Source organism: Numenius arquata, chromosome 8 (assembly GCF_964106895.1).
Source record: "Numenius arquata chromosome 8, bNumArq3.hap1.1, whole genome shotgun sequence".
Classification (NCBI taxonomy): Eukaryota; Metazoa; Chordata; class Aves; order Charadriiformes; family Scolopacidae; genus Numenius; species Numenius arquata.
Genome location: NC_133583.1, coordinates 20,716,638 through 20,860,816, shown reverse-complemented (window position 1 = coordinate 20,860,816; position 144,179 = coordinate 20,716,638). Strand labels below are relative to the sequence as shown.

The following is a 144,179-nucleotide window of genomic DNA, read 5'->3' as shown; positions in this document are numbered from 1 at the left end:
TCAATGATAATGTTTTTTATCAATACTGCTACACAGTAACAACAGTCTTACAATGAGCATAAGACCCAGGAACCGTGTATTGACGTACAAATGGATTTACCTTAGATCTAGACTGAAGGCAATTTGTGTCTTTAAGAAAGCAGAATATTATTCTTAGGCTACAACGTGGCAAATTCATGTTCCATCCAGCCCCAGCCCTAACACAGTGTCATCTCAAAGATACTAGTACTCTATTGAAAAGCCGTCACTGAGTTGGGGAGCGGACTTTATTCCTCTTTGTTTCTGCTGGACTGAATAGAGAAGTCCTAGCTGTTAAAACAATAAATACTTTTCTGCTATTAATATTAAAATGCAAAACACGGACAAAAATCCTGGTGCTCTCAGCTCCCACGGTCAGCACAATAAGGATCAATGGGACTCAGACAAAGAGGAATAAGTTATAGATTCACAAATAACCAGCAAGATGTGAAGTAGAACCTAGCACTCTATCTTAATTTGTACTTGAGCAAAGTTTTAGGACATCCATACTTCTGCATCTTCTAGCGACTGTTCACATAAGAGGCAGTCTCATTTCAGAAGGCAGGAGGTTTCCTTTTTTCAGAAGGTTAGAATCTGCTGCTGCTGTGCATCTCTCATCAACCAGGATTTTTAAGACCCCCCTCCCGCCCTGTAACTGACGGCAGGTACTTGAATACAAGCACAGACAGGGCCTGAGAACTAGACATAGTATCTAAGAGTCGCAGCGATAAGATGACTCTTGCTAGAGCTTCAGCAAAGTGGGCCAAAAGTAAAAGGTTCAGTTTGCATTACTTTGTGGTACCCTGCCAAATGCCATCGCTGGGTGGCTGCCACGCTCCTGACCCAAGACTAGCACTAGGGATTTAAAATTGCCAACATGCCCCTCTACAAGCTGATGTCAGATTGTCTAATTTAGAGTATTCCAAACCAAATAGCCCCAAAGATCCAGTCTAGATTGGCTGTGCAGTAGCAGTGATGTAAGTGGTGTTTGATGGGAAATAGAATGAGGCCATCCACTGATTCCAGATGGGAATCAATTGGTTCCCATGGAAAATGGCTGGCCATCCATGACCTTAAACCTGAGTTACAGACACTGAAGTCGTGATCTGTACACACACAGATTTCAGGGTTCCTCTCCTCAAATTCTGAAAATCATGGCAGGTTTTCCCCTCTGTCTTTGCGCGTGGCTGGGAGTCACGCTGTTATGGAACCCTACACCCAACTTTCGGGAAGGCAGGTGATCTCTCAGGTTACAGCCCAAAGAAATCAACTGGCACACTGTTCCCTTTATTTTCATAACAGAACCAGCTCTCTTTAACAAATCAATTCCAAACAGAACAAGCTGTTTGACAATTATCATTTTGAACAAATATTTCCAGCCACGCGCAAAACACCGTGGCAAAAAAAAAGCAAACTTTCAATAAACAGAAAATAGATGATTGTTCTAAAATGACAGCTTTCGTGCTGTTTATCCCAAAGGATCCTCAGAGCTTATGTAGTATGAAATAAATTTGCCACTGGTTAAAAATGTAAATTCTTTAAATACATAAAACCCTAATGAAAAGGCTTGTAACATTTCCCTTTTCCTGATTCCCACTTTTCTCTTTTCATCTTCCTAGAAGACGATGTTGATTATAATTACAGTGAAGACTAAAATGTATGCTTGATTTTGTGTTAAAAAAAAATTATTTGGAAAGTAAAATGGGCTCTTGGTGGATGCGTGTGTGATTGGGCGTGTATATGTGCTCCTACACATGTGTGCATATGATATGCTTTTAAAGAATTTTGTTTTAGTGCACCAAGTACATTTCATATTTAAATGCATATAACTTGTAGAGAGCACACAAAAGAGACAGTCTATGGAGATGAGAGAGAAAAGCTGCTTTGAGGTTCCATCACCTCTTTAGTGCTTTCAAAATGCAAAATAATGCAAAGCACAGGGACCGACTCTGCCTCCCTCGCCAAGCCGCGAGGACCGCAGGATCAGGGCCACAGCCCGGCACTTTCTGCTCGTGCGTAGCAGGAGCTGTGACTGTCACTGCAGGGTCAGCTGGTGCCAGGTCAGAGAAGGCTACAACTAATGCTCAGCCTCCACTGCCCTCAAGGCACAGAACCCGAGCGCAGGTCTGAAGGAACAACACACCAGATTTTGGGTGCCTTTGGTATTTTTTTTTAACTAGGATTTCCAATTTACCTTATTGCTCTCAGAAGTGAGGAACTAGAGGTGAAACTAATAGAGAAACTAATAGTTTGCCTGAGTGGGAGCTGGGTAAAAAGGCGGCAGTTCGGACTCCTCACATGTCAGTCCTCTGCATTCAAACACAACCAAGACCAACTCCCTACTTTAGTTCACAGATTGTCTACTTCTGCCCAAAGGGAACACACAGGTGCAGTGTGTTGGATTTACAACCACACAAGTCCATCAGAGCCAGAGTGCAAGCACCTGCACGGCATTTAGGCAGAAGCCTGGCGGGACACATCAGCTTCGCTTGCATAGCAGATAACAAATACGTGATCCTGCCCGCTGTGGTAATCCCAATGTTAGGCTTTGCTAGGTACCCTGAGATCATGCCAGCATCTACCCCAACATGGAATCATAGAATCATCTATATTAGAAGGGACGTTTAAGATCATCGAGTCCAACCATCAACCTAACTCTGCCAAAACAGCACTAACCCATGTCCCTCAGCACTATGTCTCCTCATCTTTTAAATACTTCCAGGGATGGTGACTCCACCACTTCCCTGAGCAGCCTGTTCCAGTATTTGATAACCCTTTCTGTGAAGAAGTTTTCCCTAATATCCATCCTAAACCTCCCCTGGCACAACTTGAGGCCGCTTCCTCTTGTGCTAGCACTTGTTCCTTGAGAGAAGAGACCGACCCCCCCTGGCTACACCCTCCTTTCAGGGAGCTGTAGCGAGCAAGAAGGTCTCCCCTCAGCCTCCTTTTCTCCAGGATGAACCCCACCAGCTCCCTCAGCCGCTCCTCACAAGACTTGTGCTCCAGACCCCTCGCATTATGATGCTCTTTAGATGTGTGACCATTAGAACTCCACTGCATAGATCCTTGGATCGGAGAGCAGATGATCTGGGCCCTAGTTCTATCACTCTTCACTTGCTGTATGGCTGCATGAATAGTAGTTTGCATCTCATTCTTCCTCGAGGAAACAAAAACATCCTTCTCGTATACCAAGCTTCCTTTCTCACGCTTACTCAGGGTGCAGTCTCTTGGAACATATCTCAGCAAAGTAACTAAAATGACTAATAGTCTTTTATTTTATTATTTATTTTCCTTTTCTGTTCAGAGGGACTGGAATAACGGGGACTGCTCTGCTGCTGCCTGGGGAAATGCTGTTTGACAGACCAGAGCAGCGGGCACACTGTGTGACATGGGTGCCATGCAGTGGCCTGAAGACTTTTGGGTGTTGGATCGTTTGGGATGAAGTACCCCAAGCAGGGTATGGACTGTGTCCAGACTACTGGAGTAGTTTCTGGAAAGAAATTTCCTATGGTCTGTGCCTGGTTCTCCTTTGGAATGGCAGCACTTAGTTTATAGCACATGGAATCCCAGGAGAAATCTAGGCAAGCACATAATGTTGACAAATCAGCTCTAGGGACCAGAGTTTGTCCTTATTCCTGAAGCTCAGCTCAGACTGCTAATCTGGCCATATGTAAGCGTGGAAGATTAGAAGGAATGATTTCTTTTGGGATCCTTTTCTAGCGGCCAAGTTTCAGGCAGTGACTAGTTAGCTCAGTTACAGCGCAGAAGCTGTAGTCGCACTCAACTCTTGATGCCAATACATAGCCCGATGGTATTCTTGTTCCCACCCTCTTTTGCAATTATTCCCAATTCATACAAGCAAAGGCTAATGATGGGAGAAAATTAGTTATTATCCTTTTCATTTCATAATTAATGCTTTCTACTATCCTCATCAGTAGGTGTCTATTGTGGAATTTCCTATACTTTGCTTTGCCCCGAGCGGAAAGATACTAAATTAGATAAATTACTGTTCAGCTTCAGTATGGACAACCCTACAGTGCTGCATACAGCTAGTTTGAATGCACAATCAGCAGCTGAACCACATCAACACTGGAACAGGTTGCCCAGAGAAGTTGTGGATGCCCCATCCGTGGAAGTGTTCAAGACCAGGCTGGATGGAGCTTTGAGCAACCTGGTCTAGTGGGAGGTGTCCTTGCCCAGGGCAGGGTGGTTGGAACTTGATGATCTTTAAGGTCCCTTCCAACTCTAACCATTCTGTGATTGTATGATCAGAAATTTTCAGTACCTTTTGGATGCCCATCTGAACAGAATGTAATATGGTAAACAGCCATCTGCTCTGGAGTGAGGCAGCTGAGCAAAGAGCCAGGGTCCAAACATCCCTTTGTGGTGGAGGAGCTCAAGTTTTGCTTTTAACTTAGCAACCTGGATCCTTCTCTGCCTTTGTTTTTTTTTTTGTTTGTTTGTTTTTTGTTGGTCTTTTGTTGTTTTTTTTTAGTGAAATAAGCGTAAAAATAACATTGTGTTTTATAGCGATGTCTTACAAACATTTTCTGTCTCCATCTTTTTCTAAAACATTGGTAGTTTTTGCAATCAAATGGACAAGCACCAGCATTACAAACAGGGGAAGAGAAGTATACCGTCACCTTCCTTTAGTTATGACAGACAGCCCATGGCAGGGGGTTGGAACATGATCTTTAAGGTCCCTTCCAACACAAACCATTCTATGATGCATATGAAAGAAGCTCTTAACATTCAAACGGGTTTCAATTCAAAATTGAACTGTGCTTTATATCAACTTTATACATTCTTCATCTTTTATAACTTCATGTGTGAACTTTGACTTACTCGGTTGTCCAGATGTGCTCTGAGCATGCAGTTCACACTGACTCTGAGACCAGCAAATCTAGCAACCAAACTAAAGCCTCAATCAGATCTTGCCCAGGGACAGGGAAAAAATAAAATTATTGAAAATGCAAAACAACAGTCATATTTCATTGCTAGGTATGACTGCATTAATGACAAAGGAATTTGAAAAAGCGTAAAATCATTTGAACAAAACTAGACCATTTGTTGCTCAGTCCATATTTTTATATATCCCATGCGTATTAGAGCTGAACTAGAGGTGGGGAGAACTAACTAGAAGTGATTTATTTATGTACAGAGTAAGAAGGAAAGGTTACTCAGTGGAACACATATCCCCATTCTCCTACTAATACTGTCGCATGGATTGAAACTGGTGGTAAATCAACAGCAAAAGATCTATAGCAAAGATGATAGCAATTCTAGGACTGTGATTTCCAAAGACTTTGCTTCTTTGGTGCTACAAAAGGATTAAAGACTTTGTCACAACTGGAAGTTTTTAATACCTTTCTTCCATGTCGTTTTTCTCATGTCAAAACATGACAGTGCAGCTTTTTGCTCTGTGAGAAAATAGATTAAATTCTGTACGTATAGCATCTTTAATAGGTTGGCTCTTCTCTCCTTGGCTACTTATTTTCCAGAACCTCATAGAAATTTACTGTCTTAAGCCCTTTTTTCCTCTATCATATCTGCTTGAACTTTACTGAGTACAATCATTACTGAGGACATAGTGAGAAAATGCGTGTCAAAACCTCATAAGGTGCATTTTCTTAGGAACCTAAGATGAAAATAAATAAGTATTCGAACATTTTTAGGTAAAACCCTGGTTGGAGAACTTGGGAGGATACAAGTTTGCAGGCTACCTCTGGGCTCAGCTGGGAGCAGTTGATGCAAAGTTTCTCAGGCTCTTTCTCCTCTTCCCACAACTCATTGTTTCTGTGCCAAAATAAAAGAACTAGAAATCTATTTTTATAGTAGCTTGTTCTAGCTAAATACATCCATCATCTTCTGAAGATACTATATGTAGGTGAACCTTCTCTTTTCATTCCAGACCAGGCTGTATTTTGCAAATACAATTTGCAATTCAGGCAGAGCCCAGCAAAGCTGACTCTATTCATCAGCGTGTCAGCTGCACACAAGATACTTAAGAGGTTTTAAGTTGCCTGACTTGCCCCTCCAGTTTCTGTTGTGAATCCACAGAAAAGATGCAGGGGGAACTTTGCACCCTGCTGCTATTACTTGGAAGTCTCTGCATGCTAGATTTGTCCAAGTTATTTCTGTTGAAAGCATCTATAAATAGCTTGCATAACGCCTCGAGTGTGTTATGGAATTATCGGGAGTTTTGCCTGATTAGAAGAAATAAGAAGTAAAAGCTCTGAGAAAGGAGCTCAGGATTTTACATAGTAATAAAGAACAGCAATTGAAGGGCTATGGATCTATTCATGTGCTTAAAATTAAGAACATACTCAAGTGTTTTGCTCAGCTGGAGGTACTTTGCCTGTGAAATAATGTTAGTCCTTATTTTCCCAGGACAAAAATGGACACAAAATGTTTCATCTTACATAGTGTGTGTTAGATCAGAACTTCTTGCTACTATCAAATAATTTATTCACCGGTGTTCTCACAAAAGACTTGTTTATTCAATGTGTTTGGATTCCCTTCCTTTCCTTTCCTTCTCATACCCAAGATCTGGAAGCAATTTCTCAGTAGATGGCTAGAGAAAAAAAGAAAAGGCAATTGTATGCTAGAGAACAGACTACAGCATCCTGGGAGCAAAAGATGTATCAAATTAGGGCTTACAGGTTGTGAACACTTCCGTGCCTACTGCCTGAATGGGCACATCGGAGTTTTGAATAGCGCTACAGGGACAGGTGGTCCTTCTTAGCCATTAAACAGAAGATGCAACTAAACACCTGTCAGTACTAGTTTTTGAAGGGGAAGGAGATAATGGTAGGGAACATCCCTCATGTCATAGGTGAATATATATCCTCTGTAACTGTCCCAGTTAGTTTGAAGTAAAACTGAACCAATTTTCTGTTCTGTAACTTTACATCCTGGCTAGGCCTCCTCTAACTCTCTGAAATTAACGGCAGATTGTGGAGAAAACTGCTCGTTCTCAGAATGATCAGCCCAATGTTTGTGCTCCATGCCAAGGGATGGTGTGCAGGGAGGCCCTTGCTTATACTTATTGCTATAACAACCAAGGGCAGCCAGTTTCGTTATTTGCCCCCTTAGAGGGTCGGAAATGGAAAAAACGTAGAGGGGTCACATCGGTGGGGAGGAGGGGACAGGAGAGGTGACCCAAACCTGACCAACTGGGGTATTCCATCCCACCTGCCCCATGCTCAGTATAAAGGCTGAGGGATCAAAGGGTCAGCCCCTTTCCTGCGATGGCCGACGTCCAGAGAGGACTCTGTCTGTTCATCTGCCTTTGATCCCGATCCGGGTGTTCCTGACTCCAGAGCTGGAATCCAGTTCCCATCCGTCACTGAGTCCAGTCTGGGACTTCCCCAGTGCCTGCCGGTGACATGACTGTCATCCTGGGAGCTTGATATGGTTTTGTATATATTGTATCTATTTCATTATTTTCTTCTTTATTTTTTATTTTAATATTAATTCTTCATTAAAGTAGTTTAGTTCATTCTAAACTTCTGAATCTCCTTATCTCTTTCTCCTCCTCTCTCTTCTTTTGCGGGGGAGAAGGGGAGGGAAGGGCCATCTGTCGGTCTGGTTTTGGTAAATTCGGCCGAAACCATGACAGTAACTAATGCAAGCCAGAATGAATGACAGCTTTATGGAAATTGTTTTCATGTTGAGGTCATGTGCTGAGGAACGCTCTGTGTTTCTTCTGGAGCAGGGAAATAAAGCAATCATCTTGCTCAAGTTAGTTGTGTTCATCCTTCATAATGCTCTCTTATGGATTTATTTTAAAAAATATTTTTCTATCTCTTCGCCCTCAGGTAGCTAACAGCATGCTCTCCTTAGAGCAGTTCGATTGTTTACTTGCACAACTGCAGCCCAAAGAAAATACTGCCCTTACACTGATATCAGTCTATTTCACTTTAGGCCTTGAGAATCAAAGTGCATTCCCCAGTGTGATTTACAGATGAGGCAAGAGGGATATGTCCGCAGCATCTCTAGGCTACCGTATATTCATTTCTAGATGTGGGTCAGTTTATTACAGTAGTAGATAAGTTAGCTTTTCTTCTGGTCTAGCACAAAGCCCTTTATCTCACAGACACATCAAACCTGATGAGATGCCGGCTGAAGTATTTCACTAAATGGGAATAAATAGCTGACTCTGCACTGCAAAGAGTGTATGTACTGCTCTGTGTACGTGATATTTATACGCGGTATTTGTTTTCATGGGATTTGCAATAGGACAACAGGTCTGCAAAACTCAGTTCTGTTTTTCTTCTGAAGCTGTAGGTGGCCAATTGGTTATTTGGTGTACATATGCTTAGGGCTGGACTCATGGCATGTATCTGAAAACCTCTTAGAGTTTCTTTTTACCCAGCACAGAGTTAAAGCGCCTTATATTCCTCCTTTTTCAGCTGTGTCTCATTCAATCATCTGAGTGGTGCTGCAGGATGAGATTTCTGAGATAAAAGGATTAGGTGAATCTCACTCCTTTTCACAAAACCCCATAGTCTTTAATTCTCTCTCTTTAAGTTAGTGCAACAGTAGAAGCTTTTATCACCTTGGGTAGTGAGCTGCTGTTCTATTTGGGATGTAAATTATATTGGGGTTTGTTACCTCCTGGAATAGCTTCAGAAGTTACAGTTTTGCGTTCATATACTACAAAACTAAGAAATTTTCTCAGTTAAAGTTTTCTGCTAAAACCCACAGACTGTCATTACCTCCTGTAAATGAGGGCCCTCAGAGAGAGCTGACCTGATGCCCACTGAAGTCACTGAACAGTACCTGGGTACTATCAAATGGATATTTGATAAGACCAGCAATGGCAGAGGTGTCCTGAACGGATAGAGTGACACCAGCTCAGTCACACTGATGCAGGAAAATGCCATACTGTGCTATTGATGATGGTAGGAGAAATGTGGGGGCTTTTTTTATATGGCCAAAGATGTCCAAATAATAATATGAATTAGTTTAGATTAACTATCAAGCATCAATGACATCCGAAGAATATGATTTCTGGATTTACTCATCATAGGGGATTTTTCTGAGGAAGTGACAATTGTTTAACTATGCCTCAATACACATTTTTCTGAATAAATTTGAACAGCTTAACTACCCATCGACATGGTGAGTAAGAACTCTCATACTTTGCATGACTCAAGGCCAGAGCTGAAGAGCCAGCAAGCAAAGGGCTCACATTCCCAGCCTTCACAACCCTGGCACTGCCAGCTCTGCCTGGCGTCCAAGGCTGGCCAACAGAGAACATAGTACACAACCACCGACTTCTCCTGCAGAAGAATTGCTTCCCTCCCAGGCAAGGAAACACCACGTTTTCCCTGTACAGTTGCTTAGTTTCAACCTGAACAATGCGTTATATACAACATCCTAAACGAGACGCTCAAAACACGTTATATTGATGTACATATAAAACATTTTTTTTTCAGAGCAGTGGATTTTGGCTTTCCTCACTATTAAACCCTGTGGAAAGTCTGTCCAAGGACATGGTACAGAAGTCAGCGGTTTCCTCCAGCCAGACAATCAAGCAGCTTCCAGTGAGAGCTGAACATCTGTTACTTAGCAACTGGGGAGGCAATTTGGGAGCCCACACCACCCTTGCCACACTCTTCTCGCAAACCTGTCACAGACCCAGCTACTCTCTGCAAGTAATCCTTTCCACAAAGGCAGAAGGCTAATGTAAGAAGATTATACATTTCCAGAAATAAAACTTTACTTCAACACTTCTCTAAACTATAGCTAGGGAATGCATAGTGTATAATTTTCTCCCCAACCACTGGATACTTAATGCAACAACGGATCAGTCAAAAGCTGTTTCCAGGTCAGAGGCACAGCTTGGGTGAAACATTTAAGTACAAGTGAATTCACCTCCTGGTCAGCAGTAGGCCTGCTTGCTTTTACAGTTCAGATAGACCACATGTCTGCATGAGATCTTTCTTCTGTTTGAGAAACGGCCAATAATCTAAAAAGCCTTAAGTTATTCATATACACATATTATGTAGGATCTCCATGTTAGATACCGATGGCTTTCATTTAAGGATTGGCTCACTCTGCATCATTCTTTCCAGATACAACAGGTTGTGATGATCTTGTGTTACTTTCTATATTTACTTCTACTGCTTTATTGCTAGTTTCCTTCATCTTTGGTCTCATGTATTTTGAATTGCCTCTCAGTCCTCAACTCATTATTTCTAGCAATGGTTTAGAGTTGCAATTGAAGATCCTACCAAAAAAATCATGACTAACTAGTTTTGTTCTCTTGCAAAATGGGCATGCCATATTTACTTTGCTTTGTGCAATTTTGACATGTTTTCTTCATGGGAGGAGGCACTGTAGATGTTAAGTCATTCAGGTGGACTTTTTGGATCATCATATCAGCTATAACTTTTGTTGTATAGTCTTTTATTCTAATTTTCATGACAGTTATTGTTCCAAAAGCAAAATATATTCATTTTGCGTGGCATATTTAGATGGCATTTTTGAAGCTTTCCTAAGAGTCACATAAGCAGAATGTTTATACACAGACAGGAGAGGTTTAAACCTGGGGTGCATCAGGAAGAGTGTGACCAGCAGGTCGAGGGAGGTTATCCTGCCCCTCTACTCTGCCCTGGTGAGGCCCCATCTGGAGTACTGTGTCCAGTTCTGGACTCCCCAGTTCAAGAAGGACAGGGAACTGCTGGAGACGGTACAGCAGAGGGCTACAAAGATGATGAGGGGCCTGGAGCATCTCTCTTATGAGGAAAGGCTGAGGGACTTGGGTTTTTTTTTAGTCTGGAGAAGAGAAGGCTGAGGGGGGATCTGATCAACACCTATAAATACTTAAAGGGTGGGTGTCAAGAGGAAAGGGCCAGTCTTTCTTCAGTGGTGCCCAGTGACAGGACAAGAGGTAACGGGCACAAACTTGAACATAGGAAGTTCCATCTAAACATGAGGAGGAACTTCTTTCCTGTGAGGGTGGCAGAGCCCTGAAAGAGGCTGCCCAGGGACCTTGTGGAGTCTCCGTCTCTGGAGACATTCAAAACCCCGCCTGGACATGTTCCTGTGCAACGTGCTCTGGGTGGACCTGCTCTGGCAGGGGTGTTGGACTAGATGATCTCCAGAGGTCCCTTCCAACCCCATATCATTCTGTGATTCTGTAAATCTGTTGAGTGTGTTACCAGATGAAGCTTTTTAAAAATAACAACTTTTTAAACAAATTGCTTTGTCATCAATAAGGAACGTGTTTCCTAGGAGTTCTATGATTCCTCACGCTAACAGCTGCTTCCTATGTGACTAACAGCTTGGCACATTCAGACATTTTGTTGTTGACTTGATAGGCAGGACAATTCACAAATTTTCTTTTCCAAGTAGGACATCCAGGTTTAAATACTCAGTCTCTTCTTCCCCCATATCATCATCTACTTGGATAGAGATATTTATGCTCAGTTTCTACGGAAGAAGAAAGTATAATGAAATAAGCAATGGCAGTAAGGAATAGGAAAAAACTCAAATCATTTCCTCAACGATTTCATGAATATTGGCAATAGATTTAGCAACATATCTTATTTCTATTGAAGGCTAATACAAGCAGAGAAACCTACTTTGAAAATGTGTATGTACAGCCTTGAGTAGAGCATTACAAGACTGCATCAAGAGAACAGCCGATTACACAGAAGAAACAATTACTGCATAGGTTATCGTCTTGTAAAGAGAAGAACCAGAGAAACATGCAGCCAACCCGGTAACTTGTATGGTTTTATTATTCTTCTGACTTCATTGCTGTGAAGCTATTCAGACTAAAACTTCAGTTGGATAAGTAGGCTACTAAATCTAGTGCTCTTTTGGCTCTAAATGAGTAAGAATGCAAAATTACTTCCGGTTTAAGTGATGTGTGTAGGTGACCGTATTTGCCCCTGGCACCTGAAGGTGCTGCTACACACCTCCCATTGTTTTTCCAGGTTTCTTGGTGATGGTGTCTGGTGTTTACACCTTCCTTCAGCTGTGTTTCCCAGCTGCAATCGAGAAGTATGGTCCTAGGTTGTGTTTCCTCCAGACTTTGGGCCCAGGTGCTTAGAGTACTTCTGAGACTTCCTATCACTGACAAAACCCTACATTTGCAATCCTACTTCCATGTGTGAATTTGCACTTTTTGTGTTTAGTGTGAGGGAAGAAGAGGTGTCAGTGGTCTACACTCAGTTTAGGTGCAGAAATCTACCTCATTGCAGGGGGCTGATTTTATGTTCGACGTTTGCAGTCCAGCCTCAGTTACTAACTTTATATTCAAGATAATGATCACATCTCCTTCCAGCTGTCTCCAGCAAAGACCTCTGTAGTTAAGGCAGCATGGTTTACTAAAATAACTTTATGTTCTTAAAAATCCAACACACACTCCTAAACGCTTCTATGATACAGGTAGTTGTTCCTATTTTAGTAGCTCAAGATTTAGCCTGTAGGTTACAGTGGAGATGGATCAGCAGAACTATGCACTAGTCAGAAAAGTGCAAATACCACTAAAGAGGTGACATATATTCTTTAACAAATGCTTGCTTTGTTACTTCCGTCTTCAGAAATTAATCACTTGAGTTTTGGAGAAAGAATCCTTCCAACTAAAAAGCTAGTGGTAACAACTGTGGTAAAATGAAAGGAAATGCAGGATTAGAACATTATTTTCTCTTAGTTTTTCCACTGTCACCTTGAATCTTCTTGCATAAATCCTTAAAGCTTGTCCAGCATGTAAATGAATTGGGTGGATGATAGTTCACCATCAGGAATGCTTTGAGTCTTCCAAACACATTATTAATAGTTAATGATTTCTAATTGTGGTTTCTGTAGCAATTAAATTATTGGCATATTTTCAAGTATTAAGTTAGGGCTTTTGCTTCTCTTCTCCACGCTGGCACACATTTGGCATGTTGGTAGGTACCATGAATCCTGCAAGGGTGGCATTTAATACATACAGAATGGCTCCTGTAACAGAGCTGGGATATATTGATGAAATGAAGGTATTTGTTGCCAGAAAGTGATCAGTGTTAGTTTTCTGTAAGACCTGCCACAAAGCAGGTCATTTAATCTGAAGTCAATTGCAATTTTAAATCTCAGTGGTTTGTAAAAAAATAAAAATCAATACTCAAATAGCAAAGAAATCTTATTTGAGAAGGAATTTGAAGAGCTATAAATGCTTCTTCCTATAATTAGATTGTGAGATGTAGCCACAACCATATTACTTTACACTCTAAGAATGTAAGAGAGTAATCAACTGTTAGAATGGCTTAGCAAGGGAAGTAATAAACACATTATCAATGGGGCCTTTAAATCAGCCTCACTATCTTCCTAAAGCATGTATTAGAAGTTATTAGACTTACTGCAGCAATCATTGTATGAAATAGCTGGTTTGTGGTAGGCAGAGGCCAGATGATGACTGCAACTGTCTCTCTATGGGAATCTACTGGAATATTTGCTATAAGAAGGGAAGAAACCCGTCAAGTATTGACAGTGAAAACTGCACGTAACTGCTTGCACAGCAAAGCAGTACTGACACTATCCCAGGTTGAGACCCCCAAGGTTTCTGAAAACTGCTGTAATTTAAGCACCAACATGAATGAGAAGACGTTAGAGAACTGGTAGCACTATGACCAATATGCTGGCTCAGACTAAGAGAAAAAACAAAGTTACTTGGGGTCATTACAGAATCACAGAATCTTCATGGTTGGAAGGGACCTTTGAGATCAAGTCCAACCACAGGAAAAAAAAAACACCAAACCACACACACCACACAAACCAAACACCCACAACCACACACCACACCCACCCACAAACAGACACAACCCAACAATATCAGGCAGTAGAGCATGCCCTGAAGTGCCATGTCTACACGTTTCTTAAATACCTCCAGGGATGACGATTCCACCGCCTCCCTGGGCAGGCTGTTCCAATTCCTGACCACTCTCTCGGTAAAGTAATTCTTCCTGATATCTAATCTAATCCTCCCCTGCCCCAACTTCAGACCATTTCCTCTGGTCCTGTCATTATTCCCTTGGGAGAAGAGGCCAACACCCACCTCTCTACACTCTCCTTTCAGGTAGCTGTAGAGAGCAATGAGGTCCCCCCTCAGCCTCCTCTTCTCCAAACTAAACATGCCCAGTTCCCTCAGCCTCTCCTCATATGACTTGTTCTCTAGGCAAGTCATATGAGGACTTTCATTAGGCAATGTTCATTAGGCAAGTGAGCTTTCATTGATGAGGTATCCTTTTACCCAAGTAAAACTAGCATCTTGCATGTCATCTTACAAAGGAGACTGGCTAAGCTTCTTTTCATATCACTTCATTTTCAACAGTTTTGTGTGCTCAGACATAAAGACATCTAAACAGGTCCACGTGATGAGCTTTAAGGCTTGATTCTCAGGCACTGGGAATAGCCTAAAAGAACTATTGCCTTCAGCAGCAAGATTTAAAGTTACAGGTTCGCATGGGCTTCAGCCAACAAGCAAAAGTAAACTAATGATCTAAATTTTACTGTGATGCACAGTCAATAAAGTTTCTTTTGTAGGTCTTGGAAAAGGAGAAGAGGTGGCTACAATCTGTTTCCTTCTATCGAGAGAAGCAGCTCTAATTTAAAGTGCTACAATACAATACAAACAACACAAAATGCTTTACCAAAACCAATATTTGTGCTCTGGAAGAGCACAGTGTGTTATCTGTGATTGCCAGCCTCTCACTGGTAAGAGCTGCGTGAAATCTTCATCCCAACCAACAAATAACTAGAAACTTGTAATAAAGGAAAATAAAAAACCAGGCTAAATGCTTGCTCTCTGAACTGGTATCGGGCATTAAGGCCTAGACTTGCATGACTTTCAGCTGCATAACCTCATATTTACTGTGCTGTGTCTCCGCACATTTCCCATTTTATTGCATCAGAGTGACAGGACAATTAGATAAGAGGAAACCATTTCAACAAAGCAAGAAACAAACTAAAACCTTCTGCCTATGTTTAGGCTTCTACTGATATTCAGAAAGATCTTAAAAAGACGGTGTATTTTTCCGTAGGTGTACATGGCAAGGATCTAAAAATAGGATATTTCAATTCCTAATGCCTGTCTTTCTGCTTTTTACCAGAAATGGGGTATCTAAACATAGCAGGGCTGTCCTATGTCAGATTTGAACTGACTCAGAAAAGTTCTAGTGAGTTCTTAAAGTGCTTGTGACTTCTGGGCTCACTGACCCTGGGATACTCCAGAGCGCACTCAGAAATCACTCTGGATATGGAGCAGATCTCACCCAAGTGGGAATCATCACTATGAGACCCGGATGCAGGACATATTAAGCTTTTTTTTTTTTTTAAAAAAAAAAAAAAAAAAAAAAAAGAGAAAACAAACAAGAGTAGGAGATGTTTCAGCCTTGGCACCATTAAAGAGAAAGAAAATGAATAGGAAATTACTACATTTCCATGCACACTCACACATACATATACCTCTACATATGCATCCATGTATCTCAGTAAAAATCTCCTTAGGAACTACAGGAACTGCAGCTCAGTCCCCCACATTTTCAAGGACGAAGGAAGTAGACAAAGGAAGAGCTATGGATCTTGTCTATCTAGACTTCTGTAAGGCCTGTCCCCCACAACGTTCTTCTCACTAAATTGGAGAGCTATGGATTTGATGGTCGGACTGTTTGGTAGATGAAGAGTTGGATGGATGGTCACATCCAGAGGGTAGTGGTCAATGCCTCACTGTCCAGGTGGAGATTGGTGACAAGTGGTGTCCCTCAGGAGTCTGTATCGGGACCAGTACTGTTCAATATCTTTGTCAATGACATAGGCAGAAGGATTGAGTGCACCCTCAGCAAGTTTGTGGACGACACCAAGCTCAATGGTGCAGTTGACACTTCTAAGGGACAAGATGCCATCCAGAGGGACCTGGGCCGGCTCAAGATGTGGGCCGATGTGAACCTCATGAGGTTCAACAAGGTCTAGTGCAAGACCCTGCACATGAGTCAGGGCAACCTCCAGCATCATAATAACCTCAGTCCACATGAGCTTAAATTTACACAAAAATTTGATAGCTTTTTAATGACATAAGGCTGAGGACAGTTTGTAGCTTCATCTGTATTGAAAGCTCTCACTTGCAAACATTTCACAATCCACTGCAGATACAAAATTAAACTTAGGCCAGAAGCTTGATCTCACCATTTTGCTTTAAGAACTCTGCTAAATTAAGCAAGAAGATTTTAATAAAATCTCTTAAGCAGATTTTCATGAAGTCAACAGAAACTTTTCATGGAAAGCCCTTCTAGACTACTCACCCTGCAAATTTCTTTTTAGGAGATTTGTTCATCCGGATTTATGGGAGTTATGAAAATACATATATGCATGAGGACAGGTATAGCTATCAGAGTGAGCAAATCCATCACTTAAAGCAGAAAGTAGCCTCATCTTGATAGGAACCTTGGTTCCTTCCTGGCTTTATTTGTAATTCCAGCTCAGGAGGTGTTTATATATGCTAGAAACCTGTTTAGATGGAGCTGAGGTGGCTTTAAGCTACTTGTACAGGCCCAAGGCCCTGGTACCATCCCCAAGCTGATAAAGAAGCTAGATAAAATCTTGGCTGGTGTAATACACACCCCAGAACTCCCAACTGAGCTACCTCCCTTGAGAGCAACCTGATCTAGTTGAAGGTATTCCTGCTCATTGCAGGGGGGTTGGGCTAGATGACCTTTAAAGGTCCCTTCCAACACAAAGTATTCAATGATTCAAAGAGAATATCAGTGACAATCCCCACCAGGTTGCAAAAAGCCCTTTAAATAAGGCCACCTGGTGTGAACGTGAGCTGGAGAAGTCACAGAAGAAGATCCTGTAAACTAGTAAATACTGTTTTGAGGAACAAGTCAGGCTGGATATTAGCATAGACCTGCTTTACTCTTCTGTAGAGCCAAGGTTTCTATTTACACTAGAGATGGAGCAGTTTTCCAATCTAATGGATGCAGCACATTGCGTCACATGCATAGACTAGACCTGAGGAGACCAAGCTTCAGACAAGTCTTCTCTTGTCTTTCTCTTGCATAGTTAGCACTTCAACCAGAGCTATGTCCCACGAATAACACCACATACCCTTTAAAATTTAGCCTGGCAAGAATGACATAATAATGCAAGCAATCCTTAACTGCTAGTAAGGATTTTCGTTACTGCTTCAGGCAGGGAACTTGGTAATAACATTCATGACCACTAGTTTGAGCCATCTGTAGCTTGTAACACTTGCAGTTAAATGCACCAAACAATCAGCCAATATAATCAAGCTTCTAATTGGGAAAGTAACCAAAATACCTTGGAATAGACCACAACTACCTGTTACAAATTAATTTTTATTTTATTACTGTTTTTATCAAACTATGGTGAGGTACAGTAAAAGATAGAACCTTTTTAATGCCCTAGGGAAGTCGCCAAAGTGAGTCGAGGTATTAATATATTTATGTCTAAATGAGGTCAACATTATTTAGTGAATAAAACAGGACACCTCCACGGTGTTTAGACAATCAAGGATCCACTTCAAAAAAGTCACGTACTATGTCACTACTGCCCAACAAGAACTTGTATTTGCCACCACCACCATTACCCCCAACTCCCCAGCAATTACATGTTTGGAGAGTATCATAGAACCCTAAAAGACGCGTTGGTGATATCTGACTCCTTTCAAAGGAGTTTGCCAGCAGCTTTTCATTCTTTCTAAGTTAAAGAGTTGGAATCTCTCCCCACCTGGGACAGAAGAGCACATCACAGAAAAGTCACAAAGCACATTTTTGCTCTGATTTACAGGAGTGTGACATGCAGATCTTGCTGTTCTCAGCATTCCATTCTCAGAATTCCCACATTCACTCACAAACCTAAATTTGAAACTGAGCCTAACATATCCAGTCCTCCTAAATCGGTATCAATGGTCTTTTTGTAGAGACCACCACATCAGTCCGGATAGCTCCTCTAATATTGTCTCAGTGGGAATATTTTCAGAATAGCACCTAAGTCCCATCTTCAGTGACAGCCATTCCCAACGCAATGGGGAGAGATACAAGTTGGGGGTTTTTACTGCTGAGAGAGGTATGTGTCTTGCATTTTGTATTAATGAGGTTTTGGAAACCTGGAAACGTCTGAGAGGACTCTGTTTTTCTGCCCATTTAAATGAGTGATAAAGAGGTACATGGGGAAAATGAAGGCCCCTTCCTGACACTTATGAAAAGGGTTGAGCTATTTATGTGTCATCGGGGAAACACTCATTGATTTCACAGAGATGAGCTGGGTAATGGAATTCAGAGCTTTTCAGTTGTAGCCACTAAGTCAACTGCAGATCATGAATGACAAAAAAGAATCATCCCCTTGCTCTTTGGCAATACACGTGAATCTAGTTTACATCACTAATGCAAATCTCACCGTGACCTCATTTTGTAGTACCTCTTCAAAAAGAGCCCCAAACTACAATTTCTAGGATGGTCCCTCTGAGATTTCTACTGGTTTCAAAATCCATGAGGAGCAACAACCCAAATAAAGCTGTACCAGAAAATACTTTGCTACATGCCAAAGCCATCTAGAGTAGGGCTTGAGTTAGAGGAGAAAAAGTTGTATGACTCAGTCAACTAATTATGTAATTAAAATTTTGTACAGTGCCCTGATGTTCTGTTCTATTGTATGACATGTGAAAATTATCCAGCTTGCTGTATCAAGTACATCTTTCAGTAGTACTTGCTGGGTTTTCTAGCTATCTGTATCTGATATTAGATATATTTTAGAAGAAATTACTAAGTCTATTTAAACTTTAAGCAATGACTGCAGCCTCTGTGCAAACATTTTGATACTCTTTCATACCGAGAGTAAAAGGATGGTGGAACATAGCTGCTGTGCCCCTGCTAAGGTGAAAGAGGTAGGGAGAACTAGTCCAAATCCATGCAAAAGTGAGCATGTCAGTATTTTATGCAGTTTAGCCAGGACATAAAGGATAGTAGAATCATAACCAAAGCGATCAAGATGTCACTGGGCCTCAAGGAAGGATCAGCTGTACCTGGATAATTTGAAATATATTATCCAAGTTATTCTTCCAGCAATGAAGATTCTCTACTGGTATACTTTAGTGCTTCTTTACCCTCCTTAGCATCTTGAGAGGATGCTTGTCTAGCTCTACTAAGAGCACCCACCCTCAATTTATAGCTTTTGCTGGTTTGTGACTTGAGTCCTCCCTGCAGCAACTTAACCCCATTACTTCTTGTTCTGTCCTCAGATGAATCCCTTCTCTACTGAGACATTTTATATGTGAAGCTCATAGTGGCAGCATTCTTGGTCCCTGAGCTAAGTTATCCTTTGCAGATTACTGACCTACAGCTTCTTGCCGCTTTGAAAATGGAAAGTTGAGCAGAGGGTTAGATTCTATTGACTTTTAACTGGACTTCAACACAACTTCCATGCCCTCTGCTGAAATTCTCAAACACGTATGAACATGGGATAGAAAAATAGTCCGAGTTGACATTTGCCTTGCTTCTTAGCCCAACACAGCCCATGCAAAAATGGTTCTAGAAAAGAAATCCTGAAAAAAAATCAAGACGATAGATTCGGTGTTGATTTGTCATCCCTAATGGTTTACTGAAAAAAAAGTGAAACCTAGTTGTCTTTTGCCTGATGTAACACTTAAGATGTCAATGGCTTCCTCATGGGACAGCTAATAAGGCAGCTTCTATATTATTTTGCCCTCCTTTTGCCGAGGAATCTGGAGTTTAATAGGCTGTTCACTGTTTTATAACCGAAGTGTAAAGATTTGTACTGCCAAAGTACTTTGAGCTTTGTTAGAGTGACATCCAGTGGCATATAAAGTTTTCTTGCAGATAAATCTATTTGTGTACTACCAGCTTTAAAACACTTCTTTTCATGATCCTGTAAGTAACTTAGACATTAGAAGGAAATGCATCAGCTGAGGTCTTCAGACTGGGTTGCCTGAAGGAGGATATGTAAACTGATTTTTAGCTTATCTATATGAATGACCTGCCAGCAGTGAGAAAAGCAGAACTCTCCACTTTGTTATGGAATTTGTGGATACCTGAAACTTCTGAAGAACATGGATCTAGTACCCACCTTGTTGATTTCAAAGACTACTTTGAGATAGTCATCTTACAAAAATGTATGTATTTATGAAATAACTAAATATGTTGCTGGGAATTGCAGAATTATAACCTGACAAAAACATTATCTCTGCTGGAACAGCTCTTTTAATCCAGCTGCTGTAACACAAAAGGCATTAGAGCCTCAAAAATAGGCCCCTGTAGACATCTTTTCCCCAAGTCCTGCAAAAAGGAACCTAACAGGGCAAGTCAGGGGGTAAATGAAGGAGGGTTCAATGTCACAGGGAAAAATGATGGTAGTTGCAGACCAAGCTAATATTTCGAAGGCAGCCACCATGTTTTGAGCAGCAAAGAAAGCCCACCTACATTCATTCTTTACTGGTAAAAAAAAAAAAAACCAACATGGAGACCCAAAAACAGTTCAAAAGCACCTCTGCCCTTCTCCACACAGGGCACACAGAAAATATGAAAGGCTCAATTTGAGGTAGAAGTCGCACACCAGAAAGGAGGCTTTAAATCAACTTGGATATATTTTGCCATTCTAATGAGAGCTACAGCCTGTACTACTGCCTACTTCTTCTGCAGGCTTACGTTTAGGATTTAGTCATTGTTTTATTTAGCATATACGAACAGACGTGCCCAATCTCTCAACCAATTTCAACATCAGATCATAGTTTAAACATCCTTCTGTACAGCAGGATGGCAGAACCATGCTCTGCCCAACAAATATTTTTATTTGAAACAAGTTTTGCATCAATATGGAGAATATACTTCCATCCGAGTCCAGACTCTCAGCATAAACTGATAGTCCAAAGAACAGCATAAAAAGGACAAAAAGGGAGTACATGGCTCAGAATGTAAGACTGGCAGAGGTGATCCCGTGTTCATATTTCATATATTGCCAACTTTTCCCATCTTTGTAACTCACTTCTCCTATGGAGAAGGGATGAAATCACAGATGAAACTGCATCCTTCCTCAGCTTATGGGGGACACTTCCCAAATGCTTTAGAAAACATTTTTGCCAGGCAGCAAGAGAAACCAAAATGCTCCTATACTTCAAGCAAGGGACCAGTTTTAAGGTCATGATAGAAAATGAGATGAAACAAATCCAATTGCACCTCGGCAGCAGCTGGAGACTCAGTCTACCATAGCGGAGGACTGATACAGCTGCTGAACTGTGTGGTGCTACTGAGAGCGGGGTCACTGAGGATCCGATTCTTAATGCAATTTCTTCTATAGGGAAGAGAGGAAAAGCGTGCATACGGGGTGAGCCCGAGGCCAGACAAGCATACGTCAGGCAGGAGGAAAGCTGCACATTCTGAGCATCAACTTTTCCAAGAAAGAAGCCGGTGGAGTAGAGAGATGGAGTTTGTAACCAGAACAACTGGCGAGACAAAACCCTGAAAAGTAACACCAGAACAGGCCAATGTATTTCTCTGTCTTCCTCCCTCCTTCCCCACACTGTTCTTGGCAGAATGAGGGTGGAAAAATGTAGAAAAGGTTATCAGGGGCTGCTAGAAGTAGTTAAGGTCCCAATGGTGACAGTTTTACAGAAGTTAAGTCCTGGAGTGCAGTGTTTCCTTTCTCTGGTAAACATGGCTAACAGAGGAAAGGAACTGGAAACAGTGCTTTAGAAGACAAAAATGTTACGCTTATTAACATGTTACTAAGCAAATCGGTTTCAATGAATAAGCTCATTGCTGATAATTCCTCTATTAGTGTACTATTCCTGACTTACAAGTGTTCACATCTCATTCTTCTTGGCACACATTTTCATCATAACATTCGATACATAAAATTACTCGTATGACAGGAGATGGGCTGCAAACAGGCTCTAGCTGTAGACCAGTATCTTCACTCTTACAAAAAAAAAAGAAAAAAATCATAAATGCTATGTAAGCCAAGCTTTTTTGCTAGAAACACCCTGGCTTTCAGCATATTCACAAGCTTCAGCATGCAGGCCTAAGAAAATATATCTTTTTATATGAATTGAAAGAGGCCTTGGTACATCCTAGGTGAAGTACTGCACAGCACACAGCGGTTCAACAATAGTTAAAAGTTTCCTCTGCAAATTGTTTCACTGCAGAAGGAAAAGCACTGCTGTGTACACCCGGCATCACGCAAGGAATATGTAGCAGAAACGGAGACTTAATTTAGTTGTCGCTATATTTTGCATTACATATGCAAAAGTGTAGACATATTAGAGCCTTTTCTGGTATGATTACAATAACATAAGCCTCGCCCCTTCTTTATGCATGCTTGTCTGTATACAACCAATCCAGACCATTCCCAAGTGACAGCAGGATTTATGTTCAGCCTCCGTCAATCTGCACAAGTGCTGTGTTGTATAAGCAGAAAGTATTTCTGGTGGAACAGGTAGAGGATCACATCACCCAGCTGGTGCTTTATACACTCTGCTTTGTCTCCTGCAAGTTCAATGGTGCTGGAGATTCGAACGTACAACGTAACCATAGCTTAACATACAATACAAAATTTGCTTTGAAAGACAAAATTGCTGAAGCAATTTTAAACATTTTCAGAAGCAAATGCTGCTCAGACAGACAAATCTCGTTTTGACATGTGCCCCAAAAATAACCACGTCAGACTCAGAATTTACATCTACATAAAGAAGGTTAATGAACCAGGCAAATTGTACTGCACAGGAAACAAATGCCAAATATTGCTCTTAGCTTTTTCTTGTGAGTCAGTGGCTGCTGTAGGAATGGGGGTTCTAAAATAAATAGTACCACATACTTCGTGCAGTTGGAACATTCCAAAATGCCATGAAGCTGTCAGTCTGCACGTCAGAATCGATGTGCAAGCTTGTCAGGAGAAAGGCAGGGTAAATTTGGAGCTTTAAATAGTCACCATCTTTTACAGTTGTTTATTAGCAGTAATGGAAGGAAGGCCTCCTTATGATTGCGAATCAGGCTCTTTATTCAGAACTGCACTGTAATTACCTTTTCATGTGAAATTCTTAAGGAATACATATTTATTTATGTCTGAAAAAGAAAAATCCTAGTCAGAGGTGATGAAACAATTCAGATTATTTGAAGATGCTCAGGGCTCCAATCCGAGATTAAACTTGCAAGCATTAATAAGGTTTAGGGTTTAAGGGCTGAGAAAGCAGAGAGTTTTAACTGATATTGACAGAACCTTAAGTTCAGCAATGCAGCTACTTTGAAGAATCACAGAATCCCTAGGGCAAACCCCAAGGGTCTAAGCTCAGTTTTTAATCAGCTGTTTCAAAGAACTCTCATAAATTAGTGCTGAAGGACCTTGAGAGACCATCAAAGGTCCAGTTGCAGAGCTGCTTCAATACGAAAGCTCCCACTAACTTCTGTGGTCTCTCAACTGAAACCTCAATGTGGGCTCAACCTTGCTTGACACTTTTTTAGCAATATCCTGCCCAAACTCAGGTGGCATTCCCCCCTGCCCCACCAAACCGGTACTTTTCAGCTCTGTTCACAAAGAACATGTAGAGATACTGAAGGCTTTGCTTTATATGCATACACACACACACAGAGTTAAATCCACGTCTGCACCTTGCTCCAATTTTCCTCTGCCTGCTGCTTAGCAAGTACATCTCATCACCTCACATCTGTATACAAAACTGTGTCTACAGGTACTAATTACACCCTCTCTAATTTAATAGGAGGTAGGAGGTTTGCATCAACTATTAATTCTCTGGTTCCCAGACACTCAGTGAAACATCTAGGAACCGTAGTCATGGTTGAGGATTGGCTGACAGCGGGGACATTTTAGTTGTGTGTATTGAAGACCATATGTCTGAAATGTTCCTAAGAAATATTTGACATGATTCAGACACAGCAAGAATAACTTGAAGACTGAAAAAAGTCAAGTCTGAATTTGACTTTCAAGGTCCGAGTAACTAGATCTGAGCAACAGACCCATACATCTAACTTATGTGACAGGGTGACCTCAGAATGAAACTGGTTTTACTGGGTAAACTGACTGGGGTTTTTTTGCCTTTTTTTTTTTTTTTTTTTTTTTTTTTTTTTTTTCCCTGTTGTGGGTTTTGTCTGTTTGTCTTCAGAAGAAACACTGTCTCACTGATCCATAAGTTTTCTACAAGTCTTCCCAAAGGTCTGAAGCAACTCTAATTTATTTTATTACATTGAAGAATATAACAAACTGGTTAGATGGCACGTTCTACAACCTAATGGTATGGAAACCAAGTCTTTTGATGAATCAAAACTGCATCAAAACAGGGTGCAACAATGGAAAGGACTTGCAAATCTAATTATCTGAATTAGTGCATGTCAAGTACGCGGACTAGGAAAAGCTGATGGTAGAATTGACCTCTACTTGCCTGCTGCGAATGGCACGTGGGCGGGTAGTTTTTATATACAAACGCCTGGGTTCATCAGGTTTAGACCAATTCTAACCAAAAGGTGTCCCCACTGCACCACAGAAATGCTGTTAAAAGGTATGTTTCCGGAGCACCGAACAGCCAAGGAGGCTGCTGTTATCTGGTACCTCAACTCTCCACCCCCATCTAGAAAAGGAAACCTTTCCAGGGGACTCTTCCACACCATTGCATAGCACAGCGCAGAGGCTGCTACAGTGTAAGCAGTTTTCCCCGATTTCGGTTCTAAAATGAAAGTTTCAGCTAGGGGAAATACAGTTTTTAAGTCAGAGGTTTCATTCATTATTTCCATCCTTATAGGAAGAAAGTGTCTCTCTGTTACAGCTAATTGTGTGTAAACGAAGCATGGTAACTGCTGCAAGGAAGCAGCCTTCCGCTGCACAAAGAGCCCTGGCTTCACTGGCTTTAAGTAAGTATTCCTCAGACAGCTCTATTAGTCCATGGAGGTGCCACGGTAGCTCTTACTTAGTAACCAATCCAGAGATGCCCTGTCAAATTTACAATACTACGCCTTCACTCTGTATTATTTCCCAAAACAGAACTAACAATACAGTTCCCGATACAGAACTCTCTATTACAGCAGTTGATACTTTCATACAACCCTCCAAAACTCTACAAAAGTACAGGTAAATTAAAGTCCCTCAGCTGAATAGATAAAAGCTTGTATTTACCCTACCATGATAAACCAACTCAAAGGATACCTAAGCCCACACAGGCTAGTGATGCACAGAAGAATAGGACTACACCAGACTAGGTGTTACAGTTCCCAATGAGAATATTTGCTGAAAAAATCCATTAACTCCAAAAAATTTTTAAACTAGCTGACTTGAATGATCTGAATAATCAGGTTTTTTAACTAGCATCAGCAGTGTAATACATGGAGCAGGCTTACAGCGTGAACTGTGCATGGATGGGAGAGCTAATACTTCCGGAGGTTGAGTTTGGCAAGGGTAGGAATAACCAAGGAACAACTTGCACATTCTGGTAGCCCAAACCCTGCTACAGCTTTGCCAGTTCAGATCACTGGCACACAAAGGCCTCCAATACAACCCAGAAATATACGAAAAACTACAGCCTAATTCCAGAAATTACAATGCTAGAAAATTAGTTGAGACAGAACTCTGTCACCCACCCCACATGTCACAGACCCTACCTGTTGTGTGCCTGAGGAAGGCAGAGCAGAACACAGTCACTGCACACCTGAGACCAGCTCCAGCAGACAGTAGCCACGTAGCACCCAACAACCATCCGCAGCAACACTTCCCTCCTACTTCTTCCTACCTTCTGTCACTTTCCTTCCCCAATCATGGTTGCCGTGTGCTATCAATTACTTTTAATTAATCCAATCAGCTGATTGATAGCCTCTAACACCTCCACTCTCTCCTCCTGCAGAAGCAGAGGCTGTTCTGAGTGGTATTGAAAAGTAAGCGCAGAAGTGTAGAAGGGGAAGGAGAATGAGATTAGTGGTAGCTACAAAATCAGTAGGCCCTAAAACTTTGGGAGGAGGAGGAGGAGGAGGAGTCTGTGCCACAAGAACCCAACAAGTTTTCCATGAAGCTTGAGGCAAAAGCTTGGCAAACAAGCAGAGGCTTTTAAGCGTAACCTGGGCTAGTTTTCTGGAAAGAATCTCTAAAAATAAGCAGTAAAAGTTAAAAACTGATTTAAATGTCACTTGTAATACATCATGCTTTCATCCCTGCAGACAACATGGAGAGATTAGTTGTCCTTGGCTTGTCTTAATAGCCTATTCTTCTCTTGATTTCTGCTTACTGACCTGGTACTGCATTATTTAGCTTGTAATTTTTGCCTGCATCTCAACACAGGCAACAAAACTAATTTCACTGGAAAAGGAAAAAAGAGAAAACACCACCAAAACCAGGCAACCTGATGAAGGCCAAAATAATTCCTGGGCATGTTTCTGTTGAAGTTTCTACATCTGTTCTTCCAAATTAATTTGGGAGCAAGATAAGAGTGGGGCTGGATTAGAAAGAAGAGTGTTTTGGTGTTCCTACTTCACCAGAGCTCAGAGCAAGGTGGTCTCTGCAGCAGCTGCTGATCCACTGCTCCTGCAGCTGCACTGGCTGCTGGTGACAAGCCTGGTGGTGCTGGGGCACAGATGGAAGAATGTAAACACAAGACCATCCCTTACATCTCCTGTCAGATATGAATAAACCACACAATACCTTTTCCAAATGCATACGGCTTTTTGAAGGCACAAGTGGTACACTGTCTTGACTGTGTCCCTTTACTGTGTTTTTTCTTGTCTTGATCAGTTCTACCTCTCACTCTAATCATAGAATGGTTTGGGTTGGAAGGGACCTTAAAAATCGAGTTCCAACCCCCCTGCCATGGGCAGGGACACCTCCCACTAGACCAGGTTGCTCAAAGCCCCATCCAGCCTGGTCTTGAACACCTCTAGGGATGGAGCATCCACAGCTTCTCTGAGCAACCTGGGCCAGGGTCTCACCATCCTGACAGTCAAAAATTTCTTCCTAAGATCTAATCTAAATCTCCCCTCTTCCAGTTTGAAGCCATTGCCCCTCCTCCTATCACCACATGCCCTTGTAAAAGGTCCCTCTCCAGTTTTTTTGTAGGCCCCCTTCAGATACTGGAAGGCCGCTGTGTGAGGTCTCTCCAGAGCCTTCTCTTCTCCAGGCTGAACCCAACCCCCCCCCCCCCCAAGTCTCTCAGCCTGTCCTCACAGCAGAGGTGCTCCAGCCCTCGGAGCATCTCCGTGACCTCCTCTGGACTCACTCCAACAGGTCCATGTCCTTCTGGACCCAGTACGCCAGGTGGGGTCTCACCAGAGTGGAGTGGAGGGGCAGAATCACCTCCCTTGACCTGCTGGCCATGCTTGTTTTGATGCAGTGCATATGGGGGTCAGGGCTTCCTGGTGCCAGTGCCCATCAGAGCACAGCTAAATTCCATGTCACTGGCTGTGCCCAAACTTAGATTTGGCCCTGGAGGTGTCTGCCTGACTAGCTGTAGTGTGTTCTTTTGAGCATGGCATGCCTTGATTGCAGTTCTTAGCCCTTTGGGGAGAGGAGAGGAATGATTCATCTGTGTATAGTGTGATAAATAAGTGAGTGTTTGCATTTAAATAAAAAGAGATTAGCTAGAGCTCTGTTTCTGGTAAGATATTTTACAATAACATCTAAGAAAAGCTGCTGTGCCTCTTATATAGTCCTGGTGTAAGTGCTGGGAACGGATAGTGGAGTTGGCTGATTGACTGTATTAACAGCAAACTGACAGAAAGAGAAAGCATACCCTGATATTTCATCAATAATTTTATATATATATATATATATATAGCAAAGAACTCTTGACTATCTTAGTGTTTCCCTTCTTGTTTAACTGGAATACCACAGTAGCAAGGACCCTCTCCTTTTAAAAGCCATGAACCTCATCACGATGTAAAGGACCCTGACAGTAAGATCTGCGAGGAAGAGGGGCCTGGCTGAGGCTTTTAGCATGCATTATGATAGCACTAGGAACAATTTCTGGCCAGACATTTCTAGGAACGTGCAAAGATTTTTTTTGTTCCTTCCACTTAGAAAATCGTGTGATGCTTGATTTTCTCATTTGGCAGTACCATAGCTCAAGGCTACTCTGTTTGCAGGGCGGGTGAGCATGGGTGGTGATCAAGGCAACTGAGGAGGGCAGATGCAGAAAATCAGCTGGAAAGCGCAAGAGCAGCCTTCTGCAGTCAAGGTGAGCACGGCTGGCCAACAAGGAGGGGGTGGTGGGAATTCAGAACGAATTGAGGGAGGGCAGGACAAAGCCGATCCTTTTAAAACTACAGTATGTAAGAAAAGGGCTGTGTAACTCTTCCCTCAAATTCTCACTTCAAATCAGCACCCAAATCTTGGTCTTTTTTGCTGTATTACATTGTAATGAATAATTTATACTGGAAGAGGAGCTGGAAACTGCCTTGCACTGAAAGCGCTCGCCCCTTAGTGTTCATACAGATCTGGGGAGCCTGAGCAGTTAGTTGTGCATGATGCCTTCTCAACCTTTGCACGCCTTCTCCAAACCTTTTTTAAGAGAATCTCAGAAAATGTTCTCCTTTTTATGTCTGCCTTTGTGCAAATTTTCACATCTTCTTCCAGCCAAATGCTCAACTGTATAGTTCACCAGGAAATTTTGATCTAGTAAAAAAAAAAATAAATTGGTATTTTTAGAAATCTTCACTAGACTTGCTGCTGCACTGTGAATGACCAAGTTCACGGGGAGTCACTATGACCAAATCTGAGGCCAAATTTCCCAACATGTTCAGTTTTACTCAATATTTAGTTGCAGGATGGGGCCAAGACCCCTGTACTGCTGCCCGGCTGGATCCTGGGAATGCCACGGGCTGCTGCAGTGCAAGGACACCAACCCAGGGAAGAGGGTGCACATCATTCCTGTAGGCTCTTTGCTGCTGGATAGTTGGTTCGGACAGAGAGGAATTGAAAGGCTTTGTCAAAATCCATAGCACGTTTTCCTTATTATAGCCATGCTTCATTAATCAAGATGAGAAAGAGCCTTTAAGACCAGAGCTTCATTTCCTATGCAGCAGGCTACTATATAATAGGGTGCCTCAGGGGAGGATATTGGAATTTTTCATCAGCTTGTCATGTACTAAAGCAAGCGTTTTCCCCTGTATGTGGGCCACTGACATGAAAGAAGAGTATAAAAGCATAAAACTGTAGCACAGATCATCAAAGGGACAGAGCGTTGGCCTGTGACTGAGGCCGTGGTTGGAAAGTTATTTTAACCCAGAATAATGTATATAGCAGCAGGAAGATGTAATTCACCTTCCCGTGGCATCTCCTTCAGCACTAGAAGCTGCATGGCCAGGCAATAAACTGGAGTTACTGGGAGCTAACCATGGGCTTTTGCTGGGTGAAATTCAGCCAGAGCTGTTCCCAAGGTGGCTCCCACCAGTGACACAAACACGGCTGTAGCGAAACACGGCCAGAAGCGGGGAGGGATGGAGGGGTCAGGGTTGGGGGGGGAAGGCGGCAGCAGATCTGCACTCTTCTGTGGTGACATGGATTTACGGTAAATGACAGCGGCATGAAATTGTGAGATCAGGAAACTTCAGTTTGTTTCAGCCACAGATTTATCGGGAAAGTTCAAAGAAGTTGCTACATCTTCTCTTGTTCCCAAGTTCCCCATTTAAAATCAGGGGACATATGTCTGCCCTAACAGGGTAGTTGTGATTATTTAATTTGTCATATAAAATACATTAATATAAACTAAAATACACAGAATGGGTTTTGCCCATTTCCTTTAATTTTTGAAAACAAGTAAGTAGACGAAATCTTGTGCCCTTCAAAACCAAACAGAATCTTTCTTTGTGTAAAATGTTAACATAATCCTTAGTGGTTGTTCATTTTTATTGCATTATTTTTAATAATACTGCAGATGATTCAGAAAAGGGCAATATTGTTTCTACCGCATAAAAAAAAAATCATCACAATATAGTTGTTTTTTACATTTTTCCCCCTTCATATTGTTTCAAAAAAACAAAACCAAACCACAAATACTATTAGGAAATTTACCCTCCCACATCCCTCCCCACAAAAGATTTTTTTTTTTTTTAAAATCAGTAAAGTGTTAAACAAGTCAGATATTAAACGCACACATTTACAAGCACAGCACGTTAGTAATACTGTATAATACTTCTGACCATGCCAAACCCTATGTATGTGTATAAAGCTACGGGTGAACTGGTTGATAGCAGCAGAATAGGAAGCATGTTCCATACGTAGTTCCCGTGGAGATATTTGGATGAGTACAACAGTCCAAAGTACCAGGACAAGCTAAAACACACAAGTTGGTTTTTTTCTGCTACAGCAGCGCATGTCATGACTCAAAGGGCAATCATGACTTGGCTGGGATGCTCATGTTGCATCTAATGGACGGCCAGTTGAGTGGTGGGGGGTCCACCTCTTGGCACTCTTCACTGTAAACATTCATGGAGTCCCGATAGCTGAAGATACAACCTCATTGAAATCAAGTGCACCCTAAAAGTGCATCTACATCTGCACACCCTTCACTGATAAAATGTGTCGACATTTACTCTGGGAGGGAACATAATCCATCCCAAGGGCCATATGTGGCTTTGGGACCTCAGTTCTGCAACTCCAGTGGGTGGAGAGAAAGACCAGAAAGGGACACTGGATTAGAAATACTTATGACTCATTAGAACTTCCAAAAACGTTCAGGTTTTGGAGTGGGCATTTTTTCAATGATGTCAACATGTAGCTTTCAGTTGCTTCATTGTATTTTCTGTAATTATACAACTCAACCTGTGGTTTCAATTCTGGGAGCATTTCTCTTCCAGAAGTATCATTTTCCAATGGGACAGTGATTTCCATTGGTAACCTCCAGTTCTGGATGCCCAGCTGAAGGCTCCCGTTCATGAGATGATGGTTCTGTACCTTCGTAAAGGCAAGGACTTAAAATACTTCAAGTAGAATTGTGGTAGAGAAGTTTTCTCTTAGACTTCCACCGTACCACAAAAAAAAAAAAAAAATAAAAAAAATTATGAAGTAAAATTAAACAAAACTGTTGGATTTTAATGATGTGACTTGAGACAAAGGGATTCTATGAAAATGCTTTTTTAAGAGGTAACCATAAAATCTCAAAGAAATGCTGACTACATGTACAGTTCCATGTAATATTAAGATATATTTAGTGACTCCTAGTGAAATGTTTTCCTCTGTAGAAGGCCAGCAGCCACTTCTGTTTCTAATAACTCCAGGTGCTGGTGTCTGAGCTTTGGTGATTTTGGATTGCACAGAAGGCAGCAGATTTTAGGACATTTCTTCAGAGCTGTCTTAGGCTGTTGCTCGTCTCTCCCCATCAAATACTGCGCAGTGCAGTACAACGTTCCTCCACAGGTTTCTCGTACAACCGTTAAATAAAAAAACAGGACAGGAACAAAAATAATTGCCCAGTACAAATAATAGGGTTTGGAATATTGGCAGAAGAAAAAATCAAACCAATAGATAGTCTAGAGAATTTGATACTGGGGCAAGCATTTGCATACCTCAGAGTAACAGTCCAGTTGGATTCACAGACAAAATCTGTGTTCCATCAGAGGGGGTCAGTTCATGCAATGGATAGAATAAAAAGGCCTGATCTCACAGACCCAATAATGCTCCTTTTGTGAAACAGAGAAGTCACAACATCCCCGTCTCAATTCCTTAATCTGCACCATATATAAATTATCTCCTGGAGTTCTCCCCAAGGAAGCGGCGGATTCCCCAACATCGGACACTTCTAAGATTCAGCTGGACAGGGGGCTGGGCCACCTCCTCGAGACTGGCCTTTTGCCAAAGTTGGACCAGAGGATCCTTGAGGTCCCTTCTAACCTGGTGTTCTATGATTCAGTGATTAAGGACCAATTACTCCAGCCTTCTTCCAGGTAGACTCCTATTCTGACTTCAGCGCAACCCCATTCGGGGTAAAGCGATCAGGGCCTAATCTGAGAGTATCTAGAGAGTACCCTGAAGATAAGAAAAGCTCTATATTGTCATTACAGGATCCTTGGTTTCTTCTAAGGGCAATTAATAGATGTACAGGCAGACAGACTTGGCAAACAGATAAAGAAGCAGACAGAGAGGCCGAGGTTTGCAGAGCTCTAAACCCGCTCTTTTTTTCCTCAGAACGTCTCCACTTACATAAAGTAACCTTGATCTCCTGTTGTACAAGCAGAGTCAAACACGTTTCACTTCAGGGGATGGGAAGTGTCAAGTGACACGAAGTACTGGCCACCTAGACACTAAAGAAAATGAAAAAGCTTTAGAGGTCTCCTGAAGCAGTACGCGTCATATAGAGACCATTAACTTACAAGAGCAGCAAAATTCATAGCTCGTAAGGAATGTTCTCTATCCAGGCTCCAGAAAAACAGTGACTCAGAAGTGGGCCCATTCCACCACATTTTTAGACCTGTTGAAGCAAGCGGAGGGTGGAGGGAAGGCGATGAGAGCAACTGAAGGGGTGCTTCCTGTCAGCTTCACAACATTTCTGAAAAAGAGCTTTTTCAGGTGCAAAACTCGGTCTTGCAGCTGCCCTGGCCTCGGGAAAGCTAGCCTGGGCAAAGCCCCCGGCCCCAGCCGGGAAAGGCTCCCTCGGATCTCAGCAGACGTTGGATACAGCCCATGTTCAGAGAGTAACACGCAACAGCAGTTACACCTCATCCCCCCCAGCCCCTCACAATTGCTTCCAGTATAAACAAAAGGACATTCCGGTCCCCTTTATATACATACATTAAAAGCTGAAATGGTCCGAAATGCTTACATATTAGTATGCGTAGATCTATACAACATTACACCTGCCAGAAATCAAAGTAGAAAAGTTTTACAGCACATTATACAGGTCCCTCTAACTTCTAAAAAAAAAAACAAAACCCAAACATTTACTGAAATCACCATATTACAAGAAGTCATCACTAACATATCATATAATACTATTTCTTTTTCTTTTACATAATCATTACTTATATAGTAATTTAAAAAATCACTTTTAAACAAGTATACAATTTTCACTTTAAAATTAACTGGTTAATAAAATTTTGTGCAAAACAAGCCAGCCTCTATAATTAAGTGAATTTATTTATTTATTTATACAAAAAAAAAAACAAAAACAAAAACAAAAAATCATAGTTCTTTCAGAAATGCGTCTCCTTTTCTGTAATGGTTGAAATGGCGCCGTCTCCTTTCAGTTTGGCATCGCAGTCATTTATTGCTGCAATGTAGGCTCCTCCTCCCAGTTTCCCTCTCATTTTCAGGTCGGAGCTCGGTGTAATCAACTTCCTGAATTTCTAGAAAATTTGAGAAAATGGAAATCATTATCTTTTTCTTGGTCACAGACAGATTGATTAGGAAACCCTCTTCTCTTGCGTATCTGCTTCTCATTTCCCTGTTACAGACACATCCGTGAAACCACCTGTCACGCAGTTCCGCACAAATCACACCAGGCCAAGGGCTGGAGAATGAAAGCAAAGACAAAGTGAATTCTCATCCTGGTTTAGAGTAACATTCCCTTCCATGAAGAAATTCAGCACGACGCTCTGGATAAGGCCTGTTATATGGGTACAGTTTGTTTCTCATGGTATAATCAAAGAATGCATACCAAAAAACCCTCCAAAACATGAGACTGCCAAAGCGTTTTAAGCTACAATAAAGAACAAATGAAAAATATATATGTTCAGCTGAGAACTTTCTCTTTTATAGCAATAACATCAGTAACATCGTTGCAGCTTACAGCTTGGGGAGCAGAGACGTTGCAGGAAGTTGGCTTCCTGAGAAGCTTTCAACTATAATTAAAAAAACCCTCTCATTGTTCACGTATGGAAAAGATAATGACCGGTCTGCAGTGCTTCAGACTACAAGGCAACGCAAACCAAGAGTCTATAAACAAAGTCTATTTGCTTGCAGAGACATGGCAAGGTTCATGCATTAAGGAAGTATTTAATGTTAAGAGTTGTGCAAAACTTCCTTTTTTGACGTGCAAAGAAAACTATATTATGGAAAATTCATTTTTTGTTTATATACCCACAGTAAGGATTTTTTAGGTAGTCTTCAGGCCGTATTTAATCATCTTACTGGAGTCATTTCAATATGGACCGCCATCAGCCAGCACAATAAGCTGCACGTTACCTTCTCCAGTCACGAAAGCAGTAACTCTTACACTGAGATATCCTCAGTTATATTCAGAAGCGATAGCTTTGGTTATGAGCGGAGGATAATTTTGAAAGTGTGAGTTTACACTGTGAGACAGATCTTTCAAACACGCTAGAGAAGTGAATGAGCCCCAGGCGCCCTAGACACAGAAATTCTTGTTCTTCATGTTGGCATTATCCTTAGCAAAGAGCAGAAAGAGTGAGAAATCATGAAAGGGACCAAATAAAGTCCCTTCCATGTATGTATTGAGATAGAGGGAGGTGATACTGGGATACCTACTTTTACTGACCAGTATCTAAGGAACTCCAGATGACAGAACCAGGCTTTTCTGGAATATCTGAAAACCCAAACAGCTGAATAAGATTTATATCTTTGTTTCTTCCATTATAGCCATCTCCACTGTCCTTCTTTGGAGAAAAGGTCTTATATATATATAATCTCAACCTCAGGCTAGACCTGAGATAACCTGACACCAAATGTTAGTAAACTGCACTGAATATTTTTTGCCTCTATTTCTTGCTTAGAGAACTGTAATCAGGAAAACCGTCCAGAAGACATATGTGAGTGTTTATTATCAAGTTCCTGGAGGAAAATCCTGGCAGCACAAAGATTAGTTATCAAAATCATGGAAAGAAGGCAGCTGACCTGAATGACTGGCCGGTACAAACCTTCTTGAGGAATTTAGCTGATGTTACAGACATTTTAAGCTACAAATTGAGCAGGAACAGAGCACCTTAAAGTCTTGCCTAGGGAAGTGGTTGAGTCACCATCCCTGGAGGTATTTAAAAGGCATGTAGATGTAGCGCCGAGGGCCATAATTTAGTGGTGAACTTGGCAGTGTTAGGTTTATGGTTGGACTCGATGATCCTAAAGGTCTTTTCCAACCTAAGCAATTCTATGATGCTAAGAAAACAGAGAAAATTCAGATGCCTCTCTACCAGTGACTGAGAGGCATGACCCAAAGTGCCATGGGAAAAAGTATGTGGCATTGCTTTTTCAATTAAACTGTGCTCAGTCTCATACAGGTGAGGTTTCACACTCCCTTCCCCGTTCTTTTTTCAGTATCATTAATCTGAAAATGCATCTTACCTCCATGAAAGTGCCTTCTGTCTTCCACAGCTTAATGCAGATCCACAAAGGGATGCAGATCATGGAAGAGAGCGCCATCATCCAGCCTATGCCATAGCCCCAGTCAGGGTATATATATACATTGTTGTATTTCAAAGGCTTGTATTTCACCAGGAAAAAGATGAAGATTCCCTGAAATAAGCAGACAAACATATTAGCGGCATTTGAGAGAACACTTAAAAAACCACTTGTTAGATATAACAAGAAACTGATTGACTGGGCAAGACCAGTCTCCCTAAAGATGGAAACAGAGGCAAGCTTTGCAGTCAGAGGAAAAAACCAACCAGCAATACCTTCTTTTATGTACAGCTTAAATAACATGTCTCAGTAGCTTCCACAGAAATGAACAACCTTTCAAGTTTAAATCCTATTTACCTCTCGATGACAATAAAACCTGCACTTTGATGGCAAACAGCACCTGGGCAGGGAAGATTAAGTTTTGCTACTGTGAACCAGCTGTGATTAAGTAACACAGGCTGCATTCCCTCCAACCTGTCACGATGAAAAAGGAAAGACAAAATTTTCAAAGTTGCCTTAATCCACTGTCAGTATCTGCAGTTCTGCTCTTTCATCCTCACAAAAGCCCAAATACCTCTGTCTCAATTTGACAGATGTCTAATCAAGCAGTTTGGACCACTTAAATTTATGAAATACAGAAAAGTTACTATAGAATCAGAGAATCTTCTAGGCTGGAAGGGACCTTCAAGATCATCTAGTCCAACCATCAACCTAACTCTGACAAAAAAAAAAAAAAATCAAAACCAAACATCACTAGACCATGTCTCTAAGCTCTGTGTCAACCCGTCTTTTGAACACCTCCAGGGATGATGCCTCAACCCCTTCCCTGGGCAGCCCATTCCAAAGCTTGATAACCTTTTCAGTGTAAAAATTCTTCCTAATATCCAACCTGAACCTCCCCTGGCGCAACTTGAGGCCGTTTCCTCTAGTCCTGTCGCCTGTGACTTGGGAGAAGAGACCGACCCCCCCCTCCCTACACCCTCCCTTCAGGGAGTTGCAGAGAGCAATAAGGTCTCCCCTCAGCCTCCTTTTCTCTAGGCTGAACACCCCCAGTAACCCTATGTACCTTTCTCCAAAGCGGTGAAAAGAGTATACAAGAGCAAGTGATATTAAGTTCATTTCAGAGTTGGTGAAAATGAGTCAGAAATTTTCCCAAATTTGCAAAAACCTGGCAGAGCTCAAGGGAACCTGGATCTCCAGGTGCCCCAGCATCCGTGGGTTTGCAGTTGCTGTAATTTACATTTTGGAGAACCGAAAGATTTTAGTACCTAATCCTCAAGCACTCGTGGATCAAATTTATGGGGAATCTGGTCGTGCTCCCTTTGTGACTTTGCCCCTGTTACGTAGCCACAGCAGATTGGCAGAGCTGGCACCAGTACTGCCAGCTCCTGCTGAGGCACATTCCTTCCCAGTGAGATGTGCTCTTGGCCTCTTCTACTACCTTTACTAGAAGAAAAAAATATCCTGTCTTCTTTGAAAAATGTCTACTCACCCAAAGAGAGGGAAGGAAACAGGCGGCTGGAGCAGCAAGGAAACCAGCACGAGTCTGGAGGAGCCCGAGTTGTGCTGGGTAGACACAAGCTGTACTCGCCGTGCAGGGAAAAAAGCCCCCACTGTATCGGCAAATGTTCATTTAGGGCCCTGAGTTTATTGTTTTTCCTATTATTGTACATGCTAAGATTTCTCACAATTCACAGAATGTTTCACAATTTTTACAGATCCTACAGAGTGTTTTTTAATTCAAACATATGCTACAAATCAGTAAGTGTTTTTCTCAACTGTTGTGAAATATCAGCAGCAGCAAAGTTCTAAAAATATGCACAGAAACCCCTCTTTATGTCTAAAACAAGCTGTTTGGATATTCTGTACTTACTGCGCAAATACCTGGAGTTAAGACCATCCAGCACCATTTAATCAATGAGAGTGGTTTGTACCCAATCATATCTTCAATGTTCTCATAAAAGCGATTGCTCCCTGCCCCAAGAAACACAGATGACAAGCAGATGTAGAACATACATTTAAGAGTCACATGTGTCATCTGAAGTTCATATGTTGTTTTCCCAAGTAAAATTGTCAGTCCCTTGTGTGCAAAAAATGCTTGAGGATGTAACCATGAACAAACCCAGCCTGCGGTGGTTTCCTTAACGTTGCTGACAGACAGAAACAGCAGCGCTGGGGACACTGTGATGTCCCTTTTGTGTTAACGAGGCACGAAATCCGACTTCCCTGGGTTTATCTGCGAGCATCAGAAGTGGAAGGGAACATGCCCTGCACAGACGCTTCGTGACAGAGGGAGGAGTTATTGCCACCCCTACTTTCTAAGGCAGCTAAGGACCTCCTTAGGGAAGGAAGGTGGAGGTCAGTCCTGACAAGGACCAAGGGGATAAAAAAAAAAATAATCTTTGTTATTTAGAGTTGAAAAAAAGGCATTCCTGACTTTTGGTAGGGCACGGAAATGTGGAGGACCCCAGTCGGTAAGAATACAAGGCTTTCATGTTGCTTTTATACAAATAGAAAGCTTTTATAAAAACTCAGAACCACAGCAATTTTCAGCAACTCACCGTAAACCCAGCCTATGCAGACACATTCAAATATGGCAACAAAAAGAAGGCACATGCCACTAGCTGCATAAGAGTCAAATAACTGAAAGACGTACATCCCACCCTGAAAGACAAAAACAGGGAAAAAAAATACGTGTTGGCACCGGTAGGAATATTTCATAGCAAATATGGCTTTAATTACACAGTCAATCTGTTGGTTCCCTGGCAGTCTTCCTGCTAAAGTTGGTTCCTTCTTGAACAAAGAATATTCACTTTTCAGTGACTTGTTATTGTGGAAGATTTTTTTTCTTCCATAGCACTTGAGATTATTCCCTGTGCCACCTGAATACTGTGCATTTGCTTTAAGGTAGTAAATCCTGGAGCAGAGAGAACTACATTTGACTTGTTCCCAAAACAGTGTCCTAAGTTATCACGGCATCCCCACACGAGGCACACCATGCTATCAGTGATCTGTCATTTCCTGCACTCAGTGCTGCCCCAATACCGACCTGTATGGAAAAGGTAAATGTGTTCAACTCAGGCATCCTCACTTATTGTTTGACTATGACTCAACTCAATCATCACATTTGTCAAAGGCATAATTCTTCTCATCTTTTCATGTATTTTTCTCTTGCTTACAACAGTCAGAATCGGTCAGAGAAGTGAGTGGCTTTCTACAGCCTTTGCCTCGAGGCAAGATGAGCAGAAAATCTATGAAGTCCAATAAATAGTATTATGGATAACCTGCCTAGCACAGAGTCTAAGGACTGTGGATCTCTGTAGAGGGAACTGAGGAGACCCCAGCTGAGTTAAGGAAGCCCTGAGAGGCTGCTTCCCTGGGAAACCCTGCCCAAGATCGCTGCACAACAGGGACACGTTGTGGCCCTTCACGGTTAATACAGCCAGGCTTCCCCGGACAAACTCCTCACACATTTAATTCTACAGTTCCTCAGACATGGAACTTTTTCTTTGCCTCGCTCCCTGGTACGGGGAGGCTCCAGTGGCCCAGCAAGCGGAGAGCGTGGGCTCTGCCCGTCGTCTACCTGTTTTGAGAGGGTCACGTGAAGGCGAAGAAGAATGATGATACCACTCACTCCGTAAAGCCAGCACTGAGCCGTGAGGCTAAACTCCTGCCAAGTACCAAAGGATCCCAGAGTCCCTCCCCAAACTGGGTAGCAAACACAGCAGTGCCAGAAATGTTCTATCATGAACTGATAGGATGGACTGACACCCTCAGAATTTGTGGTTTAGAACATCCCGAGGCAAACAATGTGGTTTGCTGGAAATTTCTTTGGGTTTTTTTCAGTCTTACTGAAGCAATTTCTGCTCTGAGATTGGCTGTATTTATTGACCTGGCCTGGTGGTACAAAAATCACAGATGTTTTACTTTTCTATTTTCACCTTACTTCATCTTCTTCATTGATCTGTTCATCCACAACGTAGTTGTTCTCAGACTGGTCTGCCCTGAGTCAGTAAGCAGAAACCACCATCAGTGCATCTGGTTGGCTCGTGCAAAGCAGATGGAATTTCCTTGGCTACGCAACTTTGATTAAAATATTTCCCAAGCTCTACGGAAAAACTGAGGGTATGTTTCCCGTTTCAAATGTTACACATTAGCTGAGAACAGTCTCTCAAGTATTTTGTAGTCATATTCCTCACAGTGAAATTTGTCTACGGCATATGTTCTTGCATTTTACCTGTTATGATTACAAACAGAAGCCCGTTTCCTTTTTTCAGCAGCAGTAGGACAAGGCACCTCTTACCTCAGTTAGCATGATGAGGCCAATGAAGTACGACACAACGGAAAGGCCGAGAATCAACAATTCTCTTCTGTAACCCCTTCGGAAAACCTTTGGGTACATGTCTACAACAGCTGTCACGAGGCTCTCAACACACACAAACTAGAACAAACGATAGGGGAGTACAAATGAATTGTGTGTCTCATCTGCTGTTGGGATGTGGATTTGCTACCAAACACTTCAAATATCCTTATATCCATAGAGAGTGAATGATCCCTGAGGACACCATAAGCGGAAGCTCAAACTGAGAGGAACATCGTTTCAGAATTAAGAAATTCAAAGCTCTGGATTTCCAGTCCACCACCAAATTCAAATAGTTGAATCCACTAATACTATCTCACAATGCATTTGCCTTGTAGCAGATGGATTACATATAAATTAAATCTTTCAAACATGGCTTGAATGGGACTTAAATAACGTACAAACCATTCACAGGAGCGTAGCAGGATTGCGCTCTAAGCACCCTACATTTCTCTCACTCGAAGGAATGAGTCGCAGTGCTGCGCACCTTCAAGCACTGCTACATGAACTGCAGGGGTTTTGGAAAAATTCTCTCCGTTTTACAGAAGAGAGAAGTTCCACAAAGCTATTACGTGCCCAAGCCAAGGACACCTAATGAAAGAGGGAAGGAACATTCTTATTAACTTTAAATATCAGCAGAAAGCAAGAGGCCTGAGCTTCTGACTCAGGGCTCTGGAGCAAGGTTTCTAAAATAGGCACCAAAATTAATGCCCAAAAGTAGACAGTATAAAGCCTACTTCATTGGAACAGTCAAGAGGAGAATTCAAGAATCGCTCATTTTAAAAAAGACTTATAAAAAAATTGTTAGATTGGGAAAAGGAGCAGTTATTAAAACATTAAGTGTAATGATTGGAAATGTCATGCAAAATAAGCACTGAAGAGCTTTATTCTACAGTGTACAATCATAAACCCTCTGAACCAAATCAGGCAGAGAGCTGAGCTGCATGCTAACAATGCCACCTACTTTACATTTTTCATCAAGCAGCTTTCACAATTCCTATGGTCACACAGGAAGGACAACCCCTACGCTGTCACTTTGCCGCAGAATATGACTACGCGTTTCTTGCTATGGTATCTTGAAGTGTAAGTACACCGTAGGAACTTACATTATCACTATCGGGTATTCAGTTTCAAAATTCACTGCAAAGTGCTTTAAAAACAGGAAAAGACAACACACTGGTATTTTAATGAACTGTGAATTTTAATCACCCATATTTAAGTTTAAACTAATTTCTGTGTTAATAATGAAAGCTTTAGTCAGGCTGAATCAGTGTTCACAGTAAATCATAAAGGAATCTCCACTATCGCATAACTAAGATTTAAAATAAGGAACTTAAATCGATGGTTTTAAGCAAGGAATTAAGTTAGGGTTCATTCTTTCATCAGGTTAGATGCTGTTTACATCAAGGATGCTGATATACGCATGCTCGGGAATCTGACAAAATATTTCAATAGTGTGTGTTTCATACCTGACTATCTAATCCAAGGAATATGAGCATCATGAAGAACAGAGTTGCCCACAGGGGAGAGAGAGGCATCATGGTAACAGCTTTAGGGTAAGCAATGAATGCGAGTCCCGGTCCTGAAAAGGAGGAAAAGAAAGGAAATATTTTGTCCTTGTGTGCTGGGTCTGGCTGTGATGGAGTTAACTCTCTCCATAACCGCCTGTGCGGTGCTGGCGTTTGGGTGTGTGGGTAGAACAGCTTTGACACCAACATCATGGCTCGCACAGCAGCGCGTCTTAAACTCTCTCTGCCTGAACCCACGAGTCTCCTCACTTTTTCTCTTCCCGTTCCCTTCCCCCTGCGGCGGGCGAGTGAGCGAGCAGCGGTGCGGGTGCTTAGCTGCTGGCGAGGGGTAACCCACCACGACTTGATTGCTCTTCTTGGCAGATAATTGCTGCTAAATACAAGATTGAAAACCTTGACAAACTCTACATCTCTAATAGTCTAAACATTTGGTGATGAGGCTAATCAGTAAGGAAGACCTGGTTGGCACATCAGCTCTGCCTACATCCTGTCCAAATGTGTGAAGGTCAAGACTTCCGTTAAGACATCACTGTACTTTATGTTCTCTTTCTTCTTCCTGCAGATGTACAGCAAGACTCACATACCTGAGTAAGTAATAGCGTGTGGTCCTGTGGTTGCCTTAGATGACTTATTAACATATTCTGCAATCTTTTTTTTTCCCGTAAGACAAGGGTGTATCTGACATTTTGTGCAAGAACACTGTCAATGGTCAGAGCTGCATCTTGGAAGCCATACATGGTGCTAGCCAAATGTCTACTGGTTTGTTCAGGATCTGCTCTGCATTTCCGAGTGCTGCTGCTGGCACACAACATCAATTCATTGGCTGCTTATTTACAGAAATCTTTAAAATAGAAGATTTTTGGAACAGCACTGGTAACTTCTCAGATCTGCTGAAATACCATCTCACCTTGCTCGTATTTTCCTGTTCTTATTTACCTGTGCCCATTTTTCAGCTGCTGCAAACTCTCATGCACTAACAGCTTTTATTGAAGTTAGCCGGCTTTTACAGCAGGGACACAAAGGCAGTATCACCAGGCTGAGAAAGGACACCCCTGTGCTCCTGCTGCAAGAACTTCAGTGAAGAACTGCCAACACTCTACTGCTTCTTCATTTAAATGCAGTATTTGCAAGCTCCTATAATTTCCAGAATTGCTGTAGTCTTTTAACCTTTTTCTGTAGAGCTTCTGTAATAGTGTAAGCCAGTTGTCTTGGGGGCTTTAGGAAAAGAGGAATATTTTCCATGACAGTATCAGTGAAGCTCTACTTGCTCTGCAGTTTTCCTGCTAACCTTGGCTAACTTCACGAGAGTCATTTCTCCTTCTCAACAGCTCAGCATTCTATCGCTTTTCTTTCTCGGCAGCGCTCCTGTTCTCCTTGTTCTGTTGAGTTTTAAGTGATGCTTAAAGATGTTACATCCGCAAAGACATTAAAAAGCAGTTAACTTTCATTAGATGGCTAACTCCAAGTGATGGTAATAAATGTTAGGTGTTAATTTCTCATAGAGCTGGGCCTTTGTGCCTTTCTGGACTCAAACCAAGAACTTTTAAACTTAATCAACCAGAGTGTCTCAATGTATGTCCCTGGGAGAAAAACTTCCTGAGATTAGGAGACGGCATTAGCCATCTTACTGTTAGAATTCTGTATTTGGACAGTATACATTAAGCAAGACTTCAGAGGACTTCCAGATTTCTCCTACGCAGCTGGTTTCTCATTACTTTAATAGCTGTATCTTTTTTCTTTTTGGGTTTCCCACCTCCTCCCCTCCCAAAAGGAACAAATATTTCTGTGGATTTCGGTGTGTCTCATTTAAAGAAAACTGGATGCTCCTTTCATGAGGATATAACACTCAAGGGGCGTAACTGCGCAATGTATCTCTGCTAAACAACCTCCTGGATGCTCAGCTGGAGTAAGTTTGTGTTACAATAGCTCCTTGGCTTTCTGAATTTGGTGCTATGCACAGTAACATTAATATTTTTTACACGTAAACGTGTGACCATCACAATAGTTAAGAACTCTTCTTCCAGCAGTTATACTAATGAGTCAGGTAATGGGTTTTTAAGAGGAGTTTTGTAAAACTATCTGCAAGACTTATCCATTAGATAATGGCACAGATTAAGTATTCTGACAGCAACCTCTGGGCAGTTTTTATTAACTCAGAAAACTGCTTTTGGAACTTACCTGATTCTGCAACTTCTGCAATGGGCACGCCTTGTTCATAAGCCATAAATCCAAGAACTGAAAAGATAGCAAAACCAGCAACAAAGCTTGTGCCACTGTTCAAGCAGCAGAGCATGATGCAGTCTCTGAAAATATAAATAAAAAACACTGCAGTTGATCTCCAGAGCCTGGGTTTCTTTCACGTCCTGAGCCATAGGACTAACAGAACCCCGAGCTGCAGGAATGGATGTTAAGTTGCTCATTAAGTGGAAGCTCCCAACTGATATTATGCCTGAGAGAAATCAGTCAGGCGTAAGCATTTGCAGGAAGATATCCTCATAATACCTTTGCTTGTGTTTTAACTGGTTGAACTGCAAACCTGTTGCTACTGACTTACTGTTTTTATTGAAAATCTTTAAAATTTTATTGAGAATCTTTATAAAACATGTATAAATACTGTAAGAATGGTGTCAAGAACAATTTTTCTACAGTAGCTGTAATAATGTATTCCAGAGGAACCACATCCTGGGCTGCATCGAAAGAAGTGTGGCCAGCAGGGCAAGGGAGGTGATTCGACCCCTCTACTCTGCGCTCGTGAGACCCCACCTGGAGCACTGCGTCCAGCTTTGGAGTCCTCAATACAGGAAGGACATGGACCTGTTGGAACGGGCCCAGCGGAGGCCATGAAAATGATCAGAGGGATGGAGCACCTCTCATATGAAGACAGGCTGAGAGAGTTGGGGTTGTTCAGCCTGGAGAAGACAAGGCTCCGGGGAGACCTTATAATGGCCTTCCAATATCTGAAGGGGCTACAGGAGAGATGGGGAGGGACTCTTCGTCAGGAAGTGTAGCAATAGAACAAGGGGTAATGTTTTAAATTGGAAGAGGGGAGATTTAGATTAGATATTAGGAAGAAATTCTTTCCTGTGAGGGTGGTGAGACCCTGGCCCAGGTTGCCCAGAGAAGTTGTGGATGCCCCATCCCTGGAAGGGTTCAGGGCCAGGCTGGATGGGGCTTTGAGCAACCTGGTCTGGTGGAGGTGTCCCTGCCCAGGGCAGGAGGGTTGGAACTCGATGATCTTTAAGGTCCCTCCCAACCCAAACCATTCTATGATTCTATAAACTATATAAAAATGGAAGTAATTTGTTTCCTGGAAATCAGATCGTAGCTAATTCTATTGCAGTTACAGCACATTGGCAATATATATCCATACAAAATACAACTCCAGTTTGCCTTATAAACGTTTTTTAGGAAGCTGTGGTAATGAAAACCCCACACATAATCTAAGAAGTGCGTACATGCCTAAAAAAGCACCTAACAAGTAGGCAAAGACAGTGCAGGGACGCTGATCTCTCAAACATCAGTGACAATTACAAGCCAAGGTAAAGAAATATTTCTTTTCCCAGATCAGAAACATCACAATAGTAAATCACTTTAAAAAAAAAGAGAAAATACTCTTGCAGAAAGGTGTGATCTTTCCCCAGAGCTCAGTGACATATCGTTGTTCATCCTGCCTTCAGACAGCACTTCAGGCTTGACAGATGATGAGGTAAGAATGATTTATCATGACAGTCAGTCTTTTAAGACTGTTTGCTACAAGAGACAGCTGTGTACTTAAGACAGCAATAATCTAACCTCGATGCCCGAACGTAAATTAGGATTCTAAAACACAGAAGCACAAGGCAAGCTCTGCCAAGCCCATGCCTTAGGCTGGTATCTATGAGAAGAAATGGCCGTGTAAAATCTCACAGGTTCTGAATCCACATCTTCACTAATGATTCCCATCTTTGTCACAGATTTATAGTGACTTTTTGAGAATCAGAGACAATTCACATTTTTGAAGTCCTGACATATATTCCGGCAAAACATCTTTGGAAAACTCTCTGTCCTGTTGGTTGTTTCCTTTGGTATTTTTACCCTGTAACTTCATCTCATCAATTTATTGAGTTGAAAGAGAGGTGACCAATTCCAGCATCTTATTCCTTAAGTCATGAGCCCAGCGCTGCATCCCACACCTGCTCAAAGCTCTTCCTCTTGCTGACTCTGACTCCCCTTAGTGCCAGGCACACACATTCCCAACGGCAAGAAGCGGGCAGACGCTTGAACTACGGCCATTGGGCCATGGGAGGCTTTGGCTCTCTCTCATCACCTTATCTACAGTTAATTTTAACCACTATTTTGAGAACGTTTTTATCTTTTCATAATCATTTCATAGCAAAAAAAATTCTATATGGCATATCATCTATAAAATGCCCAAATTTGTCCAGAAATTAAAAAGAATGAGTACTGCCATTTGTAGATCAAGACTCAGACATGGAGAAGTCCAGCGATGTTCACACTTCTTTCATGCACGGACTCTAACACTTGTCCATGAGCAGGGGGAAAGAGTTCCTTTAAAATACTTTCTGAAAGTGGTCAACATCCAAACCTGTTATTTACTTGCTTTTCATAGGAAATTGCTTCCTGTAGTTAGGCACAGCCAGGCTAGTTACACACTTGGATGTTTTAAAGCAAAATAGCAATCTAAAAGAAAGCAACCAGAAGCTCAGAGTTCTTTGTGCTTTGCAGAGAAAGAAAAAAAAGAAGACGACCATCTTCCTAACCTTTCCTCTCAGTGTATTTCAGCACGGAGTAGCTCTGGAGAGACTCTCAGTCCAGCCTCTCTCACCTAAGAAACTGGTGAGTTCAGAGCTGAGAAATTAAAACTAAGTGCGATGAAACTCTGTCAATAAGAGATGTCAGAAAGATGTATTTTTTTTTAATCCTTTGAGGGAAAAAAAACAGGTGCTGCTTCAGTGGGATGGATCTGGCTGCTCACCAGTCGGATGATGCTTCCATTTGGAACAGCCTGTTTTCTGCAGATAAGATTTGATTTAGATAATTCCCAGGCTTCAAATGCAGTCCAAACAACAAGGTATTTTTTTCTGGTGAATGGTGTGGCACAGGACATGGTTCCTAACCATGTGAAATCTGGTTGAACTGGAGACACATTGCTCCTTGCACACCTTCAGAGCCCGAGAGTTCCTGCTGCTCCCTCTTGAAGTAAGGTCCTGGGGCAAGGCCCAAGTGGTTTAAGCCGGACAATCCTATATGACTAGATCATATAGAGAGATATAACTATATAACAAGAGGAGCACGGCCATCTCTCCGCTCACAAGGAAAACCCGTGAAACACAGTACCATGGTTACAGGGTAGATACGCGTTTCTCCAAGGAAACAGGCCAAAGTGAACCCAAGGGGATTTCCATCATCTCCAGTTAGTGAGGTACCTGTTCTTGTGACATAACACAGCCACAGCGCCATCATCTTCTTCCCCAGTTACACAATCACAGACTGAACACTCAGTTCTCTGGGGACCTAGCAGTGTTTCCTGTCCTAATAAAAATACAACCTCCAATTTCAATTTCCATCCTTCCTTCATCTTTGCAGGAATTCTACTACCCCCGCAGCCCCTGCTGGTTTGGTTTTTTTTTTTCCCTTAGATACAAGTATGTAACCTGTAATTCAGTCTTCTTTTTTCTGCTATGGGAAGAAAAACTGAGAGGGGGATCTGGATCCATCGATTGTGAAACCAATGAATTTTAAAACACAAATGCCCAAGAACCATTGGAAGGAGAACATGAAGTTTCTCTAATTTTCCATCAATTTTTTATAAGCATCCTTGGTAGGGAGGCATCAGAGCCTGACTGAAACCCAAACTGATTTCACATGAAAGGAAAACTTCAAATTTTTATGAAAAATTCACATTCTTCCAAATGAATGTCTTGCCAATCACCTGAATAATTCAAGACACGCATCCTGTATCTTCTCCCTGCCTGACAGGGAGGATACTGCTGAAAATTGGTTCTGCCTTCCTTCAGGAGCTTCTCTCATTAGAGAGCAGAGCCCACAGAGCCTTTGTGCATCCCTCCAGTTACTTCCTTGCCCTTATGGATCCCCTCAAGACCAATTCCCATCCCTCTTTTCCTCTTAGACAAGAAGCTTGATAAAGGACACATCTTCATTTCCTAAAAGTTTTGTCCATTTGTTGACAGTGTGTGAAATCGCTGATTTATCTTCTGTGCCCCAGCGGCAACATGGCAGCCGACCCCTGATTTGTACATGGGGTTCAGCGTAAAAATTGTCCTTCCGAGGTGCCGCCTCCAGTACAAAGGAGCGGTGCCAAGAAACCAAATGGTGTTTCCCCCAGGGGGGAACTGCAGAGCTTCCGGTTCTGCAAATACAGAGCACACGAAGCAGGAACAAGAACATCTTCCTCTTCTGTCTGCTGAGGTTGTCTGAAGTGAATCCATTCCTTGAGGTCTGAATGGATTAGGAATTCTCAGCTTGCTAAAAACTAGAGGAAATACCAGTACACCTTTCTTTTATTTATATGGGGAAAACATTGCCCACTGATGGTACTGCCGCTACTTTCATCTTCTCGTAAGAGTCACTTTTGATATAAATTGGTGTAAATCCAGGGAGGTTCTGTATTAATGTATTACAATGAAAGATAAGGACAATAAAAAATTATGTCCTATTCAAAGACGTGAAGTGACTTTTTTGCAATTCATTTACAATGTTAATGAATTAGATCAGGTTGCTAATAAGAAAAACCCACGTGCAGTTTAGATTTTCCCATTTTCCATTAAAATACCTCATCTCATTATTTTCCACAGCACTGTCCCTTAGAAAAAAGAAAAAAAATTAGTAAAACAGTGTGCCAAAAGAGTAGAATCATAAAATCACAGAATGCTTAAGAGTTGGAAGGGACCTGAAAGATCATCAAGTTCCAACCTGCCTGCCATGGGCAGGGACACCTCCCACTAGAAGTAGATTACAACCAGCCAGTGTGCTGTGGGTATTGCAAGAGGCAAATCCATGGCTTGATTTTCATTTTTTTAAGTGCTAGTTAGAATACAATTTTAATTCCGCTTTCCTTTGCGCAGCTGCTTTGTATGTCTTGCTCTGTTAACAACCCTGTTTAACTCAGCCGCTTTCTGCGGTTAACTTCTGTCCTACTTGTGTCCTCAGATTTCTTAAGAATCCTACTTTGGGACACAATAAAATCTGTCCTATTCAGGAAATTTGTGAAAACATTTTCAGTAAGAAGTACTCAAGAGCTTTAACGGAGAGCTGCTGCTGTTTTTTACAACCTGTGCTGCTCGGGTCAGAGGAAAAGAAGGGAAATTAGGTAAGCTCTCTGAGCACACCTCAGAACTCCTACTTTTTGTAATGACTGTGGTTACAAAACCATAGTAAAAAAATTACTGCAGTCCTTGAGGCAGTGTCAGAAGAGTTTCTAGATGGGATGCAACTGGAAAGAAATAAAACTAAAATTAAAAAAAGAGAGAAAAGGATGCCTTTGTTAAAGCATCACTTAGGCTAATTAGGGAAAACTTTAATTACCCACTGTTCCGCAGGGATATCCATTATCCTCTGCTGGGGCATCTTGATCGTTATGCTGAAAGTAACATCCATCAGCACTGAAGATTGTAGGGGACATTCCACTACTTCATGCAGCAAAACATTTGGAATTTTGGCTGTCATAGCCAAGTGAAGAGTAACTTACATTGCTGCTAAGTTACTTTGCAGGTTTAGATGGCAAAGTGCCCTCAACTGCCCCTGGAGAGCTTTGCAGACACTCAGCTGGTGGATACATTCCTATCTCTGTGGTTGGCTTCCACTATCCCAGTTCCCTTTCTGTCTGGAGACTCCTACTGTTCGGTGTTTCTCTGGCAGAAGAGCAAATTGTTGCTAAGACATTGAAAGAAGGCGGCATTTCCTATAACTGTCTCCTGAACTCTCCAATCAAGTACTTACGCTTTTGGGGTTTCAGAGGTGGTGTGCTTGAGGTTCTTTTGCTTTTGGACTGAATTATTTTCTTTATAGAAAAGTTAAATTTTATTTCTCTGATCATAATGGAGTCAGTACAATCAAACTGTCACTTACTGTCTTGTATTAAAGGCTGTTGAATAGTAGGAAAACTAATTCAATAACTACTCTCACGCCAGAAGAAAAATGTAGTGCTCCTATTCCTGCCCTGCCCAGCCCAGTAAAATGGAATGAGGATTTTGTGTGAGTCACATCCTTTTGACGTTGATTCAGGAAAGATTAAACTCTACTGAAGTCATTAGCACTTTCCTTACTGATTTCTATGAGGACAAGCAATGAAATACTTTCCATTTCTACTGTGCTCTAGCTGGGAGCCACTAAACTATGGGATAAAGTGACATTCAAGCATAGACCAAACTCAGGTGAGTTTCAGTAACAATTTTTTGTAGGAATTTTTTTTTTTAAAGCAGATATACGTTACACAATCAAATACTGCACACACATGCAATTATGTATGTATGAAATTCAGTATATTATACATGCAGTTGTGTCTACCTGTGTGTGCTGAGTGTGCAAGGGTCAGATATGATTAAGAGGGATGAAAACACCAAATTTTGGAAAAGAGTTCCCCTGAAACAATTCTAAGAAACATTATAGATCTCTGTTCTACAAAAACGTGTGCATTTGCTTATGATTACTCATGCAAATAGCTAAAGGAAAAGGGAAGTAATTCTGAGCGAAGCTAAGTACATAAACATTTCCATCACTGAAACTGTGTAAAAACACTTCCAACACTGGGAAGCGTAAAAAGAAATTGTGGAAGATATTACCTGTAGCAGTTATTGTTATAGTTGTTGTAACTTCCCAGGGCTGTCAAGCACCCCAAGCAGATGGCATAAGAGAAAAATATCTGTGTTCCGGCATCCACCCACACCTGAAGACAAAAAAAAATGGAGTGGTTAAAAAAGAAGGAATCTCCTTTATGCATATATCGACTGCAGATTTGCAGAGGGAACCGTGCAGAGTAATAGTGTCTGGAAAACCTTTTATAAGTCACAACCTTAAAAAAAAATAGGCTGTGAATTACATTCCCTCCTCCTTCCCCCTGGAATACACAAGCAGTAACTCAGCTGGGCTTCACGGGTTCAACATAATCCAAGTGGAGAGACACAACTTCTGGAGAAAAACCTCACCCAGTATTAATTCCTTAATGGCTTTATTAACACTATCAGGTGTTAGTAATTGCAACCAAAATAGAATCATCTGCATTTATCTCATTCTCACTTGATAATTATTTATTCAAATTTAATAATTTACTGTGAAAAAATACTCTAAAGACAAAATATGCCATTCATAGGGAATGTACAAATTAAGCTGGGGAAAGAAAAGGGGCAACTTATCCAGGGAAAGGGGCTTTTTTAGGAATGCTGATAGATTTTCAACAAAAGCATTATTATCTTATTATATATGTACAAAATATTACACAATTATAAACTTCTCAAAATAGCAATTTGCTTCTGACATTTCTAATTGGATATATTACATCTCAACTTCAAAACTGATTACTTTTTACAAAACTGCTTACTTTTTAATAAAGTTTTGGAGTGTAAATGTAAATGCGTGTCTCCATAACGTAAACATATGTATCTTCTTGAGACATGTCATCCATATTATATGTATTCAGGAGTGCTGTTAGAGTGAATTAGTGATATTAATAGTAGATTAATCAAGCATTTGGTTTTATTTTATAATTAGGTGAACTAAGAAGCTTCCGCTAGTTTTATTTTAGAATGTTGTAGCCTAAAAGTGAAAAATCAACTGTAATCAATACAGCTACAAAATGTGGGATGATACTTTGCCCTTTGATTTTGGCAAGTAAAATACAGAATTCATGATTATTCAGCATTTCTATTTTTAGTTATTTAGTTATTGTAACTGTATAGAATTTTCCAACTGGTTCAGAAGAGCACCCATTTTGTTGTATTTATTGAATTCTTAGTGTCTTCTCTAATTGAAAATCTCTTCAAGTACGTACCTTTATAATATCATTATGGTAACATTTATATCCTAAAATGATGCAAATATTAAATTCTAAGTCAAAGAAAAGAAAAAAAAAGGAAGAATAAGATGAGACAGTGATAGTCCCCTCACAGCAATCTCAGAACATTAATATAACATGCAATTTTTTTTTTATTTTAAAAACACTCCAACAAAACAGTTAATTTCATTCGACTAGAGCCTGGGCGTGTTATTACTGGAGGTGAATATACTTTCCAACTCCTGATTTTGCCACAAGAGCAATGTGAAGGACCCACATCTACACGGCTGCACTATTATTTCCAATCCAATAAGTCCTGACTCCTAGTTTCTGGGATAAATGAGCTCTGTAAGTCAGGTTTTTTTAAAAGCAGAGCAACCAAAGTGCTTTTCAGAGAAGTAACAAACCACTGACTGATGACCAGAGGCAATAGCTCTGTGGCCATCAGCTACTCTGAGCTTGAGGCAGGAAAAAGGTAATGCAGGTAATTATTTCATGACTAATAATAGCAATACTAATAACAGTAATCAAAGACTCATAAATATATGAAGGGGATGTATTTGTTTTACATGTGATCAAGTGAGACCTTAGTCTCTGGGGCTGTTGAGAGTGCTTCTGTTTAGGAATAACATTAAGATCACATTTGATTTGCATCAGTGGCTGAAATGGTTTCATTGCTGTCATACTGAATAAGATACAGCTGATTACATCCCAGAGTTTCAGCACTCGGTAAGGAAAAAATGGCGCAGAGAAAGGCTTTTGACAGACAGGCTCTTTAACGAGATCGGAAGCTCCCAAAAAGCTGTAAGTAGCAGAGGTCAACTGAGAATGCACGGTCCTCTTAAGCAGAAACAAAAGCTAGGAAACTGGATGGGCACACGCGGAATCTGCTGCTTCCTCCCCTTTGGGTTTTCGCACAACACATCGCTGCGGTGGATCGTACAGCACTAGATGAGCAGCAGCCTTTTCTGTCGGCAAACGCCAGCTCCACAGAAGTGTGATTATCCCTTGGACAGCGAGTACTCATGGAAACGGGGGCAGAGGGGAATTGTGCTCTGCAGTGAGAAACTCCAGCCCTGCTCGAGAAGAGGAGCAAAGAGCACATCCCTCTGGAGGTCCTGTGCCTAATGTTTAAACAGGAAGGAGGATGTAATTTTATTTACTGAATGGAATAATGGAGTCGGTGTAGCTTCTTTTGGGTTGCATACTCAGAGAACCAGTGATGTTTAATTTGTGATGACCATTAATATTTCAATTTCAGGTTTCTGAAATGGCAAAAACATCTACAACTGATCAAGAAAGTGGCAAAGAGGGAAAGGAATTTAGAAACTACAGGTAGACTTTTGCAGCTGAAAATAACATGAAAGATGGACTAATTCTGTTGTATTTTATCACCAGCCCAGACATGTCAACACTTGAAAGCCTTGCAGTTGATATTACAGATCCGTTCTTCGTATTCTTGCCCCAAGAGCTAGTGACCGTTTGACATTTGGCATCACTCAGATCACTCATTTGTGGTTGGAGAATCTGCTGAGGTACACAAATTGTTTATTAGCCAAAGTCACACCCAGTCTTAGTCATTCATGAACTCCACCTCAGGGGAGGTAGTTCTCATTAAAACTTCTAGTGGGTACAGACGGGCTCTTGTAGACACCACTCACAAATCCAGGTGTCATCCATCTGGCTTATGGCAACAAAAGCATTATTAATTGTTTCTAAGAGTGCTCAATTTGCAATGCCTGGCTTAGACTAGAAGTTGTAACACGAAGTACATGGCATGAACATAGCCCAGTTCTGCAGAACAATGAAATTCTGAAGGACAGAGACAAAGGAACCACTGGGAATGAGCTGCAGACCGAGGGTTCTGGAGCCAGAAGCTGGTGAAAGCCTGGGACAAAAGGGGTATATATTTTCTGAAATGGGATGGGGCTTGATACGTTTCTGGCCTGAGTAAATTCCAGAGGAAAGGACCTGTACCAGAGAACAGTTCATGCTTTATAAACTTTGTACCTTGAAAATCCTTTGGTTAGTGATAATTAAGTCAATTCATTAGTCTTCTATTAGTAAAAGACGGGATTAAGTGTTTCTTCTTACTTTTTTTCATCTCATGTTTGAAACGTTTCCATGCCAAAACAAGATTAAAATTAAAGCACAAACTCTTTGTTTATTATACCTTAATATTTACGAAATCCAAATGCCAAAGGACAGAACCTTTACATCTACTGTGTGTACATTTTTGCACCCATGTTACAGCCATTTCCTAGACATGCTGAGCTCAGCGACAGTGTGGGCAAACTGGAAGGATGCAAAGGCCAGCTCAGAGTAGAGCGGCACCGCTTGCTCCCACTCCTCTACAGGAATCGTTCCTGCCGGCTGGGAAGAAGGGCCTGCTCAACGACCCTGTACGATGAAGCTCTAATTCCCAAAGGAAGAAGGCAAAGTAAACAAGCCTCAGCTCTGTGGCGCTGCCTGCTCTCTGCAAGTAGAAATAAGGGGTGACAGCGAGAGATGGAGTCTCTCCACTTCCCATTTGCCGAGGGCAGAGCTCTCTGTGCCCTCATCCCCGTTTTGAGCCTTTCCCACACTCCACAGCTTTCCCCATTCCCCCCATTAGCCCACAAGCAATGGGCTCAGCTGCGTCCTGCTGATATCTACCTGTGGTGGTACAAACACAATTCTACAAAACTGGATCAATGAGAACATTTTTTTACTAAAAACGGCAAGGGCTGTTTTGCAAAGTCCAGCTCTCAAAAGCTAGCGATACCCAGATACTACGCCTGCCTGGGTAACATCAATTTAGCCTTCTCCTGTGTAGGTCTGGAACACAACCTTCATTTACATGACCATTCATCTCTCTGCCCAGGGAGATGAATCAAACAAGTCAAACAGAGGATCCTGTTGTCTGGAGGATCCCCTGCCTCCTTTGTTGCCGTGATTGTAGTGGATGCAATGAATGAAGAAGGATGAAAAGGAAGAAGGGGGATGTGCTGTAGTGAAGACAACAGAACACTGCTCTGGAGAATTAGATTCTTTTCATGTCTCTGCCACAAAGTTTCTATGTGACATGATGTCCATAAATCACTTAAACCAGCCCTTTCTCCAACGTTCATTAACTGGGTAGTCCTCATTTAATGGGTGTCCAAAGTGAAGTACAAAATTACTGAGCGCTCCCTGTTGCAACCAAGGTGAATGAAAACTGTGTCTGAACAAGTGAAAAAACCACAGTATAAAAAGCCAGGTCTGCCAACTTCAAATTAAAAATCCCCAAATGACTGACAGCTGCTCATTTTAGTCTCACTATATATCTCTTTACATCAGTAAGATGGGGTCATGCCATACATTGAAAACAAAATGACTGAGGTTTATGAAGCATGCGGACAGTGCAGAAATCAGTCACTTTGAAAGGCTGAGCCATTTTTTGTGATGATCAAGGCCTGAAGAATATGCAGTATATTTACAGGGCCCAGCAGTGGGCGAAAAGGATAAAACAAAATATTGCACAACTGTCCTGAAACGAGCTAGTTGGTGCTGTACTTGAATAAAGCAGAGGCCTTGGGGAAAACCTTTTACCTGTTGATGTTTATTATTTCCATGAAGCAGAATAAAAATGAACGTTGCTCACCTGAAAGACTGTCATTAGATTCCAGGTTTTTCTCTAACTTTGTACCTTCCCCTTTACCTTCTGTACCCTCTGTATACATTTTCTGTAATTCTGTGCTGTATCTAAGCACACAGTTCAGACAGCTGGGCAGACAATACCTCCCTACAGAGTCACGACTGCCACGTCTCAGGACTTACTGCTGCCCTACAACAAACACGCAGCACATGCTGTGACAGCCTCACGTACCACGTTGAGTGTGATTCGCCTTCACCAGACTCACCGCAGGCACAGCAAGCTCCAAACGGCTTCAGGGGATGAGTCCGGTGAATTCATGTCTTCCCAAAAAGCTCTGCACAGGAATACTGGCATATTCCCTGCGCTGGGATAGGGAAACCTCAGAGACAGAGACCTTTGGGGATTCCTGCAGCAGCCTCCCTCAGGATGCAGCCCAGTCCCTATCATTTCAGATATTTGGGAGAATACCATTCACCGCTTAAGGCCGTACCTCATTCCAGAAGTCCTTTACTGCTCCTAAAGCAAAGCAAACACTACTACACAGCTATTATGGAATCCTCCCACGACTGCAGGAAACATCTCCCAGGATAAACTGACTTTATCTGGCATTTCCACAAGCTTTTGGAGTCATGACAAACAGCTGAATGTAATTCAAAAGGTATAAAATTGTTTTGTATCTGGGGAACATAGGAAAATCAAGTAGTTATTTTCAGTCCCATTCTCCTCAAATATATATAGTTTTAAAAAAATATTATGTTGTCACCTGAAAAGCTTCATTTTACACCTCAGGTAGGAAGCTATTCATGAAATGTCACTATTCTGTCTGGTTGTGCATGTCTTTGCGTATTAGTCTAGAGTTAATGCAAGATGCCTACAATGCGTGTTGAGGCCATTTTGAGCAGAAGTGGGAGGAGTTTGTTTAAAATGTGATACTCAGAAATGATGTTCTTGGCAGGTCGTAGGCTCAAATCCAGAGCCAGGCATCTCCCACCTCCCGCCTGGGCCCTGCAGGGAGGCAGGACCTGGTCAGCCTACGTTGCCTCTGCCTGTGGGCTGGGGAGGCACGCTCTTGGGATAAACACCGGTTGATGGTTTAATTTTTCAGTCTGTTGCTCAAATAACGGTAAAAATGGGAAAAGCAAACAAAAGAGAGTATGATTTTTGAGAAAGGCCCAGTGCAGCACTCAGTCACCTCAACCACTTCCTATACTTACTCCTTGTTCAAACGTCTGTGTCTCTGCTCGGTTGTGTCTGTACCTGCACGTCCTCACAAGCACCTTGCGCGCGGTAACAGCAGCCTTTAAGGGGTAATGCACACACCTACTGGGATTGCAAAGTGTGTTTTTTCCTCTACTTTAAGTCAACAGATGAGTATAACCACTAGTTAGTGTGGTTAACCACAATAACCACTCGTGTAACACTAGTGTTATTGTCACTGTGGCATTAAGTAGGAAAGACCATATACGGGCCTAAAAAGTACGATGGAATTCCACTAAAGAAACCCAGAAAAACTCTAAAGAGCAGGCGGTGTCTAGACGCTGAAGTAGATGCCTAATTACACGCAAAGAAAAGCAGCAGGAATGAATAAAGCTGCTAGAGAGTAAGGCTCCCGGCTTTGTACCAAGAGGAAAACAGGATTGTCAATGGCATTAGAGCTGGCTCTGGCCCAAGAGCTGTGTCTGACCTGTCGCGGGAGAGATGTCACCATTCCCGCCCAAAGGCACTGCTCTCCGAACCCGGAGAATCGGTGGGGAGGAAGGAGCTGGTTCCCGATACCAGCCTGAACTCACACGTAGGCCTCAGGTGCCTGTGTTACGGTTTCAGAGAGATGTAAAGAAACACACACGTCACCCTTTCTCTTTTTGCGATCTTCTAAACTGCGTTTCACAGATTTCTTAATGGTACCAAATCATTGCGGCGCTTTGGTTCAGGAGAGAGTTTTCAATGTAACAGCTGATCTGAAAGAACTGCAACGTCCCTGTTTCTCGGCACAGAACTACAAGAACGACCAAGCACTATGAGGATTCTTCCACTAAACAAAAGCTATATATTGCTTATCTGTCTTTCCGTGACCTTTTCCACAGTCTACACTTAACAGATCTGTTAGAAATGATAAACATATAAGGGTTTATGTTTGTACCCACACACTTTGCTTCCTTGAGTATTTCTATCAAAATCAAGGAAATTAATTTCACGTTGGTGCCTGAGAACTGCCTGTAATGTGCATCCCGGTGGTGTCGTTTCACAAATATTGCCCCCCCCCTTTTTTTTTTTTCATTCATAACAGCGAGATTGAACACCCACTTCAGCTGCAAAGCTAAAGCATCCTTAAGTACAGAGTGGCTAATGACAACTCCATAATGAAGCACTCTGCCTGAGAACATGGGAGATCTCGCAGGCCAGTTAAATGCCGTACTCCCTCTTTAAAACATGATGTTCCAAATGTTGATTGTCATTTATTTCCCATTTTGTTATCACAGAATGAGCAATCACTTTAGAGTTTTAATTTAAATTATTCATTACTTTTTGATGAATCTCAGCAGTGTTTGTATTTTAAAAAGCAGTTTGCTTTTGGTTTCAAATAAGATTTGTAAAAATAAAGCCTTTGCTGTCAGGATATAATAAATGAAATTTCAAGGTAAAGGCACAGAGGAGTCACAGCTTTTTATAACAGTGAGAATGTCTGACTAAAACAACCTGTTGCCAAATAGGCTTAAATAGGAGCATTACTAGAGCTTAAGTGCTGCACAACAGGTTTAATGCTCATGTGCCAGCATTTCTCACAATATGTGGGGATTGTGTGGAAAATGTCAAAAATTCCTGTCAGCTACAGAACATCTCTACCTGTACTAGACCACAAGGTTTAGCATTTTCAAGTTGGCTTCTAAACCACGTATTTTGTGAGTCTGTGGTCCCAAAGCACAGGTTACATCCAGGCCACCCAGGAGTCAGGCTGGGTATTTCATGTTCTGTAAATGGTAGGCAAATTCAATGAATGGAGGAGACCACAGTGAGAGGACTAAACCAAGATCGGGAAAAAAAATAAAAGCAAAATCCATATGCAGTGTAGAAACAAGAAGAAACAGACAAAAAACCAGTCATGGAACTCACAGAGGGTGGCCAGGATAAAGATCTTAGCTTCATCTTTTGGGGAAAAGTAATATACATCCTTTTATTATCATATTGGTTTAGACATGACAGGACCCTAAGAAACTGCTCAAATGTTAGGACTTAATCTTGAAGTAGCACCTGCATTTAAAGAGTACCCCCATCAGACATGAAGGAATTAACAGCAGGTTTAATTATGAGTACTAATAGAAGCTTCTGGAGAATCAAACCATTTCAAAAGATTCTGCCAGCCGCGGCCCTGACATAGGTCTTCCTTCCTCCTCTCCTCCTGCCACGTGAATTAGATAAGAGAGTTTAGGGGACTGCCTTTGGCAATGCCAACCACAGCTCCAAGCACTGCTACAGCAGGTCAGAACAGGTCTAATAATTTCTGACATAAACCTGTAGAAAACTCCCGAATATATTCTGAGCAAAATATGATGGGAAAAATACAGTTTCTAACAACTTTGGGAAAAAGCCAAAGTCCCTGTTTCACCCTGTCCTTTCATCTCAGGTAGCCTGGGTCTCTCTCTTCTCTCAGCTCATCATTACAGACTGCCTTCAGTTACCAGCTACTGTGTCTGACCAAATAGGGGCTGAAACCAAAACCCGCGCTGTCCTTGCTGCTGTAACCCCATAGAACGGCAGGTTCTCATGCTCTGAGCCCACACTTACAATTCAGAGGGCAATCAGATGGACAGACAGACACTACTAAGATCTTCTGACCTTGTTTCAAGGTCAGGCTGGAACCTTTCTTTCCTCTCATGATTAACAGGCCTTCGTTTTGCATTGACACTAATAAAAAGAGCTGTGATTGTACATACGAGACAAACAGGAATAACTCAGAACTCTGTTACACAAAACACACCACGTTCATACATTCTGGTACCTTTTCCCTGCAGCCTTCCTGCTAATGCACAAATCCTGCATGTGCAGAGGCTCCTGACAGTGACTGCCCTCGTGTAGCAAAGAGCAGGACTCCAGGGCCGCTGGACTCAATATTTTGATATTAAAAATAAAGAGCACATACTCTCTACTGCCACGGGAAAGTACCCCAGGCAGTGAGCTTTGTAATTTTTTTATTTTCAAGACTATTTTTTCCAGTCTTAGGTCCCACATCTTTTAAATATATGACAACATTATCACCAAGATGAACTTTTGAAGACAACAGGAAACTAAGAATTATTCTGCTGACTGAAGTGTGCCTACACAGTGTAGGTTAATGTGCAACTATAAGCATCATTCCCAGAACATTCCTTAAATTGCCATTTATTACATTCCTCTGCTACAAGTTGTACGTATGAATGGATCTTCTAAGCAAAATGATAAAATAGGCAGTCATGGAGGACTGAGCATTTTATCTCTGATCTTATGCCAATTAAAGTAATTTTTTCCAGCTTTCTCATTACGAAGAACATTCAACTGCATCACGAACTATTATGTTTGGCACTGTGGAGCAGAGTTGACAAGAGCAGGAGAGAGCAGGATGATAAGTAAACTGCTGCATGAAGGCTGGATGGGATACACTGGAAGGAAAACAACAGCTATACGTGGCTTTTGGGGGTTTTTTTGACACTTTCTATGTTCCTCGAATGCTAACCAAGATGAAGCATGTTATACATTCACACCACACCCCACCAGAAAAGACAGACAGAGATTCATTTTGGATATTTTCAATGGAGAATATGTTTTGTCAAATGGATGGAGAAGAGGCCAAAGCACCTACGTCTGCCCCAGAGCCACCCTGAGCAGAAACGCGCAGGGGTTTTAGATGCCGCTGCAAAAAGTGCAAAAGGACAATTCACTGCCGTCAACTGAAATCTCTGTTCAAAGCCATGAAAATGAACCAGTTTTCATTTATTCTCTAGTCACTCTCTCTTAATCAACTGCATTTTTTTCTTCAATAGCAGCTAACAAATATCAGCTGAATGTCTGTGCCACGGCACTGTGCAAAACACAGATTTCAGTTCAAAGTACTGCTCTGTTCTCAAAACCGACCCGAACACTTGGAAGATGCAGACATTCAAAGTGAATAAATCCATTCCTTGCACGCATTCTGCTCTTTTCCTGACTAGCACTACACTGACAGTGGATCTTACTCCTATGAATCCCGCAGAGAAAATCAAACAGGGAAGAATAAACTTTATTATTTTAATTTTCCCGCATAATCAACACAGTTATTGTAACTGCACAGTTTCTCATGTTTGACTATAAAATAGCAGAAAAGACTGATCTTCCGATCTTGGTACATGTTAGGTTTACCAGTCTTTTCAACAGAGTTAATTAAAAAGGACACATTGATTTAGAAATCAGACAAAAAAGTATTTCACAAAATTAAACTAATTAATCCCAGGGGTCACAACAAAAAGCTTTTTGCTGACTTGGAAAATACAGCTTCCTGCTTGAAACTGAAACCGTGGACCAACCAGTGAGCAAAACAGACCGTTGCAATGCAATTTTAAAGTAACTTTTCTGAGTAGATGTTAATTTAAGTAAAGGCAGAGGTTAAAGCTTCTGGGAACTTACAAGACAACCTTAATGATAAAACCATTCTGAAAGTCACCACCTCAACAAGTACACTTTCAATAGTATTTCAAGAAACTTTTGATATAGTTATATTCTATTACAGAATCTTCTTGGTTGGAAGGGACCTTTGAGATCATCGAGTCCAACCAAATACACCCCTTTGACAGAAAACTTTCAATGTCTAAATTTATCAAATCTACATTTATTGAACGGATGCTAGAAGCGTGATGTAGAAAAATGAGGATATAAATCAGACTATTCCCTGAAAACATGCCTGTCCCCAGGCTACTTGAAAGAAGCAACTCTGTTCAGACAGTCATCAGTGTAAGAGAGAGCTCAGCAGGATGTTTTACAAGTGGAACACAACTCAACTCCTCCAGCCTTATCCAGATGGCAAGAATAGGATGAAAATATCCCTCCATTATCTCCTCGCAGCCTCCATCAGCTCCAGGGAAAGAGCTTGGCTTTTGCTGAGCAAAGAACTGGGGTCTCCCTCCTCAGAAAAGTAAAGTACCAAAACCTGCTGGATCCAAGCACGCTGGCACCAACTGTGTCACCTAAAGTAAATAAGCTCTTTAGCCCCTGCCCCCTGTCCCCAAATGCCTTCTTGGGAAAAAAATTAAAAAAAAAAAAAAGAAAAAAAGAAAAATTATCTTGTTGCTCTCTCAGCTCAATGGGAAGTATCATTAAATGGGAAACTAAACCAAAACAAAATATGAACTGTGTATTGTGGAGAAGTAGCAAAAAAAAAAAAGGTTGAGTTTTGGATACAGGATTTGGTTTGTTTCTGAAGTTTACTACCCAGGGGTTTTTAAACAACACAGCTTCTGAAAGCAGAGCCTTCATTAGAGCAGGAAAACACAACTTAAACGGCCAGGCAGAAAATGGCTGAATTAAGCTCTTTTTTCCCTCTCTTTAATGGTAGTGATTCTCAAAAGATTAAAAGTAGGTTAGAGGAATAATAAAACAGCTATGTTTCTAGTGTCTACCTGACAACAGCTTTTGTAGAAGTGAATAATTACATGAAAATCACTTCCTTTCCACCTCTCTTTGGGATTTCTGTGGGTTGCTAGGCAGTCTCTCTCCTACCTTCTGCTAATGTTACTTACAGGCGTGATGAATACACTATATTCATTCTGAGAATGGTGAGCTGAGGGGGAGAAGGACCTAAATACTTGCAGTTTTGTTTATTCATTCCTGCCTTTGGAGACCAACACTATACCTCAGATTACTTTACACATATTTAAATGCTAATTCTCCGTGGCCTAAGTGTTAGCCAAGTACCACCCTGCTCAAATGGAACAGGACCTTCCTCGATCCAGGCAGGAGCCACACTGGTAGTATGTTGCTGTATCGCCAGCCAATGTTGAAAGTCAGGTGCAGGAGCAAAGCGTACCGAGGTGCAATTCTTTCACTCCCCCGACTGCTTTTCAGGACTGAAATAATGTTTGTTATGAGACTGGTTTACTTTCCTGAACTCCTTAACCCATAACTTGGGAAGATCTCCATTGCCTTGGCATGGTTCCAAAGCCAGCAGCCACAAAAGTACTCTTGTTGCTTCCCTGTTGGCGTAATCATGAGTGCACTCCTATAGGTTAGCCCGTATGTTTGTTAAAAGAGAAATAAATATTATCCAACAAAAACTCCTCCCTGCAGAGCGCAAGCTGAGATAAGCAGGGGCTGGGATGCTCATTTCGGATAGCAGGTATGGGTCCCTGGCTGCAGGAAGGGCAGTGAACCAAGTGCAAGGCTACAGGGGGGCTTAAAAGCGTCTGTTTAAAAAGCAGAGAGCTGGGGGCTCAGAGAGTGCCTGGGGCCACTACAGGAGCCGCAATGCAGGGAAGAGCATGCTCTAACCTCTGGGCTGTCCCAGTGTCTTTATGTCCCCAACTTCACTCAGAAATGGCAAAGCCTGAGGGCAGTTTTGCTTGTGAGTGATGTAAGAGCAGATGATTATGGCCATGAAAACCCCTTTCAGGTCACCCTGTTCAGAGGCTTCCTCTGTCATGAAGCTGCATCTCAAAGAGCAGCTGGAGGTGTGTAAAATAGCATTGTTAAAGCATAACCCTTTGGAGTTGCCTTCTCCAACTGGGATTTCAATGGCTATTAGTTATCTTGTCCCAACCATCCAATAAATTTAAAGGTGTGAAAGAAATAGCTGCCTATTCTGATGGTCCTTGTTAAAGAACTTTGATTTAACAGCACAACCTACCTTATGCCTTGCTTGATTTATTCCGTGCAGATATACAAAATCCCAGGAATAATTTTCATAGGACTTTCCCCATATTTAGAAAGAAAAATTCCAATAAAAGAACAAATATTTGGCCAGGCCTATCTTTATCTGACAGTCAATACTAACATTCCAACTTTGCCCAAAGGAAAAATCCCATCTACAAGGGTAGTTAGGAGTCCAGGAATTTCTGTAAACTATCCTTATGATAAAACCTGTGTTTTCATTTACAGCCAATAGTTACAACAGTTGCCTGGAATGCACGTAAGAAGAGTTATCTCATAATGCAGAATTTTCTTTTGAAATATATACCAGTTTTACATCACTTTAGTTCTGGAGCATAAGGTAAGGAGATGGCTGAGAGCAGGAGATACACAGAAACGTTCAAGGGATATTACTCATCTAAAAACATTTATGTCCCTACAATGAACATGATTTCTGGGGGAAAAAAAAGTCACTGAGTAGCTGGAACAGTTCTTTTGTGTCTGAGTGGTAAAAAATGAAAACTGTCTTTAGTAGATTGGCAGCTTAAATTTGGGAAGCTGGAAACCTTTTTAAACAGATATTGATAAGAGGCAAAAAATATAATTAAATTCCAATATCTATACGTATTTTCCGTGTCCTAGAGACAGACTTTGCCAGGTGTTTTTGGGGGCACATTTGGGAGTTGAGGCATGCTTAATGTCATTTCCTATAAATGATAAATAAAGATGCTCCTTTTTTTTAAAAAAAAAAAAATAAATGCAGGAAGTGCAGTTAACTAATTTCTAAAATGAGGGTGTTGATTAGTGTTCCTCTTTACTGCCTAAGCCACTATCACCAAATGCTCTCAGAATGAGCTATTTGGCTGCTCCCACATACACTGTAATGCCTATGGACAGTCAGAGGACTTTCAATATATTCCCACTCACTTGCAGGGAGGGCTTGAGGAGAGAGGTCATCCTGACTGATTTCTGGAGTATTCTGAATCCAAACCAAAATGGTTTTAAGGTCTTTTTTTCTTCAAATATTCCATTTACATGACGTTTGCCAGAAAGTAGGGCTCTGGGGTTGGTTTAGTTTTTCGGTTTTGGGGGGAAGGTGAGGAAGGGGCTTTAGCCAATGTAGTAGGGGTTCTGTATCCTCTCAGCAAGTTCATCATTTCAAGATACCCAACTGCTATTACGGAGCCGCTTGACTGTAATCACAGTGACGAAACAGATCCTTCTCTGACATCATTTTTGTTTACTCTTAAGATTCTCATTAAACATCCTTGAAGGCTGGGGAACACTGGAGATGTTAAACACAGTATTCAGCCCTGATTGCAAATACTTTAAAAAAGGGTGTTTTGGTCATGAATCATTATTCAAAAAATTCCTTTCACTCAGAAATTAAGAGGAAACTATACTTATGTTATATAAAATTAGGTTAAATGTTATTTAATCTAACTTCCTTAAAAATAATAATTCTCAAGAATTCTTTTTAATCAATCTTCTTAAGAATACTTATCTTAGAAACTGGACTTTTAACAAAGTGTCTAAAAAGAACAGTTTGAAACAGAAGAAAATACAGTTAGAGAAGCATGAGAATTATTTGATCTCGAATTCTTCCTTTTACTGAAAACAGCCTAAACCTCATACTAAACTAAGTTTTCCACAAGGGGATTTCCATTCATTTCTACAATTTAGACACTGTCCAAGTACCCAATGGTGAATGCTAAAAGGATACATAAGCCCTGACTGAAGCAAAGTCTGACTGAGGAGTAAAGTGTTGTGTCTTGTCTATGTGATATTACTTAAACACTTGCGGCTGTAGATTGCTGATCCCAAAGTTTTGCATGTACTGATGAAGTAACTCAGTGCGATGTATTATTCATACCCAGTAATAACTAGAACACATACTAAATATTACTAAAAAATAACTGACGCAATTGTATTGAACTGCATATGAACCACTTCTGAAACAGAGGTTGGATTTCTTGAAAGAAGTATTTCCTCATCTTTGAATACTTCACTCACCGACAAAAAGCCTTTTGCTTTGTGTAAACTGGCAACTCAAAGACAGACAGACTGTAAAAATCACACCTTAAAGGTTATTTTCAAACGGCACTATTTTTCATTTAGGCAGAAGTGGAACTCTCACGGTACTGGGAACACGACAGTAGCTTGTGACGCATTCTTGTGACCTGTTCCATTTGCAATGTTTATAGGCTGTTTGTAGACAGTTCCACAGCAAGGTCATGCGACATGGCTGCGTAATACAGTCAAGTCTGTACTAGTTTGTTAAGCATCCTCACAACAACTGAAATTTAAAAAAGCACTATAGCCATATGCAAGTACAAGTATTCTGTCCTTGCAAGGAGGATGCTGTACTGACACACCTGAACTGGAACAAAACCCAAATGCTGCTGCAGGAGCAGGTAAAAAGGTGGTTTACAGTCCCCCTCCCTGCTCAGTAAATCTGTGCCTAATACGATGCCAGAAAGATACTCCCAGAGTGGATTCAGTTTATGGAAGGAAACCAGAACTCTATATGCAGAGTAAAATAAAGAAAATACTAATCCCTTAGATTATAAAGGATTTAAAATTGAGCTGGGTTGGAATAATTAAATTTATGATATAAATTCTCATCTAAATAAAAATACCCCTTTGGAACATACTCAAATTTTTTAAGCAATAAATAAGAGTTTCTCTCACAAAAGCTTATCTATGTGCATCCTATCTTTTTTCACTTCAGAAATCCCTTTCATGACACAGAAGATTTTCTTCACAGCAAATATCATGCAGAAGCAACCCTAACAGTGGCACTTAGCCCTATTAGGACAATTGTAGTAAATATGACAAAATAAGCATATACAGAGATTCTACCCTTGTATACACTGCTGCAAAGGCAGGGGAGTTCCCCATTTAGGTCACTGCACTATCTGGTCAAGTCAGTTGGAAGATACTGTTGATTTGCAGATCTGAGAGATGAAGCTTAGTACATAATACATACCCGGGGTCTTAATTCTATCTTTGCATACTACACAAAGATCTCATTAGTTCCTGAAAGAAAGAATTGTCTTTGACTGGAGAGTGTGTGTCAAAGCATATATGACAGTGTTTTGCCTCTACGTACCAATACTATATTTTTTTTCCCAGGTAGCACTCTGCAATGAGATTTAATATCCCTAACTTTATTCTTCAGAGTGGGGTGTGCAGAGACTGACAGGCACCATCAATACAAAGAGTGAGCAGCCAGAGTCGAAACAGCTCTCTCTTAAAATGTGCTCTTCATTTTTACATCTTTTTTTTCTTGTTTGTTTTTGCATTTTCTACAGTAGCAGCACCAGGATTAAAGGCTGCTTGGGGCAATCTACGCACTAAACGTTTGATTCACACTTTCTCAGAATAAATCAGATACATTACTGCGTTGGGGAAGATGGCTTTGGGTGCCAGTAATCTTTTTTTATGGCTGTAGTTGCTACTCATAGAACCTCTTTTTTCAGTGACTGCAGTCAGCAAGTGATTGTAAGAAAAGGAACCGTCCCCATAGACGATTCTTCATGGAAAGCAGAGAGGAGCAGCCATAAGAGCACAGCTTCCTCACCCAGCCACTGCCAAAAGCATAAAAGCCCAAAGGCAAATTAAGCAAAAGTCTGCAGTGTTGAGTTGCCCAGAGGTGAAGAACGTATTTCCCCTTCTCAGCTACACTTGGCGTAGTGCCGCGGGTGGGCACCTCACCATTGGATTCTGGCCCAGCTGCTGGAATTGTGCCACAGGCAACTGCATTTCAAAAATTAAGAAACCAATCAAGTTTCTAAAGCATTACCAGTGCAGAATTCATCTCTATTTCCAGAGCCTCTTCCCTCTCCCTCCTTCTGTTCCTCTTACACTTGGCATTGGAAACATGACAGAAGCTGCTGGTAAAGCTCAGAAACTGCAGAAAAAATAAACCCCAACCAAGAGAGATTATTCCTCCTAAATTTTTTGGAAATGGTCAGCAACCATGTGGTTGAAGGCCATGTAAGTCTATTTTGATTTTCAATAGCATTTTGGGAAAAACTGTCACCAAAAGCTCTTTAGGAAACTATGCATCTGTGGTTTAAGAACTAAAGTTGTTGCTGGAAAAATAACTGACAAGAAGATAGAAAGCATCAGGTAAGAGTAACGGAATATTTTTTTATAGTGGAGGGAGGCTACCGATGGAATACTACAACATCCTGTACCTCTGCTGTTTAGTTTCTTCACAAGTCGCTGAGAAAAAAGGGGTGACACAAAGTTGGTCAGACTAGCAAAGATGACAGTTAAAAGAGAAGTGACACTAAGTTACCCAGACCAGCAAGAATGACAGCTAATTATGATGATGGATCTTATGAACTGGCATGACTGGAAAATAAAATTTTAAAACACAGCAGATAAAATTCAATTACATTTAAAGTAATATATACAAGAAAAATCAATTCTGATTTGACCTATGAAACGATGGGCTCTCAGCTGATAATTTTGATTTGGAAGCATTATCTTGTAGTTATGTTAGACAGTTCCAACAGGGCTCAGCAATAGTCAAGAAAGCAAATTAAGTGCTAGGCATTACTAAGGAATAACCCCAAGGACTACTAAAAAGAGAAGAGTGTTATACCACTAAATCCATCATTTGTCCACACCTTGAATATTCCATGCAGTTCTCACTATGGTCTCCTCACATAAAAAAAGTTACAACAGAATTGGAAAGGGCTAAGAAAAAGACGAAACAGATAGCTTTATCAAAAATAGCTTTATATTTTGTGGTATGAGCAACCCCACGCATCCATACAGGCTAGGGGACCACCTTCTGGAAGGTCCTAAGGGACAAAGTAAACTTGGAACAAAGATGATCAACGGCATCCTGGGCTAAGCACGAGGTGGGATGTCAGTGCAGTTTAACATGCCAAAGGAAACGAGATTAAGGATACTACATTCACTGTTTCTTCCAGTTCAATAATTTTTGAATCATCAAATGAAGTTTCTAGGAATCCAGTTCAAAAGGAATGAAAGGGGGTAGCTCTTCCTGATACAATTAGCAGAACCGTGGAACTTGTTGCCAAGAGATGCTGGGGATGCTAAAAGTCTTCATGGGCTCTAGGGGAGATCAGAAAACTACATGGAAGGGAAATCCACCAAAGATTTCCGAACATTAAAAGCCACACAGACCTCAGGAAATCACCTGAGCTGAAAATACCTGGCTGTCCAAAGAGTTCAAGGGACAAATAGCATATGTTCCCTTGGGAATCCTCTTTGGTCCACTGCTGGAGACAGCATACTGGGCTACATGATCTTTGTTGCAGGTAAGTTTTTATGTAAAGCATCACCTTACGTACTTTCAAACAAATACCATATTGTTTGATGTTTAACGCTCCCTGTCCTGCAGAAGAACTTATCATGTTGACTGTCCATCCCACTAACATGATCTAGTTGTTTTCTTACACTTATTTCTATAATTCTCTTTATCTCTCACCTGAAAATGGCAGTACCCAAACAAGGACTATTATGTTTCCATGCCCATACAACTTCTGGCACAACTTCTCCCACCAATCCACGCGTAGGATAATGAAAATGATGAATAATTGCTATCAAAAGATTAAAGATACCAGTTAAACTATGAATTTGTAGCAGTCGGCCACTAACGTGTTATCTTCTATTCAAATAAGCACGTTCTGACTAGCTGGCAGATACTTCATCTTATTTTATAGCATCTTATTTTATAGAAGACTGCACCTGCAGGGTGGACACCCCAGGACAGGGAACGTGCCAGTAGAAGCTGGACAGAAATTCTCCAACAGAAAAGCTGGAACCCCAGGTTGTATTTGGACTCTTGTATTTAACAGTTCACAATTGACCTACCCGTAATTAATTGAATTAATTTATACTTTCGGCCTCCCACATCCTCAGCGAGTTCGACCGTTTAGTTATTCATTGTGTGAAATAGAACATTCTTTTGTATTTTTCTAAACCCACTACATCTCCATTTTTATAGACTTTTGCCAAATCAAAGGCAGGGTTCCAGTAGGACCTCCTGAGTTACTGGCTGACTGCCACACAAACAGGGAATGGTTTCTTGGCTGCAGAACCAGGAGGACTGTGCTCCAGTTTCAGGTCAGACAGTGTGTAAAAGTGTTTTTTTTTCTTCCCTCCTGCCCCCCAGTGACTGTTTTCTACGTACTGCCCTATAGAACTACCATTGCTATTTAATTAACAGACCAGTCTTCTAAGGAGTATCACAAATACGATACAGTTCTCTGAAAAGCCACTCTGCCTACTTAATTTTCTACAATACCACCAAAACTGTGGTACAGCTTCCAGCTAATGCTTACTGAGTACCTCTACTACAGTTTATTTATTTTTAAAAATCTTGATTGCCTATAGACCAAAAGGAAAAGCGAGAAGTGTTTTTAAAATTTAAATTTTAAAATTTAGCAGGAATATCTCTAGAAAATCCCTCAACTAAACCCAGTATTTAATAAACCAATTAAAGTTGCCAAGTGATAACTTACTATCACTGTTACATAAATAGATGCTTAATTTAAGACAGCTCTGATTTCACGCTGCTCACATAATAATTCAAACATTGCCCTTCACAAGCATAAAAAAAGCTAAATGCTTAGGCAGAATAAAGACTAAAAAGTTAATTATATTTTAAAAATAGTAATCTCAAAACATAGAGAACTGAGATCTTGTGCAACATACTCCTTCAAATATTGGCAGACAATATAGGTCAACAACCCAAAATGACAAACAAAAAATCATATAATTTTATTATAATGTAATCACATTTTAGTCACTCAGCCTTCAACAAAGCTATGGATGTGGATAATCCCATCCTAACTCAGCAAAAATTGCCCCAAAAAACTAAGAAAAGTCATATAGTTAATACAGAGCATTAACTACTTTACTGAAACATCTTGTCTTCATTTGTGAACTGTCATTTTCTGTTTGATATGTCTTAAGACCATAGAACAGAAAGGATTAAAATTCCTATCAAGACAGTCAAACTGAAACATTTTTCACTTTAGCTACTTATGTACAAAGGATTCATATTTGGATATAAATACATAACAAAGATATGGCTACATTTGATCAGTGTCAAGGTAGCCCACTGTCCTCCTTCAATTGTTGCCAAAAACAGATGCTCAGGGAAAGACTACAGCAAACATTTACCAAACCAATAAACTCCAATTTTATTCCAGTAGTTAAACTGTATCAAAATGTTATATGACATTATGTGTTCAAATAACTTGAGTACAGTGCAATGGAAATGCTCTCCCAAAGGTGGCTTTCTCTTTCCATTGTCTGCACAGGAGGTCTTGGAGTCCCACCACATCCCTTACACTACCAGGTACCTTCTGGCTGTAGGTTCTAGTGGGTAACCAGCAGGCTTTAAATTGTATCGCTCCACCCCAGGAGTTCTCAGAGAAACTCTCAGGGCCAGAGCTTCTTGGCCCTTCCCTTCGGTACAGCTGTGGTGTTTGGTGCCCTGCTTTCCGATGTTTTGTACAATCACGTTCAATCTACAGACAAATAACTTTATCCAGTTGTTTGAACAGAGAAGACAAGTAAGAGGAATGAGTCAAGGATACACCGAACTGTCTACATGACAGCCCTAGGTAGCACATAGAAATGAAAAGCCAGTAAATGTCTTTAAGCAACAATTAAGGCTAAATGGGCGTGCCCCCACTGTGTGCAGCAAACCTAAATGAGTTAAAACAAAAGGCTACCCATTACTTATCCTTCTCAGTCAAAGTAGAAGAGCAATTCTAGGAAGCAAAAGAAAGAAGCCATTAAGGTTACCTCACAGCTAAACATTCAGAATCACGGAATCACTGGATTTGGAAGGGACCTCTAGAGATCATCTAGTCCAACTCCCCTGCTAAAGCAGGGTTGCCCAGAGCACATCACTGAGGACTGCATCCAGGCGGGTCTTGAAGATCTCCAGAGAAGGGGACTCCACACCCTCCCTGGGCAGCCTGTTCCAGGGCTCTGGCACCCTCACCGGAAAGAAGTTCTTCCTCATATTTGAATGGGACTTTCTATGTTCCAGCTTGTGCCTGTTGCCCCTCGCACTGCCCAGTAGTAAATTGTTTCAGAAATACTGAGATTACAGTCACCTCCTCAGTGAGCGTATGCCTGAAAACCACACATATTTATTCACTGCACTCTCAAAGATTCACAGAGACTCTACTTCTTTGTCCTGCAGCCTCTTGAATGTCATCAATGATTAAGTACTGAGCAAGTGACAGTCATTAACTTAGGCATTTTATAGAATCATAGAATAACTGACTTAAGCTTTAAATTCATCTCTCCCCATACTCTTAACTTGCACGCAAGTCAGAAGCCTCCAATCCTAAATGTAATGACCAGCTAGAGGTGGGAAGCCATGTAGCATCTGCAATAAATAGACAGCAAGCATGGCTATTGAGGGTGGGCAACCAAGAGTCCCAGGGAGGAAGCTGGTCTGGTACCTAAGGGTAGGTGGACCAGCCATTCACTTGTTCTGTGGACTTGGAGAAATCTGATTCTGTGGATGAATGAGTGTGGCCATAGCTCGGCTACTCACAGGGCACCGTTGCATTCATGCAAAGATGATAACTTGGTAGGTACCATCTGACTGTGTCTCAGAGTTAATTACTGGTGAATGGTGGCTGGAGTTTGCTTGGAACCATACCAAGGCCCTGGCACCTACCCAGGGTTACGTGCCAAGATTCTCTGAGATTGCTCTAGCAAGCTTAGAGCAACATCTTATCCAATCAATCTCAAGAGATCTTAAGATTTTTATTTTTTTTTAAAGGGGCGTTTTGGGTTTTCTGGGTTTTCTCAGTTACGAGTCACTGAGACTCCACCTGACAGTTTAAAGAAGGTCACGTCACTAGGTTAAGGAGTTACTAACACCACCCAGCTCCATAAGGGGCTCAACAGATACAAGAGCCAGAATGAGTTCCCTAGATAATTTTAATAAATAAATGCAAGGGGGGATAGAGATAGGCAAAGTAATAAAGCAAATTTGCTTTAGACCTTCAGGCATAAGCTTGTCATCTCTTCCCTGTGATGGATTTGTCTTGGAGAAGTTAATTCAGGAAACAAACACTGCACTGCTGATATCCTAGGCTTATTTTAAATGCTTATCTCTAATGTTCAAAGAGCTGATGTGCTGGTAGGTATTTTTCCTCATATCCAGCTAGGAGCATGGAGTGATGTATAGGTCGTTCCAACCTACAAACGCGTCTGAAGCTGTGTCTGTCCCGCAGAATCACTTCTTTCATGTTCCCCCTCCATCTAAAGGATGATTTGCTTCTGTCTGATACCTCCAGTCTACAGTACTCAGTACAACAGGAGGGAAAGAAGACAAATAGGACCATGTTTTTGTTTATTTCTTCCCCTTTCCCGCTTGCTGCCAACTCATTTAGTCTTGCGTTCTTCAAACCTGTATTTTGGTAATACATGCTCAGTTCTTACTTCTACTTGCACCTGTATGACTATGCAGCTAAAGTAAAAAATTAAACCAGGGTATTAAAAAAAACCCCAAAACCACAAAACCAGCCCACCCCTCTTGGACCTAAAGAGAGAGCAATATTAGTATTTTATTATTTGGACTTGTGTTTGACAGGCTGGGCTCCTTAACAACTGACTTATTCAGTGACTATATATATTACCTTTTTGTCACCTAAATTACTTAAAAGACTGCAGGTAATTGGAGTTATATAAATACAAAACCACAGTTGACAGTGATATACCAGTACTGAAAAACATTGCCTGGTTGGTCTCAAAATATCCAGGAGAGTAAATCAGCCCCTGTGTTATTCAGTCTCTGCCTCATTCACTCAAGCCAAGGTACCTGGATGTAAAACTGTGGTCGTTCCAAGGGACCTACAGAATTAGTGTAAAAAGGAATTTATAAGACTTACGAAAATGGCAGGTGATCAAACTGCACTTCCAAGACACTTTTCCACTGATGAAAGAGGCAGTGTCTGCAAAGTCGGGACCTCGCTTACACCTGCCAGTTACACACATCATGTTAAATATGACAACTCTGGACCACCTTATCTATTTTGTTGTGAAGGTCGAGACAGAGAACAAATCATTTTAGTCGGTAATCCCTAATCATGTGCCACATTTTCTGCTTTCCTTCATAAGATAGTAACTCACTGAAGGCTCATTCCTCAACTGCACCTTTTTCAGTCCTTTAACTGCTGCCATCATTTTCTACCTAGGCTCTGCTCACCTTCATGGATGGATAAACAAGTTCACTCAGACCTCCAGGCTGGTGAAGTGCTGGCTCCCACTATACCTTTTTGTGCACATTCCTCAGAGTCACCATGTTATTTTATTATTTTACACAGAGGGATTTAGAGTATTTTAAAAGCATGAGTTGTTTTTAGAGTGACAGGAACTGTATACCCAACTGGCAAATTTTAGTAAACAAGCCACTCAACATTCACTAAAATTCTGCTGTGAGCCTAGTCCTTTTTAAATGGAGCTGGGCGATGGAAAACCTTTCATTTATGCCACAGAGCTGGCAGAAACTTAAAGTAAAACCAAGTTCAAGACAAAAAAAGTGCTAGAATAAAAATTGCCATTTAGGAATTTGATTCAGGACCTGCACTTGTGGACACTAAGGGAGCTACTGAAACTACTGACACTGATGCAATGTTTAATTTCACAGAAGAATGAAGATTCAGTTTAATTTACATTATTTCTAAATTTGTGTCAAATTATAAAAGCATTTGGTCAAAATATGAAAGGTTATTTTGAGAAGTCAAATGTTATTTCTCTATTTTTAAATGAAGCATTTGATTTTTAATTCCTAAACAAGATTTTGTTTCAAAATGTAACACTACCAGTAAAAAGAATAAGGAAAATACCTCTTTAAAATAGAAATAGTATTTAAAGCTCTGGTCTGTGTACAATGTTTGGTGTTTGTTCTGCTAAAATATCAATACGAGAACACAGAACCTAAGCGCAAAATCACCAGGAACCAGATTTTGCCTCCCATTCTTTACAAACTCAGCTGTGCTTTCTTGATTCAAATGTTCTCTGAAAAGTTCACATGGGTTGACAATAAACAAACAAATGAAAGATCGGTGAACCTGTATCCCAAACTGCATCAACATCTGAGGATTTCCTGCCAAGTCTGTACCAAATTTACTCAACGCATTTCATTGCCTCTCTCTTTGTGACAGCCAGACACGTTCTTTCCTTATCTTTATTTACAGTCCTAAATTGAAGTAGTAGTGTCTGGTTGGCACTGGTGTGACAAAACACATGTTATTGCCTCTTATTCTCTGATGGCATCAAAACATATCCTTGCAGCCAGGATTCTGGTGCAAATGGTCACAGAATGCTCAGTTTATTTGAGCCTCTGTGTTTAAAGTAGCTGTCTACAAACATCCATATGGGAAAATATGCTAACTTATGGAAATATAAGGCTGACCATTGAAGGAAAAGGTAGGTACTGAAGGGAAGGTATCTTTAAAAATATTGATGACCTTTGCAGGAATTCCTGTATTACAATTTTTTCTGGAATTAACACAGGAATAAATTTATTTCTTAAAAGACTCTTATTTGAGAGAAAAGAATATGAACTGTATCCCCAAGTCATGTAATGCACCACAGCAGAATATGAAGTTAAGACGACATGCTGACTATCCCATCCTGCCATTTATCTTCATGGGCAATTTTGATGATAGACCTTTTGTGTGCATATATGCGTGTGTGTGTGTATAAGCATTTTATAAAGCACAAGGAAGAAACAACTATGCAGTGCTAGGTAAAGCATCGCATCCAACGCATCGATCCAGCTTCAACTGCCCAGAGAAAAACTGTACTAACACAATGGAGTTACTTTATCCCTAAGGAAAGAATAGTCAACAATTCAGCATAGACATTCAGAGTAGAGGGCATCAGAAAGTCACAGCTGTCAATACACACATCTCCTCAGCTTTCCAATTTGCTCTCCTGGATCTGGATCCTTGCTGCGAGCTGCCTGGCAGCTGGTGACACTTCACAATGGGAGAGGCAGTTTGTTTTCCCACATACATTAGGGCAGTGTGCCAGCAACCGTCATCAGTCACCTCCCACCTTCTCCTCCCAGCTTCCCTCTCCTTGCTTTCTATCATTTTTTTTCTCCCTTTCCCACACTGTCCTTGCAAATAAATGACATGTGTATGCACAAGTGTCAAACAAACGATATGCTAGCAGATACAAAAAGCGTGGTAGGAAGAGGGAAGAGCAGCATAAGGCACATGTAGCTGCAAGATGCCTACACAGCCCACAGCTCTGTGCGCTCCCCAACTTTCTTACACGACCCTGCAGGAAGGCACCTTTCCTGTTCCTTTCTGCCTCCTCCTCAGTTTGTATTTCCATCAGCTCAGAGAATACCTTTAGATAAGAACGTCAGTGCCAATCTCCTCTAGGCTACTTCTGAGGGGAAAAAATACATGTGTGAACCCCACTCCATTTACTGCACAAGCCTTAGGTAGAGACCTTGCCAGGCTCCCAGTCAGCCCCTGAAGCACAGCATCTCTCCAGTGGTGGTTTGTGGGGTGAACACAATGCACTTCAGCCATTACTAGTTCTCTGCAGATGTTGGCCCAGCCTTCTTTGTGTTGGAACTTTTTATTTTTTTTTTTGAGAATTCAACTGTTATTCCAGTTCTGGCATGGAAATGCAAAGACTCTCAGAAATGTCTGGGAGATTAGAAAGCATTTTTTGTAGAGGTCTTCAAAGAAAAAAATCTTTAGGAGCACTCAATTTGAATCAAACAGTAAAGAACAGATTTTCTGCAAGCCACACATCATTCCACTGGTGTAGTAATCTTTTTTTTTCTTTTTTTCTCTCATTCCTCTGGAATAACAGGATTAACAAGAATCCTGTTAGCAATTCTTAAAATAACTATATATTTCCAGTGCCTCTATTTATATAGCATTATATACCCACTTGTGACTGTCCCAGAAATAGTGTGGAATATTTATTTGCTTCACTTACTGACTATCCTTACTGTGCACAAGGTTCCTTATTAATATTCCCTCATTAATATCCATATATCACAGTATTTTTTGTACTGATTTTTAATTTCATCTGAAACACATTAATTTTCAACAGCAGCTTTTCTCTTGCTAAGGAGTCTCGACTTCCAGAGCAAGTGACAGGCTGGAGTCACTGATAGTATCCACAATTCCTTAAATGTTCCTGAGAACATTAACTAACTTATGCACAAAATGGATCTTTCAAGTTCATCTAGTACTTCTTTTCAGGTGCCATCATTGTAAACAGTGAGAAATCTCTCCCTGCTATGCCAATACACTAAGCTAATGTGCGGATCCTGTCTCCCTCCAGTGGCATATCACACCGGCCATAAGGTCTAATATTAAAGCGCAATTAGAGTTACCCTGAAGCTCAGATGACGTCTCTCCATTGCCAAGGTTGCTAAGGGGTTGCAAGGGTAGCTGGAAGAGATTTCATGTGGCCTAGAAGCCCCAGAGAAATTGCAAAATGACCCCATCCTTTCACTAAGTCTCTTCTAACTGCCAAAATCTGCCGTTGCCTGCTCAGCTCGCTGCTGCTTGCGTAGCGGTAGCAGGAAACACAAGGAAAAACCATAGGGAGAAGGAGGCAAACTATTCATCCAGAACTTGAAAAAAAATCTCCAAAGCATTAACTGGACTTCTGAAACTACATTTACCACATAAAAATTAATAGTCACAACATTACGCTGTTGAAAAAGAGTTGCATATTGAGGCAAAAAAAGGCGTTACGATCACTCATACACACCAACAGTTTAGCAATGAGGTATTCAATTTAGACTGTGCCTTTCCCACAGCATACCTAAATATACCTAAAATCCTTGTACAATGCAATGACTTGTGTGATGAACAAATATTAAGCCGTTCCACGTGTTGCAGAGAGTAATTTTTAGTCGTAGGAGAAGACCCTGAATGTCTTCATACGTTTTCTTTTGAAACGTATGTGCCCAATCACTGCCAGCGCAGTTCGCCTCCAGTCTTTCTTCAGGGAAAATGGGAATAGTATCTGTCCCAGGAGTGATTTATGGCTTTGTTAAACACCTCTGCCCTTTCAGCCAGAACACTGCATTACGGCAATTTGTTGGTCTCCCTATTCTTTAAAACCACACAATCAATTTGTAATGCAAAAGCCATAGAGCACAGTAAAATGAAATAGTTCCTCATTGTGGAGACTATAAACTGCACTGTAGGGCAAAACGTTTTTAAACGTTGTACCCGTCTATATCCTCTGCTTACCTTACAATTTAAAATCTCAGTAATTTGCCATGATGCAGACTTCGAGGTGAATTAATTCCTTTTCAAGTTTAAAATTTTAAAAGTTTGGGTAGGGGATTACTACTAAACAGCAACATGACACCCTCACCATCACCAGCAATACTTTTTTCCTTTCATAGAAAGAACAGTTTGAAATTTAGTTTCCATATCAAATTAACAAAGACTGTTTGTTCCATGATACATGTGTGAAGTGGGAGCTGCAGTTACATAGCTAGTAAATTCAGCTAAGCATTTTCATACCTATGGCCCTTGTATGAATTTCTGGGTTTTCACTCTTTTTGAAATTTACCGGAACTCACAGGCGTGTGCATCACAACTGCCTGGTTCAGAAAGGGAACACCTGATGAAGCAAACAATGCAGAGAATGGGAAGAAACTGGTAGGAAAAAGAAGAGTAAATTCCATAGCTGTTACTGGAACCGTGTGAGTGTGATGGGAACTGGACATTTTCCTCCTTTCATTACTACTGTTTTTTTTTCCCCAGTTAATTGTTTTCTTTTTAAAGTGGCTGCACAAACTCTTACAACAGTCAAAAATGCAGTAAATTGCTGAAGGTATTATTACTAGACTTAGTGGTATGAAAAGGCTGGTAAGATTTCAGACACCTGACCTCCCTCGGAACCCTTTCTCCAAGTACCATGCTTAAAAATACCATCCAGTATTGAACACATCCTGTGAACTAAGTTTCTCATTAGACTGCAAGTTTCTCACTTGTCACGTTCCAAACAAAAAAAAAAAAAATAAAAATTATTCTCCAGCAATTAGATATCTTTCATTGCCAACATATGAAAATTGCTAGGTTTAGTATGCTTAGATAGATACGGTACAGGTCTAAAATCTAAAATCCACTACTCGGGAATCCATCCATTTCCCTTGATTTTCTGAGCATGAAAACTACCCAAAAACGAAATCACAATTTCTTCTACAATTTTTTTTTTTTTTGAAAGAAAGCAGACACCTAACACTTCTGTTTAAATGCAACAGTTTCCTCCACTTTCAAAGCTAAGAGAGAATTTTTATTTTCTTCTGCCTTTGAAAACATAGGTTTCGTTTGGCCTCAAGGTGGCGATAAAATTGTGATAGTTCCTTGCTTCCAAGGCTGCCTGGACTAAAATTGAATCAATCTGGGCTATTTCTTCTACCGCTAAAATAAGAGCTCTTTGTAAAGAATCAGAGTGGCATTACTGCTGCGGCTCTCATGGCTAAAACAACTCTGCACTATCAAACCTTGCAAGTAAAAAGTTACAGGAAGATAAATTCTCCAATACTTTCCCGGTTTGGATTTTCAGAACAGCATTTAAGAAAATATTATCTCTATACCTATAGAATATTCCCAAATGTCTCACACATATGCATATTATAATTAGCTAAATTGGACAGCAATTGTTTACAGATTTGGCGTAGCATCTTTTTTAAAAGCATAGTTTTAAGTATACGCTCAAACATACCAATAAGATGTTAAGGAAGGAGTGAATTACTAGAAAAATAAATTCACGCTAGCCTGAAAATTAAGGAGTATGTAATGAAAACTACAATTTTCAGGCAAAAAAATTTTAAAATTCATGTGCATCTATTCTAAGTGATTTTATACCCAAAAAAAGTGTTTTTACTAAAACAGATATCCAATATACTAAAATGTGCTTTTTCTCTATGAACACACAGACCAAGAAAACTTAGCCCAAGTGCCACACAGAAAAACACCAGGAAGAAAGAAATTTTTGAGACAGAGGGCAATGTAAGGAAAAGAGTCATCTTTGTACTCTAAGGCTTATCTAGTGTAAAGGTTTTTTCAGGTAGAGTTGATGCTCATTGCTGTGCATTCATGTTTTGGCACTAATTTTCAAGAAGACCGACCCAATGAGCTACAAGCCAGTCAACCAAATTTTCAGGGAAGAATTCCTTCTGGAAGCCATTTTCAAACTGGTTGGAGTTCCCACTGCAAGAGTAGCCACAGAAATCACCTGGAAGCTCTGCACCACCATCTGCAAAGTCATGGCTACTTAATAGTTGAACTTTCAGAGCTGGGCTACTACAGGCAAATTGTAGAAATGTTTCTGCCACCAGAAATTTTATTGTGATTTTAACACTTTCTCACTGCAAATCAAAGATCAGAGAAATTTAAAATCCATCCTAACTGTGATGGCTCAGATTTTCCTGTACCTAACATGTAATTTGCCCTGTCACTCATTAATCTCGCTTAACATTCACATATCAGAGATCAAGTACAACCTGTATTCTTTCCACATTCTTTCCATGTATTCTCATGTGCAATTCAATTGCAAAACCCAAATGAATTAAATTTGTTCCAAGATTTTGGTAAGCACCAACCGTTCAGAGGAGAGCACAATTCTGACTATGTTGACATGTTCACCCCTACAGATGCTATAATGAATATCTTCATTAAAACAGTGTCTTTTTTAAAATAAAAAACTAGTAACTCAGCCAGTTATTAGCATACAAGCACACAATAAACAAGGCAGCTTTTTTTAATTTCCCTCCTCATTTTAAGAATCCACTGCTACAGCAGGGTTTAAATTTACATACATGTATTTTCCAGATCATTGACCATAATATTACTCCTTGATCCATCAAACCAGTACGTCTGCTAGTCCCTAACTGATTTAACCTTCTCCATACACAAATGTTTGGAAAAACCCGTTATGAACAACAAAGTGTTTTCCCCAAAAAGGTGCAGTGAGTACCACACACAAGCATTTACATATTAAGCGGCTTAAATCTGTTGAGGGACAACCAGACCCATAATCTGAGTCAGACTTGCACACAAAAACTGTAACAAACCTATTAACTTCATAAAATACTTTTTTGGTGTGCATTATAACTCAGGAAAGACCCCATATTTAAGCTATAAACAGCACCTATATCTTCCAGATGGGGGTAGAGGGATATATTTACAGCCAATTTGAGTATGAAGGCTATAGAGACCTTACTGTTGATGAAGCAAAGCATTTCTGAAGCTTAAATATAGTACTCCACCATTATAATGAAAAGTGATTGGTATGAGCTCTACAGATACACAGGACAAAAGATGGCATTTTCAGACCAAGAGGATTCAGCCTGCTGAAAAGATAGAATATAAAAATGAAACAGAGAACACAGCACTTGAAAACTAAGAGGAACTGAAAAGACAGATGAATAGCTGCTTAGAAAGCTATAACAAACCATGGAATGCAAATTACACTAAGACAAAAGATTCAAGAACTTCAAACTAAAGTGAGCCTTGAAGAGAAACTTAATTTATTTAATCCACAGTAAACATAGTTGGCACTGTGGTTCAAATACCACTCTCCTCATACAGACACAGTAGTCTCCCTGGAGCATTATTTAAACAGACCTCCAACTGAAGAGGAAAACAACTTCTGCTAGTACACATGCATTATGCTTTGATATCGTGGAGTAAATCCAAATAAACAAGAGTAAAGATGAAAACTGGAAGCACAAATGCCAAGGTTACTTCAGTTGCCCTATACTTGCTTCTTGGCGAAAATCTCTACAACAAATTGAGAAGAGGCTCATGGAATGGGGTTTTTTTGATGCAAAAATTTGTGGGTTTGAACATTAAGTTCTACATTTCCATAAAATGGGAAATGTCTATATATCTATCTTGTTACCATTAAAATTTGCAATAAAGCTGAACCAATCCCTCTTTTAAAAAATAAAATTAGTTGTGCCAAGTTCTATTTTTGAGAAGCCAAAATTCTTTTATTTCTTGAAAACTGAGCAGAGATCCTGCCTGTAACTCAGAAATCTTTCTTCAAAAATTGATTAATCTCAACAAAACATTTCAATTTCAGTGAAACAGCATTTTTAAAACACAAAAATAATCCTCTAAAACCATTTTATCACGCCTACTACAGTTACCTGTATTAGTGTTCACAATCACTCTTACAGTGCATTCTACTTCTTCCCTACAAAGAGGTGCTTAAAATACTAACGCTGAAGTACAGAGATGTGTCAGTTAAAGTCTGATTGAAAGGGAGAAGAAAGTTAAAGCAATTGCTTGTTAAAGCAATCCATTAAGCCTTCCCAAAAGGCATTCCAGTATCAGCTGAGCTATATGTGTGAGACAAACAGATACACGCACACGTGTCTTTTAGTGCTTTGTACTTCACAGACTGCTTAGACTAATACTATGTGCTTTGGGAATTGTCATGGCAACAACATATTGCTTTACAACTGGAAACAGTATAGTAAATAGGCATATAAAACCCCTTGTAGCCTGACAATAATGTTGCTTAAGCTTGCATGCCGTCCCTCAATGACAAACAGAAGCAAGGGTGTGGGTGGCATGTGAAAAATCCCCAGGCAGGGCAAAATCCTGTTAACGGGCCTCTCGCACACGGCTGGGCCAGCGAAGGAATCGGCATTTAAGCAGCAATTCTACCTCCTACCAGTACCAGGGCAGTAAACTTCACAGGTGGGGGAATCCTCGCGGTGTAGAAGAACAGACTACTCAGTGAACACTTGTTGTTAAGGCAGCAGGTAATTTTAGTTGTCAGAACACACAGCAGGGGGAAATGCTAGTTAAAACTGGACAAAATAAACATGTAATCCAAGTTCTCAGATGAGTATAGGACAGTCAAATTTCTTGTCTCTGCTAAAATGAGTCGAGACACATGGGGTTCGCTTGAAATTGAACTGGCTCCCTATATTTACTACTGTATTATACGTGGCAAATGAGTAGCTGGGAGCGTGTCAGAGAACCCTGCTGTATTTCTCTGTTCCTGTGCTAATTTCTCAGGTGACATGAGGCCACCTCTGCGCCAGCAAGCCCTTGGGAAGCCACAGCCCATCGCTGACAGAACTCTGCTTTCACTTCCCATCTATGCTGACATAAAATGACAGAAACATTGTCAAGTCCAAAAGTAGCAACACGATTACATTTTCATCTAAAATTTGCAATATTTTAAATGAATCTTTTTCTTTGTAGCTGTTTTTTTTTTTCCTGTAGAAGTGTTACTTGTTTGAAGTGAACTTTACAGTTCTCAGTCATTTCAGACGCTTCAAGGAAATAACCTGAAAGATCCCTTTATTGCCTTTTCCAAAAAGATACACGCTTTCAGTAAGCTAAAAACCAAACATGCTGACACATTTTCAGTAAGAAGATTAAAAAATTAATTTTGACAAATATTCCCAAATGTTCTTTCTATCTCCATCTCAGGATCCATTTAACATTGCAACAGCCTTAGGACTCACACTGTATAATGTCTTTTACATTGCCAAAGCAGATAAGTAAAATGCTGTCTGCAACCTGTCAGATTTTGCAGAACTAGTGCCATTTGCTATCAGACAAATGATATAAAACAACTGTTTTATTGTACTTATCTGTCGCTGAAAAAAATCAACTCAATCCAGTATTTCCATGTTCAACTCTACTCTGGAAACAATGAAAAAGAGCTCCTGGTCTGAGTACTTCATTCCTCCTCAATTGCATATAGAGACTTCTGCTTCAAAGACAACAATCATCTGAATGATTAATTTGTCTACTAATCTTCAGTAGAGATTTAGATTTGCAATGAGCAAAAAACCATAAAATGGTAAGTCTTAGTTAAATTTCTTCCATTGGCAACGCTCTTGCCCCTCAGTAGCATAAGCAGGAACTGCAACCAAACACTTCTGAAAATTCTGATTTATCAGCCAAGCTATTTTCCTACTAGAAAAAAATAATATATTCCAATACGTGTAAGCAGTGACAGCTTTAAAGCCCTATCCACAATTCCAAATCTCCAACAATGACCAACTGTCTGGCAATCACTTGTATTCAGACTCCAGAATCAAGAAACTACTGCAGTTTTTTCCAGTCAAAGAAGAAAACAGACACATGGACCATGGTCCTACCTGTGGGTCTGAGAGTCGAGAAAGGTCAGGGTACAGGTAGAACTTTATTCCTTCAGAAGCGCCTGGTAACGTTACTCCACGAATCAGAAGAATCATCAACATGATATAGGGGAATGTGGCTGTTACATATACAACCTAGCAAGAAGAAGGAAACATTAGAAAAATACTTTCTTCCAACTGCAACAAAACCACCTCATTTCAACATCCAGTTTACCATTAGATAGAAATCAAATCCTTTTCTGGAGGAAAAGTGCTTTCGATACCCTTGGTCGTGCAGGTGATTTCTGTCCTTCAAACATACTCCCTTCTAAAATATTTATGTCTTGTAGGAAAGGTCAATACCTTTTCATAGAGAGACTGGGAAGTTCTTTAAGTAGGTTATTTCCTCTCTCTTTGTGCCAGGCGCCCAGACACTATACTACAGTGTACCTGTACACCATACCACAGACTATTCCAAACACAGATACAGGGAAACTGACTCATAATAGCAACTAATTAATTGCATTATATGTATTATGTAACGACATGCAGAATGAATTCTCAGCCAACCAGTAATTACTAAACCAGCATCTCATAAAGCTGCTTTGCCTGCATGTCTGTGTTTGAGGAATGAACATTTCATCAAGCCTAAAGGTTAAATGCTATGTATATCTCCTTGAGATTTACTCTAGTTACCTTATCTTGCAAAGCACCTTCATGCAAAAGTTCTGAAGTGTTCAAGCCCAGCAATTTCTATTTTCACACATATGGCCACCATTTTTTTCAGAAATCAGTTTGCTCTGTGCATGGAGGACAACTCAACTTTTCTGGAAACCTGCAAGAAGTGGTGTTTTCCAAAGGAAAAACTGAGCAGAATTGATCCCATTTTACAATCACAGACCTGAGAGCAGTATATAGCTATTCAAACTTGGAGATGGATTAAATGATAAATTCCATGTCAGTGTAAGTATTTCCTTTAAATAGTAACATACCTTAAACTTAACACTCCATAATTCTGTATAGCCATTTCTGCCTGTACAAAGTAGGTATAAAATATCCCAAAATGAGATAATACTCTTACACATTTGCCTTGCACAAGTCAAGATTACTTAACAAGATGCAAGAATGGGGAAAATCACTTGGTGAAAAATATAACCTGTATAGCACCCAAAAATATGCATTTTAAATTCAAAAGTTCATTACCTGTCTCATGCCTATGTAAATGAGAGATACACCAGAGAATGCACCCATGAAAGGATCCTCAAACACATTTTCATGACTAATGAACGGAATTGTGATTTTCAGACTGTGCTGAGTATTTAACCCCAAACATGAAACGATCTCATGTGTGCCGCAGCTGGTACACTCAGAAATGGAGGAACGTAAAATCACATGGCAGATTTTGAATATGTCCAACTGCCCAAGACATATTTAGACACTTTGCTCTCACTGATCTTAACAGGAGGTAAACACCTATGTATCTTTTAGGTGTCTTACCCCTTTTGAAAACACAAGCCATGACTTTCCCAGAAAATGGAGATAACCATTATATTCCTATAGGTCTCAGAAGCCTGAATTGATGAATTCATAGGTCAATAAAATGCAAAATGGAAAGCTTTATCCCAGTGTTTACATTTATTATCATTGACTATTAGTGGAAATGCAAACTGACACGGCTGGCTGAATTCAAACAGACCTTGTCTCAAAGAGACTGCTCTCCACATTGAAGTTTCAAATAAAAATGGATCATCAGTTAACAAGACGTACAAAAGAACAACATGGAATGGACATGGTCCTGCTCTGTGGGTGGAAAGGACAGAGGAACCAGCAACTGGTTCTCATGTTTCTGTATTTAATTCTTTACCAGCTATTTTTCACTACTTGTTTTAAATCAATAGCTGCATTTAACAGAGGATCATCAACAAACATATAAATTTGATGAAGTGGAAGGTATTGCACCTGGATATATGTTATAACATTAAAGAATAACATTTCATTGCATCGTGCTTCATTAACTATACGGGTGTGCAGCCCGCTGTCTTGTGCTTCCTGCCACTGCCTTGAAACATTTCACATCAGCAAACAGATTGCAATTTTATAGAGGCAGATTTCTTTCCAGGTTCCTTTGGGTGTATTTCCCCACTCAGCTCCATCAAGGAAGAGCTGAAACCACTCATCTCCATGCCCAGGAGAGGTCAGGTCAAGGTAGCCTTGTACAGTAGGCTGTGACCCCACAGCAGCCGTCCAGGCTTGCAGAGTTATACTTGACAGTCTTCTGTTTGCTTTTCCGAATGCCTTCCACAGCCCACCCATACCTATTAGCATTATTGCAAGTACTAGAACTACAACATTTAGCACATTTTTTACCATGAGGATAGTTGTGCTGCAGCTTTGGAGGAGTAAGGACTCTCCTTCCTCTCCAGTTACTATGCAGAAAGAGGATATAAATAGAGCTCAATTGGCTCAGTATTTCTGGCAATAAATACTACTGCAGATACCCAGAACAATAATGAAAGAGATATCAAGGAAGCATGTGTGGGAAAGATACACTCTTCCCAAGCCAACTGACATTGTTGACAATTTATGGGTGATTAGTGCTCATACATCTAATGAGGTTGCCAAAACCACATGCTCCTCTTGTACTGCAGTAGGTTCGTGTACTGTGTTCAGAAAGGGGAGAGAAGGCCACCATTTGTGGGTGGTGTTCCAGTGTCCCAGTATGATAAGCCACTAGATTCCATTGCATCCAGTGCATCGGTTGCTCGTTGTATCACGTTCCTCAAGAGCTCATGAGGTGAGGGAGGATGCGGCATTTTAGAAATCAAATGCCATTATTAGTATCATCATCACATCTGTAGGCATTAAAAGTTTCCTGAATTGTTTTCTTTTCTTTCAACACATCAAACCTCTCTGAATATAAATGCGAACACAACTGTTTCTAATTACACTGCATCCTGTTTTAATTGACTTTAATTGCTTGGTATGTTAATTTGCATTCCAATGCTCAAAATGCTTTTTTTAAACCCTTGTCAGAGCAATGCCAGTATTTACGCAGTTGGAAACAAAATAAAAATTTCTGGCATGCTCGTTTTTGCACCAAGTTCTCCTATTACTATAAAACTGAAAGACAAATTTAAAAAGATATTTAGACATAGAAAAATGTGGAAATGCACCTACTTGGATATCTAACAGCTCTTAGCATGCTTAGGTGCTTACCTGAAAGTACATTAGGACCAAAGATCCTGAGAATAGATACTTCATTGACTGTCATGAATTTGAAGTACCAAAGTATCGGAAGTAAGTTTAGTACCAAGTATTGGAACTTTAAATACCAAAACCTTAAGAGACTTAGACGTTTATATTGCTCAAGGTTAGTTATAAAGATAGACCTAAGTATCTATGCAATGATTTCATGAGTAAGACACCATAAAGATCTTGAGACCTGGACTAGTTGCCAGTTTGCATCTTCTCATACCTAAGTATCTTTGAAGCACAAATACGGTGCACAGGTTCAAATTTGGCTACTGGGGCTGGTGAACTTCTTGTCATAAATGAAAAGGCGCTTTTCTGAACATTCTGTCCAGATTGTGCCACAGAGGTTCAAGCGAAGGTGACTTGGCTTGTGAGGAAAGGCAGATGAAATACATGATAAATCTGTTGAGAACCAGGAAGAAGCCCTGCACGCAATGAACTGAGCCACTCACCCACAGAAATCTAAAAGCCTAAAAATAGATTTCTCTGGCTCCAGCTACTACAGAACACACCAGCCTGATGTTCACACACTACCTCACAGCAGCTTCTTAGTAGGGTGAGTCAGGAATAGGATAGTAGTGAACTTTAATCCTTCACTTGGCTCTCACTGAAAACATAACTGAACTTGAATTCAATGAGAAAAATAGAACTTCCTGAGCCAAGGAAGTTGAAAGAATTCTTTCCTGCAAGGTGCGATGTTTGAGCTTATTTGCACTATAATGATCTGATTGCATTTTATAAATGGAATAAAGTGTTTAATTTCACTCAGTGCTTCAGAAAGTTGCTGGCTTGCTAATCCCCTTCCCCCAAAGTCCTCTATCTATTGCTCCATTACCTATAAACACAAGTAGCATCAATGCAAAAATTGCCAGCAATTTGCCTGAGCTCACTATTAGAAGAGTTGTACAGAATAAGACCCAACCCCATGCGCTGCTCATCCTTATCTTCCATTTAGTGTTTTCAGCCTATTGGTTAGTCATCTAGCCTATTTATTTCGTGACCACCAAGAACTAGATTGACACCACCTTTTTTTGTTAAGAGTAGACTGCTGAGCGATCTTCAGATCTCAGTGACATACAAGGTTTGCCCTCACAGGACAAATAAAAGAAAATTATGCCCAAACTGCTGTACATTCCTGGGTGGAAAAACAACCTGCCCAACCCAAGTGATGCGACAGGGAAAAGAGTAATTTTTATTCTGCTTTGCAGTGTTGATGCAGAAGGGCATATATTATCTTACCACCGGCTGGCAGCTCTAGTGTCTTTGTAGACACACCCAGGCATTACCAATTTGGGCACGATTTCCATCAAAATTTTAAAAAGACTTCTACATGCCATAGTTAACCCAGACATCATGGCTCCACTAATATTTTTCCAGTTTCACAAATTCCAACTTCCTAGATGTTAACAGCAGATGGTAACACTATAAAAGATTTTCTTTTGCAACCACCGTGGTATATTGTGAAATTTTCCATGTAGCACTGTTTGAAAAAGAATCTTTTGCTGATATGACACTATGGACATATAAATTTACAACATTAATTTGATTTACAAAAAAAACTGCATGAAACAGTATAAAGGAACAACAGCTGATTCAGAAGTTTTTTAAACTTTATGTCAAAAGGGGGGGAAAGTCATCTAGATCTGCCTACATTTTAAAGCTAAAATTTCGTATGCAGAAAAATAAACTAAACCAAAACCCGCACAAAACAGCAGACGAGTGGATTTGTATGATGTATGATTAGGAGGGTGTGGGGGAGATAGAATCAGCAAAATGCCTGATTTTTCTACTTGCTCTGTGTATTTTGTTGATTTAGTCAGCATCATCTTCTGTTTGTCTTGATTGTTTATCCACAGAGGGAAATAATCTTGTGAACGGCCCTTAACCAGATTGCTTACAAACTGCAGAATTTCTTCTAAGCTACTAATAGATCACATGTGAGTGCAGCCAGCTTCACTTCTAGTGGAAAGAAGTTCAAAAACCAACAGGTAAGAATATTTAATGAGATTTGAGACCTCAGAAATAAGTATGAAAGAGGAAAAATTCACTGGGAATGCAGGATGAGCTAGAAAATAGGAGCCGGGAGAGGACACTTAATGAAGGTATGTAAGAACCTTGTTAAATGCACAGTGATCACAAGAAGCAGAAGTTTGTACATAACACAAAAACAGCAGAAAGGAATGAGCACTTCTAACACCACATCGCACTGAGGTCATTGGCTGGGACACAGAAAAATATCTACCAGAGCCGTGCAAATCCTTATTTTTATCCATGTTGTGGTGAAAGCAATAAATAAATAAATGTCTGAATCAAGCTGAAACAGTTTTCTTTACAACGAAATAAAAGCTCAACTCCAAAGTTTATTTTGAGTCAATACAAAAAAAAAATTACATTCTATTCCATTTTGGTTTGGCATTCTTTTTATCAAATGGGTGGAAGGGAGATCTCTCTCAACTGAAAAATGCTTTAACAAGCCAAAGTCATTATTTATAAGCTTCACTTCAATATTAAAAAAAGGGTGAAAAATGTTTCCTATTTTTTTCAAGAAGAATTACTCTTTACATTGAGTCTGACTTTATGAACTTTTCAGCACTTCCCAAATTACATTTCAACAACATACTCTGTGTTCAAAAAACTGCCTACCAGTGATCAAAAGTTCCAAAAGGAAGGGGAGGAAAAACATGGTTGAAGTTTCCAATCAGTGCTGAGGACCCTAGTGCTCTAATAGCCTCTACCAGGCCAATCCAGGAATACAGCTAAAATCGGGAAGCAATGAAAAAGTACCAAAGGCAGACAATATCGATGCACTGCAGCAGCTCACATCCCCGGCTGAAGTGAGTGAACAATTCACTTAGATGATGAGCTCCCCATAAGTATTCCTTAAGCAGCATCAAGTTTTCTAAATACGTGTTACTTGAAATTATTTCCCAGCTAATTACCACAGCTGGTTTTGTTTCCAGACTGCCCAGGCCCATTGAAATCAAGGTCTGATTTCCACTAAAACTGCTGTTCAAGCTTGTTGGTTATTTCGATAGGGTTTACAGGCCTCCTATTTAATTGAAAAAACCATGCTGCCTAGATCAAATACAAAGCTAGATTTCCATTTATTTGTGTAAAATTTCCCTAGTTTAACACATTCATTTGTTAGACTCCCAAGAGAAAGCCAACAGAAATGATCACAAATACAGCCTGAGAGATTTCGAGACAAATATATTGCAATGTAGCTTTATCTACACCACGGAGCTGGTGCACTTCACACCGCACCCCCAGCAACACCCCAATTCCTTGGTTACCCCTACTTCTCAGCTGGGTGTTCTAACACAATGAGAGGGTGCACAACTCCCCACATCTCCTTCCGAAAAGAACTTTGCTGTGTGAGTAGAAGAGAGCTTCGGTGATTCTCCAGAGACTGCCCAATCCATACAACCAGAAAACACAGATTAAGAAGTGCTTCTTCGAACAGAATTTCCACTCTCTGCAGATATAATCAGTAAAGCCCGATCATGGGGAACAGAACACACAAAAGTGCATATATAACATGTAGAAGCAGTTAATTTTATTGTGAGGACCTGCATTTAAGCACTAATTAATGGTAACTGCAGATAACCAGATTCTTTCTTGAACTGACCGTATGTATGCACAGCTTAATTATGACCTAATCACTTACAAAGGATGTGCCAACAGCTTCTTAAAAAAAGTAGGACTGATCGTAATAGATGGGCTGGATCCTGAAAGAATGGATTAGGCTTCTCCTACACTTACCAACTGCCTGAGTGTCCTCAGAGGAGTTATGTTGATAAAAAAAGTGAAGGCTGCAACAATTTTAAACAGTAACATGCCTGTGTGCTGTCCATTTGTTAGAAACTCTACTGTCACATTGTTAATATATTGTTAATACACTGCCAATGAAAAAATTCCAACAGTTGTAGAAACAGCATGCCCAAAATAATTCTGTGAAGCAAGAGGAGGTCTGTAGTGTAATTTTCAAGTGGAGAAAGCTGCAGAAAACCTTCAGCAAAATGAGCCCTACAATCTGGCAAGTAGATACAGCTCTACCAGTATAAATACAAAAGAAACAATCTTGATGATAAAATCAGGGTATTATTGTCCCTAGTACCTATAGGGTGTGGTGGTGGAGGTTTGTTTTATTTAAGGTTTTTGTTTTGGGTGTTCGTTTTTTTTTTTTACCGTGAAGAGGCTATTGATTTAAATTCATTATTTTATCTCCTCCATAAATGGGCCAGCTTTGAACTAGAATGGCAAATGAAAGAATGGTATCCTTTAACTATGAATATGTAGAATAATAATGTAAATTTGTTGGGTTTGTTAACATTCAAATGCACAAAGTGGAAGAGCTGCCCTGTGACTGCGGGTAGGGAGAGGAGGACGGATATGGAGGAAGCAAACTTCTTGGCTAAGCTCATCACTGCAAGCAGAAGTGTTTATGTAGAGCTCACATCAAGCAGGGAATTTGCAGAGCCACAAATATCTCAAAATCAAAGTCTGCTATTTAATCAAGTAAAAGTCAACTTTAAAAATCAATCAGGAACAATTTTAAATATAAATTAGGACTAATTAATCAACTGAGGGATTTTTTTCCATTTTGAAAAGGTCTTTAAAAAGTTCAAGCTTTTATAAATCAAAGCTGTTCCTTTATAGAACCTTCCAGGATTTTCAGACTTCTGAATGCCATGTAGTTTGCCCCTATACACAACAAGCCAGATATTGGTGTTAGTTACATATATGCATAGAAACCTCAATTTTGCTTAAAAAACATTTAATATGGGATGACTATTCCTGATATAGAATAATCCCATTTCTACGAAAATAATTTACAGCAGGTCAGAATTATCCCACACTAGGACTTTTACTTCCAGTTTTGTTACTGCGTTTACACTGGCAGAAATGGGGGACTAATAAGGTGCTAAATGAACTCGATTTCTTAGCTACTCTAGACATGCCTTCCAGTTCTCACTGAAGGTACCAGGTCAGTAAGTTCTGACAGATTCTAAAAATGTTTAATGTGTAAAGCAGATAAAGATGCCATTCCCTATGGTTACTACATCTGTTATAATGCAGTTAGTCGTATCTTTATTTTACCTAAAGGCTGATTACACTGTAACTTCCCTACTAAACAGCCTCTAAATCCAGCCCCTAAATCACCTCAAGGCTGAGTTGTAGGACACTGATCTGACACAGTGTGCTGCAACTTCACCACGTTTTTGAGCTGAGTTTCAGTCTGAGAAGAAGAGGTAGTACAATGCACAAGAAAAATGAGAGGAATCGCACAATAAAGACATTGGGCTGGAAGATGGTGTGACTTAAAAGTATGTTACTACCACAGATTTATTTTTCTGTCTTAGGCAAATGCTTTGATATCTCTGCTCTCCCTTCATCCCTTCGGTTCAACAGAGATCTCTGTCTTGTATGCGGACATAAAGGCAAGCTCTTTGGGGAATAGAGGCATCTTACTGTCTTCATCCGAGGCTCAGTACACTGAGATTCTAACCTCAGTGAGGCACTCCAGGAACAAGTGACATACAAACCAAACCACAAAAATACTTACTGACCTCAACTACAGTTACTTATCTCAGATAGCAATGAGCACATTTTATACCCACAGGAAATAACTCAAAAAAGTTATTAATACAGTTAATTCTTTGTGTCATACAGTTATAGCACTATTTTATGCTTCCTACATATGACAAAATCAGGCTTATGCTGGATGTTTTGATGTTTTTTCTTTTTCTTTTTTAACCACAGAAATTTTTCAATTGCCCAGCAGCAGCAGAAGTGAATAGCAGGTGCACGGCAGCCAACTTTCTTCTCGGGGATGTGTTTTAGTTACCAGCATAGCACCAGCAGCCGCCTGAAGCCGCCTTTGTTGCTCGTGTAGCAATTTATTCCATTAAGCTTTCCCATTCTTAAGACTGAGTTTGGATTCAATCCATGTTAGTTGACACCGGGGTGGTATACAGAATTAAAGTTTGTAAATCTCACAAGAACAGCCTTGTAAACAAAACTTCTGCTACAAAGACATCTTTACGTTGTACATAAAGCCAAAAATCTGGCCTACACTAACTGAAGAAACTAAAGAGACTGCCTTCCCCCTGGCAGAAACTTGATATAACACTAACCTTTGCATACAGTGCCATGGGGATGGACTCCTATAAACTGCCTTGTAAATTGCTAAGAATGAGCCAATCTTGAAGCTATATAGATTAGTACTAGCTGAGGAAAAACTACCTATGTGAGAACATATCTATTCTACTTCAGCTGAAGAAAAATGAAATTGAAGCACCACGAAGAGAGTCAGTGCTATAAACGGATACCAAATCTCATGCTTCTGTATTTGAGTTGAGGGATCAAGGAGATACCTCGTATGCTCTTGCTGAATAAAATGTGCAAGTAATAGGCCAAATAAATAAACTAGGATCCAACAAAAGCAGTATCTAAAGGGATTTCTGTACACACATACAGAGACTAGGACACGGGCAACCACATAAACATTTTTGTAAAGCACAGCTTCATAAAATCTCAACAGTTATAAATCACAGATACAAGCACTGTGTCATGTACCTAAAGGAATAATGTTTTTTTGGGTGGAGGATAAGACAACTGGTAAGGAAGGACAAGTTCTGTCAAAGGAGAAGTGAAATATAAAGAGGTCATATAGGCACAAATGACTGAAATGACTGCATTTCTAAAGACTTTTTTTTATAGGCTCAGTGTATTTATTTTTGATAATGAGTCAAAGTGTTTGGTAACCTCAATGGAAAAAATAAACCTGTATGTGTTACCTTGAGCCAATCAGTACATTTGTCCTGCGGAGCAGAAGTGCCTCATTGTTCATCTGTGCCTTCTAGCTTTACCTTTAGTTTTTCAGCAAATCTCACTGGATTACCACAGCAAGTATCACAGCTGGCTTTCTGCCCTCTGCCTCCCTCATCCCACCCTGCTTTTTCATACATTACGGTTGACAGAGTGATTTCTCTGCCCAAAACCTCTCATATCTGTGTGTGCCCTGAGCTGCCCCTCAGTGCACTGAAACACACTTTTGACTTGCTTGGGCTGTGGACCAGGGCTTAGATCCAGTCTAAGTAAGTATTTATATAAAAGTGGATCTCTGCTGTTATGGTGCAGCTGGGAAGGTATGAAATCATGAAGATACCATTCTGATTTAAGTTTACTCTTTTGTACTTTCCCCAGCTGCCAAACAGAAGTTTGGGAAAAACACTCAAGAGAAGCACAAAAGCCTCCTTTTTAAACAAATCCGAGGTGTCCTTAAATGCTCAGTGCACAGGAGAGCGAAAAAAATATCGCAGTAGCTGTTTTAAAACCTCACACAGAGGAGGCGGATAGCAGGAACTCTGCATGCATCTCATGAATGTTCTACTTTCCCCCTTTGAATACAGAGATCAGTCTTGGACAGAGTGTTAAAGCCTCGCCATGAAGGGCTATTCTTTGCTATTACTTTAGGGTAAAACAAAAGACACTTCAGGAGATACAATCATTGCTGCCTAGTTCCTTTCCCTGGGCTCCTACAATGGGCCCCAGTTCTTTTTTTTTTTTTTTTCCTTCCACACATCTTTCTCTTATTTTTCCCTTCTGTCCTTTTACTTTTTCTTTCTGCCTCACTGAATCCATTAAGGCCTTTATATAGCCTGCTATTGAGAAATAAATTTTCTTTGGGACTAGTGACTGAGTCTTAACTGCTGGCAAGCAAGGCTTAACTCCTGATGGGAGGGCAGAGAAAATGATGGGTAAAAGGTATGAAAAGTCCATCTCTGAATTTGGGGTCTTCAAGCACACCGGATACCTTGCAGTGCCTTACTGGTTATCAGCTCAAGGAAAAGGAAGATCCTAACCCTAGCAGTTTTTCCACTTCTTCCATGCATTAGTCAAGATACACTGATTATCTTTCTGCTCATATTTTCAACCAGATCAATACACTCTTCTCAATTATTTTCCTTGGCTTAGGTCCATATGCCAGTCCTTTTTGCACAATTGTAAATTAGAAGGCACTCTGACACGAACAGAGATGCACTGCTATGAAAGAGATGAGAGGTGTAAAATCGGGTCCTCTCGATTAACACAGCCAGAAACATAAGCCAATAGTCTGCCAATAGTGTTAGAAGCTACTTCAAAGACAGTAAAGCTAGATGCAAACCGGGTACACTGCAGTCCCAGAATCAGAACAGACCTGCAACACAAGCTGAAAAACCTACCACTCTGGGGTGATAAACTAGGTCTTATATGCGGAGACCTGTCTGAGGACAGAGAAAGAAAATCAACACATGGCCCTATCTAGCATAAGAAAAGAGGGCTGCAGACAAACAGTCCAGCTTAAGCAGGTGTAGGCAGGTGGGCATAGAAGCTGCTGGCCCTCCCTGCCTTTCTCGTGGTGGGAAGCTCTGTGGGGTCAGTCTTGCCATGGGGACACATTCTAACATTGGTGGCCTCAGCAGACGATTTGCAAAATCTAAGGCTTGGAATGAAGGGGAAAAGCCTTCAAACCTTGAAGTTCTGAGAAGCTGCTACATAAAATTTAAAACATCTCAACTACAGCAGCGGGGTGGGATGGGGGAGGTGAATAATAATTTACAATTAGTATGCCGTCTATTGTCTCCAGCCTGGATAATGAAGTTATCTGTGGGGATGAATAGTGAAACATCCCTAAATCATCCTGTGCTCCCCAGCTATGCAAATTCAGGTGGAGGAGGGAGCATGACGATAAAAAGAGAGGTGAGGGGGAAATGTGTAGAGTTCAACAGTGAGAGATGACACTGCACTCAGTCAGCCAGAGCCTGATGCTTACATTTTGCATTTTGAAATGCTCACACAAATTCTGGGGTTTTCCTTAACAGAAAAATGAAAAATAAAATGTAACCAATAGTTAAGTGCAGTTGCAGACTTCTTTTTTTTTTCCTAGTAACGCATAGCGAGGAGTTTGATATGTTGAAATAAACTCTCAACAGCTCAAACATCTACTTTGCATTAACCTATTCAGGCCTATCAGAACTGCAGCCTGGGACGGAAGATCTTCAGAAGTGCTACACAGTGAATAAAACAGGGCTCTACACCTTCAGTTAAATCTTGCTAAAATGTGGATGCTAATTAAGTATATTTTAATATATTTCATTGGCCTTCTTTTTATTCATTATAAATGGTCTTACTGTTTTCGGTGATTGCTTCCTGCCCATCACATTGACAGATTAACAATAATGTCAAAAGTACTTACCAAGCCCTTTTTCTACTATTAATAGGTCTATGTCAAGACGCCCCAGACAAACGGGCTGTACCTTACTGTTTGCTCTTATCTCTGCTCTCTTAACACGAAGAATTAATATAGACTTCCACAAAATTTCTTGAAAATTCACACTTAAATGGCCCTTCACTGCGTTCAGCTCAGCAAACCCAACCAAACAGTGGAACTAATTAAGAAGTAAACAGCAGTGCAGCACTGGGAAGGACAACAGTCATGCAGTTACTACATGAATTTCACTACGTCCAGCTTAACACCCTCATATTGATTGCAACTATCAAATGCGCTTAGTAGCCTTTATAAGACCCTTCACAGAATCATAGAATGGTTTGGGTTGGAAGGGACCTTAAAGATTATCTGGTTCCAACCCCCCCACCCTGGGCAAGGACACCTCCCACTAGATGAGAGTGCTCAAAGCCCCATCCAGCCTGGTCTTGAACACTCCAGGGATGGGGCAGCCACAGCTTCTCTGGGCAACCTGGGCCAGGGTCTCACCACCTTCACCATAAAAAATTACTTCCTTATATGTAGTCTGAATCTAGCTTCCTCTAGTTTAAAACCATTATCCCTCATCCTATCACAACAGGCCCTGTCTTTCTTTAAGCCCCCTTCAAGTATTGAAAGGCCACAATAAGGTCTCCCTCAAGACTTCTGCAGGCTGAAAAAACCCAATTCTCTCAGCCTGTCCTCACAGAAGAGGTGCTCCAGCCCTCGGGTCATCTTCACCGCTCTCCTCTGGACCCACTCCAAAGGTCCATATCCTTCTTATGTTGTCCTTCTTCTCTGGGTACAGAGGTGGATGCAGTACTCCAGGTGGGGTGTCACCAGAGTGGTAGAGGGGTAGAATCACCTCCCTCGACCTGATGGCCCTGCTGCTTTTGATACAGCTCAATGGTTGTATGGTTGACTTTCTGGACTGTGAGCACACACTGACAGCTCATGTTGAGCTTCTCATCAACTAACACCCCCAAGTCCTTCTCCTCAGGGCTGCTCTCAATCCATTCTCCACCTAACGTCTGTTTGTGCCTGGGATTGCTCTGACCCATGTGCAGGACCCTGCACTTGGCCATGTTGAACTTCATGAGGTTCATACGGGCCCACCTCTCAAGCCTGTCCAGGTCCCTCTGGACAGCATCCCTTCCCTTCCAGCGTGTAAACCATTCCATACAGCTTGATGTCATCTGCAAAACTGCTGAGGGTGCACTCAATCCCACTGTCCATGTCGCTAACAAAGATGTTAAACAGCACCAGTCCCAATACCAACCCCTGAGGAACACCAATCATCACTGATCTCCACCTGGACATCAAGACGTTAACCCTAACTCTTCGGGTACGACCATCCAGCCAATTCCTTATCCACCAAGCGGTCCATCCATCAAATCCATGTCTCTCCATTTTAGACATATGTTCTAAGCTTTACACGTAAAGCTTAAATAAAACATTCAAACCAGGAAAAATCTGAGAGTCCATATGGAATCTAACCAAGTTTGCCAAACTTAACATTTAGAATGAGACAGGCTCCCGTCAGAACCATTTAACAGAAAAGAACTATAGAGAACATTACAGTTAAGACACTATGCACATACACAGGAAAAAGAAAAAAACTCAATAGCATAAGAGTAATATAACAAATTATGCCATCACTTACATATACTCCGTCCAATATCCCACTTACTTGTGGTAGGTAAAACAGTGCTCATGTTCCTTTAAGAAAAGAAAGTTCTCTGCTTTGCTAAGGTGTTTATAACTTTTCTAATGATGTCACCTTAGAAAGTTAAATACTTGAATGAATAATGAAAGTGACAAGTAAAAAAGTTGGAGTGCCTCATACTTTTATGTTTAATATATACAGTAACTACATCACCAAGAAAGCCTGCAAGGTCATTTCTAATAGTTTACAATGATGAACTGCAATTTTTTTTCTAACCAAACAGTACCCTTTTTAGAGATGCAAAGGATAATATGAGGCTATCCAATGATAAATTAGGAGAAAAATCATAAATGTTTCATGAGGAGATACTGTGTAATCATTAATCTATTATTTTAGCTTTTGACTCGCAGGACTGTTTAATCAAGCATCTTAGACAACTCATAGAATCATAGAATGGCTAGAGTTGGAAAGGACCTTAAAGATCATCTAGTTCCAACCCCCCTGCCATGGGCAGGGACACCTCTCACTAGAGCAGGTTGCTTAAAGCCCCATCCAGCCTGGCCTTGAACACTTCCAGGGACGGGGCATCCACAACTTCCCTGGGCAACCTGTTCCAGTGCCTCACCACCCTCACTGTAAAGAATTTCTTCCTTATATCTAATCTAAATCTCTTCTCTTCCAATTTAAAACCATTGCCCCTTGTCCTGTCACCACTCTTCCTGACAAAGAGTCCCTCTTCAGCTCTTCTGTAGGCTCCCTTCAGGTATTGATAGGCTGTTATAAGGTCTCCCCGGAGCCTTCTCTTCTCCAGGCTGAATGACCCCAGCTCTCTCAGTCTGTCTTCATAGGAGAGGTGCTCCATCCCTCTGATCATCCTCGTGGCCCTCCGCTGGACCCGTTCCAACAGGTCCATGTCCTTTCTGTGTTGAGGACTCCAAAGCTGGACACAGTACTCCAGGAGGGGTCTCACGAGCGCAGAGTAGAGGGGCAGAATCACCTCGCGAGACCTGCTGGCCACACTTCTCCTGATGCAGCCCAGGACACGGTTGGCTCTCTGGGCTGCCAGTGCACACTGCCTGCTCATGTTGAGCTTCTCATCCATAAGCACTCCCAAGTCCTTCTCCTCGGGGCTGCTCTCCAGCCATTCTCCACCCAACTTGTATTTGTGCCTGGGGTTGCCACGTCCCAGGTGCAGGACCCTGCACTTGGCTTGGTTGAACTTCATGCAATTTGCACGAGCCCACCTCTCCAGCCTGTCTAGGTCCCTCTGGATGGCATCCCTTCCCTCCAGCGTGTCAACTGCGCCACCGAGCTTGGTGTCATCAGCAAACTTGCTGAGGGTGCACTCTATCCCACTGTCCATGTCACCGACAAAGATGTTAAACAGTACTGGTCCCAGTACCGACCCCTGCGGAACACCACTCGTTACTGGCCGCCACCTGGACATTGAGCCATTGATTGTAACCCTTTGGATGTGGCCATCCAGCCAGTTCCCTATCCACCGAGTGGTCCATCCATCGAATCCATGAGTTTCCAATTTTGAGACCAGGATGTCGTGCGGGACAGTGTCAAATGCTTTGCATAAGTCCAGGTAAATGACGTCAGTCGCTCTGCCCTTGTCTACCAAGTCTGTGGCAGTATTGTAAAAGGCCATCAAATTTGTCAGGCACGATTTGCCCTTGGTGAAGCCATGTTGGCTGTTTCCAATCACTTCTTTATTCTCCATGTGCCTTAGCAAGGATTTCAGGAGGATCTGCTCCATGATCTTGCCAGGCACAGAGGTGAGACTGACCGGCCTGTAGTTTCCCGGGTCTTCTTTGTTTCCTTTTTTGAATATTGGAGTTATGTTCCCTTTTTTCCAGTCAGTGGGAACTTCACCAGACTGCCACGATTTCTCAAATATGATGGAGAGGGGCTTAGCAACTTCGTCCGCCAGTTCTCTCAGGACCCATGGATGGATTTCATCAGGTCCCATGGACTTATGCACCTTCAGGTTCTTTAAGAGGTCTCGAACCTCGTCTTCTTGTACTGTGGGTGGTTCTTCATTCCCAGAGCCCCTGTTCTTGCCCTCCGTGACTTGGGCAGTGTGGTTAGGGCCCTTGCCAGTGAAGACTGAGGCAAAGAAGTCATTCAGTAGCTCAGCCTTATCCATATCCTGGGTGACCAGGTCTCCCGTTTCCTTCCGGAGGGGACCCACAGCTTCCCTCGTCTTATTTTTATCCCTGATATATCTATAGAAGTTCTTCTTGTTATTTTTCACATCCCTGGCTAGATTTAGTTCTGCCTGGGCTTTCGCTTGCCTGATCAGGTTTCTGGTGACTCGGACAGCTTCTCTGTATTCTTCCCAGTCTACCTTTCCCTGCTTCCACCCTCTATAGGCCTCCTTTTTGGTCCTGAGTTTGTCCAGCAGTTCCTTGTTCATCCACGCCGGCCTACTGGCTATTTTACCCGATTTCTTCTTTTTTGGGATGCACCTCTCCTGAGCTTGGAGGAGGCAATCCTTAAATACCACCCAGCTTTTTTGGGCCCCTCTCCCTCATAAACTCATGTTTATGTAGAGAGCAGCTATATCAGTGCTTTTTCTTATGTAGCACTTGAGCAGATGTGAGCACAGCAACACCTTTCAGCAGTGCTTTCTGTGCTATTCTTAAGAGAGTACCTACAGAGCAAGAGGGGGTTAGCAAGTGATAAACAGAACCATTAATGTTTTCTAGCATGTTTTCAAGTCAAAGCTTGATGAGACAGTGTGCAAGACACTTCAGAAGTTGATTATGACCTGAAAAAACAAGCAAATTTGTTTTAGTGCAACGTCCACAGCTTTTTACGGGGTGAGGGGGAAGCAGCCTATTAGCTCTGGCTCTACTCCTCTAGATTGTTTTGAAGTCACTTGATACCTGTGAAAGAGTTGAAGCTTTCTGCATGTTCTCGTGTCAACTCAGGACAACACTCCTGACCGTACCCTTCAGCATCACCCTTTTCATTAGCCTCTCCTTCTGTTGTAGTTTTGAAGTATATGAAGTGGAGAGACAGCATAAAGTTAACACGCTCCAAGATCAGGATGATGTTGAACTTCAGGGAACTCAACAGAAAGAGCAGAAAAAGATCAAAAGATTCAGAAGTCAGAGCAAGCGAGAAGAACGTTCAGTGATTACTGAAGCTTCTCTCTGCGATATATAAATCAGTTCCAGAAAAAAATTGAAGAACCAACTCTTAAGAGATTTGTCCCTCTTCCAGATGATCCTAAAACAATGTGAGAAGGATTTCTCAACACATATTGGCCAGCAGCTAATGGAGCAGTACGAAACAGTGTGGAAGAACTATTTGGGTTTGGCTCTGGCAAAAGAAGTATAATATTTCTGATACTAATGAGAACTTACTCAAAAAGACCCCAAAAATATACAAGTCTTGGTCTTAGTGGTCATACAAGCAGTGTGATACTCTTAATACTAAATAATACAAAAATTTTGAAGGTACAAAAGAATATTCTTTTAACATTCATGTCATAAAATGCCAACTTTGTGTTGAGTCATAAAATGACAAAAGCTGACCTACAGTTTTACAACAGACATTAACATTTGTCTGTTGTGTTTACTAAACGATGTTTCCCAGGACCAAGGCAATTTTCCTCCAGCTACTCAGATTTTTTTTGAAATTAGGTGTTACCCAGACAAATTATATCAGAAATAATTACACTTACTCGTATTACCCAGCTTTCTTTATGGAAAGGTTTCAGAGAACAAATTGGAATGCACTGTAAATCTGAAGGCAGTTTACTATTTTGTAAGGAACATAAGCTTTTTCTCTTGTCTGCTTTTTGTAACCAAACGATTATTTAGTAACATATTCTGTTGCCATAGAATACATGGCTAAGAAAATGGCTTCGGGTACAAATTAATATGGCAATATTATTTGTTATGAATATTCTGTAAGACGGAAACTGTCTTTTTGGCAATGTTTGTCAATAATATCCCTTGGCAGACCTGTTGAAGTCTTAGCAGAGTTTGCATTATTTGTTCATTAGGTCCAACTCTTTCAGTAAGACTTGATTTCCCAAGAAATGTAAAAGATATTGCATATGGACAAGGGCAGTTTATGGACTTCGTTACACATCAAACACTCACTTGCCTAAACCAGGCTTTGGATCCAATCTGTTAGCCATTATTATATTAGTTTACCATTCACAAAGAGTTTTACTTTTCTCTTTGTGGCCTGCTTTCAAACACAAGATATCACACTTAAAAATGCAAAGCTGGGGGTGTGGTAAAATGCTCTAATACCCATGCTTGAAAGGGGTAGCAAGACCTCGCGTTGCTTTTTTGATTCAAGCTTTCAACACTTTTGATTCAAGCTTTCCTCATCTACAGAGTGGGCAGAAGCAGTGCTCTTTTATACAGCACAGAGAACAGAAGCACATCATGCAATGATGTTGTAAAGACACAAGCAAGTCTGATCAGCTGTCCCAGGGCTGTGTGACATACTATACGCTGATTAGTTGCTGCTTTCAGTCAAGAATAGGCTAGTGATGCTTACTAGGAAAGAAAGACTCAAGAAGGAAAAAAATATGCCAGCTATTAACTTAGCTTATTAATATAAAAGTATTTTCAAGTCATTTTGTGTACATGAATAATTGCAGGCACTCAAACACATGCTATGTAGTAACAGAGATGTTATAAAAATGTGTTTTAATCAGGAGTGGATGACCAAAGCGTAACAAGCTAAGCAAAAAAATGTGTAATTCACTAAAAATTAAATACTGGAATGAACACTATATGTAGGAAAAAAGTAATTAATAGATGACTCATATCATGAGGACAATTAAGCATTGGAATAGGTTGCCCAAAGACATGTGAAATCTCTGCCCTTGGAGGTTTTTAAGATGCAGCCAGACAAAGTGCTAAGAAAACTGTTGAGTTCAATGTTGATCCTTTTTTGCCCAAAAGGCTGGAAAAGAGACTTCCCAAGATCCCTTCCAACCTGTACAATTTTGTGATTCTATAAATGCATATACCTGTCAGGCTTCCAAAAGAACAATATCAGCACCTTACAGGGATGTGTTGATGTATTCAAAAAGTAGAGCAAGATGCTTGAAGAGGACTGATGAATAAGACAGAGACTACCATAATGCCTTTCTATAACTCAGTCTACCGGTCTCCTCACTTCAAAGGGAATTGTGCAGAATTAGCAATCGTATATATTTTGGAAAAATAAGATACTAAACCAAGACCCAATGATTAGAGTCTAGAACGATACTTTAAATGTTTAGAAAATTAACTTTCTTCAGCCTCCTACATAGTTCTTACCTCCTATTTGGAAGCATTTGATGCTAGCTACTGAAAATACTTCCACATAAGATGGTATCGTATCATGTATTAACACCTCAGCAAGTTGCAATATTCATGTAACATTGTGATAACATTACATTGTCATATTTCCCTCCTTTTGCTTTTGAGTTTTTCATTCAAAGACCCTGCATTTAGTATATATGTAACATTTTAAATGTTTAAATTGGTGAAACAGGCCCAGGTTGCCCAGAGAGGTGGTCAATGCCCCATTCCTGGAAACATTCCAGGTCAGGTTGGACGGGGCTCTGAGCCACCTGCTCTGGTTGAAGATGTCCCTGCTCACTGCAGGGTGGTTGGACCAGATGACCTTTGAAGGTCCCTGCCAACCCAAACTATTCCATGACTCTATGGTAAATGTGAAAGCTACCATACAAATGGTATACCATACCTCTACTCTACACTGGTGAGGCCACAACTGGAATACTGCATCCAGTTCTGGGCTCCCCAATTCAAGAGGGATAGGGAACTACTGGAAAGAGTCCAGCGAAGGGCAACGAGGATGATTCAAGGATTGGAGCATCTCCCTTATGAAGAAAGGCTGAGAGAGCTGGCACTCTTTAGCCTGGAGAAGAGAAGGCTGAGGGGAGACCTTATCAATGCTTATAAGTATCTAAAGGGTGGGCTGAAGGAGGAGGGAGCCAGACTCTTTTCAGTGGTTGCCAGTGAGAGGACGAGGGGCAACGGGCACAAGCTGGAACATAGGAGGTTCCACTCAAATATGAGAAAAAACTTCTTTACGGTGAGGGTGACAGAGCCCTGGAACAGGCTGCCCAGGGAGGTTGTGGAGTCCCCTTCTTTGGAGATTTTCAAGACCCGCCTGGATGAAGTCCTGAGTAACATGCTCTGACATGCTCTGGGCAATCCTGCTTCAGCAGGGGAGTTGGACTAGCTGATCTTTATGGTCCCTTCCAACTCTAAAAATTCAGTGAAGTTCAGTGAAATTCAGTGAAATAACTTCAGATCTAAGATGGAATAATTAACAGCAAGAAGCTCAGAAAAGGCACAATTATGTTCCTCCTGAAAGCCATCAGAACCACCCAAAATTATTTTGATATTACACACCTATTGGAATGGAAAACTACATTTTTTTGTGAGAGAGTGCTGACATTCAGCAACAGTAACATGAAAGTTTGAAACATCTCGTTAACAGTGTCATAAGCACTTCATTTGGAGTTAAAGTTTATGTTAGACAATACATTTAATATCAGAAAATATTAAATATTCATAATCTGAGTAGATTTGTTCTGTGGTAGTGCTAGTTGGAGAATGATGGGTTTATTTTATGACAGCTTTTAAGGCTTGGATTTTTTTTTCACCATGCATTAGGATGCAGAATAAAAAGAGGAAAAGAGTAAACCAACCTCTTCAATATTTCACAGAACACAGCTATATGAAGATGGTAAGTCTCTCTCTCCCCTTCTTCATTTTGTTCCTTTCAGTTCCCCTGTCCTCTTTTGCTCTAGTTATTCTGGCCCACAGACACCTTCCTTTGAAAATGTTACCAAAAGTAATAAAATTTTAAGAAGTTTTCTGCTTTGAATAATGTGTTATTTCTTTGAAATTATTCAATCCAATTGAAGCATATAGCACATTTAACAGGCTAGCCTAAAGACACTTGCAATATTATGATAAAAATCTAGAAGTCAATCTGAAATGTTTCCTGGAAATGAGCATATAATAAATTCAATCTAGTGTGAAGGACTATGATTGGATGAGCTTAAATATGAACTTTTGAAATGCCAATGTATCAGAAATGGACACCGCAGCCCACTCATCTATATTACAGAGCATTTAATTCTTTTGTAGCATCCACAACACATGACTCCTCTGTCTTTGTTTAGCGGGTTTGGGGAGGCAGTGAGATGGCAGATTTTCAGTGACTTTGCCTGTAACAAGTGGCAAGTGTAAGAATAGTAAAATTCTTAAATACATCTAAAAAGCAAACTTACATCCAGGAAAAAAAACATATCACTGGAAACCAACTGCAAGGTCATGTCAAGCAAAAGGCTTTACTTACTAATTACAGGAGCAGAACCGTAAAAAGAAATGATCGCTATTGGCTATGAAAGATCCTTACTGCATGTTTCTTGAGCAATGGAAGCTCTGCGTAGACCGACTGCTGAATACCCCAGTGTCTCCTGAGGAACACGGGAATCTACCAGGCTGCTTCCTCATGGTTTTGGAAAGAGAACTGATGTTCATGGTAAACTGATCTTAGTGTAAATATATGAGTAGTCTACTTCCTACAGGACCCTAACCTAATTTTTTTAAGCTTGAGACATATAAACCTGAATATTGGGTATTCATTCCATTTTCTTTGCACTTCTGTTGCAAGACTGCTAGTTATTTCTGCTTAGTTGAAAAGCTTATCTTCCCATTTCAAGTGGGCAAAGCATGTCCCTTTCTCAGTCTGTTGCACCTAACCTCATCAGAAAGGCGGTTATCAAAATTACACTGAAATAAAATTCAGTAAAATTTATTTCACCTACCAGTAAGCTAAAGTTTTAGCTAAGCTACCAGAAAAAAATAAAATAAAATAAAATAAAATATTAAACAGTTTCACTGGGGAAATGGTATAAGCTGAAAGAATCTCGTGCGATATGCATATGAAGACCAATAAAAATCTGGATGTAAACTACAGAAATAAGAAAAAAAATATATATCCTTTCTGAAGTAACTACAGCCTCTCCCTCTCAGCAAATGACTTCTACCAATGCTATTTTTCTTAAGCACTGTGCAGTTCTGCACACCCTTGCATGCATGCACACAGGTGCATTCACAATACGTGTTTTCTCCTCCACCCTTGGGTCAGATTAAACTACGGTAGAATAGATCTCCATCTTCAGACATTCTTTCTGATGGAAAAAAAGAAAATTAGTTTGCTCAGTTTCATTTCTTCACTGCCAGCTGCAGCTCCTCAGACAACTCTAAACCACTTTTGTATCTCCCTGGAGTGCACACTTCAAAGACATATGGACATTTATCTTGTCACTCCCTTCTATCACCTTTGCTTCTCTGTATTTTTCTCCTCAGTTTTTTCTCCACTCTTTCCTCTAAACTATTCAAGCTTGTATTTATCCCTAGACAGTCTTTCTCAGCATTTTTCCTGCAGTGACTTGATAAAAGCAGAGCTCCATAAATCTGTGTGTGCAAATACTTAGCTGAAAAATGCAGTACCAGATTGACTGACACAGTTGGCAAATGCAGACAGAATTCAGCAAAAAATTTGGTAGGAAGAAAGACGCGTGTGGTTGAAAAAGCTGAAAAATTTCACTCTGACATTTTCTAAATGAAAAAAAACCTGCTCTACTTTTCAAACATTTAATTTATAAACGTAGACTACTGAAACAGAAAGAAATAAGAAAATCCAACCACACTTTCAAATTAAGTAATAAACAGTTAAAAAATAAATGCATAAAATGTTTCAATCCACCAACTCTTTTTTTCCTGGTATTCTTTGCTTCCAACATGAGAAACCAGTGCTTTTTTCAGACCCTGCCACCCCCTCCAGAAGTATGGCTTTTTTCCTTTCTCTCTTTAGTTGATTAATTATATATTCTACTCAGAACTATATCTGCCACTACTCCAGGGGCAACCTCTCCTTCATCCCATGACTCACTCAGGCTGTGAAGTAGCATCTCTCTGTTGGGTGTCCAGTATGGAATGGCATCCACTCAATAAGTTATGGGTAGATACTTTTGGTTTTTTCTCCTACTGTGTCCATCTTTATATCTGAGTCTTTTCATCATTTCTGCTTTTGATGTTCCATTTGCATTTGTTGTAGGTTGCTTATATTTCTGCATTCTCTGTGCTTCTGGGTAATTTACTGGTGTTACTGAGAGTTTCAACTCCTGTCAGTTTGGGACAAACTTCAAGTTTTGGATACTTCATGTACAGAAATCAACACTATACAGTATTGGTTTCAGGGTTCAAGGACTGGCCAGTAGTGTAGTATGCTAAACTAACAAAACCAAACCAAAAAGAACCAGCCTCATCTAACAGAAATAGGGAAAAAGAAAATCATTAAAACTAAGAGGAACAAAACAATGCAAAGTATGACTGATTCTTAATTACTGGCTATTACAATTTATATACCCCCAAGTATAGTTACTGGGGGCAATGCAAGATGCACTTGAAATTCTACTATTATGATTTAAATAAAGATAAATTACAACAGGGGCTTGGAGCACAAGAGAGTCATAATAGAGCTGATGCACAGAATTTGAACCTTACCTTTCCAGTAGACTTTGTTCCTTTCCAAATGCAAAAATAGCAGATAGTCCAAGCAGCAAGGAGGCAAAGTGCAAGTTCCCAGCGAAGATTCCCAATATGTTCAATTCCATCGGATATAGCTAGCACCCTTCGTCTTCCAAGAAAAAAAAAAAAAAAAAAGGAAAAAAGGTAATAATATTGAAGCAAAACAGCACTACGTATAAAACACTGCTAAAACCAAATCAACTTCAACCAAGGAGACTCCTGGTTACTGACTACTGAAAATGTATCATGCCAAGATAGAGGAGATAGAAGGAAAAAACAGAATATTCTCAGTGGATTTTGCATCTGGTTAAAAATTAACAAATGTTTAATTTTTCCAGGTCAGTGACAAAATAAGAAAGATTTTAAAATAGTTTTTATATAATGTAAAACTCAAAGAATAAACCCCTTATTTATTCAAATAACTGACATATATAAGCGCAAAATAGAACACAAATAATAAATGCTTTCTTAAATTTTACTGTTGTTTCAGAAAAAAACATTTCTAATATTATTTTTTACCTTGTAACGTTTGTTTTCATAAATTTCCTTTTCTAATTGAACTATAATTTTAAAACATTTCTTTCCAGAACTGTCAAATACCATGATGTTCTCCAGATGGATTTTACTTTGGAAAAGCTAACATTAAAATGTTAATATTAAAACAAATACCTCACAACTTTTTTGTGAAAAGTGGTCAGCAAAAATATGTATTACATTTACTATTGGAAAATAAGTGTGTTTGAAACACTAGCCACCAGGTTCTATAGACATAAATCCTCATGTATTTTAGGAACACCCCTCACAGCTCACAGACCTGGACCAAAGAATTTACTTAGTAAGCAAGAAAAAGAGAGTTATGAATTTTTATTTTTTTTTTTAAACAAGAATTTGGGAACAGAAAAATCAAGTGAATTGCTAGTATTCATAAAGGAAACCTGCAGAGCCAGGCTTCAATACTAGTTTCCAGAAATCTGGGCTACCGTTTTATTCACGAGAATGGTTTTTTTATATAAGAATGATTCTTTTAGCTGAGAGATGCATGGTCCTTTTATGCCCTTTTATTTTTACTTTAAATAAACACTCAGATTAAAGAAAATGTAAATTATTTACCAGCCTATAAATAAAACATGGGTAATCCTGGTTGTATGGATGAAGAGGTTAAAAGCAAGAGCAAAAATTTATTCCTATAATGCTCTATGATTTCATAAACTCTCTTGAGATTTTTCAATTGTCCTTCAGCCTGAAAGAAACCCTACAGATAATTAAAAGGCTCTTTTTCAGGAATCTCAATTTTCCAGAATAATAAAAGCACGATTTACCTGGTATGTGAGGTCAGAAATTGATATGGATTTTAATTCCATACATTCAGAGATTTAGAGACACCTCATCATTTTTAAACAACTTAAAGCGATTAGTCATTTGCTAATTATATACACAGAATAATTTATTTCAGTCATTCATCCCTTTTACCGGTTTAATCAAATCTCTATAGGGACTGGTCACGGCTCATTCCAGTGTGTTTCATAAATGTATTTGCATACCACATATTCACATAGAAGTTTCCAACATTCAACTTTACCTCAGTTATCCTGAGCAAAGTTTTCTCTGAAATCTTTATTATGTTATCTATACAATCTCAGAGTCCCTGGACTTACACTGCCCTCTCTGCCACAGACATTATAAATGAAAACAAATAAACTGAATTTCACAGGTGCGCTGATATAGTTAAAAGCCCTATAACAATAATCACTGTATTATATCAGAGAATTATTTAGTTCGGAACAGACCCTTAAGATCATCAAGTCCAACTGTAACCTAACACTGCCAAATCCACCACTAAACCATGTCCCTCAGCACCATGTCTAGGGATCTTTTAAATACCTCCAGGGATGGCGATTTCACCACTTCCTGGGCAGCCTGTTCCAATGTCTGATAACACTTTCAGTGACAAAACTGTTCCTAATATCCAATCTAAGCCTCCCCTGGCGCAACTTGAGACCATTTCCTCTTGTCCTATCTCCTGTTACCTGGTAGAAGAGACCAACATCTGTATATATAATCAATGTACAGACAGTTATACAGATAGTGTAATTAATTACAATAAAATATATTGAGTTGAGTATTAAGTTAAAAAAAAGTCCAACCTACAATGGCCCATATAAAATAATTCTTCTTTTTGCATTTGATGCAAAATAAATTCATTGGCTGAAGCAATGAATTCAGGGAGTAAAAAGTATGATCATATAATTCAAGGCCATGGCTAAAATAAATAAATGTTGGGGCTACCTGGGGAGGAATCTGATCTGGTTCTTTCTGCTTTCATCAGCAGTAGGTTGAGGATGAAGGGAAGTTCCTTCACCTGTCTCTAATGATGGGGTAGGAGGATGGAGGCATCAACAGCTGGCCATAATGGTAGGAAAAAGAAAAGATCTAATTATCACCAGGTCTTTCAGGTGGCCATAGAGAAGCTGCAGAACCTATTCAGGCTTTCACACATTTCAAGAGCTGCAGGTGCCGTTCCTGCTGCAGCCATTTACAGTGTAGGTGCTGAAAGTTTACCGCTTAGCTAAGGCAGGATAAAATTTAACAGGTTAAAGAAAAATCACCCCCAAAAAACCCCCAAACCCTAAAGCCTGAGGTTTGTCGTCTCATTTTCCAGCCAATATAGAGGTGGAAGATCTTTCCACTTTAAAAAAAAAAAAAGGGGGAGAGGGGGACAGTTAACACTTTCTGTTGCAAAAAGTCGTGTAAGTGCTTAAATATAAAATTGTTGCCACCTCACCCACATTTCATCTTTGTCCAGTAACTACTTTTATTCTGCAAAGCTTCTGCCATCACCTAGTTAGGGAGAGAAGTGATCTTCTGCTAGCTAAGACCCGCAAAGAACCTAAAGACCTGTCATCAAAATATGTTTGAAAATGAAGAGACGTAGCTTTTAATGAAGGGTATATTTTAATCAAGAAGGGGAAGCACATATTTTATATCTACAGTCTAGAATTGAAAATAACATCACTGAGCTGTAATTATATAGAAAGGCAGATGAAATAGATACTTAAAATTCAAGTTCTTCTAAGCAATTTGACAGATTATATCATGCGGAATTTGACTCAGGATGGCATCGACCCTTTTATAAATTCTCATTCAAAAAGCAACAGAAATCCTTGAATTCTTAGCTCACCTTGAATATTAGGATATTACTTTCAAGTGAACCAAGACAAAAAGTAGTATATAACGATTAAACAGGGCCTAAGCAATAAAAGGCCAATGACTGTATACTGACAACAGGCTATGGATAACCACATGGAAGACACGTTCAAAGTGAATAGCCCACCACAGAACTCTGAGGACAAAGCAAAGAACAGGTACTTGAAAAGAGACCCATTTTGATTGCAGGTACTAAAAGGTTTCTTTTCAACCAAAAACACTGTCTAACTGGACAAAAAAGCCTCAAACTATAAATTACTCTCATGCAAAAGAACTAGCCAGTAAGTATGTTAATGTTCCTCATTTGGGCACCAGTGTTTCCATGCAGAGCCTCCCAGACCAACAATCTTAACCCACCACTAAAGATTTCTGCTCTCCCAGGATTAAGGAGGAACAGCTTTGCCAAATGCAGCAGCTAATATTAAGAAAACTTTGCTGTAGAGCAAACACTCTGACGTTTTGCAGCCTTATGAAAAGAAAGTAGCATATTATCAGCCTGTTGGCACACAGCATAATGCAGAGTCAACGCATCTACACAGTATATACTGGCAATATGGAAACCACACCGTTTTGTTGTTGAGACTATACATATCCAACATTTCTGCAATGACACATAAGTGTACATTGCCCATAATTTCCAGTTTACAGTTGCAATTGACTATCTAGGGTTGGTTTTTTTTTTTTTGAGAAGTATTAGTATATTGACTTAAAGATGCAGGTTGGCTAGAGATCAGTCCAAGTTCAATTTGAACTTCACAACCAGATCAAGTGAGAGAAACTCAGAAAACAAGCAGTGGCAGCCTAAAGAATTTTAATTGTTGTTTTGCTTACAAAGGTTCTAATTTTTATTTTTAAGTGGCATACTACATTTTAAAATTAATGGGGGGTGGGGGGGCTAAGATAAAAAAGAAAACTAAGCTGAGAAACCATACAATACAAAAAAAACCAAAAACATTTGTGTTTGGGCCACAATAATTGTGAAATGGAAACTTTTTTTCACTTAGCTTTATTTTCACTGAAAAATAACAACAGATTTCCTTATGTTTCAACCAAACTGATTTTTTTCTGACTATTTAGATGATATTTATGTACATGTGCACCTAAACATAAGCAGCATTTCTTTTCCAAAATGGGAAGGTGTGACCACACGTAAGAGGCTGCAGTAATGAAAATAATTGCTCCAGAGAAATACGTGAGCTTATTCAGCTACTGGGTGCCATAAAAGCCACGCTAAGACGGCACTCTGCCTGCACTAAGTATTTTAAGTGTAGTTACTTGACTGTAACACTTATCCCATGGATACAGCTGTGCTGTTTTGGTATACGAGCTACACAGTTCAGATGGCCTGGAACCTTTGCACTAGACTCTGTTGTATCATGTAGGTATGAGCTTCATGACAAAACCTGCTACAGGACAAAACCCAGCAACAGAAATAGCTCCTGGAGGACTGGCAAAATTTATTTGAGAGGCTGGCAACTTCCTCACTTCAAGATCTGCACATAAATCTTCTTGAACTGCATCACCCCAGTCACTAATAGCCATGAACACCACCTGCCCAGTCTCATGGTACCTCTCAATACTCCTGTCCTGCCTACAGTTACACAGAAGCCTACAAGAACTCCTCAACTTCCAGAGCCATACATGTGTCAACAGATAGCAATCTTTATTCAGCTGTCTTGTAGTGTGGTTGCAGAATTGCAGGCTGTGGAAAAAAGACATGGAACGCTTTCAATAATAATTCCACAGTGCTGCCACCACATTGCAAAAGAGTAACCACGGTGGAAGTATACGAGGGATACATCAGCACACCCTGGCTCAAACACAACTTGCAGAATTACTTTAGACTCACACCATAATCTGCATCCAGCTGTCAAAGCAATCCATTCCAGCAGTCGCTTGAATTACTATGCTGCTCTTCCCTAACTGCACAACTTCTTAATAGATAAACGTTACTACTCCCTCTCTCTCTCATGGTTAGAATGCTTCACACACCAAAAGACAACTTTGTCTTAAGAACACGATTCTCGGTGAAGATTCAAGATCAGGATTTCTAAAAGCAACCAGTTTCTGGAAGCTGTCTGCAGAAAGTCAATGCTCGGTCTTTTCTGAATGCTCTATGGTAAGTCTTGAAAAGCAGAGATGCCTACCTTACCCTTCCAAAAACCTTGGCCTAAGTCTTTTGTAAAGAGTGTCATGGAAGGTAAATGGCAAATTAATGGCCTCAACACAATTATCCCTGCTGCTCCCATTTAAAAAAGACACATGGTGCCAATCAACTTGAACTGTTAGCACCATAACGAGTATTTAAATATACTGAAGTGCCATAAATTGTTTTGTATTTTCTTTGTTCAAGCAGAACAACGGTTTAGTGTTTCCCTTAGAAAGTAAGCAGCAACCAGTCCAGAACATATAATTAAACTATAACATACAATATATGCAAAGAACAGATCCAAGGAAGAGAAAGTCTGGCTCAGAGGCTAGCAGTGATTTCCTCAGCAGGCACAATGCAGCTCTCCCTAATGCCAGGGCTCAGCTCTCCTGCTGAAACCATCTGAAACGGCAGCAGAAGGTTGTGAAAGAAAGAGGCATTCAGAACATGAAATTCTTCTCACAAAGCCGGTGAGTCTGACTGTAGATACCTTCATGTCTACTCTTATTATTATTCAACTAAAATAAAAAAGGGGAGCATTTTAATAATATATGATTCTCCCCTGCATCCGAGAAGTGAGGTTGATGTATTCAGGGGTCAGAAGATGACGGTTGATCACAGCTTCTTGCTCCTCAGCACTTCAGCTTCTATCTAAAACGGCCGTGACCTTACACAAATCACACAGACAACAGAAAAAGAGACAGTGTAGCTTTCACTACGTCTTCATCATCTTCTCTTACCACTGCAAGTCCTTTACACTACCTTGTTCTCCTCATCTCAGTGCAGGGAAGGACAGAGAAAGAACAAGAGCAGGAAAATCAGCGCTGAAAGTGATACTCTCTGTTTTGAAATAACAAGAATTTGAAGAAGAGGAGTTCTACAGTGAGATACCCAGGGACAGCCAAATCTGTGAAGGCTGTTTGCACCAATATTTCATCATATTAAAGCAGAGCAGAAGGGAGTAATTCATGCACATTGCATAATTTATGCCGACTGCAATGGGAAGAGGTTGTGAATGCCTCACAGTCACTGTAAGAGAAATTATTCTTGAACAGAGGGCCTCAGTGCCACCCTGAGCATCACCTGCTATAAACTACACGGGTCTTGGAAAATAAGACAATGGGATCCAGAGACAAACTGCAAATTCATAGTGGTTTTATATTCTAATTATCAGGTGATATTAGAAGTAAAAATGAAAAATAGTGATTTTCTGAGCACAAGGTGCCCTAGTTAGATAACTACATAAGACTGACAGTTTCAGGGAAGCTACTGGAGATAACTGACAAAGCCAATTTATATAACTGAAATATCATGGATCAGAAACCTAAGCTAAGGGATGAGTTCAAGACATTTCTTTGTGATAAAACTTTTCAATTGTCAAATCTGAATATCCCAGGAGGTATTAGAATACCAGTGGCCATATGATTTAGCAAAGGTGCCACTGCATGCCAGACATACTCTAAAAAACCAGACATGTCAGATTTTGCTTCTTGAATTCTGAATGCTTTCCCAAAGGAATCACACATCTCTCTCCTTAACAGCACTATTAAAAATACAGAATCCGTAGAGTTCATTTTCACTTCAGCTTTTTTGGTTTATACCTGCATGGAAGTATATATCCTTATATATATCAAGACTTATTAAAGCTAAGGATCTTTAAGTAAACCCCCCCAAAATCAAATAAGGAGGAATATTTTAACAGACATTTCATTAGAATGTATTGAAACTTTAATCACTAGAAGTCACTACTGCCACTGACGCGAATGTACTTACCTTCATACAAATATTGCAAACTCATCTACCTTGCAGGGCATTTAAGGGAAAAGATATTGAGTTCAGGAAGGTTATCTAATGTTCTTTTACTGAATGAAAATTTCCATAAATCATCATACAGTTAAAGAAATAAAAAAAAATCAACACAATCCTGACAGTAAAAAGCCCAAGAACCTAGAGAAGCACTGCAGCTGCCAGTACAATGAGCTGGGGGTAGCCATATGCAGCCATTGGAATTACTAGAGAAGGTAACATCACTGGTTAGTACAAGCCATTTTAAGCAGTGCGAGTCTGAGTACACTGAGTTTTCTGCCAACAACTTCAGACTATGTGAAACTTTGCTGTAAAAAAGATTTGTCTTGCACAGAGACCTGAAGATCCAAATCATTAACTATTTTTGGATCTCACTGAAAATAGAAATTGATGAGAGTTTGAAAAGATTTATTGTAGGTATTGAGTTTGGGTTTTTGTTGCTGTAGTTGTTGGGGGTTTTTTGTTTATAACTACGCAGCAGTTCAGTTTCTTTAACCAGCCAATAGCCTGGGAAAGAGGCCAGGGGACTGGTGGCATTTGAACATCTTGAGGGAAATTGGTATTAGGGTTAATTTGGAATGCAAAGGTTAACTCACACCAGAGTAAGGTTTTTTAATTCAGTAGTAGGAAACTATTAATTCTACACAGGATATTTTGCTTGTAAATAGAAAATTGAATTTAAACCACAGTGGATTTGTAATGTGTCTCCATCCAAAGACACACTATGAAGGTTTCACTACCTCTAGTCACACATATATAGCTTGACTAAATGTTATTAAAGTAAGAGTCTTACTTTTCTTCCTATACATAATGATAGAAGTTACAAGAATCTAATGAAGAAAAGATAAATTTAAGTGGAATAATAGGACACAGATCTGAAGGGTAGCATTCTTTATGTTTCCTGTTAGCTCTAAAAAATGCTGATGCTTGGCCATGAGAGTATTTACAACTAGACTGACTGAAATCATGACTACAGCATAGATTTATTCTGGTTACAGCTTATAGTACCAAATATTGTAAGCCTATTGTAAGATTACAGTTTAACTTGAATCAAAAGATAAGTGTGGATAAAAACAAATGAACATGGACAGCGTGTGGAAGAGATAACAGTGCCATAAAAAAATTTCAGCATACTTTAAGCACACATAAAATAATATCCTTAGCAAGAAACCAGAGAGCACACTGCGACCTTTTGCTACCTGCATTCCAGGAACATACTGTTGCTAATGGTTACCTATATTCTTTCAATTAACATCATTGCCCTAGTGAAATCTAGAAAGATAAAATCCCCTGAGGAAATTATTTCAAGAAGTATTATATACTTAGACAAAATGCTTTTAATTTGTTTAGGAATGTACTAAAACACCTTTCAATTTAGTAGTTTGGTACATCTGACAGGAAGAAGGACCCCTTCCATTGTTGGAACTGCTGTAGAGGGGCATATGATGAGATAACAGCTACTTCTGACTACTAATAGCTGAAAAGTAACCTTTCCATCCAAATTTGAAAACTGATGCTTTGAAAGCTTGCAACACGACATTATCGGCTGGGAGACCACTGCATTTTCCTGGGAAAGAGCGTCTTCAATAAAGTGTTTCAATGTGTGGAGCTGTACCAGGCTCTTGAATAGAAAGAGGGTTAACTGCTGCCAACACATTGTTGAAAGGAATGTACCAGGGGTACTTATTGCATTATTCCATGATTTGGAAAGCTGAAGAACAGATTCAATCTATTTGAGGAAGGTCCCTTCATGTTTCCAAGATATTTTTCTTTAAAAAAATACAAACCACAACAAAAAAATCCAAACAAAGGCGGCAGCCTCTTGAGGTCACTTCTCCATCTGTATCTGTTGAGGCAGGAACATAGGTGGCAATGTTCCTTTTTACTCTGGGCCAGACTCTATCCTCAGAGAATTCTGTGGGGAATGAAAGGGGAAAAAAAAAAAAAAAAGAAAAAAATGAAGCCACTAAGCAGCAATGGTGCTACTGTACAGTGGCCTTTCTTATTATGTTTTGGTATGCTCCTTTCATCCCTGCAGATTTCTCAGACCTAGTCCATATTTACCTTCTGAATCTTGTTACTGAGCTCCTTGTACAAGAAGCAGAACATACTTGGGTACCAGTACCACACAGATTTCCCAGCAGTTTAGTAGAAAAGTGTCAGTATCTTTCAGATATCCTCTATTCCTGCATTAAAGTGAGTTTAACTTTTTATCCAAAAGACATGTTTTCTAAACTCTTGCTTTCTCTTACTGCACTTTATGCAGTTAGTATTAACTTTTGTGAAAATGTATTGGTTTGAGTATTCCATACCCACATGTATTCAATTATTGTGTGCAAGTACAGTTTCTGACATGCAGAAATTTGATCAGATGTTAAGTAAATTTTGAAAACAGTGGGATTCAGATTCCATGTGTCAGAATAAATCCTCTGTGGATGCCTGAACTGCCAGGCCTGACAGCGACCAGCATACAAGGTTCTGGTAAACATCTGCATGAAGACAATCACACTCAATTGTTGCACTGTCAGATGCTTATTTAACTAGTTAGCAGTCATAAAATCAGCCTCCTTTGTAAGACCATAATGACGGCAGTACTTCCAGATACTCTGGAAGGCTGAGATGTTTGCCAGTGACGCACAGGTAAGTAAAAAGTGACATTCTTTCTACCACAGAGATCAGAGGCAGTAATGTATTCATGACACATTATTCGTTGATGAGAGTGTGGCTGACCATACAACTATAGGGTTGGCTTAGAAACATCTATTTTGAGTTGTTTCCCCACCTGCACCTTTGTTCTCTCATTTGAATCACTGCAGCTTGCCCTCTATCTGATGAGAGTCTTAAAAATGGAATGTTGAGGCTCACTTGACCCCTCAACGCTTCCTGGGCTGTGATTCTTGCTCAGGTAAGTGCTTCCTCAACTTTTATGATTGCAAGCAGCTTTAAAGGATCTCTCAGGTACTGAATTTGCTCTTTTCATTCTATTAAAACACTAAGCTCTGCTGAACAGCACAGAAGCTTTTCTGTACTGAAATAGTGTCAGGGAGTTGCAGCATTTCCTTGTGGCTGTCTAATCTGTGCTAATTGGTGTCCAATTTAGAAGAGAGGCTGGATCCGGACTGCGTAACGCAAAGGTGGAAAAGGAACAGCTTGGGAGGAACATAAACTTTTGAAAGAATGCTCATTTTAATATTAATACATAAACATACAAGCAGCGATATTTCAGAGAAGGCTTTATCGCTTGAGTCAGCAGTCTCCAGTTTACTGACTAGACACATTAAAAGTCTCATAAAGTAAGGAATAACAGCTAAGAGAAGGTAAGTTCACCAATATTACATGCTCCCCACCTTTCTTTCAATACAGAGTGGTTTTCACACACAGAGAAAAACAAGCAAACAGTATTAAACAGAGTATACAAAGTGCTAAAGATTTGAGACAGCATTCTTCACTACCTTACATACTCATATCATACCTTTTGATAATGGTACTCACATGACAAACTTACAAAATCTATGCTGAATGCTAAGGGATACAAAACCAAGAGGCTAGCAGTTTACTTTGTAAACTTCTTGGGATATTTTACTAAAAATATATATATTATATATAGGACACGGTAAAAAAAAATAATTATCCTTCAATAAAATGAACCTAAAAAGGTTCGTCTTGTTACTTCCCTAGTCAATTTATTACTGTATTTATTACTCACACTGTTTTTCAAAGTTTTTCTTTTCTCTGGTGTGGTTCATTATCTCTTGACATAAGAAAACATACAGAATGGTACAATATTGTCTTAGGCAGCAAATATAGCAACATTCTACGTACCAGCAATACGAAAGCTCTGAAATGTTTCTCAGTTTTAAAATATACAGGACTTACTTTACAGGACTATATATTAAAAGGTAGCTGTCAAATATACTAAAGGAGATTTTCTGAGCTTCACTGAGTGAGCAATGATCAACAGAATGAATAAAAATTCTTGTTAGAGGAGAACCTACATGATACAGGACTTTGGCAAAAATGCATGGGAGACCTCTTCCTTTTACAGGAAGGGAACATATATTTTAACAGGGATAACCCTTACAGTTGTAAGCCCCAGAATGTAATATATACTACATACTACTCCTATACTACATAAAATATACACTGCATTGCCTAACAAATGTCCAAATTTAGCAACACGTATGACTCAGGCTGCATGGTAAATTGGTTCTGATCTTATGTGCATCCATATTATACAATTTTAAACCTTAACAGGAGCGAAGGGGACAAGCTTTCAGAAGAGGCACTGCATGACTGGCCAGTGCATGCCATCCTTTGGCTTGCTAACCTGCAGAGCTCTGGTTACATGATGATGACATGGAAAAGAATGACAGGTTGAAAGTGTTAGTACCATTTACTAGGCACGTAACTTTGAGAATGCAAATGCCCTAAAAAGAAAAGATTCTTTTCAGACCATCTTTGTTTCCCTCTAGATTCTAACTTTCAGGAACTAAAAACAGGCTGGTTGTGGCTGTTTTTCTTCCAGTGCAGCAACGTGGGAATCACCAAAACACCTCCAGAACAAGCATGGCCACAACTACGAAGCTGAACAAAAGCAGTATTCCAGTGAAGTTGTAGCAGATTTAATCACTAAAGGTATATGTTCTTTGAAATGAACAGAGTACGGGGGGCGAACTCTCACTGGAAGTGAACTTGACCTGCTACTTTCACTTTTCTGAAAGTTATGTACGCAGAACTGACAAAGGATACAGAATCTGTGTACTGTACAAGCATCTCTTTTTAAGGTTTCAAATAAACTCTAAAATAGGAAATATAACATATCCACAGGTTTCTAGAAGTGCTACAAATAATCCTTGCCAGATATTGCTGGATACCACACTTCTAGTCTCCAACCACCAGTGCTCAATGATTAGAAAGATGTATTTCAGTTTTTAGAAGACAATCTACAGATTACAGGTTAAAGAACCTGTAATAAAATTCTCTCGAGCTGTAAGAATTCTCTGCTGGAAATCCACCTAATTCCATACTTGGTGCATTTTTTTTTAAAGCGGCAGACAAACAATTCCCAGTGGTCACATTAGTGAGAATCCCTCAGCTAGAGCATTCTGCACAGCTTTAAAATATTTACCTCTCGCAGCATATTTTCTGTGACCTACACGTATCAGAATTAATTACTCCTAGTTGAGCCACATTTGCTTCCGCTCAGCCTGGTTCTTTCTTCTTAAAGTCCTCATAGGGTTGAATGTTGCTCCATTCATTATTCATTTTTACACTTCTTATCAAATTAAAAGGTAAGATTAAACACTCCTCAGCAGACTTTCCCCTAAAATTTCTAGCACTGCTTGCAAATAACAATACGTATTTTTTGTGTCAACCCTTGCCTCATTAAAGTCAATACTTATCTGAATGTTAACGTATCACTACTTAACAGTTACTGTGAATATACATATATTGCTTATTCATTTTCATCTGTGTATGTGTGTGTTTGTATATATCCATAGCAACAGGGACAGTGATGGATCAACACAAAAGACCCCACTTCTCCTCTAGCTGTTCCAAACCTATTCTCCTTCAGCCTTTTTCACTGAAGTAGTGGCAACTTCTTCTTAACCAAATCTGAGAGTTTAATCCTGTCAAGTAACTTCTTTGTTCTGTTCCACTCACCTCTGCTCTATAGTTTCTTGGCACTCTCTCAATATATCCAATGACTCCTTCAGGCTTTTTGCAGTTTTCCCCCTACTCCTCTCTGAAGAAGTCACGCAGTGACAAAAATCTCCTTTTTGATTTACCTTGAGTGACATAAATTAGTTCAGCACACAGAACACAGCAGCAGCTGTGAACTGAAAGCACCCAGAAGAAATGAAGTTAGCCTGATAGCTCTCAAAGGTTGTGTTGAGCCTTTTAGAAAGTCTATAGACTTGTACTTTGCTGTTCACTCTTAAATGTTCATAAGGTGAGAAGTACAGATCACAACAAACTGATAACTGTTCCATGATTTTGTAAAATAGTCCTTCATAGTGAGCTCTTGGCTACAAACTCATGTAACAAATGAGTGACGGTAAGCTTTTATCTCCTCCACACCGAACAGGCCAGTATAAAGCCATTACCTGACACACAAAAAAAATTTAAAAAATTACTCTGGCAACATATTTCGTGTACTTGCCGGCCCTGAACTGAATCCTACTTATAAAAAAAACCTAAGAATTGAAACTGCAAAGGAGCAGGGGCACAAGGCAGTAAAGAGTAGCTGATAGGTCAAATAAGAAAAGAAAACTGCAAATGTACAGGAGCTATTTTGAGAGGTCCCAGGTCCTTTGTCCACATTTACCGAGCCTTCATAAAATACTGCTCTCCTGTAGCACTTGCAACTTACAATATGATTCTTAGTGAAACAAATTTAGATAAATTCTACTGGCTCAATTGTTCATTTCTAAACTAAAACCAGTCAGCAGAGTTAAAATCATTAAAAATAGCTGGGGAAGGGACTTCGGGAGAATATCAGTCGTCTCCTTTTCCACACAGAGGATAACTATGTCTACATCACTGTTTCAATGCCTGCACTGATTGACAGTCGGCAAACTTAACAGGAATTCCATAGCAATATTTAATGAGTCTTCCTCAGGACACCCTCCTGACACTGCAAATCAATTTTCTTGCTGTCATACAAGAACATACTGGAAAAAAATGAAAAATTTACTAAAAAAGCATGTGTTTTTTCCCAGCAGACAGTTCACTCTATTTTTTTTGCACAGCAAGGACATCTCTCCTTTGAGCATTTAATTTGACTAAAGAAACTAAGCAACCACCCCTTCTGTTAATGTCCCTAATCTACGAAGCCATACTTGGGAAATATTCTTTAAAAGTGCCTAAACTTTTTTTCTTGTGATACTTTTTCAAGAGCCGAAAATAGATGCAGGCCTGCTTAATTGCATGGAACTATTTGCTTTACGCATTACCCATGCTAAGATAGCCAAGAAGCAGACAAATGTGACTGCTGGTTAACACAGTTTTCAGAGTTACTTGGGCATCTCTAAAATCTCTTGCACCAAGGTCCTTGAGATTCTCAATTTCGAGACAGTTAGTGAGTCTAATGGACACATTCTTGGACAGCTGAAAATGACAATCTATTATATACAAAGCCACATGCACATTTAAAGGATTCCAGAGGTATTGAAAAATATGTCTTGGAAGAGCTACATGCTATTTGCTTGCACATCTAGTCTTACAAATCCAATTCCCATGGTAAACTGATGGAGAAAACACTTATTGGGGTGGGCCACCTTGTAAAACATGAATGGAACTTTTCAGCTTGTCCTGTGCAAGACCCCTCTATTCTTTAGGGGAGCCACTGAAGTGGACTAATTGGTTTCAGGCAGCAGTTGCCACCAACAGTATCTTGCTTTTAGTTTTCTAGAATATCAAGAAGTTTGCTTAGATACAAGTGTAGAGGGCTACACATAATAACTCTTAAAAGAAGGGGATGAGCTCACTTTTCTATTTGCACAAAACCAGACATAACTGAAAGGAGGCCTTTTATTAGAGGTATTCTCTTACATAAGCAACCAAAAAAGAAGATCTATGAGAAACCAATTAAAACCCTAACAAAGCCAGAAGAGACAAGCCTGGTTATTTTGGCATATTCTGCAATTGACTTATTTGGCCAAGCTTGTCATGGCACAACTAAGGTTTTGCTATTTTAGACTTTTTACCTTTTTTTTTTTTTTTTTAAATTTCCCAGTAATCAAACTGTCCTTCTCACATATATTTCTTTCCCTACAGTATCAAAAAGCGCATATATAAATATACATGTCTTAAAACACACACTCCTACATTAATAACAATAATGAAAATGTCCTTAGTATTACTGATACTTTAAAAAAAACGTTTAGCATTCTTCAGCAAAATTGGAGCCAGCAGCCTCTAAAGATCACAGGTTTTTGAGCACGTCATTCATCTCCCTGTGTACGCTTTGCAACTATTAGTAGGTAATATTATTGCTACCGCTTTTACAATTGTGTAATTAAGGGACATTTTAAATAGCTCATGTATGATCTTTGCTACAAAAATGTAACTTAGATTTTTGCCAACACTGCAGGCAAAAAAAGAAAAACCCACCAAAAAACTTTCCCATATGTTATTGTAGGAACCAATCGAATGCTACAAATTCCTAAAAGACATTCCAAGTAGTAGATAAGGAAGTAAATGTTTTATGAACTATGGACTCAATGATCTGAAAGGTCCCTTCCAACCTAGACAATTTTGTATCTGAAATAACAGTATCATTCTAAATAGCTAGGAAAATAAAAGACAAAATTTGTTCACAGCACCTTCGAAATCAAAGAAAAGTATTCCTACCTTAAGTACCTACAACTACTGAAGAGGAGTTTGTAACATTTTACAGTTACTTTTCTAAAACATTTATTCCCCAGTATTAAGAAATCAGCGTAGCGTTTTGACACCTACACCATTTACTTCTTTCAACTCAAATCAGGCAAAATCAGTGGTTTTGAGGCAAAACCAGATGTAGAGCTCACGTGACTCCAAACAAAAAGCATTCTTCACAGAGCTTCTTATGAACTGAACAGAAACAAGAGAGTCTGGCACAACTCAATGTTCTACAAGACATGCACAAAGGGCCTGGTTCTGAGAGGTGCTGAAGGTCTCTGGGTACTGAGCACTGCAGGATCAGGCCCAACTTGCTAATGACTTTTCATAGGGTAGCAGGGATTAACCACAATGTGACTGCTGCAGTCATTTGCAGCCTGAATGAAACAGGAAAAACTCCTTTTGACTTTGCAAGGAAAGGGTTTGTGCCTTTTCCTTTTTGCTGAGAACGGCCCCTTTTCTTTTTGCTGGACAAAAAAAATGTTTTTTCTCACTAGGCTTTACTTGGAAGTGCTAAGGATGTGTCACCCCCTCCAGAGAATGACAGGCCAACAACTAGACCTTCTTTAACAGAGGACTAAGTTGTTGTTATACAGCCAATAAAAAACTATTGAGGTGGAATCAACCACAAAACCATGGGTCCTCTGTCTGTCCAGCTCCCTTCCCAGGCACTAGAAACCTCAAATTCCTGACCATGGTGACAGACTGGAGTAGCAGCCAAAAGAGCACACAGACATGGCTGCTGCCCCCTATACCTGCCAGGCAATTTCCTCTCCTAGGAAAGCACACAGAGCAATGGAGTAAAGTATCTTCTCCTCTCTATTATGTTTCCCAGTCTATAAATATAGCCTCATCCACAGCCACAACTCTCTTTGACAGGACTGCTTTAACATATCCAAAATGATCAACAACTCTATTATTACTGCAGCTACTCCTATTAACTGTTTCAAGTTTGGACATTAAAAATTCCATGTGCTGTGCCTTGAAGTTAAGATTATTATTTTTTCTTAGAAAGCCCTTAATCAAACTATACGATTAGGACAACAAACACCATGAACAGTAGTTAACTGGACAGACTGAATGCTGGGCACCAGTATGAAATGAAAAGTGAAGTTTCAGACTCTCGCCTGTGCTTCAGAACACAGCATCAGGGAGTTTGAAGAATAAAACGTGAATTTTGACCGATTCAAAAATTACCTTAGAGAACAGTATATGCAGATGGAATGTGAAAGTCCTCAAGGCTATGGCTTGCATAGCCTTTTTAAGTAAGGTAAGAAATCCTTTAATCTCCTAGTTTTTCCCGGAGCTGTCAACACTGATACCTGTAGTCAGTGGCAAGTCTGCGAACTTGAATGAAATCTTAAAACATTAACAAGGGTAGATATTTCTAAGCAGGAAAACAAGTATACAGGGTCCAAACTCCCAGACTTCGCCTATTGCTCCTCCGGCAGGGTCAGACCATTTTCACCACGTAGCTACAGATAAGAAGTTATCAATTACAATTATAGTTATTACAATCACAAAATATATTCTGAGGTCTTTGCATGTACAATGAGATTCTGCTGAGTGTACCAAAAGGGAAACACCATCTAGGACCTACTGCAGTACTAATCTCTAAAGTCTTTTGCTTTTTTATGTCTCCCAAACAATCATGAGGCCTTCACTGTCTGTGTCATCCAGCCACCAAAGCTGGTAGAGAAAGCTGAATTATCAGAGAAAGTGAGTCTATATGTACTAGCATAGCAAGGAAACAGTATCCTCTGTACAGACCTGAGGAAAGGTAACTGCTAGTCTGCATGCCAGAAAAACTTCATAGTACTGCAAAGTATCCTCTCTGTTATCACTGCACTTGGGTGAGTTGCTGTTTGATTTCAGCAATAGCTGTAGGAGTAGCCAAGGCAATAAAAGCTAGAAATATTTCAGCAGAGCGGCTGTAGTCTTTATTTGCAATCCTCAAACCAACTGAGCATTTGGATTTGCTTCCAGTCACAAATAAGTAAGGGCTGAGCCTTCTAGCCTAGATGATGGAAAAGACCTAATAGTACTAGTTAAGTGAGGGAAGGGGAAATAAGGAAAAAAAAAAAGGGGGGGGGAAGGGGGGAGAAAACACAAAGAGTCCTTCTAAAAGCCAGAAATAAAGACATTCTTTTGGGCCTGGTCTACTCATTTACGGGTGTGCACACACATGTAAACCCAAATCCAACGTATGACCCTGCTACTAACCTCTGCTGGCATTTACATAATGCCAGTCTCCAGTCTGCTGTGTGACACATAGCAACCCGTATGTCCCTCGCCATCACTAATCCCTAGACTGAGAGCACTGGGCTGGAAAGGAACACTTAACACCGCTAAAACATGCATTTTTGTAAATATTGGGTCTTCCCCAATCATTTGGGGTTTTGTTGTTGGCTTCTTGAGTTTTAACTAAAAAAAAAAAAAAAAAAAGAGAAGATATTGTGGACACTTGTTTCACTTATTGTGAAGACTGTGGTAGTGTGAAATGATTATCAAAGAAAGGATATAACATCAGCCTGACAGTTTACAAATGCAGTGTTCAGTTCTATGTGTAAATGAGATCACACACAGTAAGCAAACAGGATCACTATTCACAATAATCACCACTGTAATTCACGGATTATCTCAAGAGTAGATGGTAACCAACACAAAAAAACCAGCAACTAAAAACCGCAAAACCCCCAGAAAACCCAATTTTTTTTCCCCCCAGCTGACCCTTTCACACAATAAATCAGCTTTATTTGGCCATGACTTAGAGGAATTTCAATTGCAGACTTGACATCGCAGAGAGCAAAGTGTAAAGGTTTTGAACGGTGTGGTGGCTCAGAAGAAACCTAGAGCCTCCCCCTTTCCTTCACAAGCATCAACTTAATTGTAAGGAACCTGGTCATTATGCAAATGAATTCAGTCCTGTGATTGGTTATTGCAGAAATGAAGATTTTCACACACTATCTCCATGAGATCCGAAAATAGCAGCGAGCATCTGCTCTGTGCAGTCTACCCCATTGATTTTCTTTTTACTATTTGTTTCAAAAAGAGTCTTTCAATAAGTTTATGATTCCTGACACCAGAATTTATAAAGGAGTAAAGCAACATCATGTGAACCAGACCCCTGGCTAAGTGGAATAACATTTCTGCTAACACTTACCTACAGACTTGGTAGACAAGTCATCTTGCTGGATTTGCTGGACAAATTAACTAGTTCAGTAATATATTTACTTCACATTCACTACTCTGTGATCTGCACCGTACATCTACACACAAAAACCTCTACTGTGCATTTATGTTTGATATATTTAAGAAATATAACTTAATTATAATCTTCTGTTCATTCCAATTAGTTATTTTAATGCAAAACTCAGTCCTGGTATTTAATAAAGCTCATTCTTCCACTACTAAACTGGTTTGTCACATCTCTTCTGAAGCCTTGCAACATCATTCCTACTTAAATTTTAACAAGGCAAATACCTTCCTCAGCAGGAAGAGAGTACGTTTATTTTCCAAGGGTGAAAAGCCACGCAACTTCAGTTTTGCTGGGATGGATAAAGTAGAGAAGTTTAATATCTTAAGCTATTTTGGCCAGTAAACTGTTAGTATTACAAAAAGTTTGTCCCTAACGCAACAAAGAAAAAAAGTTTCAAATGAATAACAAATTAATTTTTTTACCTTCTCTTTTGGTTTTTGTGATTTTAAAAGTTTTGGAGTGTGTATTTTCAACTTTGTATACATAACACTGTAAAACAAGCTAGAGAAAAGCCGAAATCTAATTATTCCTTCTAGCTTCATAATTCCTTCCTAACTCAGCCAAAATCAGGTAGGCAAACATGTCAAAAACTTGAAGGATTTAAAACCCACTGTAACTTGAATCCAAGTTTAGCTATAAACCTTGTTTACTTTCATTTTTAGAGAATTCTGAGAGGGGGACATGCTTCAAAAGTATCTGTGTCTATGTCAAAATAACACTGACACAGGAATTTAGGCAATCCAAAGATGATCACTAACAGAAAAATCCCAGAACCCTAGAAACATGAGGACATAAAACTTAGTCTGTGCCCTCTGTATAATTCAACTGAACATTGCCTGCTTCTCTGGATAATTGGAGTTACCATCAATCGCTGAGTTTTGAATGTTGTTGAATAAGCAAATAAACACAGTGGGCAAGGAAGGCTAGTACTGGAGGAAATACTTTGTTTCTTTACTCTAACTACATGAAATATGAGTTCTAGTTATTCCAAAGAACCATAAGATATTTTTGTTAAAATGATGAAGTCATAGCAGTAAGAGATGCCACCTAAGAAACTCTTGTTTATTCTGAAATGTAAGCTGAGAAGTGGGTAGAGTACATATATTTTGATTTAACATGTTCAATGTTTTCAGATTATTGCAAATTTTAACAGAAATTAAAATGACAATTTTAACTAGAGTGTATATGCATTTTCACATCCTGTTCAGATTTAATTTGGTTTGGGGGATTTTATTTTAAATAAAACAATATTATTTACTGAAGCAACAACTGCCACCCATGAAGGCTGAGGTAACTGATGTACCGAGACAAAGAAGTCCGGAGGCAAAGACAACAGCATATGCTAACATTCAAGAAAACGATGTTGATCTAGAGTTGTCCCTTCAAGGATAGTCTTAATTTATGGTCCTTTCAAAGCATAGCTATTGCTGTCCTGAACATAAAACAGAGCTTTGAACGTACAACCTCAGAGTATGGCTCTATCTTAATAATAAAATTAATGAGATTAGAATGGGGCCTCGAGAAATTTTAGTAACCCAGAATTTTGTAACACACATTGAACTGAGAGATAGCTTAGTACTAAAAAGTAACATTCCATTTCTATGACTGCCTTAACACACTGCACCCCGCAAGGAACGAATATGCAACTACACATGCACTAATTAAATATTTATAGTAAGAAAAAATATGGGACATCACAGAAACAGACCATATTTTGCGAAGATATAATTCTCTTCTATTACTCTAACTAGAAATCAGAATCAAGGAGATACAAGAGAGTTAAACTCTCCTGTTATTACAGCTGAACAACTAATGCTTACATAGTCCTTTAAAAAATAATGAGATACAGAAGCCAAAGTATTAGTTAGCTCGAACAAGGATGAAGATGCAACTCTCAAACGCTTAAGAGAAAAAACACCCTGGAAAAAAACAAGAAATATTTAAAATCATCCCCTTTCTTTCACCTCTGCCTCCTCATTAGTATGAGTTTGAGGCTCTTTCCTCTAGCAGCAGGAGCCAAGCTCCCAAGCAAGTGGCACACTTTGTTCTATGTTCTTTCAGGATATCGAATTCCTTTCCTTGTATCCCCTAAATAAAAAAAAAAAGAGTTAAAACTCTCATCCTCTTTTTGGCTGCATGAGAAGATTTCCAGCTGAACTCACATCAATAAGTGCTATAGGATTACAAGGTATCTAATCATGTGTAAATGATCAAAATATTGGAAGATAATGAATAGTCTGATCAAACGTAAAGTTTATGTGCACTTACTCCCAGAATTCCATCACTGGTGAAGTGGCATTTTGTAAAGAGACTTGACTGCAGTTGCTCATGTTAAGTTTTTGAAATTCCACACAGTTTTCTACAAAAGAACACAAAAGAGTTTGCTATGTTGACATGTAAGTACATTTCTTGTTGTGCATCTTCTAGTTTATACATCTTGTGAAGCCGCTATTCTAGAACACATTTTCTCTATGTGGTTAAAGGATTTCTAGGTACACTACAATGCCACAGCTGCTACTTCTGCAACACTGTATTGTGATCACCGGATCACAGGCCTAGCCCAGAAAACTATCAGTGCAGTCTGCTACACTCTCCTAGAACACTTTCCAAAGGCGCCGTTGCAATGGCAAGGGCCAATAAAACATCTGAGGCAGAAGAAAGACGCTTTGAGAAACTGAGACAACTGATTGGGAATTATAACATAATCCTACTCCAACTGCTGGTTCAATGGCCACTGGTAACATATGGCTTATGAAACACTGCCAGCATCAAGGTTCCACTTTGCCTTAACATGGCAAGTGAAAAGTCACTCTGGCTTATTGCTGTTATCTAATACAGAGAAAGGAGATTGAAGCAGCTCAGCATTGTTGAGTTGACACTTAGTATTTGAACAGTGATCAACATTGGCTAAGCTCCTTTGCAGGGTTGCCAAAATCGATACCCAATCCTTCCACGTCTACTGGGCCCAAAACTAGTTCCCATAACCTAAATTGCAAGATTTCAGCTAGTTTTAGGTGTGCTCAAAGAACATGATAACGGAAAAATCATGAAAGACAGTACAATTGGTACATGATTTGAAACCACAGTAATATAAGGAATAAATGCAAAAACTTCAGGAACATGGAAATAAGGGCATTGGTATGTATTCCTCCCCATAGATGTTTGTGAACTTCAAATGCAGCAAGTAGAGCATTACAGAAAAAAATATCAACGAGAGGACAGATGAAGAGCCCTATACTGCAAATCCTTAGGAATACACACCTCATCTTTCATGTAAGAGGCTACTTTGCATGCAGTAAGAATTACTTATGTGACTAAATTTTCAGAAGTAGCTTGATGAACATTATCCCTCAACATCTGGCATTAAAAAGAGCGACTTCAAAAGTTCCACATTTAATAATTTCCTCTCCATTTAAACTCCTCCTGATTTCATCAGAATGAAAGAGCAAGATTGTAACCTGTCATCAGGTCATCAGCTCTTCAGTAGAATTCACTTACTGTATTCAGGGAGAATAGATATGATTGCAAATGAGAGTCTTGGGATTTAGCCAGAGTATCTTAAAGAATTAACAAAATCCAAAGTCGTCTTCTGCTATCTGACATTGCATTTGGAGGGAAGAAATGCTTATACAATAACCTAAACCAAAAAGGTATGAGTAAGTCTTCATTCCAGGATTCCTTAATCACAGTGTAGTGTGATGCGACTGGCCCATTTCCCCAGACTCTACTACCAGAATACTTTTGTTCCTGACATTTTAATATATTAATCAATTACTTGGAAGTATTTGTGTAGCAATAATCTCTGCTAAGATCATACCTGTATTCCATTCATGCCCACAGGTAGCCCAAGGAAGCTCTGTAGTAAAGCAGTTAAACAAATAGAAGATAGCCCATGCTAAAATGATGATGTAATATACATTTAGATGTGCCTCTATAACTTGGGTGGCATATCCAATACCTGGACAAAAAAAAAAAAAAAAAAAAAAAAAAAAAAAAAAAAAAAGAAAGAAAAAAAGACTGAGACACAATAGAAAACTTTTACTTTTCAGGTAATTTAAAAACAAATCCTTAATGCTTTAAGTATATCTTAACTTGAATTTTGATATAATTTATTTTATTTTACTTCAAATTTAATGCATTCTTTTGCAGTAGAACACAGAACTGTTTGTTACCTTCAAATAGAGGGCAAACTTTCCTCCAGCATGTAATGCCTCCTTCACTAGTAAACTGTCCCAAGGCTGTCTCCAAGAAAAATACTGGTATTCCACAGCAAATAAAAAATACCACATATGGAATGAGGAAAGCACCTAGAAGCAAACATTGAGGCAGTATTGATTATAATAAATACAGTTCCTTGACAGCATAGCGAGAAAGTAATTTTCTTAATGAAAGAAGGATTGCCTATTAGTCACTTCTCAGGCATCATGCTGAAAGTGCAGTTGTTGTTCACTCCTGGCCCTAAATATCAAAAGTTAACCTGTAAGCCAGTGTCATGGACTATAAAAGACCAGACCAAAGTTGCTCAGTGTAGACTAAATTCTGCTCATGTATCTCCCAAACACAGAAAAGACCAGAGTCTTGCTCAGCCACACAGTTCTGCTCTGATCACCACCAAATCAGTCTACATTATCTTGTCTTCCTTGCTTTTCTCAGGAAAGCAGGGATGAAGAAATTTTATGGAAACAAAATCCAAGCATTCCCTCATGGTATCTGGATAAGCCTGATGATAAAGATCATGAAAAGGAAGTGATGAGATAGGCTTTAGAACTACTTAAAAGAACAGCAAAGCAGGGCTTATCAGCTAGAAACATTAATGTGAAATTGTAGGAAAATAACAAAGCATCAACATTTTTGTTAGATGCCAGCAGTAAAGTACATAGATAACGAGTAGTATGATTCAATGCTGAAGCACTGTATACAACAACAATCCTCTCATCAATTAACACATAGCAGACATACTGTATTATTTAGTGATTGATTGTGTTACTAGGTATGGCACCTAAAGAACATGGCTGTGAAGCGTGCTGAAGCAGAGAAATCAGAGAAGATATATATGTATGTTAGGCATAATGTCACTTGCTAATAATGTTGATTTTAAGCATATGGAATAAGATACAGCCTTTTGATTACGCAGAGAATCTGTTAACATGTAAGACAAAGAATTTTTTTCCTCATTCCCCAAGTACTCAGACTTTCTGATGAGTCAAAGGATGAGGTGGAAAGCAAGCAACTATATTGGTTTAGACTAAAACAAGGAAAGAAGGAAATAAATACTGAGAAAGCAGCACAAAATAACCGATTCTGTCATTTTTACTTACACCAAGAAAGTTTTACTGGTTTAATCGGGCAGACTAGCGCAGCGAAGTACTACACATAATAATTTATCTGAAGTTGTAGAAAAATTACAAAGTGTTAACTGTCTAGTTAAGTTATGACAATAAAAGTTAGGAGAACATACATAACGTGTTGTGTCCAGGCCTCAACCTACTTGCTCCCAAACTAATAACCCCACAACACTAATTAACTTCATTTAAAGCTCCCATTAAATGATGTAAGCATGCCACCACTCACTCCATTTCAAACCAACACAGGGTATGCTAAACACAAGTTTCAGCAGATGCAGTTTTTCCTAGGAAGGTGTGTTTTAGAGTGCTGTGCATTGTTGCATACATTGATCAGCTCTTTAGAGCACTAGCAATAGCAACATTTCCTTCCTTCAATGGAAGTCCTGAAGATTAATTACCTTAACAGCTACCTCTCTAATACTAAATCTCTGTCAGAATATTAACTATGAACAAAATGTTTCTGAATTTTTCAGGAGTATTTCTACAACTACAAGGCAAATAGGTATCCAATTCAGTGTCTTAAAAAAAAACAACACCCCAAAAACCAACCACCACGAGACACCCACAACCTGCAACAATTGTTATGCCTCAGTCACTTCGATAAGAAAGTTGAGACAACTAAATACAGCTGCTTTGACTTGCAATCTCTTTCTTCAGATCCAGCACATCAGGATAGATCTCTTCACGAGCAGTCTCTTCCCTCAACCAGAATATAGTTGCCTACAGTTGAATCTCAACTGCATCTCAAGCAATACACGTGGATTTCCCAAAGAATGGAATCCTTCCACCTAAAATGTGGTTTCTCTGGGTGATTTATCCTTATAGGCCAGGCAAACTGCTAGCCAATATCAAACCCAGCTCGGACCACTCAAACACACAATCATAGCAAGTTTAACATGGCAACTTGTTGAAATCGAAAGTATTAGCTTTGACTCTATTTTTCCAACACTGTTCTAAAACAGGTACACAACATTAAAATTAGAGGTCATCACGTTTCCCAGCCTGCAAACAGATCATATTCCAAGAAATACCTAATTGTAAACATGCAAAGAAATCAATTTTCTTAAAAAAACCCACTAATATAATAAGAAATTAAAATTATAGAAGTTTATGCCTACACTACCTGTTATGACTTGAAGTGAGTACCAGAGAGAGGTCAAATCTCAGGAGTTCCATATGACTGCTTGTAGATTCATGCTGTATCTAGCAAGTTATGTGATAACTAGCTCATATATCTTACCATTGTCTTCACTTACCACACACTAAGTAGTTTTCAGTATTTGCATTTGATGCATCAAACAAGTCCAGCTCTGGTCTAATTCCAGCAGGGCATTCCAGAGAGTTACAAAAACACAGGTCATAGACCAAGTCCTCATTGAATAACATTGAAGTCAATGGCAAATTTCCCATGGTGCCAGGACATGACTAGTTAAACCACACACATTAATTCTAATCTTAAAGAATATAATGGTGATTAAGTATGATATTTAACTAATTACTTTTTCACCAAATCACCCAAAAACATGGTTAGATTTTTTTCTACCGAATGTTATACCCTTAAAAATGATTTGACAAGCTAGCATACACATGCAAATGGGTATAAAAAGGTCACTGTGTGAACAAGATCTACATAATATATATAACAAAAAATAATAAAAATCTATATTTTTCTCTACTAAAATTTCTCAGTGAAAACTTTTGACAACCAACAAAAAACTGTCCTCCATATCATACCCAGCATATTAATATTTGTATACTAACAGCAGCACTTGGCAGCACCATTCAGAAAACAGGTGAATTCTCATTCTTTTAGTTTTGCCGAAGTATGGATACATAAAGAAACGAGCTGCAAACCATAAACACATCTTCCACATCTCAGACAACCATGCTTAGTTTTGGAGGGACAAGGGAAAGAAATCTGGCACAATGCTGTTAGCAAATAAACCTGTTAAAGAACAGATCTTTGCACCATCAGCCACTGAACATATTACTTTTCTCCCCGCCTATATGCTTACACTAACACTGATTCAGGCCTCAGGTGGGGAAAACGTTGAATTCTAAACTAAATTTTTAATTTACTTTTCTCTCCTCGTCGCTTCGCAAGTCACAGCTGATGTGCTTATTCTCAACTGTCACAAATCTTACATAGTTTATACTGAACTATAACCAATACATGCCACATGTTATAACTTTGTAGAACTTAAGGCTGTTCTTTTCTTTCCCAAGTAGCATTCTTATTCTAAATTTTATAGGGTTTGCTCTCTTCTTTCAGTAACAGGCAGCTTTTACATCTTTCCCCTACCCTACTTTAGTGATTTGGGAAGCAATGAGGAAAAAAAAAAATAATATGGCTGAGTTAAAGAAATTTTTGTATGACAAAGAAAAAAAAAAAGTAATCTTTGCAGCATTATCAAAAACAATATTCATCCTCTCCAAAGTATACTGTTGTGAAAAATAAACTGCTACATTAGTTTCTGATATAGAAAATTCTATATCAGACCAACTTATTTAAGTATGCTTGGGTCCGTATTCCCATGCAGAAGAAAATACACAGCGTACAACTATAACAGAACACTGGCTTCTTCCACACTAAAAATCTTACAGAAAAAATCTGTCCATTTACTGACACAAAATAAACTTGTGAAAGTAAGCTATACAATATTTGGGGAGGAAAAACAAAGAAAAACACAGTGATTTTTTCTTAGTTGTCAGGTATTTGATACTTCCCTATCCGCACATACACTGAAATCCTGAATATCTATCTCTTACTAGAGCAAGAAGTCACTGTAAGGCATTCTTAACTGTTTATTTCCCACGCTTATGGTGAGCTGTAAATCAACATATGATGCCATCTTACCTCCTCCATTCTTGTAGCAAAGATATGGGAATCTCCATACATTTCCCAACCCAATAATCTCCCCTGCCACAGAAAGCACAAATTCAACCTTATTGTTCCAGTGACCTCTTTCATGAACTTTCTTATCATTTCTGTGGACGAGGTTGGTACTTGAGGCTTCTGGGTCCAAAGCATCTTCTGGCTTGCCATTAATTATAGGAATAGTCTTTTCAGCTGTCATGACTGTTCAGCCTAGGGGAAAACAAAAGAAAACCATACAGATGTTTTAAGACACTTGTTAGTAATAACCTTCAATGACTAAAGTCACCCCCTCAGCATATCACTGGCTTCTTATTACCTACATAAGATGGCGGGTGAAAGTGAATGAGGCAACTCTGTAAGGCTGGAAAAGTTATAAAGAAGGAAAAAAGAAAAAGGAAGGGGGGGGGTGGGGGGAAGAGAAGCTTATGTACAAGGGAAGGAGAAGATTTCCAAGTTGAGACAGACAACTTAGTAGTATGACATTGTTTTAAAGCACAGATAGTGAAGCCTTTCAAAAATCCCTCCCCAAGCAAGGATCCCAGCTTGACTAACCTACCACAGGACAGAGATCTCCTGTACCTTCCGGGCACACAATTGAGAACAGAAGAAAAGGATGTGGCAAAGGGGCCCTGGATGGTTCTGGCCTGCCTGGAGGAGTAAGGGAGCTCCCACACTACTCACCCAGGGCTCTGCCTGTGCCTGCGCGGCTGGGAGAGGGACAGGGTCTCTAGCTCAGGGCTCGGCTCCGAGTGGACCTCCGCGGGCTGCCGCTCTTCGCTCTGTTGCACGGGAGGCACGGGGCAGGGCAGTCGCCGGCGGCAGAGGCGGGCAGGGGGAGGCGGGGATAACGTGGACAGCCTTAGGATAACGAGGAGCCGGGAAGCCTCGTCCTGTTCTGCGGCTTCTTCCCGGCCGGCCGGCGGGGATAGGATGCTCCCCGCGCCCTGAAGCCGGAATTTGCAAATGCTCAGCCTTCCCAGGAGCGATGGTATAACACCCGCCTCCCCCCTCCGCCCACCTCAGGCTGTCCCGCCAGCTCCCCCCCTCCTCCTCTTCCTCCTCCTCCTCCTCCACCCAGCATCACCACCCGAGCATCCCCAGCCCCTCGCTCCCCCGCCCGGCGCAAAGCAGCCAGGGCCAAGCACCGGGCGGTACCCAGCCCTGCTCCTTGCACACCCCCCCTCGGCTTCCCCCGGTGCGAGGGGGAGGCGACCTGCATGCGGCCCGCGGAGGGCCCGCAGCGGCCGCTCGCTGCGCACCTGCCGGCCGCCGTGCTGCAGTGCCCGCCGCGGCGGAGACAGCCCGGCCCCGCCGCCGCCACCGCCCCGGCCGCCGGCTCCCCCGCGCCTGCTGCTCCCGGGGGTGGGTTCCTTGGGGGGGCGGTTTGGTTCGAGTTCAGGCCTGGCAAGTTAAAAAAAGGGAACCCGCCGTAAAACGGATGACATTAACTTCAGCTGGAAAGGGCGGAGGGAGGGTGGGGGGGGAAGGAAGAACGGGATAAAAAAAAAAAATGGGGGGGGGGAACATTTGGAAAGTGTGGAAACAATGTGGGCGCTTTGGAGTTACAATGGGAAAAAGCAGAAACAGCCTACGTGGGCATTTCTAACCGGGATTTTGCTTAAAATTCAAGCTAAGTAAGTGTAAAATAGAAGCAAGAGTAGGAAAAAAATTATACAAACTGTTTTGTTTCAGGCTGAATGAATTAGAGACTTTCTTCCCATTTAATTTTCTACCCCCCCCCCCCCCTTTTTTTTTGGTAGGTCAGTTATTTCCACCCGATGTTTCCCAACCCAAACTAAATACCTCTTCCATTATTCATCTCTGCAGCTTCTCCTCGGCAAATGGCAAGACCCAACCCAGGTTTTAGCTTCAAATCTTCCCTCAGATCCAACCTCTCAGTTGCAGCTGTGAGCACCAATGTTTTGCTCTGAAACTACAGGAGATGCGCTCTGGAACGCTCTCTCTTAAATCCTGGATTACATTTAAGCATGCTGGAGGATGCTGTCCCAGAGACAGTGTGCTCTTCCATGTGAATTCTCTCCCTCTTGCCCTCCAGCTCCATGGACTTTTCGCAGTGCCAGGAAAACTGTTATCCAGTGCTTACCGGAGACAGTGGAAAGATGCCCATGGATAGATTTTATATTAACTTTAGCTGACTTTGGAAGCTAGAGCCTGACCATACCCGGCTCATACATGTAGCCTCAGTGTGTTTACACATTGAAGCTCCTGCTGTGGTTAAAATTTTTTTAATGTTGCTTTTAAACTATGCATGCCACAAGAGTGGGTGTTGGGGCCTCACCCTACATTCTCTGTCAGCTATACATCCTATGAAGACTTGCACCTAACGGGTGCAGGATGAGGCCCTTTCTCTTCTTACTGATACCATCATATATAGCATAGTCAAACCTATACTGTAAAATGAAAAGCTGCCAGGGGCAAAACGATGATAGAACTGCAGAATTCTGATTTCCCACACACACACCCCGAAAAAAAACCAAACAAACCAACTGTACTCCACAGTTATCACCAGAGCTGGGTTTGGTTTTGGGTGGTCTTTTTGTGTTTTACTTTTGTTTTATTTCTAATGCAGCTGGTATTCATTAACTGAGGATGGACTAGATCCATTTTTCTCAACCTGGCTTTGTACAAACCAAAATCAACTTGGAGGGTGTTTTGTTGTTTTATTTTTCCCCCCTTCTTCATCTAGTTTTCAGCAGGGATCAAAACAGACATTGTTTTTCTGTATTCCAGCCAGGCTGAGCAGACTCAACAGGATATACTTAAACATCAAAGCTGAAACTGAATTCTCATTTCATTCCTGAGAGTAATTCTAAAAATGGAGGGAAGCTAAGGGACAGTAAACATTTGACTGATGATTCAGTACATGGGAGAGACCAGTCTTCTTCAAATAGACTAATGATACCAAGTTGAAGGGGCCTGCTCCAAAGGACAGTCTATAGGATGACTGGCAGATGCAAAAGGTGTTTGATCATTGCTAGTTTGTTCAGTATTTGAAATGATTAATTCCTAGTGACAAGTATTTTATCCACTCCTGTATTCTTGCACTGATTCCCATTCAGTCTCCTACCAACTAAAGGGTTTATGGAAGTAATTGCTAGCTGCTAATCTTCGTCCACACTCTACTGAAATACAGCACAGTGTCTGCAGCTTAAAACTTCCCAAATCTTAAAACAGGTTGATAACCCTGTTTTTTTTTTTAATCTGGTGGAACCTCGTGTATTGCAATGAAAAAATTCTCTGGTTTGGAGGTTACACTAGGTTAGTGCATGAATTGAGATGTATCTCATCCTCCTCATCATGAATTTATGCCTGCTTCTGTCAGTCTGTTGGGAGATCTGCACATGACATGCAATCAGAGCTGAACTCGGTGACTGGGATGAGAGCAAACCTTGCAACATGGCTGTACTGTAATACAAAACACTGTTACCAATATCAGAAGGCTGTTACCTTACATGTAAAACCAGTATCTGCTACTAAAACTTTAGTTAACTACCTAAAACATTAGTACATACTCTGTAGAAGGGCTTGCAGCATCATCCATCAAATAATCTAGTTACATCCAAGGAGACTTCTGCGTTGTCTACTACATTCCTGATACTGTAGCATCAGTTCTGCAGAAGCATTTGGAATTGTTGCCTACAACCCACTCACCAGAAGTTTCCTGGCCATTTCTCTCGAGTCCCACATTAAAATGATGTGACCTAACGAAGGAATTCAAGTTCTGCCTTATTCAGATTTATCTCCACACTCCCAACGAAACCATTAAAACTCTGTAGAAAGCAGACAGGGGTGGGACTGGAAACCAGATGTTTCTGCTAGCCAAAGAAAGGTGAAGTACAAAATGTTCTAAACTACATTTATCTAGGTTTATAAACTAAAATTAATAAAGATGAGGAATTGATATATAGAGTAACTTGAAAAAAGAACCTCCAAGACAAAGCCATATTTCCACAGGATTCTGCCAAGATGCTAAAGCACACGGCCCAGATGCACCGAGGAATACCCACTATAACCAAGCTCCTTTGGTTACTGCCAGAACACATATTCAGTCTATTTTTCCTTTTATTCTGTTCTGGGACTTCTACCTGTTCCATACTTTCGGGACACAAAGACACAGAATGTTAAGACATATCAACACATGGAGAATTAACTCTTTTGCTTTTTTTCCTGATTAGCGTCCAACCCCTACACAATTCAGAAGGCACGTGAAGAAAACTGCACAATCTGGTTTGCACATTTTGCTTCGCGTGCTTTGGATGTATAACTTTCCTTGGAAATCAGGATGCTTTGCTTATCCTGCACTTTGGATCCTTGTGAAGTGCCTTTTCTGTAACACTACAGTTGGACAAGAGTGAAGTCTCTGCTCCACTGTGTTATCTTTTGGCCCACATACGTGCCTCTAGATTTTTACATTTTTCCTGAATAAAACAAACAAAGAGGCAATAAATAGCTCCCTAAAAAAGAATTCTCCCTAGCGTTACAGCTACCACAAGCAGAGCTCATTTTGCAATAGAGAGATCAATGAAACATTGATGCGAGTGTTTGATGTGAGCAAAAGTCATGTTATATAGCTTTCGAAATGAAGAGTCTTGGGCTTGGCTCCATTTCTTCTCCTTATTAAACCATAGTTACTCTATTCATTTCTGTGTTGTTTCAACAATATAGAGCCCTATGTCAATATAACTGAAAGGAGGGAACAACAACCCAGATTTAAAAGTTTTAGCCTAGATTTGATATAAGCAAAATCTGCACAAGCCTTATGTAAAGATTTCACAAAGTCAGGCTCCTCATGGGTAAGTAGCTACACAAAAGAGAAGAAATACAATAAGAATTTCATTAGTGATAGTGATCTGACACAGTATTTTGGATCAAAAGCCTAAGATCATGAAGCAATTTGTGAACAAGAAAGAAACCTTTAGCAATGCTATTACAGACCGGACTTAAGTCAAACAGCAATAGGTTGTTTTGTGCCTAATCAGTTTTCTGCAATGGGGAAAAAAGAAGATTTATTTGTTGCAGATAACTTTTAAGTTAAGCAACAACTGATTGTTGGTCTTCTATTTAGAAAGGCTTTACAGCTATCATGGGAGATGATTGCGCATTTATTGCCCATGCCTCACAATGATTAAGATGCTGAATTTTGAGTTCAAGAGAGCTATGAAAACCACCTTTTCCATCTATTGATGTTGCCCTTTGGGGGCCTTCTCTTGTCCCTTGCTGTCATTCTGAGATCCGTATTTTCTGTTACACGCATTTTATCTTCCAGACCATCTTATCTTCTAAACAGGAGTGGGTGATATATTCCACAATATGGGGTTTCTGCTACAGACTTGTGCTAACGTCTTCCTCTTTGGCATCTTGCTGTGAACGGGTTAACTTCAGTTCCCTTACAGGTTTCCTCTCAGTGTCTTTTGTCAAACAGACTTTACTGCCAGTTATTTGGTGACTGCTTGTATTTTAACATATGACAAAGGGGACCTAATGCCTCATGAAAAAGGTGGTACACATCATGGGTTCCTCGTGTTGCCTCACACAAGTAAGCACCATTCCCATTGTATTTTGTGGAGAAACCCTCTGCTAATGCGTCTAATAGCATTTTGAGCTTACTTAACATGAGTTCTACAGACAGTACTTGGAGGGAAGCTCCAATAGCGAGGCTTGTACACAACTTCCAAGAGTTAGCAGTCATCTATCCAAATTGAACAGAGAACCCTTCTATGTTGTGTCAAAGTCGTACCTGCTGACTTAGCTAATAAAATCATGTTTTTACTTTTGCTAGTGCTTAGAGCAGCAAGAAAATAAACAATAAGCAAGAAGTTATTTTTATGAAAAAAGCATCCTCGTGCCTCTGACTGCAAACCTGGAGGCACGGTACTTCCGAATAAGACAACAGGAAGTATATTTCTACACACTGACAAAAAATAACCAGCCTCCAGTAGTTTAGCAAATGTATGCAGCCAAAGGTGTCCCACAAGACAAAGAGTAAAACACACTAGTTTTTGTGAAGAGAGGAAAATACCTATCCACATAAATGAGAGCACTAAAAGAGAAAACACCTATGGAATGATGTTTTACTGTTACTTACATGTGAGACCAAATACAAGAAATACCAGATAGAGACTTCAGACGAATCAGATATATAACACCACAACTGCCTTACTACTAGCCATTACTAGTCAACCATTCTTTCAGGTACAAAACTGAACTTGCATGTAGCTATGCATATCATCAGTACGCCAAACTCGTACTTCTGAGAGGTGCTACAACTTGGAAAAGGAATGAACTGGAAAGGAAAGCTGGTGCTCAGATCCTCTGGACTTATTTTCAATTACAATAAGATTTCAGAATTTGTATTATTAGAAGTACTTGGTGAATATTAAAATAAAGGCAAAATTAAATTCAGATTATAGATGCTCTCTGCAGGCACCTTTATCTTTTCCCAGACATTCTTGCTGTATGTTCCAGGTTAATGTGCGGAGACTGTTAGGATTTACCAAGTTCAAAGAATTTAACAACTCTACACCTTAGGGGGGAAAAAGTGAAGCTCATAGGAAGCAGCATCTCCCCCAAACCCTAGGCAGTGGTCCTATTGCGCTTCTTTTGCATGAACAGCCTGTCTAGCCATGCTTTGTGTTAATCCATGAATTTCACACAACTTAACTTGGCTTTCAGGCTTGAGATTAAGTCTATAGAACAGTAATTAAAAAAACAACCCAAAACATTTTCCAGCTTATAAATGAAGCATCAATAGTTAAAGTAAACAAACACAAAAATGTAAAGATCTTGCAATTATATGCCTTCATATATGTTTTTCTAAATGTATCTGTCAAGGAACAGAAACACTTTTTGAAGAAATGCCAGTGATTAAGCTGGGGGTGTAGAAGTAGTTGGGAGGGGACACAGCTGGGACAGCTGACCCCAACAGCCCAAAGGGATATTCTATACCATATGACCTCATTCTTACCAATGAAAACTGAGGGAATATGATGATCTGAATTATGGTATTTGTCTTTCCAAGTAACAGTTAAAAATGATGAATCCTTACTTTCCTGGAAATTGCTAATCATCTACCTACCGATGAGAAATAGTGATTTAATTCTTTGTTTTTCTTTGCTTGCACATACAGCTTTGCTTTACCTATTAAACTGTCTTTATCTCAACCCATGAGCTTTCTCACTTTTGCCCTTCCGATTCCCTACCCCATCCCCTTGGGGGAGAGCGAGAGCGTGGTTGTGTGGTGCTTAGCTGCCCACCGGCGTTAAACTACAACACCTACCCAGTAGCAAAAGACCGGTTTTCCATCTTGAACGTACAGTGAAGCATCTAATTGTCCCTCACAAAGATGGTAACCTATGCAATACTCATGTTGAGTGAAGGGTGGCAGCAACGCTGCACACAGTCTGCCAAATGTAGTTTTAAAATACATCACAATGAACAAATGCAAGTTACCATAAAAAATGCAGTCAATGACGTGAATTGGGAGTAGTTTGGTTTAGTTTCAGATCTGAAAGAGGAGAAAAAGCTCCAAAGGTCAACCCACAAGGAAGATGATTTACTTTTCTCCATGATACCAAATAATAAGAAATACATATGCCGAGTTACCCTCAAAATTCTGTTCAACTCAATCACGTTTTATTTTTGGTATTTTACCTCTTTAAAAATGGAGTGCAACATCAATACATTGCTTCAAAATTAAAGAGGAGGTCCCTTGAATTTTCAAAATGTTTCCCTTAGTGAATTCTTTTTGGCTGAAGCTGCATGTTAGTAAAACAAAATAACTGCCTGAAAAACTGAAAAATTTTGATTAGCTCTTATCAAACACACCCTATCATACTCAGTATTTGTTTACATTTTAGCACTATAAGCATTTAAGCACTGGAACTAGATCTAGAGTTTTAGAGCAAGCAGTTTGTGTTAAGTTCTCTAAAGCAGACCTAGTATATTCATACAGACACTATGCTACTGCAACTGCTCTATCACATAAATAACATATGACAACTCAGACTAACTCAACAAACAATCCTTTCGTGAGCTGTCTGCTGGCACAGTGCTAATTAACAATTAATTACCTTCAACAAGATTTCTGCAGAGCATATGATGTGATACTGCAGATGTTTCAGCCAAGTTGCATTTCTGTGCACTGTTGAAAAGTACATAAAGATCTTTACCTGCTTTGTTTTTTGGCATTATGTTTTTAATCAGAAATATATTCCTTTTGTTAAGGGTTTGGGTTTTTTATAGATGCTGCAGTATTTGACTACTGAAGAAACTCTTACTAAAATATTTTCTTTACAGCTATGTAAAACCAGCTGTTAATTGACGTGAAGCCAACACCTATAGATGTATATTCTGTGATTGGATCAAAATGGAACTTAGCTGGCAGACCAGAAAAAAAAAAAATGTTGTAAAATCCCACCCCACTATGCCTAGCAATAGCAACATCTCAGTGTTTTAAGAGACAAAACAGAAAATACTCTCAAATTTTATGATACTCACTAAAAAGTACAGCTGTACAGCTATGTGCCAGTCCTGAGGCATGGACTTCTTTCTCTTTCACAGCCAAAGAGGGAGTAGCTGTTAATGTAGACTCTAATCTAACCCACTGGAAAGGCAAATGGAGAAGATAGAAGAGTACCAGATTACATATAATTTCATATCTGTTGGACAATTATTTTCCCCAATGACTTGTTAAAAATGAGCAAAGAAAATCAATGACAGAAGAACCTTACAGCAAAAAGGCATACATCACATTTACCTGAGCAAAGCTCTGTATCTAGAGAAATGAAGAACAGTAGGTAGATTCCTACTTTGGTGGCACTGACTTCAGAAGCCTGATAATGGGTATGGTGGGAGGGCAAGAGAAGACATGTATGAATTGCTACTGCACTCTTTCAGAAATAGATGGCATCTATTCGGGTGTTACGATTCAGGCACAGAAGACAAAATAGGCAGATTCTTATGAGTGGGAAAAAGCATTCCAGAAACTTTTAAGAAAGTCATGAGAGTGGGTTTTTTTTAACATGATGTTTAAAGTATGAGATGTGAAGAATATTATTTAGATGATTCAGAATATTTCCAATAGTTCCTACTCCGTGTCATCCTCTACTGCTATCCTATCCACAAGAAAGCTGAAACTGATCCTACAGTGTTTGACTACATTGAAAAGAAGTTTAAAATACATTGGTCTTAAATTCTTTTCCAAATGTCTGGCACTGGGTAGAATCATATTACCAGAAACATTGAGCCTAATCCATAGAAAACCAAATGCATGAGAGAAGAAATCTTGCAGAAGGTCATTTTATGCATAATTTGTGCCAAAGGCTTACGTTTGACTTTCTCAACATCCTAGTGTTAATAGGGCAAGTTATAGGCAACATATCACGCAGAGAGGAGACATTTCATATTCTCCGAGACTACTTCTGGCTTCAGAACAGGAAGAAGAATGAGAAGTTTGGCTCTTTTCTCTTTGCAGTCCATAATAAGAAAGGTGGTAGTAGAACTGCTCGGAGGAAGGAACGAATCAGTTGGTATTCTTCTGTGCTCCTACCTTTTTATGCTTTAGCTTAGGCACAACATCGGGCAAATGTAATCACCAAATTAGTATCCTATTTCTTAAACTCCTTCTCTAAATTGATTGTCACCGAAAACATGGAGCCAAATGGACCTTTATTCATTATCTTCTATGGATGTTCTTACACTCTGAAAGCTCAGAAAAGCATGACAATAACCTATCATTATTAGCAAGGTGCCTGTGCTAAAATACCATCATATAATACATGATTTAACAAAAGGGGTTGAATCATCACTGAAGTTATGTGCATGCTTTACTCAACACTGTTTGAGAAATGGTTGTTAGTATGACATTGTCTATAGTTGATACTGTGATGAACACGCTCAAAACTATGTTGATCAGATCATTGCAGGAAATGTTTTGTGCTGCTGAAATGGAAAATAATGGGTCATTGATTTCTGCAGTGAGGAGCAATGTAAATGTTAGAATGAAATAAAGTATTATTCCGATTCATTAAATCCATTAAATCTTTGAGAATAAGAAAGCCAGGGAATGGATGATCCTTTTAAATACTTAATATATAAAAGGTTAAAAGTTTGGAATTTCACCTGACACAGAAAGGACTAACGTCTTACTAGTATGTAATCCATCCTGGACTATAATAGAATTCTATTAGTTTCAGTAAAACTGTGCCCTGAATTAATATGTTCCAATATCTGCAAGAATAAAAACGGATTTTTCTTTTTCTGTAGGAAAAATTCCTTATGTTGAGAAATGCTAGGCATCAATTTAAAACCTAGTTTTAAAGTTTAAGTTTTTTCTGAATATTTTTCTAGTCATCATTTTGTGATGACTAGAAGCGTCTAGATAACTAAAACAGGAAGAATACTAATAAAACTGTGCCCAGCAGCTTAAGGTCTCCTTACTAGAGGTCACATTTTCTACTTGTCCCACTCAAAAAGGAAGTCTTTGCTGATGTAGTCGAGGCAAATAGACTATTATGTCCTAAAGTGTAAGAGCATGAGTGACATTCACAAATAAC

General features: G+C 40.1%; 1 protein-coding gene across 1 annotated transcript; it reads right to left on the bottom strand.

Moving 5' to 3' along the window:
* Positions 1-33,152: 33,152 nt before the first annotated feature.
* Positions 33,153-133,804, bottom strand: SLC6A11 (solute carrier family 6 member 11). The gene is made up of 14 exons (XM_074152726.1): positions 133,585-133,804; positions 129,555-129,689; positions 129,200-129,340; positions 127,651-127,741; positions 106,556-106,688; positions 82,834-82,968; positions 50,004-50,107; positions 43,381-43,505; positions 41,143-41,255; positions 39,617-39,754; positions 37,875-37,977; positions 37,187-37,287; positions 35,257-35,427; positions 33,153-33,305 (listed from the first exon to the last, which is right to left on the bottom strand). Exons 1-14 carry the CDS (start codon positions 133,802-133,804, stop codon positions 33,153-33,155), a joined length of 1,863 nt encoding a protein of 620 aa, XP_074008827.1.
* Between the last annotated feature and the right edge of the window lie 10,375 nt (positions 133,805-144,179).

Coding starts and splice junctions, on each gene's coding strand:
- SLC6A11 (XM_074152726.1), bottom strand. CDS start 133,804: ATGACAGCTGAAAAGACTATTCCTATAATTAATGGCAAGCCAGAAGAT. Junction 82,969..106,555: donor GAACAAAGTCTACTGGAAAG/GTAAGGTTCAAA, acceptor TCTTCTTGCTAG/GTTGTATATGTAACAGCCAC. Junction 33,306..35,256: donor CAGAAGGCACTTTCATGGAG/GTAAGATGCATT, acceptor CAAATTTTCTAG/AAATTCAGGAAGTTGATTAC.